Genomic DNA, 121896 nt, shown 5'->3' with positions numbered 1-121896 from the left:
AGCCAGGGAAAGAGTCAGAGGCATCTCTAGAAATCATTTTGGCCCAACCTGCAAATGGTGAAAATGGTTTGGGCTTTTGTGGCAGCAAATCCTGCAGGGACAGGGCAGAGCTGGCACCTGGCAATGTCACTGCAGGGCACAGCAGGGCACAGCCTGCCTGGGGACAGGGTTTGATCCAGAGCAGAGGGAAAGCACAGCTCCCCCTGGGGCTGCAGTGGGAGGCAGGGATGTGTTGGGAAAGATTAATCAAGGAAACCTTATAAATGTGATTGCTTGGCAAAAGATTCTGAAAATGTGAAACCTGTAGTCGAGATAGAAATGGAAGCTTAATTTGAGTTGTAGGATCCCGAGCCTTAGTCACTCTATAACCTGAAGACAACAGCCTGGGCAGCTGGAGGAGAATCCCTTTGGATTGAACAATCCCCTTCTGCTGCCTGAGGGATCCAAAGGTCAATGGAGCAAAACAGAAAAGTCTAAAGAGGAGTTTTTAGAGTTTAAAATATAACACATGGTAATGTAGTAGTTCTTATAGGCTGTGTGGAGATTCTATAGGATTTTGTGTCTTGTATTGGTTGGTCACTGTAAATTAGAATATTCATCCCAAAAGGAGATAGAATGGATTGTAAGCAGGACCTGGCTCTCTTGGCTCTCTCTCTCTGGACCTGGCTCTCCTTTCCCTGCTCTCACCTCTGCTCTCTTCCCCCTGCACTCTGACCCTGCCCCTTGCTCTCTCTCTCCCCTCTCCTCAGCCCAAACCCTCTTGCTCTCTCTCCTTCTCTCTCTGGCACTTCCCTCCAGCCCAGGCTGGTGGCTGAAGGCAAAGCCCTTTCTACCCACGGCCCTGCAATAAACCCACATATTCTAGAATATCTCAGGTGTGCAGAGTCCCTTGTCCCTGGAAGTCACAGATGCTTCTACAGGGATGGAGCAGGGAAGTGTTGATGAGCCAGACCTGGGCTCCAGCATCCTCTGCAGCCTGCGGGGGTTTGAGGTGAAGCACAGAGCAGGGCCAGGGGCTCTGTGGCTCAGGAATTCCCTGGAAGCAGGAATGCTGTGGTGGGTGTTCCCAGGGAGGAGGAATTGTCCCTTGCAGCCCTCAGTTGGCTCACCCTTTAAGAGAGAGATGCCCTAAGTTTGTTTTTGCCTATTTTACTTTTAGATTTTACTGTGTGAGCACTTCCACAATCTATTCTTACACTTCCAGAAGTGGAAGTATCCCATTCCACCTCTAACACTGGGATCAGATCACTCTGGATTTCCAGACTGTGAGGGATAGGAGAGAAGGAAGAAAAATAGTCTGATAAGGGAGATTTTATGGACAGATGAGCACTACAATCTACTGGTTCTTTTTCCACCATGTCCTCTCAGGCTTTCTGCACCCCTCTTACTGTCTCTTCTGCCTAGGAAAGCTGACATCTAGCTGTGTTTGTTTGTTTTTCTCAATTGATTCCTATATTTTAGACAGCCTATTTCTAGTCAGAACCCAAACACTGCAGGAAAGGAGGAAAATCCATTTCTTGGACTTTAAGGAAAAGTAGGATTTTTTGTGACTGCCCTGCACCAGGCTGCAGCTCCAGCACAATTCCCTTGCTCCTTGCCTGTGGATTTCACACAGAAACACTGTTGTGCTTTGTGCTCCCCCATCACCTGATAGAAAAATCCCTGTCTTTCCTCACCCCTGACAATCAGTGGTGCAGCAGCAGAGCTTTGGGCTCAGGAGCCTCCAGTGAACTTGTTTGGCTTAGAAATCTGTGTGCAGAAAACTGGAAATGTTTGGAATGTGAGAAACATTCAGATGTGGGAATTCCTCCCTGGGAAGCAGGTGGGAAGGGGCTGTCAGGGGCTTGAGCAGCAGATACTGATTTCCTTCAGGACCTTCAGACATCAGCCTGAGTGAAGCAGCTCATTAAAAGCAGCTAATTGCTGCAGTCATTTGTGAAATGAATTTTTCAAGGTTAATTTAGTTTAGCACTGAGAGGGCTCCATTTAGCCCTAGAGAGGGTGAACTGCATGTGCCACACATCCCTCCCTCCTCTGTGGACAGAGCATCCAGGATGGGCAGCTGGAATTTGGGGCATTCCCAGGGCTGGCTGAGAGCCCTGAGCTGGGGTGGGGAAGCCCAGAGGATGCAGAGCACTGGTCCCAGCATGGCAGGGTGAGCCTGGCCTGTGCTTGATGCAGAATTCAGCTTTGCTCTGTCAGGAGATGAGCAATCCCTTCAAAAGTTCTTTTAACCACTGCAGGGGTGCTGGGAGAGCAGTGTCTGAAATGGGATGTGTCCAGGCAAGCTTTGCTGGTCACCTCCCTTATCCCATTTCCCCTTTGCCATGGAGTTTCCACAAGCAGCCTCCCTGTCTGATGGACTCCCAGGTGGCTTTGAGGACAGCAGGGACACTCTGTGGGGACAAAAGGGACATTTGCTGCAGCTGGGGTGGAGCCTGCTGTGGAATCAATTTCTGCTCCTGCAGACTAAAAGCAAGTCCAAGGAAGAAACAAGTGCAAAGCCTTTTGTGATGCCTCGTTTCATGTCTGGAGGGCTGTGCCAGCCTTTGCTGTCCCATTGTGCCACAGAGCAGCCTGGGCAGGCTCTCAGTGCTGTGGGACACCCACGAGGAGCAGTGGGGACCTCTGCCCATCTCTGCACTCCCTGTGCAGCATCAACCACATCCCATGTGGAAAGAATCACCTGCAGAGCCCAAACTTGCCCAGAGCTTGCTCCAGAGCTGGGGGAGCTGGAGAGGGGCTGGGGGAGCTGGAGAGGAGCTGATGGAGATGTTGAGGGTCTGATGGAGCTGGAGCAGGGCTGTTAGGCCTGCTAACAGTGTCCCATCTGAGCACAGCCCGCCTTGGCAGCAGCCTGGGGGGAAATGGGCTGTTTAATGGACACATCCTGTGTTTGCAGAGCAGCCGCCAGCTGTGACAATGCAGATGTTTCCTGTCTCCCTGCACAGAGCCTTTTCCCAGCTGGAAGCAGTTCCTGCACTTGGACTCCGTGTCAGGGATCACAGAGAGCACCTGAGCAGCACTGGGATGTGCCTGGGCAGTGACCATCCCGCAGTGACCACCCTGCAGTGACCATCCCATCCCACAGTGACCATCCCATCCTGCAGTGACCATCCCCTCCTACAGTGACCAACCCGCAGTGACCATCCCTCAGTGACCATCCCCTCCTACAGTGACCATCCCCTCCTACAGTGACCATCTGGCAGTGACCATCTGGCAGTGACCATCCCATCCTACAGTGACCATCCCAAAGTGACCATCCCAGAATGACCATCTTGCAGTGACCATCCCTCAGTAACCATCCCATCCTACAGTGACCATCTCATCCTACAGTGACCATCCCACAATGACCATCCCACCCTGCCCAGGTCAGTCCTGGCTCTGGCCAGGCTGGGGGCAGCTCCAAGGCCAGTTCAGGCCTGGCTGCTCCAGGAGTGATGCCAGCTCTCCCAGAAAGCACGAGCAGCCCTGAGCAGGATGTGGGATCTGCAGGTGGGCAGGAAGACCCCCCGTGTGAACAGGATGGGAGGATGTGGCTGTAGTGACTGTCCTCCCTTGTTGAGTCTCTGTCTTTTCCTTGTCTGCACCCCTGGAGCTGAGTGTTGCCACATCTTCTGGCTCGAGACTGTATTTGGGAAAGGGATAAAGCCGGGTTCAACCCCTTTTCTGCTGGGGCAGAGCACAGCTGGTGCAGCCCTCACAGGCAGCTGCTGCTTTGCAGGGGCTGAGCTGGGGGAAGGGGGTTTAGCTCCCAGTTTTCCTCTGGTGCCCCCTGAGCTGCAGTGAGCCCTGTCCTGGCTCTTTGGGGCCAAAGCTCTGGAGCAGGGAGTGCCCTGGGCATGAGCACGGCCTCACCTGGGCTCACCTGGGCTCACCTGGGCTCACCTGGGCACTTTTCCTGCCGCACTGAGCAAATATTTCCTGCCATGTCTCATGCAGGGCAGAGCTGGGCAAGGATGCCACCCTCAGTGAGGATTTCTACCTGCACTGTTCCCAATGAACTAACTCCCTTTGGTCTTTCTCTTTGCTCTGGTTTCTCCAGACCCTGGGGGGTTCAGAGCAGGGCAGATCCCCCCCAGCAGCCCCGGAGGAGACACGGGCAGTGCTGGAGCCCAGGGAAGCCTGTCCTTGTCCTGGCAGGGCACGCAGGACCCTGGACAGGGATGTGGGATGGGTGCTGAAGCACAGATTGCTCCCTCCCTCAGTGTCCTGTGGTGACACATCCCCCAGGATCCTTCCCCCTGGCTCCAGCAGTGGAGCTGTGCCGTGCACCTGCAGCTGTGGAGCTGCAAACTCTGCTTGGATGCTGCATGGAGAGGGCAGGAATTGTGCCCCAAATCATTCATTTTCCTCCCAAGCTGTGGAACAGCCTCGGTGCCCTGCAGCCCTCCCTGCCTGCCACCCATCCTGCCCAGGGGCTGCCAGGAACCAGGCTGGGCCTGGAGGATCCCCAAATGCCTCAACATCAGAAGAGGTGAAAAACCTGAAGCCAGAACTGGACAATTCCCCCCTGCTGTTCCTGGAAATGCCAGGTCAGAGCGAGAGCACTGAGCAGCCACCTGCATTTCCCAGCCTGGGCCTGCAATCCCACACACAGGAGCAGGAGCTGTTAAAAACAGGGCTCTGGGAGGGCACTGCTGACACATTCCTGACAAAACAGGGGGGAAATTCCCAGCAAAGGCCACGGGGAAGTGAAGAGCAGAGGAGGAACGAGGGACAAAGGCACGAGCAGAGCACTTTGGTCTGGCAGCCAGAGTGCTGTGCTGGGGAAACCCTGATTTACTGCAACACTCCTGGCAGATGAGGAAAGGAGGGAGCAGAGTTTCCGAGAAGTGACAGTTCCCTGAGTCTTTTCCTTTCCTCCCTGGCCAGCTTTGCAACCCTGCTGGACACAGATGTGCCCTGGGCTCAGCTTTTCCTGGGTGTAGGAACAGGGTAAAAATCCACCCTGCCATTTCTTCTAAGTGCAGCTAACAAACCATCTGTAAGTTCACATATGAAGCTGTTTTAAGAAAAAGAAGTTCTTTTAACACAACAATCTCTTCTGGGGGTGAAAAATAAGTGCACCAAATAAAACCCCAAATTCTAAGTTTCTAGGGCTCCAACATACCTGTAATAAAAGGGATTTGTCCCATGAAAATCAGTAAAGAAAATCAGTAAACAATCCGAGAATAAATAGATTTGATAGACAAGTAAATTATTTTTTACTAAGCAATAAAACAATTAACAAGAAAGCTATTAACCAATCAGAAGTTGCCCTCAAAGTTTGTAAAAACCGCATAAAAGACAAAACGCACTGATAACAAAAGAGCATTTTAAACTTTTACTGCGTCCCTTTGTGTGCTGTGAGCGCCCCAACAACCACAGGAGGGAGGCAGTGTCCAGCCCAGGGCTGCGGGTGCCTTTTCCTGCACACGCTTCTCCACCCTGAACCGCTGCTGGATGGAAATCAGAGCTGGAATTGGGGGCTGGCAGGGAATTCCCACCAGGATCAGACCCTTGGGGTGCCAGGAACCCGCCCAGGATGGAGCAGCAGGGGATGGCATCACCTCCCCATCGCTGGGGATGGAGGTGAGGATTTGGCTTTCCCCATCCCCTGCACCCTGCACAGGCTTGTTTGGGTGGGAAACAGAGATGCCACATGAGGAGCCGAGCTCTTGACGCATTTCCAGCCTCAAGTCCCCGGAGCTGGCGGCTCCTCCTGTCCCCAGGGCCGTGTCCTGGGCTGGGCAAAGGTGGGGTCCCTCCGGGGCTGGCACAGCACCCCACGAAGTGCAGGCAGCACCTCCAGGCAGGGCCAAGAGGAGTCTGGTGGGTCCCGGGCAGTCCTGGGGGCCCCCGGAGGCTGCACAACTCCGGGATGGCTCAAGGGCTGTGCTGCCCTTGGGGATCTGGGAGTGTTTGTGCCGCGCTCCGGAGCTCGGGGTTGGTGTTTGCCCGGGCTCAGAATTCCCCGAGAATCTGCCCGTGTGTCAGTGGTTTGCTGAGCCCCAGGCTGCAGCCGGGCCAGGGAGGGTGAGAAACTCCAGACCCCAAACTGGGACAGACCGGGCGGGGTGGGGACAGACAGACACTGCGGGAGGGGACCTGGGATGTCCCCAGGGCTGTCTGTCCCCATGTCCCCAGGGCTGTCCCCGGGGCTGTCCCCATGTCCCCATGTCCGTCCCCAGGCCTGTCACGCCCGTTGGAAGCCCCACACCTCCAGGAGCTGCAGCTGGAAGTTCTCCCGGCAGAGCGGGGGGTTGGCGAAGGTCTCGCAGCGCTCCGTGCGGCCCCAGAGCAGGTTCGAGTCCAGGGCCAGCGCTTGGCCTCCGCCTCCACCTGCGGGCGAGCGGGGGTCGGGCCCGGCTGCCCCCGGCCTTGTCCCCTGTCCCTTGTCCCCTGTGCCCTGTCCCTTGTCCCCTGTGCCCTGTCCCTTGTCCCCTGTCCCTCGTCCCCTGTCCCTCGTCCCGGCCCGGGGGCGCTGGGAGGGTCTCAGGCTGTTCCCGGGGGGGGTCCCCGACAGCGGCCACCCCTTATTGATCTGCCCTATCGATGGTGATCCATCCACCGATAGCCATCCCCCCTTATCGATAGCCATCCCCCCTTACCGATATTGATCCCGTTCCCAATATCGATCCCCCATTACCGATATCCATCCCCATACCGATATCGACCCCCCGTTCCCGATATCCATCCCCCCATACCGATATCGATCCCCCATTACCGATATCGATCCCCCATACCGATATCGATATCAATCCCCATTACCGATATCGATCCCCCATTCCCGATATCGATCCCCCATTCCCGATATCGATCCCCCATTCCCGATATCGATCCCGATATCGATCCCGTTACCGATATCGATCCCCCCATACCGATATCGATCCCCCGTTCCCGATATCGATCCCGATATCGATCCCCTTACCGATGACGATGCCGTCCCGGGAGCCGGCCATGAACATGGAGGCGGTTTTGGAGGGCAGCAGGAAGTGCCTGACGGCCAGGAACGGGGACAGGCGGCCTCTCCCGTGCGCCGAGGGCACGGCCAGGTGCCGGGGGGAGCCGGGCGGGGATGGGGCAGCGGGGGAAGGCGAGCGCTGCCGGGGGCGCGGCACGGCCTTGGCCAGCTCCGGCCGCTGGACCAGCACCCACTCGTAGCGCTCCGCCTCGGGGCGCACCTGGCCGGGGACACACCTGTGAGCCCCGGGCCGGGGGGGAGGGAAGGGGCTGCCGGGGCCGGGCCGGGCCGGCACAGCCCGGGACTCACCGTGAACACAAAGCACTCCCCCGTCCCGAAAAAGCCCGACGCGCCCCCGCTCTTCTTCCTCTCGCTCCAGTCGGAGGAGAGAAACGCCCCGCACACCTCGGGAGAGACGGGGAGCCTCAGGGGATGGGCCGGGAGAGACAGGGAGCCTCAGGGGATGGGCCGGGAGAGACAGGGAGCCTCAGGGGACGGGCCGGGAGAGACAGGGAGCCTCAGGGGATGGGCCGGGAGAGACGGGGAGCCTCAGGGGATGGGCCGGGAGAGACAGGGAGCCTCAGGGGATGGGCCGGGAGAGACGGGGAGCCTCAGGGGATGGGCCGGGAGAGACGGGGAGCCTCAGGGGATGGGCCGGGAGAGACGGGGAGCCTCAGGGGACGGGCCGGGAGAGACGGGGAGCCTCAGGGGACGGGCCGGGAGAGACGGGGAGCCTCAGGGGATGGGCCGGGAGAGACGGGGAGCCTCAGGGGATGGGCCGGGAGCGGCCCCGGGAGCGCCGGGCAGAGCCCCGGGCTGGGCAGGGCAGGGGCTGTGCGCTGTGCCTGGGGGATAGAGCCCTGAACCTGCTGTGCCCTCACTGGGGAATAGAGCCCCGAACCTGCTGTGCCCTCACTGGGGAATAGAGCCCCGAACCTGCTGTGCCCTCACTGGGGAATAGAGCCCAACCCTGCTGTGCCCATCCCTCCTGCCCTGTGCCCTGGGGAATAGAGCCCCAATCCTGCTGTGCCAGCTCAGCTCCCCCTGCCCTGTATTTGCAATCCAAGTCTCACTCGTGGCCTCTCTCCCCCTCACCCGCTGCTCCTGTTTCCCCCAGCAGCCCCGGCTGAGGTGTCCTGGGGGCCAGAGGTGCAGTTTGTTCTGTCCTGGGGGCTGGGACAGGCCCGGGCCGGGGCAGAGCAGGGGGCACACAGCCCGTGGGTGCTCCAGGAGGTGCCTGTGGGCTCCCCCAGCCCGTCCCCCTCCCCAGCCCTGCCTGGGAAACGCTCACCTCCCCCTCGGTGGTTTTGATGAGCAGCACCGTGGGCTCGTAGCCTTCACAGCACGTGTAGAACCTGCAGAGATGGACAAGGGTGGGCTCGGGGCAGCCGGAGCCCCGGGCAGGCTGTGCTGGCTGTCCCTGGCCGCTCACAGCGTGCCTGGCACGGCGTGGCACACGGGGACATCCCTGCCTGGCACATCCACGGGGCTCCATGTGCCCGGGCAGTGCCCAGGCCTTGGCCCGGCCCCTGCCCTCTCCCCTAAGCCACACTCAGGGCCCTGAACCGAGCCCAGCGGGGTCCCCAGCAGCCCCAGAGGTGCCCCGGGTCACTTGTGCTGCTCCTTTCTCCCACACCAAGCCCTGCCCGGGTGTCCCCCCAGCCCCGGCCCCCCTGGGCAGGGGAGGCCTCACCTCTGCAGGCTGCAGCCGTCCTGGGAGGTGGAGAAGAGCAGCAGCGGGGGGAAGAGCGAGAAGCGCTCGGGGATCCAGGACCAGACCAGGCGCATCTCCTGCGCCGTGACAATGCTGGAGCTGAACTTCTGCATGTCCACGGCCAGGTGGAAGCACGGCCTGCGAGGGGAGGGACGTCAGGCCGGGCTCTGGGGCCCCTCTGTCACCCTAAGTGTTCTTGCTTTCGAGTGTTTGAATCTCTGCAGTGGAGATTCTCTGCAGCTTCATGTAAACTGTGTATATATTTAGAACTTGTCTATTTTGTTTACATATTTCTTCTCTGGGAGGAAAAATATGATTAATAGTGATGTTCACCAACGAGGTCAAAGAGGTGGAAACCTGTGTAGCCAATCTTTTGCCTTCTTATCAAAGTGTATATAAAATGGAGTCAGAAAATTAAAATAGAGCTTTCCTGCCTGACCTTCTGCTGCCTGCCTCGTCCTTCATGTGTCCGAAATAGCGACACCCCTCTGTTTGTGGGGGCACAGCCCCTGCAGCAGCTTCTGTCCTGCTCTTTGCACTGTGAGCTCTCTGCCAACACCCCCAGCCCTGGCTGTGTCCTGTCCCTGGCTCTGGCTGTGCCCTGTCCCCTGACAGAGTCCCCAGCCCTGGCTGTGCCCTGTCCCCAGCCCTGGCTGTGCCCTGTCCCCTGACAGGGTCCCCAGCTCTGGCTGTGCCCTGTCCCCTGACAGGGTCCCCAGCCCTGGCTGTGCCCTGTCCCCTGACAGGGTCCCCAGGGGCTGGGAGGGCCCAGCACAGCCACACTGCAGCTCCCCCCGGCTGTTCTGCGCAGGAATTCACGTTTTGCCTGCTCAGCCCCCAGAGCTGGGGCACGCAGGGCTCTCCTCACCTCCTCTGCACCACGGTGATGCCCCTCTCCATCAAGGCCTTCCTGTTGGCCATCTGCAGCAGCCAGATCTCCTTGCGGGAGAAGAGGCGGATGCCGAAGGCTCTCTCCAGGAGTTTGTCCACGGTGACGTGCTGGGCGATGTTCCCGGCGAAAGCCTGCAGCTCGGCCTTGATGTCAGAGCCCTGCAGCCCCGCCGGGCCCACCGAGAGCCTGAAGAGCTTCAGCAGGGCCAGGGCGATGCGGTAGAACACCTTCTGGCCCTCCAGCAGGAACACGTCCAGCACGCGCACGGCGTAGGCGAAGGGCAGCCCGGGGAAGAGCCACCACAGCCACTCCGAGTAGACCTCGAGGACGTTGTCGGCGGCGCCGGCGATCAGCCTGTGAGCCGCCGGGCAGTGCTTGTTGGCCAGGTCCCCGAAGGTCATGCAGGAGGCCTGGTGGGCCAGGAAGGACTGGTCGACGTAGGCGGCGTGGGGAGCGTTGCTGGCGATGAGGCGCGAGAGGCTCTCGAAGCACTGGGCCTCGTCCCGGCTGTAGTGCAGCAGCAGCGCGGCCAGGGCCGGCAGCAGGGGCCCGTGCATGATGTCGGGGAACAGGGCGCCCACGCAGATGAGGATCTTCTTCAGGGCGGCCACCCCGCGCGGGTTGAGGCGGTAGGTGGGCACGGGGCAGCCCTCCAGGAACTCGGGCAGGGGGTGGGAGCTCACGCCGCGCTGCCCGAAGAGCCGGGCGGCCACGTCCCTGTAGACCGGCGCGTCGGGGGCGACCAGGCGGCAGGAGACCTGCCGGATGAGCCGCGGGTAGAGCCGGGCCCGGCCCGCGTGGCTCCCGGCCCAGCAGCCTTCCCTGGCCAGCCTCTTCAGCTCCTTCGGGGGCCTGTCCAGCACGTCCCGCGGGATCGGCGCCGGCGGCTGCGGCTCCGGCAGCTGCTCCCAGTCCACGAAGGGCCCGCGGCCCAGGCACGAGGAGGTGTCCACGTCCCACGTGTCGGCCTCGGACGTGACCACGATGGTCACCGGGGATGAGCCGAGCACCTCTGCGGGACAGAGAGCTTTTATTGACCACCTTTCACCCTGCCCGAGGGTGCTCTGAACTCTCACAGACACCTCCTGGGTTTCTTTGCTCTTCCCAGTGCCGGGCTGGCGGCTGCCCGGGCCCTGCCCCAGGGCTGGAGCTTTTGGAGGGGGGAAAAGCCCCCCACGGTGTGAGGAGAAACCCTGAAACCCAGCTGGGAGCTGCCCCACTTCCCCAGGGCCCTGAGCCGATGGGATGGGAGAGGGCAAAGCCTGGAGCCCTTTCCTTGGCAGGGGAGAGCAGAGTGTGAGCTGCTCCTGGAGAGCCGGGAGCGGCATTTCCCGGGGCCTGTTCCCCCCTGGGTGAGCTCTGCTGGGCACTCATTGCCGGGCAGGGGGAAAGGCAATTAGCGCACTCATTACCGGGCAGGGGGAAAGGCAATTAGCGCACTCATTAACGCTCGGGTGTTCATATCGGGGCTGTGCCCAGTCGCTGGTGGGTCAGGGATGGTTCTCCCTGAGCCCAGGGGACACGGGGACAGCACTTGGGGCACCTCGGGAGGGTCCCGAGGCCCGGGCCGGGTCCGGCCCTGTCCCAGCCCCTGTCCCTGTCCCCGCTGGGCGCACTCACCTGGCCCTGTCCCTGTCCCCGCGGGGCGCACTCACCTGTCCCTGTCCCTGTCCCCGCTGGGCGCACTCACCTGTCCCTGTCCCTGTCCCCGCGGGGCGCACTCACCTGTCCCTGTCCCTGTCCCCGCTGGGCGCACTCACCTGTCCCTGTCCCTGTCCCCGCGGGGCGCACTCACCTGGCCCGGGGCCCGAGTCCCCGGGGGCGCGGGGCGGGCCCGGCCCCCCCTGCAGCATGTCCCAGCCCTGCCGGCTCCCCCTGGCCCCGCCGGGCTTTGTAAGGCGAGGGCGAGCCCCGGCCCCGGCTTTGTTTGGGGTAAACACGGGCGGGGGTGGAGCAGCTCCGCGCCCGCATCGCCCCCATTCCTGCCCCCATTCCTGCCCCCATCCCTGCCCCCATCCCTGCCCCCATCCCTGCCCCCATCCCTGCCCCCATCCCTGCCCCAATCCCGGATCAGCCCTGGGAATGGGGGAACACAGCGGGATCAGGCCTGGGAATGGGGGAATAGAGCGGGGATCAGCCCAGGAATGGGGGAACACAGCGGGATCAGGCCTGGGAATGGGGGAACAGAGCAGGGATCAGGCCTGGGAATGGGGGGACACAGGGGGGATCAGCCCAGGAATGGGGGGACACAGGGGGGGATCAGCCCAGGAATGGGGGAACACAGGGGGGATCAGGGCTGGGAATGGGGGAACACAGCGGGGATCAGCCCAGGAATGGGGGAACACAGTGGGGATCAGCCCCGGGAATGGGGGAACACAGCGGGGATCAGGGCTGGGAATGGGGGAACACAGCGGGGATCAGCCCAGGAATGGGGGAACACAGGGGGGATCAGGCCTGGAATGGGGGAACACAGCGGGATCAGGCCTGGGAATGGGGGAACAGAGCAGGGATCAGGCCTGGGAATGGGGGAACACAGGGGGGATCAGCCCAGGAATGGGGGAATAGAGGGAGGATCAGGCCTGGGAATGGGGGAACACAGCAGGGATCAGCCCCGGGAATGGGGGAACACAGCGGGGATCAGGCCTGGGAATGGGGGAATAGAGGGTGGATCAGCCCATGAATGGGAACGTGCTGACGAGGATGTGCTGGTTACCGTTATCAATATTGTTATCACTGTTGTTATGATTGACCTTATCACTATCGTCATCACTATCGTTATCAACGCGCTCCTGCGATGCTTTGTGCCCGATGTGCGTCACCGATCGCACCCCAAAACAAAGGGAGAGGCCAAATCCTGGCGGATCAGGGGTAGGAAGGGCTTGGACCGAGCTGCCAAAACTGCGACAGCGCCAGCACTGCCAGTGTCCCCCGGGCCCGGGGGGACAGGGACATCGGCGTGGGCAGGGAGGGCACCGACTGGCACCAGAGATGGGCATGGATGGGGGGACAGGGCTGGGGGTTTGGAGAAGTTCTTCTTCTCCCTTGGCATCTACATTCTAAAAATCCAAAACTACAAAATCTTCTGCACAGTGATAACTACACTATTCTCAGTAACACCTTTGTGACTTGCAATTCTTCTGTGTGTTGGATGTTTTTCTCACGGACCAAAATCAAAGATTGTGTCCTCCTGGGCTCTGTGCCAGGCAAACCCCCCTGGGCAGACCCCAGACCCCCCTGGACAGACCCCAGACCCCCCTGGACAGACCCCAGACCCTCCGGGACAAACCCCAGACCCTCCTGGACAGACCCCAAACCTCCCTGCACAGACCCCAGACCCTCCTGGACAGACCCCAAACCCCCTGCATAGACCCCAGACCCTCCTGGAAAGACCCCAGACCCCCCTGGACAGACCCCAGACCCCCCTGCACAGACCCCAGACCCTCCTGCACAGACCCCAGACCCTCCTGGACAGACCCCAAACCCTCCGGGACAAACCCCAGACCCCCCTGCACAGACCCCAGACCCTCCTGGACAGACCCCAAACCCCCCTGCACAGACCCCAGACCCTCCTGGACAGACCCCAGACCCTCCTGGACAGACCCCAAACCCCCCTGCACAGACCCCAGACCCTCTTTCTCAGGTCCCAGGCCTCTCTGCCAAGGTCTGTGACTTCCCAGGGCGCCCAGAGGGATGCCCTGGACTCCAACAGAGAAGGGAACCAGTGCCACCGCTCCGTGTCGGCTTTATGTGGTATCAGGGACGGGAGGGGGGAGCGGGGACAGCTCTGGTTCTGTGCTGTGCACATCTGCACACATCTGCACCCGGAACATCTGCACCTCTGCACCCTGTACTGCAAACCTCTGTGCACTGAACCCCTGCCCCTGCAAACCCTGAACATCTGTATCTCTCTCCCCTCTCCCTTTCCCTCTCTCCCCTTTCCCTCTCTCCCCTCCCCTCTCTCCCGTTCCCATCCCCTTTCCCCTCCGTCCCGTCCCGGCGCCTGCGCGCGGCGTGTCCGGGCGGATCCGGCGGAAGCGCCGCGAAGGTTCCGGGGCCGCGATGGCTCCGGACCCCTGGTGAGCGCCGGGCCGGGCCGGGCCAGGCCGGGCCGGGCCGGGCCAGGCCGGGCCGGGCCGGGCCTGCGGGGCGGGACCGGGTCAGGACCGGGTGGGGACCGGCCCTGCCGGGGCTGCGGAGCGTTCGGAGCCTGCGGGGCCCGGCAGGGGCGGGAGCGGGGCCGGCTGTGCGGGGTGGGGGGGTGTGGGTGTATTTTGGGGGTGCTTTGCCTGCTCTGCCGGGGTTCTTTCCCAAAGGACAGCCCAGGCTTAGTGGGTGTGTGTGTTTTGGGGGTGTTGTGCTTTCCCTTCCCGGCCCTTTTCCGGAGGCTTGTACCAGCCCATCCCAGCCCATCCCGGCAGGTCCCGGCCCATCTTATCCAATTCCGGCGGGTCCCATCCCGTCCCATCCCAGCCCGTCCCGGCGGGTCCCATCCGATCCCAGCCCGTCCCGGCCCGTCCCGGCCCATCCCAGCCCGGTCTGAGCCGCCGCCGTTCCCGCAGGCTCCCGCTGCTCGCCGCCGCTCGCCAGCTCGCCCAGGACATCGCCGAGAGGATCCAGGAGCGGAACCGCTGCCAGCGGAGCGGGGAGAGCTCGGCCAAGGTGCCCCGCAGGGAGGGGTCCGGGGGTGTGGGGCTGGGCTGTGCCGGGTTTAAACCGGCTGGGTTTGAATGTGCGGGGTTCCCGGGATGCAGAGTTCCCAGGACTCAGTGTTCCCAGGATGCAGGATTCCCGGGATGCAGGATTCCCGGGGTGCAGAATTCCCGGGATGCAGAGTTCCCGGGATGCAGTGTTCCCGGGATGCAGAGTTCCCGGGATGCAGGATTCCCGGGATGCAGGATTCCCAGGATGCAGGATTCCCGGAATGTAGTGTTCCCAGGGTGCAGGATTCCCGGGATGCAGGATTCCCGGGATGCAGAGTTCCCGGGATGCAGGATTCCCGGGATGCAGGGTTCCCGGGATGCAGGGTTCCCAAGATGCGGGGCCAAGGGAGGGCAGCAGGAGCTGTGGAAGGGCTGGGCCGGGGCCGGGCAGTGCCACTGTCACTGTCCCCACAGGGGAAGGTTGTGTCCACGGCAGTGTCTGTCCCTTGCAGTGTCTGTAAAGGGAACGGGGACAGTTCAGGGATAAGCAGCAGCTTCCTGGTGTCACTGAGGTTATTTGGGTTCAGCAGCAGCAAATCTCTGCACACAGCAGTGCTGATTTAGGGAGGAGCTGTGGTGGAGCTGGGCACGCCCTGCTGTCCCTCCGGGCTGTCCCTGCCGGGGTGGAGCTGTCCCAGAGGCTCAGGGATCCTCAGGGATGTTGGGATGCTGGGATGGAGCTGTCCCAGAGGCTCAGGGATCCTCAGGGATGTTGGGATGCTGGGATGGAGCTGTCCCAGAGGCTCAGGGATCCTCAGGGATGTTGGGATGCTGGGATGGAGCTGTCCCAGAGGCTCAGGGATGCTGGGATGGAGCTGTCCCAGAGGCTCAGGGATGCTGGGATGGAGCTGTCCCAGAGGCTCAGGGATGCTGGGATGGAGCTGTCCCAGAGGCTCAGGGATGGAGCTGTCCCAGAGGCTCAGGGATGGAGCTGTCCCAGAGGCTCAGGGATGCTCAGCAGCTGCTCTGTGCCCTCTCTCTGTGAACAAGGAGCAGATGTTCCTCCCCCAGGGCTGCTTCCTGCCTTTTGCAGTGGCTGCAGATCAGAGTAAATAGGAGTTTTGCAGCCTTGTTTTAGCTGCGCTTCCAACACAACACATGCCCAGAGTTAAATGGGAATAAGAAGCTGGAGCTTCCCCAGGAATGTTGTGTTCTCCATGTTTTGACACTTCCTGTTTAAGAAATAAAATAAAGGTAAGGTTTTCAGGATGCTGCTTTCCCTGGGGTCAAAGGCTTGTCCTTTCCTTACCTGTTCCCTTGGCTGTGTTCAGATGAAAATTGCTGTAAGCCCTTGAGTTGGTTGTTTATAATAATTGGCAGAATTAAAGCCCCAGAGCTTTTTCTCCCCCCTCTCTATATCAGGGCTGTAATGCAATGCCTGATCACTGGGTCTGCTGGGCCGCTCACTTTGCTGAGAGGTGTTCAAATCAAATGTCATTTTTGACATGTTTCCTCGGAAGAAATTCTGAGGAAAAGTGTGTAGGCTGTGCACAATAATCAGTGCTGGGGAATGGCTGCCTCAGTTCAGCAGGAGTTGAGAAGAGGTTCCAGAAACCCCAAATAAGTGGGATTTGAGAGCAGTGTTTTCTCTGGCTTTGGAGTGTTTGGAGGTGCAGATTAAATTCCTGCTTTCAGGAAGGTGAAGTATCACAATTGTGCAGATCCACCTCAACAACAGAAGTACAATAAAAATATTGCTGCTCAATCTGTCTGTATTTATAGAGGGCAAAGTTCTCTATTGCCACCTCTGAGGAGTCCAAGCCCCAGTGAAACGTGGGGTTGGTGTTGTTTGGAGCCTTTCTGGGGCTGGAACTCTCCGAGGTTTTGTTTTATGGAAACATTGCACGGGTGACTGACCTCTTCATAAAATCATTTGTCCCGTGCCCTGTGTTTTCCAGCTTCCTCTAATCCATTAACAGGTAAAGAGGAATATTTGGCAGTGCTTGATTCTACTCTAAACAAGTTTCCAACAACGAGAGAGGTGTTTTCATAACAGAAATGCTGCTGAGAAACCCACGGCTGAGCAGTCGTGTGTCCCGTGCCTCCTGAATGCTGTAATGCAGGAAAATGTCTTTGGACAACATTGGCCTTGTGGGGAGAATGTAAACAGGTTTTTATTTTTACAGTATTTTGCCATTAGCATGGCTGACAAACTTCTTGCTTGTCGCTGAGCCAAAAATAGAGCATAAAATCTAAAATGGAAAAATAAACTGCGAGGAAAGATTTTAATCCAGCACTTACCATCTGTGAACTCTGCTCTATTAAGCTGATCGTAAAACTTCCATTGGTTTCTTTTCTTCCTACTTTTCTTTTTAGTTTTCTGTAAAGGAGGTGAAATCTTTTGTTCTCTCACTGCAGTTTCTGGCCAGGTGGTTGCATTTGGTGACTCTTTTGGCCATTTCACCTTTGTGCTCTGGTGCTGTTCTGGGTCAGTCAAATGCAGTATTTTCTACCTGGAGCTGAGAACAAATGAAAAGTCTTTAATTACCTGATTGCAGAGCTGGGAGCCACACAGAGGCTTCAGCATTCCCAAAAAATCTGATCCCCCATCCTGGTTTGGATCTGCTGCCGTGGTGCTGTTGGGCTGCTTTGGTCCAGAGGTGGATTTTGGCTGCCTCAGCCTGGGTGTATCTGTTCTCTCTTGGATCTGGTGGTGTTTGAGAGCAAACCTCAGTGAGTCAGAGAGGTTTAACCTGAGGCTGCCCTGCCCCATCCCTGTGCACAGGCAGGATCTGGCAGCACTGACCCTGCAGAGCTGCTGCTTCTGTGTCTCCAGCAAAGCAGGGCTGAGAGTGAGAGCAGATTTTCCTCTCTCCAGTTCCCCTTGGGGCTGCTGCCCATTGCAAGCCACAGCTTGCAGACAAAAGGCACTGCAAGTCTTAATTAGGACAACTTGCATTGTTAATGCAGTTAGAGTGGTTTTTTTCCTGCATAATTGGAATGAAAAATAACATCCTGAGGAGGGCAAACTGAGAGGATAAATGTGAGTTTGAATTGGGAAGGGGTGGGGAGAAAGCAGGAGGATTCCTGCAAACCTGGGGTTTGCTTGCAGCAGGGAGGAAGGACTGAATTACATTTTTACTGAGAACAGACATATCTGGATCTTGAGCAGGTCAGTGCTGAGAAAGGATTTGGGAGTCCTGGGTGCTGCTGAGAAGGGAAATGGAACAATCTGAATTTCTTTGGGGTTTTAAGTCTGGAGGAATTCAGTGCAGGGAATATGTGTATCTGTAGCAACCTTCTCTCTCATCCTGGTAGCTGGGAAAGAAACCCAGTGGCAAAAGAAGCTTGTCCCTGCATTTTTATCAAAACTCAGAGGAAAGAGCTGGAAATTTATCTGGAAAATATTAAAACGTGCTGAAATGTTTTTTCCATATGAAGAAGTGTGTTTAATAAAGACTTGAGAGACAGCTTTCCATATTCATCAGCATTAATGCCTTAGGACTGTGTTTGTGAAACTCTTCCATTGTTTTGTAAGCAGCCTGGAGTGACTTTTGGCTCTGTAGGGTTGCAGTGGAGACCTTTACACCTGTGCAGTAAAAGTGAAATATATTGTCATGAAACAGTGTGTAATGTCATGCAGACCTGACAGAGCAGGCCAGTGACAATCTCTGTGTCCCTCAGGTCACTGTGGCCATCAGGTCAGTGACAATCTCTGTGTCCCCCAGGTCACTGTGACAATCTCTGTGTCCCCCAGGTCACTGTGGCCATCAGGGCAGGGACAATCTCTGTGTCCCCCAGGTCACTGTGGCCATCAGGGCAGGGACAATCTCTGTGTCCCCCAGGTCAGTGTGACCAGGGCAGTGACAATCTCTGTGTCCCCCAGGTCACTGTGACAATCTCTGTGTCCCCCAGGTCACTGTGGCCATCAGGGCAGGGACAATCTCTGTGTCCCCCAGGTCAGTGTGATCAGGGCAGTGACAATCTCTGTGTCCCCCAGGTCAGTGTGGCCGTCAGGGCAGTGACAATCTCTGTGTCCCCCAGGTCACTGTGACCATCAGGGCAGTGACAATCTCTGTGTCCCCCAGGTCACTGTGACCATCAGGGCAGTGACAATCTCTGTGTCCCCCAGGTCAGTGTGGCCGTCAGGGCAGTGACAATCTCTGTGTCCCCCAGGTCACTGTGACCATCAGGGCAGTGACAATCTCTGTGTCCCCCAGGGCAGTGACAATCTCTGTGTCCCCCAGGTCACTGTGACCATCAGGGCAGTGACAATCTCTGTGTCCCCCAGGTCACTGTGACCATCAGGGCAGTGACAATCTCTGTGTCCCCAGGTCAATGTGACCATCAGGGCAGTGACAATCTCTGTGTCCCCCAGGTCACTGTGACAATCTCTGTGTCCCCCAGGGCAGTGACAATCTATCTCTGTGTCCCCCAGGTCAATGTGGCCATCAGGACAGTGACAATCTGTGTGTCCCCCAGGGCAGTGACAATCTATCTCTGTGTCCCCAGGTCAATGTGGCCATCAGGACAGTGACAATCTCTGTGTCCCCAGGTCAATGTGGCCATCAGGTCCTCTCTGCAGAGCCTCAGGGAGAAGATTGATCAGCTGAAGGAGCTGCTGCTGCGGGCGGTGTCAACACGGCAGATGTATCCTGTCACAGCACCCCTGCCCCTCTGGGCACAGTGCAAAATGTGCTGTCACCCCTCTGCCACACGCTCTGGCTTCTCCCCTCATTCCCTCTGCAGAAGAATTTGTCATCAGAACTTCTCTGTGCTGCTGGTTGTTGTTTTCATGGCAGGAAGGGCTGGGGAGCCTGGCTCTGGTCACCTCTGTGTCACCATCCTTGACAGGATGGGCTGAGAGGAGCTTCACGAGATGCCTGAGGCACCTCAGAGCTGCTGTGGTGCTCTCTGTGCTGGTGTGTGCACAAGGTCACTTGTCCAGCACTAAACTGGCCCAAGTGGCATTTTCTCTTCCATTTTTCTTGGCATTTTCTCTTGGCCAGACCTTGCTAAAAGGAAGGAGGAGGCTTTGTTCAAGCTGTGGGTAAGAGTATCCTGACTTTGACTGACTTAAGAAACAATTAAGAAACAATCTGCAGCTTCAGATTGATCAAAATGCTGCAAAATATGCCTTGGGAAGAAATGACAGATCTTCTGCAAGGAGTGTCACCCCATGGCCAGACTGGGATATGCAGGAAGAGTCAGGGGAAGGACTCACAGGCACATCCACCTCCCTGATGCAGTCTGGTTTGAGGGAGGAATGTTTAATTTCAGCCAAGCACAGCAGAAATCCCTCCTGAGCCCTGAGCCTGAGTGCTGTGCTGATGGCCAGGGCTGGAACTCCCCTGCCCAGGGGCTGCTTGAGCAGGCAGATGCTGCTGCAGTGGCAGAAAACACACACAAAGCAGTTCAGCATTGCTGAACCCACTCAGCAGCACTCAGGAGAGACTTAGGAGTCCTTCAGGATGTCACTAAGGTTAATTTTTAAAAAAAGAAGCCACAGCTCTTGAGAGGCACTGTGTGAATTGTTCCTCTGCTCATGAATTGCAAGTGGAAACAGATGCTCAGAGGAAAGTTTTGGTTTTTCTCTGATCACTTGGCTGGGATCTGTGTGAGGAGCCTCCAGTGAAGTGAGATGAGAAATACCCTGCTGATTTTAAAGGCTCTGTTCTGCTTGGCCCTGCCCTGGTGGTGTCAGGATAATTTGGAGCTCTTTTAAGAAATTTTAAGAATTTTAAGAAATTTTAAGAAATCTCCTCCTTCCGTGAGGTTAACCTGTGCAGTCCTGCTCCACTGTCACTGTCAGAGACCAACAAATAAACAAAAATTTGCTTTGGTTGGATTTTGGAGGGAAAAATGTTGTTCTTAATGCTAATTTGGCAGTAAATGTCCTTTCAGTTCTCTGATTACTTTGAGATGATGGCATAAAGATCATTCTGTGGCCACTGTATGAAACATTTATGTAAAGATCAGAAACACATTTAGAATAACAGCGGGTTTCATTCAGAAAAATGTGACCAATTCAGAAAAATGTGACAATTCTCTTAGATCCTTTTTTTTTTTTTTAGTTAAAATTGTTAATTTTAATGATCAAGAAGTCTGATTTATTTTAAGGCTGTGTAACAAGTATTATTTTACACAATGAAATGAAAGCTTTTTGGTGTTTCTGAGTTTGGTCCTTAACCCAGAGCCATCAGCACGCAGCTGGAGGGAGACAGGAGGCAGAACCTGGTGGATGAGCTCCTGACCAGGCACAAACAGCTCGAGGCATCCTACAGGAATGAAGGCTCGGAGCCAGACATGAGCAGGTATGGCACTGTCCCCTCCAGTCCCAGCAGAGCTGTGCTTGTTTCCCCTGGGGTGATCACTGAGCTCCTTGAGCCGTGCAGGGAGCAAAGGGGAGGCATTTGTGTAGAAATGATGTGTTTTTGTCAGGGACAGCAGCAGTTCTCTGTGGTGACACTCAGAGTTCAGCTGATGCTTTTCTGTGTTCCTGCCTGTGTTTATGTTTGCTGAGGGTCTCTTCACTGAGGTGGGGAAGGGCTTGTGTTCTCTGCTGTGTTTGTTACACCCACAGCCTGTGCTGCCCTTAGAGCAGCTGTGCCTGCCCCTGATCCCTGGCAGTGCCCAAGGCCAGGCTGGACAGGGCTTGGAGCAGCCTGGGACAGTGGTGGCCATGGCAGGGGTGGCACTGGATGGGCTTTAAGGTCCCTTCCAGCCACTTGTTTGTCAGCTTTACACAGGCAGACATCAGGGCTGCACCTGCTGCAGGTGCTAAACCTCCAGACCGGCCTTGAACCCAAACAATTGTTCAAGGTTTGGATTCTCCAGAGCTCAGTGCAGCTCCTGCTGTTGTGTTGGCTGTTAAATCCATCACTGAGTCACCCAAACCACACAGGCAAGAAGTGGGACTGTGATGTGGGAGAGCTCTCGTGTGTCCCCTGCTCTGAGCAGTCCCTGGGCTGCTGTGGCCTTTGTGACCATCCCTGCTGTGCCAGGGCAAGGTGCTGCCTCAGGGATTCAACCTTGGCTTACCCCAGCCAGAAAGTGTCGAGGCAAACAGGAGGAAAATACCAAAATCCCTTGATAATTTCATTGGAAACAAGCAGGGAATCCAGTATTTTCCAGCAGAAGATAACATCAGGGAGATTATTTATTTGCTAGTGTTGCAAAGCTTGATGTTTTATAGTTCTCTTTTAACTTCTTTTATTAAAAATGGATAAAACTATGACAAATATTCCATCTGGTGGATTCACACTCCTTCCGTGGGTCTGGTTTTCAGGGGGACAGGCAGAGAAAACTCAGGGCCTGGATCTTGTGCCAGGAAATCCAAATTTGCTCTCTTGCCTGAGCCTGGGCTGTGTGTGGGTCTGGAGCAAAGGGGCTTGGAGGGAACTTGGAAAGACCTTGGAAGGACTTTGGAAGGATCTTGGAAGGAGTTTGGGAGGAGTTTGGAAGGAACTTGGAGAGATTCTTGGAGGGATCTTGGAAGGAATTTGGAGGGATCTTAGATGGAATTTGGAAGGAGTTTGGAGGGATCTTGGGAGGAGTTTGGAGAGCCCTTGGCAGGAGCTGGTGTCAGCACGGAGCCCCCAGGGTCTGCAGGGCTCAGCTGCCCTTCCCAGCTCGGGGTCCCTCTGAAATCCTTGCAGAGTCCTGGCCCAGCTTTGGGGTTCTGGGGGTGGCAGAGCCCAGCCTGGAATGTGCCTGGAGCTGACACTCAGCTTTTCCCTGCATTAGAACAATCAGCACCTGGAGTTTGATGGAGCTGGGCAGTGACACTTGCCTGGCTTGTGCTGCTTTTCCATATCTAATCCAGGCCCGATGTGACAGCCCACGGTGCCCAGGCCCTGCTCTTGCCAGCAGCCCTTCCTTTCATTAACCTTCCTGCACCACTGATCACATATTTATTGTCCCGGGGCCTGGGGCTGGGAGGTTTTCCCTGGAATTAAGCTGGTTTACGTTTGGTCACCACTCAGTGAGTTTTACATCCTTTGAAAGCTGCTCTGAGGCTGTTTCTGGGCTGCAGGGCTGGCCTTTAATGCTCTCAGGGTTGATCCCAAGTGACAACTGCGGGCAGGACGCTCCATGGCCTGGGGACAGAATTCCTGCCCCTTCCGGCCTTAATTAAGGTGCCGCTGGAATTTTCCAGGGAAAGGTTGTGCTGTTTGCACGACTCCCCTTGAGCAGAGCCAGTTAACATTGCCTTTAATTGGGTTTTAATAACAATTTCAGTATCTTCTGCCCCCTTTTCTCCTTGGGAGAGTCTGTGCAGGTTGTTAGAACAGGGGCTTCAGTGGGACAGAATTCCCAGGGTTTCACTCCAATTCCAAAGGCAGGAGTGGGAAAAGCAGCCAGGAATGTTGACTTTCTGGATGTCAGACTTTGAGAGTATTTAAACATTTGAGGAGACAGAGGAATGGGAATGTTCCTGCTCCCGTTTGAGCAGGTCTCAGGCTGGAGAAGTTCATGTCAGTCACCAGAGAATCAATAAATTCACTGGCCTTCCTTGATGTCTCTTGGAATTCCTCAAAAACAGAGATAGCTTCTGGTTTCTGTAGGACACAAAGCACCTTCAGTAAGACTTAGCCCAGGTGCATTTTAGAAGAGTCCATACTCTTTTTTTCCTCTTCATTTTTCCTGGCTGAACACCTTCCTGACAGATGGAAGATTATTTCAACCTTGATCCAAACAGGAATTTTGCCTAATGCCAAACAGGCGTTTAATCCATGAGTGCCTGGCTTCAGGTGTCAAATGCTTTTGGGAATCTGGCTGTTGTTTGTGGGAGGCAGATGCTCTTTAGGAAATAAAATGAACAAGAGTTGTTGGTGCCTCTGGAAGTCCTTCCTGGTGTCCTTCCTCCCTCCCAGTTCCTGCTGGCTGGGATGGGGCTGGCCTCACTTCTGGGAGGTGGATGGGAAGGGTGGGAAAAGAGGGAATTGTCCATCCAGGAGTCCCAGGATCAGATCTAGGGGTGGTCTGAGGCTTTCCAGGACTGCTGTGCCTTTGGCTGTGTGGTCAGGATTGTCAGCACCTGCAGCTCCCAGGCCTTGGGGCAGTGAACCCAGCCACAGAAAAGTGGTGTCAAGAGCAACATGGAATTTCCTGGAATGTGGGAACAGCAGTTCTTGTGCTGGTGGGGCTGGAAGTCCTCTCCAATGCTGGAGGCTTCCCATCAGGAGAGGGTCTTGTGGGGAAGGCTCCACCTGCTTTGGTACCTGGAGGGGATTTGGAAGTGCCGTTACCCATGGTTTTTGGAGAGATAGAGGTTTTCTGTTTTGTGTGTTAAAATTATATCTGCTTTATTTATTATCTTGGAGCTTCCTAAAAATACAGAAGTGAGAGAATGCCCCAGCCCTGCAGCAGCCCTGCAGAGAGTGACCCTGGGTGCTTCCCCTCTGGAGTTCAGGGAATGTTCAAGTGATCATCCACCCAATTCTCATATGACCCAGGTTTTGTTTAAGGCTCAGTCTTGCTGATCACTCCTGTAAAGCACTAAGCCTCGATGTGTGGCCTTGGCCTGAAGTAAGTGCTGCTTGAGTAATCTAAGTTACTTGGGAGGTGTTGTAGGAATTATCAGTGAAACAATAAGACAAGCCCTCCCTTGTTAGGCAGTGACAGAGCTCCCTGATTTTAAACCCCATCACCTTTTAAACTCAGGCAACATTGCTGAGCCTTGTAATTAGTTAAATCTGCTCCCATCATCAAAAGGCATCCCCACACACTCCAGTGCTCTGTGAGGCTCTGAGATTTGGGTGATTAACTTGGCGGAGGCAGTGGGTGGCTAATTGGATAAGCTTTAATCTTCACACCAGCCAGGCCAGGATCAGAGGCAGGAGGAAGTTCTGCTGTGTGGTGTGGGAAGGCAGTTACCAAACATGTCACAAAGATTATTGTAACGAGCAGACCACTTGTCATGACCCAACCTACAAGAATAGGGCAGAGCACTGGTGGGAGGGAAGGGAGACAGAGCAGCAAATTATTCCAAATTTGCTTGCCTTGGCTGTTTCTTAACAGGCAGAAGTAGTTGTGCTCCTTTTAGCAAGCAGAGAGCTTTAGTTAAACAACTTTGTCAGATGTTGTTCCCCTGGGTTTTGTGTCCTTCTAATTGAAGTGAATTGGGTGAGCTGCAGTGATGTTTCCATCTTTAGCAGTGCAGTGCTGCTGCGCTGTTCACAAACCTGCTGCCACTTGTGGGGGATAAAAGAGCACATTTAATCCCCCAAAGCAGGACGGAAGGCTGGCTAATGTGGAAAACTGCATTCCAGGTATTGTCTGATCAAGCCTGATTGCCAGCCTTGATAAATACATGGAAAGTGAATGGAGGTGCAGGACTGGAATGCAGAAGATTCCCAACTCCTTTCTGGTGTGACACCCAGCAGGGCTGGCTCTGCTTTGGTGCTCAGTGTCACTCAGAGAGTTAAGGGAGATATTGAGATTTATTAAAAAGTGCTTTTTAGCCACTTTTATTTTTTAAAAAAAGTTTATTTTTTTCTATTTTAAATTTTTTTCCTATTTTTCTGTGTTTTTCCATTTTTCATTCTGACTTCACCTTTGATGTGGAGCGCAGTGCCCAGGTCCCAGTGGCCAGGGAGAGGAGCTGAAGAGTGGAGGATTTTCCAGCAGTGCTGCTCCATCCCCGGCCAGGAGATGTCCCCAGCTGCCCGGGATTCCTGCAGGGCCCTGAGCCCCCCGGCACAGCTGTTGGGAAAGATTCATCAGGGAAACCTTATAAATATGATTGCTGAGCAAAAGATTCTGAAAATTTGAAACCTGTAATCGAGATAGAAATGGAAGCTTAATTTGAGTTGTAGAATACTGAGTTTAGTTACTCTAGAACCTAAAGACAACAGCCTGGGCAGCTGGAGGAGAATCCCTTTGGATTGAACAAGACTTTTCTGATCCAAAGGTCAATGTAGCAAAACAGAAAAGTCTAAAGAGGAGTTTTTAGAGTTTAAAATATAACACATGGTAATGTAGTAGTTCTTATAGGCTGTATGGAGATTCTATAGGATTTTGTGTCTTGTATTGGTTGGTCACTGTAAATTAGAATATTCATCCCAAAAGGAGATAGAATGGATTGTAAGCAGGACCTGGCTCTCTTGGCTCTCTCGCTCTGGACCTGGCTCTCCTTTCCCTGCTCTCACCTCTGCTCTCTTCCCCCTGCACTCTGACCCTGCCCCTTGCTCTCTCTCTCCCCTCTCCTCAGCCCAAACCCTCTTGCTCTCTCTCCTTCTCTCTCTGGCACTTCCCTCCAGCCCAGGCTGGTGGCTGAAGGCAAAGCCCTTTCTACCCACGGCCCTGCAATAAACTCACATATTCTAGAATATCTCAGCTCTGCAGAGTCCCTTGTCCCTGTAAGTCACGGATGTTTCTACACACAGGGACCTCCTGCCCCTCCTTTGGCCACCCCGGCACGGCCGGCAGGTCTGGGCACTGGGAAATGCAAAACTCAATTCAAAACTCAATTCAAAACTCACAAAACAACTGCAGCATTCAGATCCAGGTCTTGGTGTAATTAAATAACATTGAGAATTTGAGAGATCCTAAAAACTCTCTCTGTTCTCGGGTTGTTTGTGGAATACTTTTGGGAAGAGCAGGGGAAAGGTAAAATGGGAATGAAATAGAGAGTTTAAAGAAAGGAAAGCAAAAAGCAAAAGCTCCAAGTTGTGAGCAACCTTAGCATGTCTCCCCCCAAACCTGAGCTGCAGTTCTGGGTTCAGGGGACTCTCATGAGTTTTACTTTTTGTAGGAGAAACCATTGAAGAGCTGAAAGGCAGCAGCCAGAAATCTGCTATTGAGGAATTATTTAAGTGGGGTTTCATTTTACTGCTTGGATTTATGTGCCCTGGCCATGGAAAACTTGTTTTCTCTGGTCACCAGGGAAGTGTCTGTAATGTGAACAATCTCAAGTCATAATTCTTTGAAAAGAAAACTCATTATTCAATTAGTCTTCCATTTAAGAGCGTGCGTTCCTGGCTTCTCATTCAGACTGGAAATGCAGGAAGGGAGCTGTGTCCATCTACAGTTCTTGAAATTCAGGAATGTTCCTGCTTAGGTTTGCTCAGGATTGCAGGGAATTAAAATCTCATCTGATTTGCATCTCTGTTAACAAGTGGATCCTTTCAGTGTTTGAGGCTGTAGCAGTATTATTATTTGTGCTTTGGTCCTGTAGCAAATACAGGAATAATGTGTATTCCCAGGAATGCTGTGTGCTCTACATGCAAACAGCATTTTATATGCAGATATATTTATATAAATTATAATTATACATATATAATATATTTAAATAGAATATTTATATAGTTTATATTATATTATTTACAAAATATAGTATAATATATATAATTGTATAATTATTCTATTTAGATTTAATATATTATAGTTGTAGAACTTATTTACTATAAATAAATTATATATTATATATATACTATAAATATATTATATATAAAAATGATATTTGGTTGGAAATGACTCACTGGGGCTTTTTTCAGATCCAGCCTCATGGCAGGAGGGGGCAAACGAGGCATCAGCAACCCCTGGCTCTTGGAAGAATCAGAGGAGACCAGAGGACTTGGCTTTGATGAGCTCAGGCAGCAGCAGAGAAGGATCATTGAAGGTACAAAAGCCTTTCTAGTTTTTTTTTTGAGCATCTCTGAGAGGAGCCTTTATTTGAACCTCAATACACCAACCTGTGCTGAAATTTTATTATTTATTTATCAAAGGCAGCTGCTTTCTGTGTTTGCAGGAGCAGCGTTGTGCTTGCAATGATCTTAACTGGATGCAACTTCTTAAATGAAATTTTGAAAGCCCTGATTTTGCCCATATTCATGGTTTTTTTTTTGGTGTGTAGTGTGATCACATAACTGCTGCGTGTGCCAGAAAATCCCCTGCATTTATGATTGAGTAACAGCTCAACATTAAATTCTTGGATTTTTTTTTTCAAAAGAGTAGAGAAATTATTTACCCGTCATTCAGATCATTTCAAGAGTACTGTTGCCATAAGGATTAATTTCCATGTTGTGTTCATTTGTTTTTCTTAATACATTTTAGCCCTTTAAGCACAGAGTAGATTTTTTTTTTTCCTTCATTTCTACCTATTTTATGTAGTCTGGTATTTCAGTGACTTCTTAAAGTAATTTAATATATTTTCCTGGTGCAGAACAAGATGCTGGACTCGATGCTCTTTCTTCAATCATATCCAGGCAAAAACAAATGGGACAGGAAATTGGGAATGAGCTGGATGAGCAGAATGGTAAGGACAAGATTTTTGCCTCACTTTTATCAAAGACTGGGATTTATTTTTTTTTTCTCTCTCATACAACTGCCCACAGAACAAGAATTTGACACAAAAGGTTTCTGTTCAAGCAACCCCTTCAGATTGTGCCCTGATTTTATTTTCATCACCTGATTTTATTTTTGTGCCTCACTCCATTCCTGGGGCTGTGTCCAGTGTGTAACACTCGGGGTGTTTCCCCAAGCCTGACTTTTCAACAAAGAAATTGGTGATCGCTGGTCCAAAGCACAGAATTAATTTTGTACTCCATCTTCTGCATTTTTTTCCCTTCCATGACAGTTTTTTTTGTGTTGCAGGGCTTCACTTGAGCATTCTCATTCCGTGTTTTTCCTGACTGAGTGAATGGAAAAGTCTGGAGCCAGCCATTACAGGAGAAACATTGCATTGTTTGCTCTGAAGGATTTGGTTTGGGAGGGTTTGTGGCAGTGAATGTGGATTAAATTAATTGCAACAGTGAACCAGGAGAGCACCTATTTCCTGCCAGAGGAGCCAGTGGAATTGCTCTCCTGGTAAATCCACCTTGTTACTACTTCACTGTGCCCATGGCGTGAGCTGGCATTGGCAGAGCAGATCCTCCAGTGCTCCTGACTTTTCCATTCCTTTCCAAACCCTTCTGTGGCTTCCCTGACCTTGCTGGGGATGTTCCCACCTCCTGCAGCTCAGGAGGTGCCTGCAGCTTGTCCTGGTGTTCAAATACAGCGTGGCTTAATTCACAAATAGCTGATAATGTGCATTAATGAATTAGGCTTTGGGGAGTTTGATTTTCCAGGAATAATCCAGTGAGAGCTGTGGGGCTCCCACAGAGGCTGCACCCTGGGCTTGAGCAGGGCAGTGTCCTTCTTCTGAAATCTAATCCTGAAACCTGCCTATTCCTGGGGTGAGATTTTCCCTTTGCATCTCTCTGTGAGTGTGCTCGGAGTGAGGGGTTCCCAAATTCACATCCCTGCCCTGCATGGGGGGCTGCACAGGAGCTCTGCTCTGAGGCAGAGTGGAGCAGCAGGATGGATTTCTCCTCCTTGCCACAGCTAAATCCAGGAGGGATAGGAAATTCCTTGTTTATTAATCTTGAGGTTGTTAAGGAAGGGGTTGTGCAGCTGGGAGAGACTATGCTTAGTGCTCTTGTCATATTTTGATCCTGTGCCTCATGTGAGGAAAGACATTTTCAATTAGGGGTCTCATCTCGTAGGTTTCTTTATTAATCGTTGCTTAAAATGTCATATTAATTGCTTTTTATTTTTTTTTTTTTGCCCTAAATAGGAAACAGGTGGGAAGCATGAGCATGTTTATAGATTCTCTGTGAAAGTTTGGTTTCTCCTCAGGAAAATACGTGATCTGTGTTCCACTTCTCTGTTGGGGGTTGGGGATGCTTCCCCAAATTCTTATGTTTTTGAGACCTTGGTGGTTCTGTGGTTTGTGCCATTGCATTTTTGCCAGACTTCCTCTAGCAATGAGGCCTCAAAATAGCTGTGAAATGGAATATATATAACCCTCCTTTCTTACAAATAGTGCAAACAGTGCTGTCTCAGAGACAGTTACAAAGCCTTGTGTTTTCATGGGAGCTCCACCTTGAGCTACAGGCAACTCCTCAAAAAAAGGGGAGCTTTGCTGAGTGCTGGGAGCAGGAGGGGGTGAGGATTGTATGTGATGGGGGACTGCTCAGGGTCCCACAGCCACCAGGAGCAGCCCTGCAGGAGGTATCACAGGAGAGCTTGAGGCTGTCCGAAAGAGTTGGGAAATAGCCTGACTTTACAGATGTGGGGGCAGATCACTCAGCACTTGGCTTCATCCCTGCCAGGCAAGTGGAACTCCCATATTTCCGCTGACTTTATGCAATCACTTTTTTATTTTTATTTTTTTTCTTTTTTTGCTTTTTTGGCGGATATGGGGGGGGGGATAAGGTCAGACATTTTGTTGCCACTGGCACCCTGGAAAAGCTGAAGTCCTTAGCAATATTTTCCAGTGCACATCTCACTCCATGCCCTGTGTTTAACCATGAGCAGACTTTGCTCAGGCGCCCTGCCAAGCTGGTGTCACTGCTGCACGCTCAGGTTGATGAGGATAACTGCCCTGTAATTTCCCCTTCCCTGGAATCCCTTTCCTTCCTAGTGCTGAGTGATAATGGCATCGTCTGTGTTGTGGGGAGGCAGGGGAAGTTCATCTTCATTAAGTGCTGCTTCAACATTTCTTTTTTCCTCCAGTCAGATTTTCCATCAAACCTCCCCTTTCTGTGGGAAGCTTGATTTCCACTTCCCTGACCTTGCTGGGGATGTTCCCACCTTCTGCAGCTTGTCCTGGTGTTCAAATCCAACCTGCCTTAATTCACAAGTAGCTGATAATGTGCATTAATGAATTAGGCTTTGGGGAGTTGGGTACTGATTTTCCAGACTTGTTCCTCAGCTCTGCTTTCTCCATTCCAAAGCAGCTCTGGCTTTTTGGAGGTGTTTGCACTTCTCTGAGGTGGCCAGAGGCATTTTCCCCTGAGTGCCAGCTGGTGTAGCTGTGCCTTTGCAGATGCACCAGGAGCGAGGGGTTGATTAATTATGCAAAGTTTACTCCTCATGAGCCGATTCATGCAAATTCCTTTGTGTTTGTTAAATGAGTCAAAATGATGAAACTTTGCCTTTGGGAGGGTGGTGTCTGCTCCTCCTGCACTGCTGGGCTCAGCAGCCCAAAAAGAAAAAAAAAAAAAAAAAAGGTTTTGCTTGGAAATTAAGAATGAAAAAGAAAATGCCTCAAATCAAAAATTAACCAAAAGAGGAAACATAAAGTTAAAATCAGATGTCATATTTTGCTTTGTTTGTCTTCAGCAATGCAATCAACTTGTCAATCAACCAAAGAAAAGTTTGGAGCTGAGTAATATTGTAGAATTCCTTTGTTAGATAATAGTTTAAGGAAAATATGAGTGTCAGGCTCATGCTTTTCACTTACTTGCTTTTAGTAGTGTGAATTTGCCAGTCAGACAACCTAAGGCTTTAGCTAATGCATCAAATTTAGATATCCCATGTCTTTCCTATACACTAAAACCCCAAATTCTAAGTTTCTAGGACTCCAACGTTCCTGGAAAAGTCCATTTTCCCCTGGGGTACAGCTGGGATGGATGTGGCTGAATTCCATCCTTGGCTTTCATTGTGGCATCCAGGTTTTAATGGGTGTCCCACCTGGTTCTTCACTCAGTTTTTCACTGCAGGTTTTATGGCCTTTGCAAACCTCCTGAGCAGGGCATTTTTTGCACTGATGAGCAAAATAGAAGAATGGTACCAGGAGACTTTCCAGCCTCAGGAGTCTGCTAGCAGTGGGGATTAGCAAAAAGAATTTTCCCATCATTAGCTCCAAATTTGGCCCCAGAAAACTTTTCTGTAATCCTTTCATCTGTTCCACAGGAAAAAAAAAAAAAAAAAAAAAAAAAAAAAAAAAAAAAAAGAAAATAGTGTAAATGGCCTCTGGCCCTGATGATGAGGCAATCTAATCTAGTGCAATAATTGTGGAAGAATGCTTTCAGAAATTGTGAATGCTGTTTGTTTTACCCTTATAGAGATGTTGTTTTCTCATTGTGACATGCTTGCATGAGAATGGAGTACTCTGGGATGGATGGTAAATATCGGGAGCTTGCAAAACTTGCCCCGTTTGGCATTTTTCCCCCTGTCAGTGTCCGTTTGCTTTACTCTCTTTTGCTTTGTTCTTTTGCTTCTGGCTCCTCTAAAGTTTATAGCAGAGCATAAATGAGTTCATAAATAGATAAGCTGCAAAATCAGACACTTTATGTCCTTTTCCTGCTTAGGAGAATACTGTACCCAGTCAGGATGTTCTTAACCAGAACGGATCATTTTAAGTAAAACATCTCTCATAATAATCCTTTAATTATATGGTTATGTAACACTTTTGAATTTCTTGTCAAAAATCAAGTTTCTGAAAGCGAGCAGAAATTGTGGCATTATGTTTTTGTTTACAATAGCTTTGCAAACCAAGGTTGCAGTGTCACCTCTGGTCACAGTGGGTGGCACAGAATCCTCCAGGGGAGGACTCAGCTCAGTGTGAGATTTTTGTTACCCTGACATCAAAATGTTCAAAACTGGAGCCCTGCTCTGTCCACACCTAGAGAATTATCTTACTATCATCAGTAAAACATTCCTGGTGGTGCAAAGACTTATTGGAAAGAGCACCAGGAATGTGATTCCCCCTGTCCCAGGGCAGTGCTCAGCCCTGTCAGCATATGGACAGTAAAAGGCTTCTCCTAAAGATTATTTACATGGCTATTGCAAAATCCAAAAGTCGTTTCACATTTCTGTTTATTAAGAGCATTTTTTGCTGTAATACAAACTAATTAGCACTGTGTATGGGCTGTGCTTGAGTTCTGAGCCTCACACCAGTGGGGCTGGGGATGCATTGCATCATTGTTAGGATTAGTTTGTAAATCAGAAATGATTAAAGATCGGAGTTTTAGAAATGTTCATCATCTTGTCTAAACAATATCTGTTTTCATCCTATGGAGGGCCAGCCCTGCCTGCTGTGAGCCCCTTGGAGATGGCTCCAGTCCTGCTTGCTGGGCTCTGGAGGTGTTCAGCATTCCCTGGGAAAGGCTGAGCACCAGCAGGTTCAGCTTGCCTACAAACCTCCATAGAGGTTTCCTAAAAACCCCCATATGTTTTTAATATTCCGATTTAAAATAACCATCCCTAGCCCGGCTGACCTCAGAGCATGCAGATAGATTTTAATTTTGCTTCCTGAGCTTATTGTATGGAAGAGAAACAAGTTCAGTGTTACTGGGGCACTGCTCTGTCTTTATTGCACATTGTTTAAGTGGCTTTAACCCTTCCTAGGGGAAAAATTAACGTTGCTTTTTGTCTTGAGTGGTCTAAACAGTGCAATATTTAGGCTGGATATGAACACTGAGAAGGTGGGAAATGGCAAATCTGAGGTTACACGGGTGTATTTTTAGTCCTAAACCACTTGGACACTGTTTTCTGCAGGTCTTGCCTCATTTTGTGCGCGGGACTTGATCTCTTTTGGGGTTGAACTGTGCATATGTGGTGACAAAAACTGTTTGTAAGGTCCCTGCAGGTGTAGGGAAATATTTAGAAAACATTGGGCTGGGGATGGTCTGGGCCATCCCCCAGGAAGGATTGGGGATTGAGAATCATTTCCTTGTAAAAGACCTTTAACATCACCAAGTCCTGCTGTAAAGCTGACACTGCCAAGTCCACCACGAGATCATGTCCCCAAAATGCATCAGAAGATATTAAATATTTATTGGAAAGGTAAATAAGGTTTAGGTTTGCATGTGGTTTTAAAAAAGAGAGACTCAAACTCTTATACCGAACATCCAAAATAAACTTTAACTATTAGTTTTCCTATTTTCCATCTGAGGTGAAATAATAGTGTTTCATCTCCCAAGGAAGCTGTCAAAATCAAAACACACTCAGAGCTGCTGTCAGGAGGGAAGGTCTGGGAGGGAGCTTTAACTCTTCAGAGCAGAGTTGGAGTTGTGTGCAGTCCATGAGGAATGCAGCCTTGTGCTGGGTGATGAGGATAAAACAAATTATTTGGTATCTGTCAAGGAAGTAACCCTGCCTGTGGGGTGATGGAAACCAAGGTTCCACTGCCATTTGCATTTCTTCGACAAAGGTATCCACACAAAAAAGTATTTGTAGTGTTTCTAACCTATTAAGTACAAGATTTTGCTGCTTCAGTGTTTTCAGTGTTTATTTATCCGTGAAATTTCCTGGTATTCTTAAAACAAGCGTAGAAAAAGCAGGGAAGCCACTACAGAGTGGATCTGTCTCCAGGCCAGATGGGAGCCTGCACAGGGAGTTCTGGAGCTCAGGCTCAGGGTAATTTCAGCAGTGTTGGATGATTGGAGCAGCAGGAGGGAGGTGTGAGGTGTCCTGCCTGTGGCTTCATGGAGGGCTGCTGACAGCACGGGGAGGACCAGGAGCAATCATCCCTGTGCTGCCTCTGCTGGGATGGGTCTGCAGCCTGTCAGCTCTGCTGGGATGGGTTTCCATCCCTGTGCAGCCTTTCAGGCTCCGCTGGGATGGGTTTCCATCCCTGTGCAGCCTCTCAGGCTCTGCTGGGATGGGTTTCCATCCCTGTGCAGCCTTTCAGGCTCTGCTGGGATGGGTTTCCATCCCTGTGCAGCCTCTCAGGCTCTGCTGGGATGGGTTTCCATCCCTGTGCAGCCTCTCAGGCTCTGCTGGGATGGGTTTCCATCCCTGTGCAGCCTCTCAGCTCTGCTGGGATGGGTTTCCATCCCTGTGCAGCCTCTCAGCTCTGCTGGGATGGGTTTCCATCCCTGTGCAGCCTCTCAGCTCTGCTGGGATGGGTTTCCATCCCTGTGCAGCCTCTCAGCTCTGCTGGGATGGGTTTCCATCCCTGTGCAGCCTGTCAGCTCTGCTGGGATGGGTTTCCATCCCTGTGCAGCCTGTCAGCTCTGCTGGGATGGGTTTCCATCCCTGTGCAGCCTTTCAGGCTCTGCTGGGATGGGTTTGCAGCCTCTCAGCTCTGCTGGGATGGGTTTCCATCCCTGTGCAGCCTCTCAGCTCTGCTGGGATGGGTTTCCATCCCTGTGCAGCCTCTCAGCTCTGCTGGGATGGGTTTCCAGCAGCCAGACTGGACAGCAGAGCAAACTCCTTATAAACACTGGGGAGATGACAGCTTTGTCCTTGTAAGAGTCAAATGAATTTGGATTTTTTTTCTGTGCAAGAGCTTTATTAAAAGAATTAGGTGTCACTTGAATTTCAGGACAGCTTTGGTGCTGGTGCACGAGATGTCCTTGTAAGTGTGTGGCAGCATGGGCACAAATGATTTCCCTTCTCTGGGAGTGTCAGGGACTGGATAAATGTTCCCAGGGATTGGCTGTTCATGGGATTACCCGTGGAAAGGGCAGCTGAGGGAAGGACAGAAGGTGACATGGGAACACAAGGACCTTCAGAGTGAAGCAAAGCTGCTTTGAGAGGAGACAGTCTTTTGGTGACAGGATTGAGTGGAGGTCAAAAGGAGCAGAAAATCCTGGCCAGGCTGTGTCAGGAGGTTGGGAAGCCCTTGTGGTGGGACTCCTTTAGGATCGTGTATCATTCCAGACATCTCCAGTGGAGTTACAGCAGGAGCTGGGCTGGACAAGTTCTCACTTTCTGTTGGGACCTTCCCTAGTTCTCTTTCCTCTGTCTTCTATAACTTGGCTTCCTTCAAACTTCTCATTCTGCTGCTTTTATTGATTTGATCTCCCGAGCCTGTGTGCCCTATACATATTAATCATCATAATTATTGTGCTGTTAATGATGCCTTGTTTGCTCCAATGCATTCAACAAATGATAATAAAGTAATTAATAAAGGCTCAAAGAGAGGGGGAAGATGTTGGGGTATGAAACCCCCTGGGTCAAATCCAATCCATCCCAGAAATGTGAGGATTGAATTAGAACCTTCAGAGGAACTAAAATACACAAATCCACACAGATATGAGGTAGAAATGCAAGTTTAGTTTTAAATAAATGGAAGATTTTGAGTGCCTGTATTAGCTAGCAGGAGAAGCCCTAAAGCCTAGTTTAAAGTTTAACATTACCTTTTGCAAAATTAGTTAAATTCTAGAAATAAGAAAAATAATGTAGCCTTGCTGAAAAGTCCTAGATGGAAACAGATAGAATTATATATTATAAATACTTAGAATTATTTTTTATATATATGTAGAATTGAATTATATATATCTATATATACATATATACATAATTATATATATAATTGAATTATATATATCTCTATATATATACATATATAATTATATATACATAGAATTAATTATTATATATATGTAGAATTATTTGTTATATATGTAGAATTATATTATATTTCATATATGTAGAATTGAATTATATATTGTATATGCATAGAATTATATTGTATTATGTATTATATATGTAGAATTATATATACGTAGAATTATTTTTTAAATTATATATATGTAGAATTATATTATACTTTATATATGTAGAATTGAATTATATATTGTATATGCATAGAGTTATATTGTATTATGTATTATATATGTAGAATTATATATATGTAGAATTATATTTTAAATTCTATATATGTAGAATTATATTATACTTTATATATGTAGAATTGAATTATATATTGTATATGCATAGAGTTATATTGTATTATGTATTATATATGTAGAATTATATATACGTAGAATTATTTTTTAAATTATATATAAAATTATATTATATATTATATATATACATAGAAATTGTGTTTGCCTTCACACATCAATCTTAACTCAGGATTAGCCAGGCTGTAGGTGGATTTTGGTGCTCTCTGGGCAATGGAGATGCTGCTGCTCCTGTGGGAGGTGTTTGCAGCACTCCGAGCACCTGGTGGGGGATGGAAGCCCCAGGGCTGCTCACACACACAATGATCCTGCCTGGACCCTTGGCACGGCCTGCCTTTTTCCTTCAATGCTTTGAGCTGTAAAATAACTGTTCAACATTTGTCTTCTCAATTATGTGGATTTTTCCACAGTTAGTCAAGCCCTACCTCACCCAGCCCGTGCTGGGGAGGGGGAAGCTGTCTCCCTCCATCTGTCTGCTGGGGAAATGAGTTTCCAACTTTTTGAAGCCTTTCAGGATTTTATTTATTTATTTTTTTTTTAATAAGAATTATGATCTTAAACATCTTCTTTGTTAAGCCTTGTCTTTGCTTTCCTAATGGAGAGCTCTGGTAGAAGCCTCAGCTTTTAGCACACAAGGGTTTCCTATCTGCTTCTTCAGGCATTTGATTTAAACTGTTTAAAAAGAAAACAAAACCTAACTGTAATTGTAGAGATTTCAAAACGCTGATGCTTTTTTTCCATGTTCATTTCGCTTTTCCTCCGTTCAAGAAAATCTCAAATTGGGACTGTGGAGAGGGGATTTATTTTCCCAGCCTTGCTTTCTTAGGATGTCTGTCATGTCATAAAGGAGCAGGAAGGGACAAACCCAGTCTGTTCTCCTTTACAGCCCCTTTTTTAGTAAATAAATCCCTACCTGGCTGCAATTTTATATCCTGACCTTACACTCTCTGCTTGTGGCAAAGAAAGGCAGGGGAGAAATTGCTCTGTGCAGAACAGCCTTTGCTAAAGGAAAACATTATGTGAGTTTCTGTATAATTTTATTGATTTTGCCCTTGTAGATACACCAAGGTGTTTTACCTGACTCATTCTCCTCTGGTTTTTGGCTGAATCAGGGAGGGTTTTGAGGTTTGAGACAAGATCCCAAGTGCTTTCTCTCTGCCCTGAGCTGGACACGGCTGCTTCATCCTCTTCTCATGATGACATTTCCCTGTCTCTGGGCAATGCTTTATTCTCCAGTCCTAAAGCGCCACTTAGGCTAAAAATAATGGTTTATTTTTAAATATTTGCTATTTGTGGCAGTGAAATACAGCTCGATGGTTTCTCCTTCAGCGTGTACACTAAATGACTTTAGTGCTTCCTCTGTGCCTTCCTCTTCTGGGAGGGTTTTTTTGAGGTTTAATGGGGGGAAGGAGGAGGTTCTGCTCTGTCCCACATCCCTGGAGGAGCTGCTTGCCCAGGCATCACTGGGGAGGTGATTTCCAGCCTTTAAAGGGACTTGCTGGGAACCAGAAGCTCCTGTGTCATGGTGATTCCTGTCAGGCCTGCTGGGCACTTTTAATAGATTTCCCAGAAAACCTGTAGGGGCTGGAAGCTGCACGGTTCCAGCTCAGGAGAGGAGAAGAAAACCACGTTTCTGGGCACGTTGTGCTCGGGAGGTATTGCTGGAATCTGAGGAGTGCTTTGAACTGGGCTGCTCAGGGCTCTCCAGCACATTCTCCTGCTTTTCTCATTACCTCCAAGTGCGTGGCCAGCTCATCCCTCTTCCCAAATCTTCTCCCATCTCTCATGCTCTCCTGAGCAGGATAAATTGCTTTTCTGTGACTCTTTTGTCCGGTCCTCTGGAGCTGCTGAGTTACCATGCCCAAATCCTGGCGTGGAACTGTTCCACACTGAGCCCAATGTCACAATTCCAATTTGTTGGGCTTGGGCTGAGGCAACAGAACCAATTCCCAGGTGCAGCACTGGGGGTGGGTTTGCCATGTAATTTTTAAGTGTGAAGTTTAAAGCAAATCGAAGTGCCAGGTTGTGCCCACGGTGTTTGTGGGAGCTGAGTTTTCAGGGAGGGGTTTTTGCTGTGTCTGTGTGATGGAGGCAGAGGGAAAGGCAGGAGCAGTCACTTCCTCAAAGCTGCGTTTCAGTCAGAAACAAAAAAAAATTGTGACATAAACGTGGCATTCTTTAAAAATGGTGAAATTGATGTTGTAGAACATCCAAATATCATCCCAATATATTATGCTCTAACTATTACTGTAAATTAAAGTAACTTCCTTGCAAGCTTGACTGTAACCTTTTTGTCTGAATTGCTGGTGGATTAAATGTGTTTCATCCCTCTGCATCCCAAACCAAGTTTATGTGGGTATTACCCTGTTTATGCCACGGGCTGTGAAAAATCCTCTGCCTTGCTGCCTGGCTCCAGTCCTTTCCTCTGATCACAGGGAGCTCTGGGAGGGAGTGGGATGTACTTGTTGTTCCCAGTGAACTGCTGTTTCCAGCCATCAATAACTGGAATAATCCTCCAGCACAACAGTAGTACAAGTCTTGGATGTGGAAGCAGACAAAATTCCACTTTACTTTCTCCCAACAAGTTTTACAAGGAACACTTCAGCGTGAAGGGAATAAATCACACAAGGTACATGAGGTCCCAGAATATGAAGTGTCTGGCATCAAAGTGCAGGGGCACAATCAAATCTGGATTTTTGGCTGCGTGGATCACATTGTGCTGAAACAGCGCCAGGGGTGTTTGATCTCAAAATTTTGTTGGAAATTCTCTTACAGGACCAAGTTTACTGAAAAATGCTGGTTTGGGGCCAGTCTTTAGTCTGAAACATCTGGGCCTGACAGCCTTTTTCCAAGCTCAGGGTAGGAATTCAAGCAGTATTTTTATCACAATGCCTTTGTGATAAAAAGCGATGGATTTGGCTGTGAGATACCAAGGCCACAGTTCCCAGTTTGGAGAAGGACAACTGGGCTGGCTTGGGGAACAGAGACTTCAAAATTCCCAGTTTGGAGCTGGACAGCTGGACTGGGCACCAGGGACCCCAGAGTTCCCAGTTTGGAGCTGGACACCTGGACTGGGGACCCCAGGGTTCCCAGTTTGGAGCTGGACATCTGGACTGGGGACCCCAGAGTTCCCAGTTTGGAGCTGGACACCTGGACTGGGCACCAGGGACCCCAGGGTTCCCCACTGCTACTCAGCTGAACCTGCTGCATCAACTCCTCCAGGTGTGAGTACAAATGCTGCAAGGAATGTTGGTTCTCAGTCCTGTCAGGATTTGGGCAAATCATGCATAAAAATAAGAATGTTTGGTATAAAGTGCCCAAATGTTTGTTCTGTATAAGCCTCAGCTTTGTCTTGATAGGATCACAAGCCCAGTGGCAAAGCCCCAGATCTGTGTCAGCACTGGGAAGAGGGAGTAGGATCCAGATTCTCCTCCTTTGTGGAGCAAGGAAACATTTCTGGGTGTAGAGGGAGGATTTTTGGTTCTTGGCTTTGTCATGTTTGTCATTGTGCGTGAGGGAGTTAGGGTGGGAAACGTGGTGACTTGGGCAAGACACTTGGAAATCATTAATTTTACTGCGTTAAAACTCTTTTAAGGATTTTTAAATCGTATTGCAGAGGTCTGTTTGTGCTGTAGCACAAGCAGGTAGTGGTGGAGGGGACTGATGTTGGATTATCCTTGGCTTGAGGAAAAAATCATCGAGACTTGGCTGAGCTTGGGAGTCTCCTGGGGGATGCTCCAGCAGAGACCTGTTCATTTGCCTGCTTCATTTTCTGCAGATGATATTTCCCTGATCAGGCTGTGCTTGGCCTTGCAGGAACTTTCCTCATTCCTGGTTTGGAGGCTGGGACAGGAGCAGGAGAGGGAAAGCAGGAGGTGCCCACTGGGACATTCAGTGTGGGATTGGGAAGGCGTTTCTTCATTTTGCTATTCCTTGCCTCTCAAACTCCTGCATCTCCCTGGAATCTGATGTTAGTAACTCTTCCACTTGTTTTGGAATAATGCAGGTTTCCCACATGCCTGTGTTGCCCAGTTGCTGTGCACAGGGTGTGGGTGTCCCATTGCTGCCCTTGGCTTCTCAGGCAGAGTTTGCAGATAACCTGGGGGCTTGCCAAGGAAAATGAGCAGTGTGAACTGAACTCTGCACTGGCCTTCCCAAACGGGGTGTTTGCAATGAATAGAAAATCAGATAAGCTGGGAGGAAAGCTTCCTTCTGCCTGAGCTTAGGACATGGCCTACCTCATATCTGCTCATTATAACAAAGTATTTTCACTTGGAAATTATTGTTTAGGTCCAGGCTGCCTCAGAGCACCAGCCTGGGGATAGAGAAAACCCCAGCATGACACACATTCATGTGCTAAATTACCAAAGTTTGGGGCTGGATGATGATTTTCTGGTACTGGTGCCTCTGTGTGGCACTTGGGGTCACTTCTGGGTTTTCCAGCAGTTCCATGTCACCAATCACAGATCATTTTAGGGGTGCTCAGACTTAACTTGCATCTGTAGTGTGGTTCATTCCACTGCTTAAGCTGTTGTGACTTTACTCCTCATGGAAAAGCTCCATTCGATGCTTTGTTACAATGGGAGCTGCAATAGTTTTGCTGATGGCTAATGTGGGTGGTGTGTTTTCAATGAAAGGAAAATGACTTTCATAGCTGGAGACCACAGGACTTTTGAGAGGGAAGGGCTGAGGGTTTGAGTGTATTCTTCCCTTCTGTTCCAGTTCTCACCCTCAGTGCTTGGTGCTGCTCCCTGAGCACTTGGAACTGTTTTATCTGTGTGGAGAGGAGAGCAGGGCTTTGAGGCAGCTCTGCACTGTGGACACAACACCTGTGAGCTGTCCCCACTGCAGGGAGGTTACAGAGCTTTCTCTTGCACTCTGAAGTGGAAATAACCCCCAGATCTGCCTTGTGCTTCCTGCCCAGCTCTGTCCAACTGGAATTCCTGTTGGAAGGGAGCAGCAGGAGGTTTTACTGGGTGAGGGAAGGTTGCATCCCTCAGAAGGAAACAAAAATCAAAAATGTAACAATCACAGCTGATTCAAAAGAGATCTTAGAGCTTTGTTGGGAGCATGAGGCAGATTTCTCACTCTGCTTTCTGTTGGGTATTCACAGTGCAAGTGTGGTGGCAAACACCTGTGTCTCTACAGGGTTTCATTCTGAGGGTAAAAATTGTTCCTCAGTCCCTGCTGAAAGAGAAACTTTCAGATTTCTGTGAATAATGGAGGATAAACCCATTAATACAGGGTTTAAAGGGAGCACATGCCAGGGTTGCTCTGCTTCAGGCTTTCAAGTGGTGCAGGACACCAAGCCAAATTAATACAATTTCTGATATGTGTGGAGTTTTTCCTCTTTGATACTCATTAAAACTGGTTACATTTATTTTTTTTTTACCATAATCTGTCTGCATTTGATGTGCAGATAAGTTGAAGAAGGAGTAACATTCCTGTCTGCAAGATAAGTAATCTCAGCTGCCTACAGAGATCATCTCTGCAGGGAGGCAGATCCCAGTTCCAGGCACAAAATGCCCAGAAACTTTTTCCTGGTGGACACTTGGGACCATCCTGCTCCAGGTGAAGAGGACCTTAATTAATTAGCAGATCTCAATCAGTGTTTGCTGGAAGGGGCTTGGGGGCTCCTGGTGTGTCAGAGCTCCTCAGGAGAGCCTGTTTCAGTGAGGTTAGCAGGAAGATTAAGGGAAACTCTCATTTCAGACTTGCCAGGAGCCTTTATAAGGGATGTATTTTAAACAAGCCTCCCAGTAGTGTTTAAAGAAGTTGGAAGGGGAGAAGCAGTTTTAACAGGGATTAAATAGAGCAGCTGGGCATTAAAGGCAGCAGATCTGCTCTGCCTAAACCAGCCAAATGTACAGACATTGCCAAACACAAACACAGCCAAACCCCCGGCCTTCACTTGGAGATAAAAACATTTCAGAAACTGACTGGCGCTGCTGGCTTCAGCGAGAAGTTTGGTTTTTGAAAGGGGGGAAGCTTTCCAAAAGTTCTCACTAACAGTTATTGTGTGAAAATGAACCACAGACACAGCTCTGGCCCTGCCCAAGCGTCCTTGGGCTGCCCATGGCTGCTCCACTGAAGCTCCCATCACATCCTCTGGTGTTTCTGGATCAAAGCAATGGTGATAAACACCAAATTCTCCAAATTTAGCTTTGCTCGGGAGATGGTGGGTGAAATGTGTCATTGCTGGCAGCAGCTCTTCCTGCCCCAGGCTGCAAGCTGCTGAGCTGCTGACACAGCCAAAGCTGTCCCCAGTGCTGCAGGGCCACTGGCTTTGTGTTCCCTCCTGCAGAGCATGCTCTTCCTCTTGTTCCCCCAAATCAAAAATGGTTTTTACACCGGCTGAGGGGTTGGGAGTGGAGCTGGAAGTGGCTGCTGGAAGTGGGTGATTCCTGTGAGGGGCACAGGGGCTCAGAGGGGTCCATGGGTTTGGTGGTGCTGTTCCCATCTGCTCTTCTGGGCTGTTTTAGGGCTTGGAAGACTCCCTTCTTCTGGAAAAAAAAACCAGGGAGGAGTGGGGGGAAGAGAAATTCAGCAGTTTAATATGTTTCAGTGTTCCTGCGTGTCCTTCCCCACATCCTAAACATGACAAATATCAGTGAGTTTCCCTTTGGCCCTGGGAGAAGGAAAAGGAGTCTCCAGCTGGAATTCATGAAGGTCTGCTGGAGGAAGGAGTGGTGTCGTGGGCTTGGGGTGATCCCTCTGGAGCACAAGTGAACAGCCGGTTCATGCACACTTAAACTGTCCTGAACCACCACCCTCCCCAATATTTCTTCATCCTTTCCACGTGGGAGAGAAGCACAGGAAAACAAAACAAAACAACCCACAAAACGTTGAAAAAGGAGAGTTAGAAATCCATTTTGTTCTTTGCGAAAAGAGGATGCTGCTTTTCTTTTTGCATTTAATGCTGCCTGAAATAATGGCTATATTTGATTTTCAAGGTGCTTTTTAAGCATGGGGTCAGCAGTGAGGTTGGATGATCCTGCAGTCCTGTGCCTGGCAGTGATGCTGTTTCAGAGGAATGTGTTTTTCCCCTCTTAGACTTCCTCAGACAATTGCCCAACTGTTGTAAAAAAATAGGTAGTGCTGCCTGAGGGGAGGAGGAGGTGGAAATGTTGCTGCCCAACCACAGGCCAGCAAAACCTCAGAGCTCATCCAGCTCTTCAGTGAGGAGGAGTCTCTGATCTTGTCCAGGCAGAGGCTCCTGGGTGTGAGCACTGAGGTGCTCGTGGTGCCCTGGGCTGTGTTTTGCAGGGTGCTGAGCCCTCATTCTGGCATCGCTGTCTGTTGGGAAAGATGGGACAGAAAGGACTTATGGATATGACTGCATAGCAAGAAATACTGTAGATGTAAAACCTGAGTGAAATAGGAATGAAAGCCAGTTTGGAGATGTGAGCATGGCAGGCAGGAAGACGGGGATGAGCTGGAGACAGGAAAACAAAAGACAAGAATGTTGCCTTTCCACCTTGGCAAAGACATCCGGGAACAAGGGCATGAGAAAGGAGTCTATAGAGTTTAGAATATAAAATGACATGGTGATGTAGTCGTTCTCACAGGCTGCATGCAAAGTTTGTAGGTTTTGTATCTCACGCGGTTGGTCACTGTAAATTAGAATATTCAACAGAAAAAAAGATATAATGGATTGTAACAGGAGGATCGCTCTCTTCTCCACTCTTCTCCCCTCTTGTCCTGGCTCTCCTCCCCTTTGCCCTCACCTCTCTCCTCTGGCCCTCTCACCCTCTTCCCTCACCTCTCTTGGCCCATCCCCTCTCCTCTCTCTCACCTCACTTGCTCCTGTTTTCTCCCCACGTTTTTCCCCTGCTCCTGCCCCGTTTTTCCCCCTGAGCTCTCTTCTCTCTCTCTCTCTCCCCATTCTCTCTTTAGGGCTTTGCTCCAGCCCAGGCTGGTGGCTGAAGGCAAAGCCCTCTTTACCCACCACCCTTGGAATAATAAACCCCCGTGTTTCTAGAACATCTCAGCTCTGCAGAGTTCCTTGTCCCTGCCATCCATGGAAAAATTGCTACAGCTGTCACTGCCCTGCCTGTCCCTGGTGCTGGGGCTTGGCTCCTCCAGAGCTGTGGCTCTGCTCATTTGGATTTGGTTTTCCTGCTCCTGAAAACAGCCCCGAGTGGTTGGGTTGCTCCTCAGGTTGTGACAGTCACTGCTGAGCTCTTCTCCAGGGAGAGAATGCAGTGAGGAAAATAAGGGAAGGGCTCAAGTTCTGCTTCCTTTGAGCTGCTCAGCTCAAAATGCTTCTGCTGCTGGTCAGGAGGAGCTGCTGACCATGGGATTCACAGTTCTTCCTGCCCCTTTCAGCTCCTGGGGCTTGTGCCTGGGTTTCCTTGGAGAAGCTGTCCTGGAGCTGTTCCTGTGCTGAGTGTGGTCCCTTGGTGCTGCTCTTTCCAAGGACAGTGTTTGGCTTCTCACTGTGCTCGCTGCCCCAGTTCTCTGATTTATTTTAGTTATCTCCCCAGTTGTACTCACTTTCCTCAGTAAATGAGAGGGGCGTTGGTATTTTAATTTTCCCTGGAAATGAGTTCCTTTCATGGCACTTGTGCACTAATAAAACACCTGTGTATCATCTCCATTTCTCTGAGAGAGCAAGAGAAAAGTCTTCTGTGGGTTTTTGCATTTAGTAACCAAAACCCCTCTTAGCAAACAGCTCTGGCTCTTGGATTTGCTGTTTCTGGCTGTTCAGGAATTCAGGAACCTGCTGTGGTCACTGCACCAAGCATCTCCCTGGTGCAGGCAGCTCCTGCAGGGTGCTGAGCCCTGGCAAGGCTGGAAGAGAATTCCTTTGGGTGTTGAGCCCTGGCTGGGCTGGATGAGAAGAGTTCCTTTGGGTGCTGAGCCCTGGCTGGGCTGGAAAAAGAGAATTCCTTTGGGTTCCGAGCCCTGGCTGGACTGGATGAGAAGAATTCCTTTGGGTGCTGAGCCCTGACTGGGCTGGAAGAGGAGAATTCCTTTGGGTGCTGAGCCCTGGCTGGGCTGGAAGAGGAGAATTCCTGGTTGGACTGGAAGAGGAGAATTCCTTTGGGTTCTGAGCCCTGGCTGGGCTGGATGAGAAGAATTCCTTTGGGTGCTGAGCCATGGCTGGACTGGATGAGAAGAATTCCTTTGGGTGCTGAGCCCTGGCTGGACTGGATGAGAAGAATTCCTTTGGGTGCTGAGCCATGGCTGGACTGGATGAGAAGAATTCCTTTGGGTGCTGAGCCATGGCTGGACTGGATGAGAAGAATTCCTTTGGGTGCTGAGCCCTGGCAAGGCTGGAAGAGGAGAATTCCTTTGGGTTCTGAGCCCTGGCTGGGCTGGATGAGAAGAATTCCTTTGGGTGCTGAGCCATGGCTGGACTGGATGAGAAGAATTCCTTTGGGTGCTGAGCCCTGGCAAGGCTGGAAGAGGAGAATTCCTTTGGGTGCTGAGCCCTGGCAAGGCTGGAAGAGGTGAATTCCTTTGGGTGTTGAGCCCTGGCTGGGTTGGAAGAGGAGAATTCCTGGCAAGGCTGGAAGAGGAGAATTCCTTGCCGAGTGCTCTCGGTGTGCACAGGAAGGGGAGGCTGCCCTGGAAGCGCTGCATTCCTCCAGCTACTCCCCACGGGCTGCCCTGGGATGATGGATATCTCAGCATCTTTGTTCTTTGTTTTCCCTCTAACACTGGCAGAGCTTAAATCACGGCTTACACAAACAAGTGGTGCTGCTCTGGGCAGAGGTGAGGAGCTGTCTCCAGTGCTGCTCCTCGGGAAGGGGCTCTCTCTGGCAGGGCTGTGAGGTTTGGAGGTATTGCAAAAATGGGGACGTGACTGCAGGGCCTGGGATGTTTTCCAGTAACAGCCTCACCAGGAGCTTATCACTGTGTGGAGTTTGGGATGGATCCTGACAAAACACACTGTGTGTTGTCAGACGCTTCGCTAAAAGAAAATAGAAGCTGTTGGCTTACCTTTGTGCTTCTGCCGCTTCTTTCTCTTAAAATAATAACTCTCAGGGCAGTATTAATTTGTTCCAGCTTCCAGGGAGCAATCCCCCGTCTCCCCAAAGCTCAACAGGGATAAATATGACTGTGTAGGTGCAGCTTGAGCAGAGGAGTTGCTCTCCAGCTGCACATGAATGTCAGGTTCTCGGCAGTAGGATGTGAATTTAGAGGAATCCAAGCTGTGGTGCTCTGTCCTGGAGCCCCAGGAGCAGCTCTGTTGTGCTCTGGTGGTCCTGGCTTGCCCAAGGACTCACTGAGGAGTTTTGGGCAGGGTTCTCTGTCTTGCCCTTTGTTTGCAGGTCCCCCAAAAAGGGATTTTCCCTGGGAAAGCCCTGGTGAATCTGAGCTGCTCTTGTCTGAAAGCTGTGGGGTCTTTGATGTGCCGTTATCAGCGATTGAAGGAGAGATGGGGAGACTGACCATGATCAGAATCCCATTTTACTCAGGTTTTCCAAGCACTTATACACCATTTCAGTAAGGTTAATAATTTCTACTACAATAATTAGGTTAAAAGATCATACAAACAACTCATACATTTTTCAACATATCCATGTAGGGGGTTGATTGAATCTTCTTCTCTTGAGCAGGTTTCTAATCCCATCTTCTCATGAGCTCAAAGTTCTGTTTGTTCTTTCCAGGGCATCCCAGTCACCAGACTAGATATGTAATTAATTCTGTCTTACTCTCGTGAATCCCCATATACCATGAGATTCCTCTTGCCAGGTCATTTCCCCAACGTGGTTCAGGTCATGGGATGATGGTGAGGACAAAGCTTTTGATCCACTGAGCTGCAGCAATGGACTGACCACGTCCTGAGCTCATCCCAACCCTGAGCAGATCTTTGCTGCTTTGATGGGGAGAGAAAATGAGCTCTGGAGCAGGTGCCAACTGTGCCTGGGGCCAGGACAAGTCACTGCAGCTGGACACAGCTCGGTGAAAAACGCTCTCTGAACTCTCTGCTTCTTGTTTCAGGAGAATAAATTGGGAGGAGAAGAAGGTCCAGAGTAGAAATGAGGGCTGGGGAGGTCAGTGGGAAGGCACAGAGAGGGCTCTGATGTCTGGGCTGTGCAGCATGGCCAGCTGGGGATGGATTGCAGATAATGGTTTGCTTTCTGTTCGTGTTTTGGCAGTAAAATATTGAGGAGGGAAAAAAAAAAATTACTGAAGCTGAAAAAGGGTATTGGTTCAAGAAAAAATGGGAATGAATTGACTATAAATAGTACAGATGAGAAAATTACTTTTTTTTTTTTTTTTTTTTTTTTTTTTTTTAACTGAGAGATGAAAAATTCCAAAGGAGCTTCCAGAAAAAAAAAAAATGGGCAAAATATTACCAGTTTTTAAAGTGGAGTTCAGATTAGTAAAAAGTTTGGTGAGTTGATAGGGAGGGAACTGGCCTGGATCTGCAGATCTGTCTGGGGTTTCTATCTGTGCTCTTTCAGAGTAATAAAACCAGCTAAACCTTGTTTGAAACTGATTATTTGATCTATAATACATCACCAATGACAAACCAGCTGTATTTTGTATCTAGAGAGTGGCAAACCCAACTATCAATTATTTTCATTCTATGGAAAGATCTTATTATCAAAAAATGGTCAGAAAATCTTTGTGTACTCTCAGAAAGCCAGTGGGTTGTGTAAGGCATGAAAATGCATCCAGGGGAAGGAACCTGCAGTCCAGAAGGAGGAAAAAATCTGCCCAGTCTGGTCACCAGCACTGGAGGAGGGAGGGAGGGGAGGGAGATTACCATTAATAATTTCTAACCTTCATGAGCTTACATTATGCTGCTAATTTTTTCCTGCTGCTGAATCCATGTCAATGTTTGAAAGTATAAACAATCCCCTGAATAAAATTGTGTTTGGTTTGCCTTGTCCCACGGATTAACAAATCTGATTAGTGGCGTTTAAATTTAATGCCCCCAAAATTCCCGAAATGAATGATTCAGTGTGAGGCCATGAGCAGATGTAATTATCTATGAAAACTAATGAATCATGTCGTTAGGAGAGTTCTCCTTGCAGCTGTCTCCAATTAATCTGTCCATCAGTGCTGGAGGAACCCTGATCCCAGGGTAAGGTTCTGCCCCAGCCACACCGAGGAAACCTTCCCTTGCTTTTAAATTGTATTTTTGGAAAATGCAAAGCCCTGAGAATGTGTTTTGCCACTGCTGGTGTGATGGAGTGGTGTTTGATTTGACTGCATCCCTTTCATCTCTCCCTAAACAGCCAGGCATTCACAGGAGTGAGTTTTGGGGAGGATTCAGAGCTTTTCCCTGCTGATTTTTGTCTCTGTTTTCTGGGATCAGGGTGTTCACATGGGAGGTTTCTGCTGAGCAGCCCATTTTTCTGCACAGGGCAAGTCACAGTTTGCTCAGGGAACTTTGCTACTGCAAGAAATGGATCAAGGAGCTTTTCCCCCTCTCCAGATAAGTGGCAGAGAATGTTGAATCTTTAACAAACAGCTCCAATGTCCTGGAAAAGAGCTGAGTGAAGAGAGTTAAGTATTAAAGGAAGTTTCCAGCAGCCTGAGGTGGAGGGACTTCCTCCTGCCCAAATTCCAGTGTTTTGGTACCTACATGGCCTTGTGGCAGCTGCTCCTTGTCTCTCCACCAGCTCAATGTGCTCAGTGAGAATTTTCATGTTCATTATTTTGTCTGTCAATATTCAGAGTTTTCCGTGGCTGGGGGGAACATATAACAAGAGGGTTCCATGCCAGATGCAGGTGTGGAGCAGGAGTAAATCAGTGTCTCACAACAAACACTGCTCTCAGGGCTGGAAATGTGTTGGAGTTTAACTGTGGCACCTGAGAACTGCTGAAAATGGTGTGGAAAAAAAAAAATCCCATAGTTGTCTACCCTGTTGTAGAATAAGGATTTTTTTGGAGGGAAGAAAGAGCAAATTCCTCACCTGGAAGAAAGGATGTGGTTCAGCCTTTCAGGGTTAGTGGGGACAAAGACTATCCTTCAAGAGGTCTGTTCCTACATGGTGTTCCCAATCTCTGTGGGATGTGGAGAGCTGGGGAAAGGTGTGTGGGGTGGAGATCTGTGCAGGAGGAGAGGGGGGTCCCTCAGTGCCCTCCCTGCAGAGAGGGAAGGGCAGTTCAATGTGGGAGCTGCTCCTGCCTGACCACAGCCCGGGCACATTTGTTGTTGACTCGTTTGAAGTGGCTGGTTCCTTGGACAAATGGAGCTCCTGCTGGGAGTGGAGTCCTTCCACCTCAGGCTCACAATAACATTGGCTCTGTCCTGCCTTGTGGATGCATCGCTGGGATCTCCTGGATGCACTGATGGGATCTCCTGGGTGCATTGCTGGGATCTCCTGGGTGCATCGCTGGGATCTCCTGGATGCATCGCTGGGATCTCCTGGATGCATCGCTGGGATCTCCTGGGTGCATCGCTGGGATCTCCTGGATGCATCGCTGGGATCTCCTGGATGCATCGATGGGATCTCCTGGATGCATTGCTGGGATCTCCTGCGAGCACAGCACAGAATTAAGAGGGAAAACGAGCAGATTGCAGGGTATTAACAACTTGTTGGCATTCCTGGGTTGGTGGGGAGGGACAGAGGAGTCACTGGTGAGGAATGTTTGCTTTGTGGTGCTGCTGGACATGCAGGGTCCCATTTAAGACATGAGGCATCTGTCGGGCTTTGGGACACCTGTAATTGCAATTAGCAGCAAAGAAACAAAAAGTCACCGCGCTGGAGGAAGGGGGGAGACTTGGAGGGGATGTGCTGGAGTGGGGAGGTGGATGTGAGCAGCTTGGCCTCCCCTCAGCACGAGGAGCAGAGTTGTAAAAACAGCCGGGTTCGTTCTCAGCCTGTCCTGCTGATCAAAGCCAGGCAAAACGAGGATTTTCCTGTGCACTTCGGGGGACTTCCTACAAAAGGGCTGCCTAAGGTTTGTTTACGAAAGTGCAAACCTGGAGAATTGCAGAGAGCAGGGGTTGACAAAGGAGGAGCAGTTTTTGCTTTTCCCAGTGAGAGTGCGCTCGCAGATCCACGGACGGCGTGACCCCAAAAACAACTGGAGTCGCTGCAGGGAGAGGGAGCTGCTTTGTTGTACCACCTGTACTGCACTGTGTTCTCTTAGCTATTTTAATAGCTAATTAATCTTGATTTGCTTGGATTTAAGAGGGTTTTTTTTTCTCTTTTGGCACATATGTGCAACCTATTATATCATAAATCCCACACATTTCAGCAAATGTCATCCCGATTGTTCCCTACAGCACAGAATCCTACCAGGGAAACATTCAGGGTCAGGAACTCGGATTCTTTAACCACTGTATTCGAGGAAGCCAATTTATTGTTTTTTTTTCCCAGCAGAACAGGGTGATTTCTTTTGGACCTATATCACATTGGCAGCCAATCTGGAGAGGTCAGAATTGCCTTAACACGGGAGGGTTTGTGGGCACGTTAATCTGTCTTTATAAATTCACTGTTGCACCCCACAGATGCCAGCACGGGGCATTTCTGAGTGTTCAGTGCTTTTCTATTCCTCTAGAAGTAGGAATAATTTTAGTGCACTCAGTGTTTGGCCTGTGTCTGATAGCCTAAAATCGATATAAGTATTCCTTGTCCTTTTTCTTTGTGTCTCTTAAAGGGTTTGAAGGAGTTTTCTTGGGGCTGGGGGAAGTGACCTTCATATCAAATAATCCTGACATGGCGAGTTGGGGCTTTTTGTTGCTTTCTTGTGGCTATTTGTGCTGCGAAAGCTGAATAAAAAATTTGCAAACTGAAAGTCTTAAAAAGTGAATTAGGGAAGTGTTGACTCCAAAGAGCCATTAGCGTGTCCTCAGTGTGGGATGTGCCTTGTTTTTCCTTGCTGCTTAATGTATGGCTGTGTCTGACCTTTTCCCCCGGCTTGTTTTGGTGGGCCTGTGAAGGAGATGTCAGAAGGAAAATGTAAATTAAAACAGCTTGTTTAAGGAAATTACTTTCCTGCTCTTCTCCAAAAGGCAAAATAACTCTGAAAATTAAAATTAAAAAAAAAAAAGGGAGAATCCTCTCTTAGTTTGCCATCTCTAGTACTTTTAGTTCCTGTTTCCTCTTGCTTTGGTGGTGGTATTTGAGTTTTTTCAGGGCTGTGGTGCTGGGGGCAGTGTGTCTGCAGGAGCCCTGCAGGTGCTGCTCCCAGCAGCATCACCTCAGAGGTGCCTTCTTTAGAAAACTCCTTCAGCCCCAGCAGCTGAAATTCCCTCCCCCGGTAAAACACAGCTTATTTCAAACTTTTTGTTAAGTTTAAGTAGCTAAACCAAACGTTTTAGGCATTCCAGTCCTAAAATCTCTCTGTGGTCGGAACTCGGAAGCTTTTTATTTCTTTTTTCAGAAACCTTTGGAGTGTTCTTTCTTCCTTATGGCCTGTATCAGGGTTTTTTTGGGTTTTTTTGTGTGCACAGTGCTGCTCGGTGATTTTCTGAGCAGGACTTGCTGGGTTCAGGGCTCCTGGGTGTTGAGGCTGCTGTAGAGTTCAGCCCTTTCACAAGCAGAGCAGGCTTGTGGTCATGTTGACAGCTTGACACTGCCATGGCAGTGATTTGTTAAAGCTTCCCCCAACAGCCCCATGAGCAGGGCAGACAAAGGGGAGGCATGGGCAGGACATCCTGGAACGAATTGGGACTGGAGAGGAGGCTGGGCTGGGACATCCCTGCGGGTGCTGAACCCAGAGGGGAGTGTTTGGCACCAGCACTGCCAGCCTTGTGTAACAGAGATGCTCCATTCATCCCATTCGGGCTTGCAAAAGGAGCTTTTGAGTGCTTGGTTTATCCTGCAGCAAACTCTAGCCCAGGAGAGAGGACAGAGGAGAGAATTTAGGGAGTGTGGGGTGGGAGGAGAGTTAAAAAAGGAGCTTTAGGGGGGGGATGCTGAAGTGGAAGCAGAGTGAGGATGGAGCTGTCCTGGGCACTGGTGGGTGCAGAGGGCAGGGGGTGGCTGTACCCAGCCTGGGGAGCTGTGGGTGCTGCTGGCACAGCTCCTGCCCCAAAACCCAGCTGCTCTTTGCTCAGGGTGACAATGGGAATCCAAGCTGGGGAGAAGAGCCTGGGAGCTGAGCTCCTGTCAGCTGTGGCTTGCTGCAAATAAAACATCAGTGGCACAAGCAGGGCTGCTCTGGCAGGAGGGAACCAAACATGACATCAGGGTTTGAATTCAAAGTGTGATAAGCATGCACAATATTCTGCACTGGTTTAGGAGATTTTCTGGCATAGATGATCAGCTCTACAAGTGTGTTACCCATTGTCACACACCTCTGTCCTTGGCTGCAGGGACAGTCACAAGGAAGCCAGGCAGCAAAACTGATTTAATGCACAGTTTATTGTTTAAATCATTATTTAAATGATTTAATGCACAGTGGATCTGTGCTGGGGTCAGAGGATCAAGTGCCATCAGCCCCTTTCCTGATCTAGAAAGTGCTAAATTCTGTTAATATCCTTAATTCATGAGGCCCGACTCCTGCTGGGACTGGGAGATCTCATAGGTAAAGGTGAATGGAAGGAGAAGTGCACCAAATAATCAAAAATATTTAAATTTTCAAAAATAAAAAGGCTTGTGAAGAGAGGAAAAAAAAAGATGTATCAGGCTGTAAAAGTGGCTCTTACACTCCTGTGTGTCCTCACAGGAGCTGAGCTGGGGTTTGGTGTCAGGGGGGACCCAGAGTGGGGAGAAGCTGTGGCTGGGCACAGTCAGCAGGAGATCAGCACCTCTGTGTGTGCTCTCCTGGGTTTTTAAACTCTCTCAAGGGCTTTTAAACTCCTCTGCTGTGTGTTCCTCACTCTCCAGACACCACCTGGGAGTGCAGGGTGCTGTGCAGCATGGCTCGGTTTGGGAGGTGATTGCCAAGATGAGAAGCTCCAAAGAGAGCCCTGCGCTTTTCTTCTCCCCTTTCTGGTGGGGAGCTCTGCAGGGGTGGAGCTGCCTGCCTTTGGTGCCATCCCAGGGGGTTTGGAGCTCCTCAGTGTCCCCCAGTGCTGCTCAGTGTCCCCCTCCCCTGCCTGCCAGCCCTTGGCCTTATGGACCCCACAGCTTTCAATTCCTCCTGGGTTTGCCTTGCAGAGGGCCCTGGGGGTGCATCTTTGGGGAGCAGAGGTCCCTGTCCCCCTGTCCCGGGATGAGCTGCAGCTCTTGGGGCTGCTGCTCTGGGGGCCACGGGGTAGACAATGACCCCCAGCTGAAATCTGGCATTTCCACCTTCTGTGGGCACTGCCAGGTGGCCCAGAACTGGTGCCCAGAAGGTCACTCAGCTCCAGACTGAGATTCTTGCCTGGGACTGGTGGTTTTTACCTTCCAGAGCAGTGATGGGTTCAGTCCCCATGGCCCCACACGTTCTCAGGGTGCCCTGGGGATGTTCTCCTTTAAATCTCCTGCAAATCCAAGTGTCCAGCCTGTGTTCACTGCTGCTGACACCCAAAGTGAGCACACCAGCATCGCTCCCGTCCCTGCTTTCAATCAGGAAGCGAGGCAGAGGAATAAATACTGCCTCAGATGAAATTTAATCTGTTTTTAAAGAACTCCTTCCCACTGAAATAGAGGGTTTTTTTCCTTTTTTTTTTTTTTTTTAAACAGTCCTTCCCTGAAAAGCCTCTCTTGGGGTATCTCTCATCCTCACTTAATGGTGTTGAGGTTTTTTTTTTCTTTTTTATTCCAAGTTTCTGGAAGCTCCGTGGTTTTCCCTGTTAGACGTTTTTAATTCAGAATGCCTCAGTGAGCCTTTCCTGTTCTGAATCTCCAGAGTACTCCATGGGGAAAAATTTAAAAAATAACATGTAAGCTTTACATAATTTACTATGAGAGTAATTGGGTTTATACAGCAGTTCATAAACCTTTAGCTGGTAAAAATCAAAGTACCTTAATCTCAAAAGCAGATGAGGGGATGTCACGCTGAAGGCTTATGTAGTTTTCAAAGACAAATTATTTAATTCCATCACTGCTAGGAAAATAAATAGTTCTGCTGCTCGATTGAAAACAGAAACATCTCAGAAATGAGACTTTCTTCGCTTTCAAGCATTGTTAGTCTGACAACAAAGAAACCCAGAGCAGCTCAGTGGAAAGATGTGATGGAGCTCCAGTTGATGAGAAATGAAAGACAAAAGCCTCTAAACCACGTTTTACCATTCTCAGGGAGTTTTCAAGTGCCTTTCCTGCGCTGCTCTCAGTGTCCCAGGCAGTGTCTGGTGTGAATCACTGAGCTGTGTGATGTCTGCAGGTCATTTCCTTCTATCCACAGAGGTGGCAGGGCTGGCCCTGCTCCGTGCGCGCCCATGGGAGCGCTGAGCGTGGGGCTCCCAAATCCCACTTTTCAATGCAGCCTGCAGGGCTGGATTGAAAGCTGGGAGCCATGCCTTGCCTGTGTAATGAAGGCTGCATTTGTAGCCCCACAGCAATGCTGCTCACAGGCCAATCAGGGCTATCTGGCCAGCACATCCCCTCCCAAGTGATGGTCTTGCTTTAGTCCTAATGGCCTGATGAGATCACCTCTAATTTGTGTATCAAGCTGGTTTGTATCACATCTTTCAGAGAAAAAAAGAAAGGGGGTAAAAAACCCCACACAAACCCAACAAAACCCTCTTTATTTTATTTTTTTTTTCCTTGCTGGACTTCAAAAGGTTGTATTGTAGCCAGTGTGTTGTGAAAGCTCAGAGCCATTACCTCAGCCCAGAACCAGCAGCAAACGAGTGCCCGTTTTTGGTGGGGGCTCATTTCCTCCAGAATTATGACAGTGCTGTCAGCCCAGGAGGAGATGCTTGCTCTGGTGGCTGAAATCTGCTCTCAGCATCCACAGCTGCAGCATCCTCCTCCTGTGGCCAAGGGAATGAAGGAGAAGAGCAACAAGTGTGAAAAGCTGGTGGGTGACAGCACAGAAACAGCAGAGGAAGATGTTGAGGTGGCTGAGGATGCTGATGGCAGAGTGTGGGGGGAAACAAGGTTTGAGTGTCCAGGTACAGACATCACGTTGTGTCACTTTGGAGAAAAACCTGCTGTGTTTTCTTGCTGGGTGTTTATTTAATAACTCTGTGCCAGCAGACTGGGGCACAGGTGTGGTTCTGACAGGGTGAGGGGATTTCCTGGCAGCCTTCCTGCAGCAGCACAGCCTCCTGCTGATGCTCTTCATTCAGCACAAGTGATTGTGAAGAGTGTTTTTCCTGTTTTTGGGCACAGAGGACTCAGCCAGGGTGTTCAGCAGTGATGGACCCGTTCCTGGTAGGCTCAAACTGATGGAGACACAGAGCTGAAGGAACAAAATAATCCTCAGTGCCCAGCACACAAAGCTCTGCATTGTGTGTTTGGGAGGAAGAGAGATTTCATAAAGTGTAAGGAATAATGGAGTTGGGCTGGTGGATATTTGGGAAGTGAGTGCTGACAGAGGAGTGAACCAAGCACGCCACTGGTGCTCAGGATCTCCTGTGCATCAGCCAGCCCTTTCTTCCAGGTTGTTCCAGAGCTGAATTAACCTCAGTTAATAGTCTTTTTCCAAAACTGCTCTCCCTCTAAAGGAAACAAATTATTGGCAGAAATTGATTTCTTTTAAGCAGCTAACTTTTAAATCTGAAAACCTAACAAATCTATGCTGCAATGATCAAAAAATGTGACATTAACACCTTTTTATGACCTTAACTGAGACACTTGGTAACATGCTGTTCTGGGTGATTCTGATACTTTTATTTTTATTATTTTTACTGTCCAACACCTTTTTGTCACTGAACCAGCTTTGCATGTTGCAGTGCTGGCATTTGGATTTCTCTTGAAACCTGGCTGGAGGAATTTAAGTTTTTGGAGCTCAGCTTGTTGCTTTCTGTCTCTTTTTTTTTTGTGTCTCCACATTTGTACACAGCAGTTTGGGAGCCCAAGGGAGCAGAGGCTGGAGCCCACAGGGACTGAGTACTGAGCACTTTTGGAAACTGCACTCTGCTCATGAAAATTGGGGTGCTGGCTGCAGAAAATGGTGCAAAATTCAACTGTATAAATTGCTCTCCCTGGGCTCTCAGGTGTCTGTTTGGGATCAAACCCAGGTAAGTGATGCTGCTCCAATCTGAGGTGTTGGATGAGGTTGGTTTGCTCTCTCAGACAGCAGGATTCATTTCCAGAGTTGTCTTGGGGCTGCAGTGCATTGTTCTGGCTTTTTGTGTTGGTTTTCTTGCTGAACTGGGCCCGCAGTTAATGCCGAGTTTGGATTTCTATGGCAAGTTCTCTTCTGGGAGATTTACAGCTCAGCTGCTTTGGTTTGCCAGGCTAATGCTGTGGAATGCAGGTTGACAGTCCAGATGTGAAACCTTTCTCCTTGCAAAGAAAACAAAGGATTAAATGCCTTTTAAGAGGGTTCGAAAAAAATAATTTAAGGCTGAGGCCCCGAACCCAACATCTGAAGTCTTGAAATACTGCTGGGGATGTGAAACTTCAAAATCAGGACACTTGGAAGTGTGGCCAGGCTGTGAGTGAGTTCCCTGTGGCTTTTGGAGCACCTGACACTGCCTGTTCCTAAGGTTTTACAAAATGTAAAAAAAAAAAAAAAGCAGATTTCAGATTTTGCACCTTCGTGCCATCAGTGCAGGTTAAAGGGTGGTTTGGGTTTTGCTCCTGTTCAAACCTGTGCAGGGTGGGGACAGCTGCAGACACTCACTGGGAAATGACCATTTTCATAGCTAAAGATAGGAGCTCATGTTTTCTGATTTGACAGTTTTCCAGAGTTAGAATTAGAATTATCCCTGTTTGCAGGGGGACATGTGGAGAAAGGCCCAGGTGGTGCAGGTTTGTTCTCCAGCATCCCCACTGCAGGGGGAAAGGTCTCACCAGGCTACAAGGTCATCACTGAACTGGAAAAGGGTTTAATAGTGGTGTTTAATGTCCAAAACATCTTTTTAAAGAGAGAAACACAATGGCCTCAGCCAAGCCATTGAATGTGATCCTTTGTGCTCGTGAAGATTTGGACAATGCATCTGCCCATGAATGCCCGTTTGGGTTTCAGAATTATTTGGGTTGGAAACAATGCAGCAAGAGTTCATTGTCCTTTCAGAGAAATGATGAAAACATCCAGAACTTTCTCCCAGTCCATATGGGAAGAGCAAACATGAGGAGTCTGCACTACCAGATGTCTTAAAATTGAGATCATAACCTCAAAGGTAGAGAGGGCAGAGCTCGCAGGGCAGGTCATTCTCCAGTTGTCTTGGGAAATATAATGGAGTTTATTGGGATTTATTAAAACCGGAGTTGTAAAAAGCTTGTGGCTCTTTATTTGGGACTAATAATCCTGCTGGTGTTGTGTTCTGATCAGGCTCAGGGAAGCCTCTGCAGAACAGTGACTTTGCTGTAGCAGAGACACGTTCTGTGCACTCAGATATTTGATATTTGCTCAGTTCAGAAAGATCTTGGCCTTTATTCCAGATTGCGGGACAACAGATGAGTACAAGTATGCTAAAAAACAGTTTTAACAAATGACAAAAGTGGCCTGTGTTTTTCCTAGGTAAAAATCAGGAAAAAAATAAACCCCCTGGGCTAAAACTGCCTTTTGTAATAATATCAGTGTGTCTTTTTTTAGAGGAGGATATCCTAAACTGAGTAATAAGAAAAAGCAACTTTGAGATTACACACACAGAGTAACCAGTAACTAACAATTACCTAGGAGTTAATTTTTGCCATATATATATATATTCACTTTTAAAAATTAATTTCTCTTCAGAAACAACATATTTTTGGCTAAGAAGATGTTGTTTGTTTGTTGAACTCTGGCTGCTGCAGTGGGGTCCTGTGCTCACTTGTTCCCATGCATTGAGAGCCATCAGAGCAGCCCTGCACACACTTGCAGGGAAAGCAGGACAGCCCCAGCAATCTCTGCAGTCTGATAAACCCTCTGTTTGTGCAGCTCGATAAAGTGGAGGCTCGAGGTTTCCTTCCTGCACTGGGCTTTGTCACTCTGGAATTCAGGAGTGCTGTGTGGAGATCAGGGCAGGCTTCAGGCACACCAGTGTCTCCAGCCCCTCGTGCCAGTGAATCCCTTTGGGTCCTTCCAGCTGTGGGAAGGGGGAGATCACAGAGCAGCTGTGGGAGGGTTCCCTGTGTGCAGCCTCCTCCTGCTCTGCAGAAATCCACGGGCACAGAGCCACCCCAAACACCCAGCCTTCAGCCACATCTGCAGAAAATCCACGGGAGGGCATGTGGAAAGTTGGAACAGCTCTTGGTGGAAGGAAGTGGGAAGAAAGAAAATCATTAGCTAAGGCTGACAGGGAGGACTGGACTCGAGGTCGTCTTATCTGTGGAAGTTCTTCTTCCACCCTTTCTGTTGTTATAAGCACTTCTCTGAGTAATCAGGACTTTTTTCCATGCCTGCAGAGTGGGAAATGGAGTATTTTTGAGCCATCAGCCCTGGAGATGTGTCTCTCTCTGCTTTTGGCCTGGCAGTCTCCTGGGCAGGTGGCTGGACAGTGATGCCAGTGAGATCCAAGGAGTGCCATCACTGCAGGGCATCCAATCCCTGCCGTTTGCCCAGCTCTGAACGTGTTGTTAGGTGATGTATTCCTCATGCTAATTTACTCAATTTATCACTGATTCCAGTAGAGCTTGATGAAGGGTGTCAGCTGGAGATTAGTCCCAGATGCCTGGGTTGACCTTAGCTCTATCAGCTGCTTTCAATACTGTACCATGAAGCACTTGCAAGTTTTCTGGTTCCTCCTCCCATGATTGATAGCCCAATTCTGAAGTGGCTTTCCTCCTCGTTTGTGATCCAAGAGGATAATGCCCTGCAGCTGTCCACAGCATGATGCTCTTGTGGTGAACACTCTGATGCTCTGCTGGCTCCTTCCCAACGCCAGTGTTTATTAAAATGGCACTTGTGTTCTGCAGGCCTGACCTCCCACTGATCAGGGCTCTGCCTTTTGCTCTGCTCTAAATATCTTGAGCAGAGTGAAACAAGTCCCTCGGTGCTCAGGTGAGGCTGAGGTGTTTTTAGGAGAGGTGTGGATGTGCAGAGTGGATGTTGAGACCTGCAGGACCTGTGGCAATCAGCTTTTAGCACTTGGCAGAGGTGTTTGGTCATTTTGAGTCTGCTTTTGGGAAACTTTCCTGGAGTTCTCAGCTCCTGTTGGTGTAAGGGGTGGGCTGGTGTGGAAGATCTCTCCTGCTGGCCTCATGAGCTCCTCTGCTGTGTTTGTCACTGATTTGTCAACATGTGGGGAGGTGCAGGGTGGCATCTCCCCTGGCTCTGCACACCGAGGTCACTCAGAAGGCTCTGTGGACTCCCAGTATTCAAAAAGCTGTGGGAATTCTGAGGCTGATGGCAGCTTCCCCTGACTGAGAGCCAGGACTAGACCAGGAGGCTTTTTTTTACCCTAAATTTACCCATCTGCTGCTGCCTGCTGTTGGGGTTCTGCTGGGGAACTCTCCATGGTTGGGTCACTCTTTCAGATACAGCATGTAGGGTCAGGCTGCTCTGCCTGGGGGAAGAAAGGTGCTCCTTGGGTTTCCAAAGTGCATTTTCATTAAAAAATAAATAAATTAATAAATAAATAAAAAAGAAAAAAGGAAAAGAAACACCAAGCTGCATCTTCCTTTGAAAGGTGAGGGTGTTGGTCACCTCAGGAAACCTCCTGGATGTGGTGGCTGCTGCTCCTTATGTCTGCTTTTCCTCAAGCTGCACTCCTGGTTTGATCTCCAGCTGTGCAGGAGCACTGCTGGTCATTTTCTTCAATCTTCTTTTAATCTCCGTGGAAATCAAGAGCATTTAATCTGCAGTTGTTGATTAATTAATTCTCTGTTGTAGGGGTTTGGGCAGCAGTGAAGTGTTTCACTGGTTTGGAACTGTTTAATTTGAAAAATGTGGGGTGTTCTCTGGGCAGTTAACACTTGGGGAGGTGGCATGGCCCAGCTTTTTTGGGTTTTCTTTCATTTGAGTAGAAATGAAAATAAAATCCTAGAAATGAATAAAAAAAAAAAAATCCTAAAATTAAATTAAATCCTTCTCAGCCTGTTAGCCATCCCAGGAATTTCAGCACTCGTTTCTTTGAAGGTGTTGGCCATGGAGCAGAAATGTAGGAGCAGAAATTGCCGAGGAGATCTTAAAAGTGGCAACAGCTGCATGGAGTCTAACACAGGTTTTAATTTTTTTTTAAATTATTATTATTATTTTTCTTTGTTTTGGTATTTTTGTGGGATTTTTGGTTTTCTTTGCTTTGCAAAATGGACTAGAAACCTCAGCTTAGAGTATTTAGTAGCCAAAATAGTGTTTTATATCTCTTCTGGACTTTTTTTTTTTTGGTGTTTTTGTTTTGGTTGTAGGTATTTTGTTATTTTTGTGGGGGTTTGTTGGTTTATTTTTTTGTGAAATGGACTGGAAACCTCAGCTTGAGGTGTTTTAGCAGCCAAAAGAGTGTTTTATGGGGATTTGCTAAAGCACCTTAGGAAATTGCGGTGTATTGTATTGAAATCGATGTGTATTTGTAATGAAAGCTGTTGGTATCTATGGAAAAGGGTTGCAATGGTGTAAAAACTTGGGAAAAAATGAGAGTTGCTAAAAGAAAGCAAAGGGGTGAGTGCTACCAACAATTTCTGAAGGCAATATTTAAAAAAAAAAAAATCCTGCTTAAGATTTTGGATAAAGGGAAAACAAACACATGTGGAGTCTGAAAACAGCTTCTGTCCTTTCATTTTCTGCTGTAAGTTTGCAGAGCACAAACACATTTGTAGCAGGAAAAGTGTTTTGCTTGGCAGGGATTTGTTATAGCCATGTAAGTGGCCTTCCAGCCTCCCAGGACAGCTCCAGCCTTTCCTAGACATGCAGATTTTATGGGCATTTTATCTATTAGCAGAACTTCCTTGCTTTTTCCCAGAGTCACATCTGTAGGAAAATAATTTGGTGACGTTGTACCTATAACTTCCAAGATTTTGCTGGAAGTTTGGGTAGTCTGGCCCCAAAATCTCTCCATCGTTGGGGCATTTGGATTTTAGATTTGAATAAAAATAAATATTAATTACAAGTGCAAAAGGCCCAGAAGAGTGCCCTGGGTGTGTGGCACTTCAGCCAGTGCTGAAAACTGAAGGCAACCTCTTGTAATTCCTACAAGAAGCTTTTTGTTCTAAAGCTGTTTTTGGTCTCAGGTGAACCTGCACTGCTGTGCCTTAAACAGGATGAATAAAAGGAAGGGTCACTTGTTGGGAGGAGCAAAGGGGAGGAACAAATGGCTTTACACTCAAATACTTCCAGGGAAGGAGACTTTTATCTCCTCACAGATAACTGGGGGAGGAAACTCAGAATGCCATATCGTGTGAATATAGTGATTGCCTGCCTTGTATCACTGCGAGTTCTCAACACATCTGGGCTGAGAGCAGTTCCAGTAACATTCAAAAGTACTATTTTGGTTGGCACACTGGGGCTGTGCTGGATGCCAATTAGTAATGGCTCTTGGAAACAGCCTGCATTAAAACTGTCCCTGAGCCATTCCCCAGAGAAATTATTCAATTAAGTACAGCTAAAATTAATGTCCGTGGGTTTTGTTCGAATCAAACAAAAATAAGCAGCTGGGAGAAGGGAGAACTTCTCAGTGTGCGCTTTTAAAATAACAACTCCTCAGTAATAACTGTGTAAGCTGGAATTGATAGCAGGGTTTGTTTTGCCAGTGTTGCTGGGGATGAGCCCTGAGGGTTTTCACAGCTGATCTCCTTGGATGGCTCTGTGTCACCTCCAGTCACCATGGACCTGCTCTCCAAGGATGAAGTGCCCTGTGCTGCCCAGGGCTGTCACACTTTGACCCAGGTGCAGTCAGATATTCCAGGATGGATCAATGCAGTGTGGAAGGTGCTCTGGGCTGGGAGCAAAGGGCCTGGACGTGTCCCTGGAGCAGGTCAGAGGTTCTCTGTGGCAGGTTTCTCTGGTTCTGGCCCTGAGGGTGGTGAGGGCTTGGTTGGGAAAGGCATGGACTGGTCCTGGGCGTTCTGAGCTGGGTGCTGGGGCTGCTCCTCACTGCCACAGGCAGGCACAGGGCACAGGGCTCTGGAGCAGCTCCTCCTTTCCAGCCTGTGCCTTTGTCAAAGAACTCCAGGAGGCAGGAGCAGTCCTGGCGATGAAGGAGTTGCTGTTCCTCTGGAAGAATTCCCCAGGCAGAAGCTGGCATGGCCTGGAGCTCCTGTTGGGAGGAGCAGGACCTTCAGTCAGGAAAGGATGGAGTGCCTTGGGGTGTGACCTGGGAACAGCTCCTGGCCAGGACACAGGGCAGGGACAGGGAAGGGTGAGACATGTCCCTGTGCCACCTGGAGCCCTCGGAGCTGCAGGGTGAGATCCCCTCTGGCCTCCCTGCAGCTCTGCCACTGCTGTGTTCACTTCTGTAACAGAAATATTTGTGTAGAAATTACAAAAAAGTTGCCTCCAGTTCACATCCTGACACGTTCCCAGCAGGAGCCCAAATAGAACTTCTGAACCCTCCTGTCCCCAGGGATCATCAAGATCCCTCTTAATTAAAAGAGCTGAAGAGTGAGACAGCTGGAACACGGAGGAACAAGTTGGTTTGACCCCTCGGAGAAGTTTGTGTTTTTGGGGTTTTTAATGCTTACAGGAAGTTCTGCCAAAGAAGAGATTAAATGTCCTCAGTTAAATTTGGGACGGTGGAGGGAGGAATCTCAATGTTTGCTTGAAATGCAGAGCAGGGAGTGCTGGTGTCCCAGTGTCCTGTGGAGCAGGGAGCACACGGGGATTGGAGGTGGAGCTGTAGCAGGAGAAGCCCAGGAGTGCATTCCCGTGTTGCCTTTGGCACAGGGAGCTGCACACCTCAGAGGGGCTGCAAAAACCTGCCACGGCTGCAGCCAGGGACAGAAATTTGGATTCCTGGCTTTGTATTTTTAACTTTGTTTTTTTTCTCTATTTTCTCTGCCGTGACATTACAGCTGGCACATGGTGCTGAGGTTCTTCAGGTTTCTGATGTACTTCTATTAGTTGCAATCTTTATTTCATAGCCCTGGCACCTGGAACAATGCTTTGCTTTCTTATTAACTTGTAATTATGGGGTTTGGACATATAGAGGTTGGCATTCCCTATATGATTCATTTCTTTGGTATCCAGCTCTTCTCCTGAGGCACCAGGGACCTGAAGGAGGGAGGGAAAGCCTGCTTGGCTTCTCCACTAAATTCCAGCCTTGCTCTAATTGGTTTTGTGTAGGGATTTTAGTTCTCTGTGTGTTTTCTTAAGGCTGACTGGAGTCTTCCATGACTCAGTGGGGTAGGCCATGGAGGTGCATTACTCATCGATAAATGCTGTTGAGTGATCCATAAATTTCAATGCACGGAAAAATCCAAACAATTCTAAGGAAACGTTTGGTCAGCAGCACCGCTCTGCTAAACTGATCAAACCCCAGGTTTGTTCCTTTCTTCCAGGGCTGGATTTCACGTGGCTGCTTTTGCTTGGCTTTTGGGTTTCTCACTCACAACGGGTGCAGGTCAAAGGTGGAGCTGCCAAAAACCAAATGTGGCTTTTGATGCAGTTTAAAGAAAACAAACCAAAAAAATAAAATAATTTTTTTTTAAAAAAAATCAATTTGTTTAAAGTCATGTATGCAGAGCTCTAAAACCTGTTCCATGTCATGGGAGGAGATGGTCATCCTTCCCAAGGAATTCCATGAGTTAAAGAGAGGGTTTAAATAAAAAAAACCCAAACAACCCCATCATGGTTTCCTGCAAAATGAAACATGAAATTCATCATTCTCTCTAGCTCTGCCCTGTCTGGCTTTCACTGCCATGAGGAACTGCTCATTTCCCCAGGATCAGCTGTTTCATCTCTCATGGAGGAGAAACATCACAGAGGGCCCGTGGCACTGAGAGGGACAAGAGGCACAGGGCCACCTCTGTGTTTTGTTGGCAAAACAGGATTTCGTTTGGTTATTCACTCAAGGCTGGCCAGGGAGGAGTTCCAGCACCAAGGGCACCCTGGAGGAGGTGAAATGCTGGCGGTCCCAGCCTGTGGAGCTGGGATGGATGGGCTGGTTTTGCCATCTGCCAAATGGTTTTCCAGGGGAAAACTGGCCGGCTGTAGAAAGACTTGATGGCTGAGTTGACACAAGATGGGGTTGTTGGGAATGTCAGCAGAGAAGTTGGGAATTTGGGAAGGCAGGAGTGCTGCTGGAGGAGCTGTGTCTGTGCTCTGGGCAAAGCCTTTGGAGGGGCAGCAGAGGAGAAAAGCAGAAGGATCTGTTGGACAGCACAGGCTGCTCTGGCTCAGCTGGGCTTTGTGTTCCCTTCCTTCCTGCAGGGATGAGTTACAGCTCCAGCCTGGGGGGCTCCTGGCCCCTGGGAGGCACTGAGATTATCCATGCTGTGTCTGCAGAGAAGCACAAGCAGCTTTTCCCAGGAGGTGTCAGTGATCTCAGCAACTCAAACAGAACGTTTCTGATTTTCACGGCAGCGGCGAAGTCTCTGAAGGAAAAAGGAAATGAAGGATGAGCGTGTTTTTTTTTCCTGAGAAATTCCAAGGATCCCATACAATTTCTTCTGCTCAGTTTTTTATCATCTGTCTTCCCTTGGTGTCCTTTGCATAAATCTTTATGTTTTTTAGCATTTAGCAGATGTGGTTTCAGGGATGTGTATAAGTCCACCCTTACCACTGCTGCCAGGTTGTTCTTTGCACATTTAATGGAATTATTAAGCAACACCAATTTTTTTTTTTTTTTTAATCAGAATATAGGAGGATGTTTTCCTCACTTTGCTCAGGCTTTTTCCAGTAAACACCTCTCCTCTTCCTAGGAGGCAGAGTTATGTTGGAATGGGAGAGAGCTGCACTTCCAGCCTCTCCCACCTCTTCCTCAGGGATGTTCTTCTGACCTGGACCCATTGCTCAGCCTGCTCTGCCCTGTCCAAACCACACTGCCTAAGATCAAAAACTGCTGCTGTGCAATTTTGAAAAAAAAAAAAAAAAAGAAAAAAAGTCAAGTATTTCAGAATATATCAACCTACATTTTTCCTGTCATGGGCTGGCTTTGCTGCTCCTTCCTTGTTTTTTTTTTCTGTGTGGAATTGATCCCAGTTTCTTGAGGGGCTGCCCCTGCCCTCTCCATGGCTGGTCCCATGGCTGCAGAGAAGACATGCTGTGACTTCTGTCTTGGTTTCAGGTGTGTCTGTGTTGATCCCAGATCCCACCATGATTTTGCTGTCTGACACATACCTGAAGAAATCCTGCCCTTGCTGGGGGCTCCATCCCAGATTTTATAATTTGGATCACCAGGAAAAGCACCTGGGTTTGTAGGGACAGGTGGTGCTTCCCTGCCATGGCCTGGCAGGAGGGAGCTGAGGAGAGCTGGAGGTGCCTCTGCCTTCCTGCAGGGACTGGACACTTCCCATAGGGAATGCTGAGCTGCCTCAGCTCCTGGGCACTTCCAGAAGCTCCTGCCTGGCTGGGGGCTGGCCCTGCAGCACAGGGACATGTGTGCAGGGGTGGGGACAGCTGGGACAGTGCCTTTTGAGCTGGTGGAGCAGCTCCTGGCCAAGCTCACCTCCAGCACTGACCTCCAAACTTCTCCCACTTCAGCTGTACTTAAACTGACTCTGAGTTTAGTGCTGGGGTTGGGCACTGGCTTTTTATCTTCTTCAAGATCCTGCTTTTCCCTGAAAGGAGAGCTTGGCTAAATGTGTGTTCCTGGCTGAGTTGTGGCTTGCAGTGCCGTGTTACAGGGATGTCCTTTGGAAGGTCACCAGCAGCCAGCCTGCCTTCCCCGTCTGCTCCCTCCCGCCGGGGGCACCTGCCTCCTGCCCTCTTTCCAGCTCTCTCTCCATCCTTTTTTAGCCTTTTCCTTGCATAGCCAGCTAAATGGGAGGTGATAGAACATGGAATTGTTCTAGCCAGCTTGAAGGGCAGAGGGGGTCTCAGGTGGGTCAGGAAGGGTGGGAACCTGTGGAGTCTCAGTGCTCTGAGGGCCTCCTCAGCCGTGGATTACCTGGTGCCCACCTTGGAAATCCAGTGCTAATTTCCAGCTCTGCTTTACCCAACACTGATTTCCTTTGCTATGGAGTGGGGAGAAATAGTTCATTTTCAGGGAGGTTGAGCACTACCCTGTGCTTGGGTGTCACCACAACAGGTGGGGACAGAGGATGGATGGATGGATGGAGGGAGGGAGGGATGGATGGAGGGATGGACGGATGGATGGATGGATGGATGGATGGATGGATGGATGGATGGATGGATGAATGGATGGATGTTTCTCTGCTGGGGGTTTTTTGGTTCCAGGGGCACTCTGGCCTGGGGAACCTGCTGGGCTACACTTCTGGATCAACTGGAAGTGGAGTCAGAACCTCCTTGTGCTTCCCCCCCATTCCAGATGCTCAGACCTCCAGGTCCTGCCATGAGCACTCCAGAATTCTCCAGGTCCCAAGTGAGGCATCCAATGGCTGGGTGTATGTTGAGCTTTGAGGTGTGTGTTGGGTGAAGTGCCCTGCTCCCCTGAAACCTGACTGAGTCACAAAACATGTTTATATATATATATATATATATATATATATATATGGAGAAATGCTTCTTCCAGTATGTCCAGGGCAGTCCTTTGGTTCAGAAATGAATCCTGGCAGGGGGATGGGAAAGGAGAGGCTCTGCGCAGAATCCCAGTTTGCAGTGCCTTGGGCTTTGAAATGATGACAGAAAATTTTCCTGCTCACATTTGTTCTCATTTAGCTACAGCTTGTTCACCAGGATGTTTTTCAAGGAGGGTCTGGTCAGTGTTGGCAGAGGAAAGTCTCCAATTTCCCAAGCATGCTTATCACTTTGTCCTTGACAACGATGGGAACTTGCAGCACTTTTTTTATTCGTGGAGAGGCAAACATGAGCAGTCCTGCCCTTGCAGGCAGCATTGTCCTGCTCTTCCTGTGTGCTGAATCACGTAGGACAGATAAAGTTTCCCCAAAATATTGTTGGCTTTGCAGATGTCAGACCTGGGAAAGTTGGGTGGAAGGGGGAGGAGACTGAATATCTGAACTGCAAACTGAGTTCAAACCTTGGAGCTCAAACAAAATGCCTCCCATCCTTTGGGAAAACACGTTTTGGTGTAGCATGGACAATATTGAGTGCAATAATATTGGTGAACAATAATTTTAAGTATTGCAAGCAACTTTAGAAATCTGAAGAGTTTGTGTCTGGAGTAGAGCAGTGTTGGTGGGGTGGATGGGTCAGATCCAGAGGATAAAATACAGGGAAGTGGTTGATGTTTTTGCCTCTGCTCTCCCTTTGTGGGCATTCTGGGCTGGTTTGGGCTGCAGGACATGAATCAGGAGCTCGTGTTTTAGGAAAGCTGTATATTTTCAAAGTACAAGGGTTTTTTAGAGGCTGATATCATTTTACATAGGGGTTCACTGGAGATGACAGAGTGTTTGTGGAGCAGATGGAAACATGCACTGCAAGGACGATGCTTGAATGTCTCAGCTCTCTGGGAGAGCAAAACCTCCGTGCTCCATGTGCTTTGGACATTTCCTTTGTGCCTGCAGAACTTTGATAATTTTATGTGGGTTTTGTTATCTCTGTGTGCAATCAGATTGGTTTTTATCTGCTTTTGGTACAGCGCTTGTTCCTTGATAAGACTGAGAACATAAACACCCTCCATAATGAACATCTGGGAGATGAGGGAACAGCTGGAGCTGTGTCAGGAGAGGTTGAGGTTGGATTTTAGGGCAAGGTTCCTCCCCCAGAGGGTGCTGGGCACAGCCCCAGAGCTCCAGGAGAGCTTGGACAGGGGTGCCCAGGGTGGGATTGCTGGGGGGTCTGTACAGAGACAGGAGCTGCACTGGGGGATCCTGGTAACTCCCTCCCAGCTCAGGAGTTTCTGTGATCTGCTCTGGGAAGCTGAATGGTGGAGAAAACCATTCCCTTGCAGTTGCTGGTGTCACAGGGATGGCAGCAGAGGAGCTGCAAGAGCTGATGTGACACACTGGCACTGCTGTTGTAGGGACAGGGGCTCCTGGTGTCACAGGGGAGTTTGGGAAGTACAGGGAATGCCCTCTTCTTTGTCATCCCCTTTTTCCTTCTAGAGACATTTGAGAAATCTTTTGTTTGAAGGAATACAGTCAAAACAATAAGGGCTTAATGATGAGGGTCCTGTCCTGTTGGTGGGAGTTGTGTTCTTTAGATGTTCTTTAACCCTCTGCCCTCATCCATACAGGGAGATGATCCATACATTTGGGCAGGACATCACTTTGCCTTGCTGACTGGATGCTGTGTGCTCTTGCTTGATGGCCATTGAACCCAGGGTTTCCTCAGGGCAGAGCTGCAGTGCCAGGACCTGCTGGGGTCCAGAGGAGCCAAGGGCACAGCCACTGTCCCCAGGCCTGGCTCAAAGGCAGGCAGGACTCACAGAGACAGGGATCAGTAGTGGGGAGGGTGCTGGAAGTGGAACCAGAGCAAGAGGCTGTGCAGCAGCACTCAGGGTTTGGCTGCTGTCCTCTCCTGATTTCTCATGCACAAAGGAAGCCTTTCCTACCTGCAGGGCTGAGGGCAGCCAGACATGGTGTGTTCACACCCCAGGAGCACTGGCTGTGTGTTCCAGGGAAATCAGAGCATAACAGGCACTGAGAGGGAAATTTAGTGTCTGAATGTGGCTTTTAATTTTCTGCCATGCCATCAACCGCTCTCAGTGTAAGCCTTGTACCAGCTCTGCTTTCCATGACAAAATTAAAGCCATCAGTTACAGGAGGTTGAGGGTGGCTTGGCTTCAAGTTTTCCTTTCTCCTCTCTTAAAACTCGATGCAGGGTAAACTTTGCCCACTTTCCTTTTCCCAGAGGACCTTCTGGGCTGCAGGGACAGCTGCCAGACTCACAGCTCCAGGAGGGAACCAAGGCAGGACTTTGTGACCTCAGTGGTTGCGTGGTCAGGACTGCACTGAGTGCTCTCAGAAGTGCTTTATGAAGATGGTGGCTGTGGTTTAGTGATCATGTCATGACCAAGTGTTGAGATACTGTTCCAGGGGCTGAAATTCCAGATTTCCTGTAGCACAGGCACTAATTCCCTCACTTTGGCTCAGTGAGGGAATTCAGCCTGGTGGCTCCCATCATCCTGTTCTCCCTGACCTCCTAGACTGATGCTGTATTTTTTCCTCCACTTCAGGCTGTGCTTTCTCCTCCCCTCTTGCAGTGAATCTGGAGCCTCCAGTGCAGTGTCTCCCAGGATTTGGACCTTTCAGTGATGTGAGCACTGCAGGATGCAGCTGGTTCCCACTCTGGAGCTTTCAGCAGGAGGGTGGGTGGTTGAGCAGGGGTGCTGTGGTGGGCTCAGGTTTGATGCTGCTGTTCTCTCTCCCCAGAGATCATCGACGACCTCACCAACCTGGTGGAGAACACGGACGACCGGCTGCGCACCCAGACACGGCACGTGAAGCTGGTGGACAAGAAATCCACGTCCTGCGGTAGGAAACGGCCTCAGCACAAACCAGCCCATCCCAGGGCACTTCTAGACTGATGGTGTGCAGTTATTAACTGCTGCTAATTGCTGTGCTCCCCTCCACCCCGAGGACAGCTTCTTTCAAAGGCACAAACCCCAGCACTCCAAACGTCTCCTGCAGGTTTGGCTGGCTGTGCTGAAGTGCTGGTGCACTTAATTTCCTTGAGCCCATTTGACTCCAGCGTTGCACAATATCCTGATTGTATGAAATGGTTTGAAATTAGAGCTGTGCATGTTAATTAGCTTTACACAAACTTGCTACCAGCTCTGACAAAGCTGGCACAGCGGGGAGTGAGGCTGCAGGGCTGTTCCTGGGGGTGTCCTGCAGGAAGGAGCTCTTAACCCAGCAGCACTGGAAATCCTGCCTGGTGACTCCTGAAATGATGTGCAAGCTGCTAAAGCTGAGCTGGCCTCTCTTTCCAGGAGAGTTGATAATCACAGGCAGGTTCAGATGGAGAGCACTGAGCAGGAGGGGATGCTGTGGATGGTGGCAGAGAATGTCTTTATTTGGGGACAGTGGCTGACTGAGGGCTGCAGTCCCTGGGGAGGTGGTGGCACTTCAGCTCTGGGAGCAGCACGTCTGCTTTTCTGCTGTCCGTGGTTTTTATTGTGCTAAGAGACTCACAGTGCTCTGCAGAAATTTGACTTACAGTCAGTCAGAAGTTGTTGAAATTTGGTTTATGTAGTTCAGTAAAGAGAAAGCCAAGGGCTGATGTGGTCACAACCTGTTTGTGGCTGGTGGGAGATTTCATTCTGTGCCGTGAAGCTCCCCAGCTTAGACTGAAAATGAAGCATCTTTCCAGCACTGACAATTCCAGGGATTTATTTGGTTCTCCATCAGTGAGAACGTTTTGAAAGCTTGGTTGATGTAGGTTGATGAAAACCTGTGGCTTCTTCTGGAGGTTAAAGTTGACTTGTCAGAGTCATTTGTCTCCGAGTTCTCTCGTACCAACTGCAGATGGAATTAAAGGCGTGACTGCAGAGTTCATGACTGACTCTTTTATTTTAAATCTTGAATGTTGATGCAAGATGGATTTAATTTAAAACTGAGTGCACTTGAATGATGCTGAGTACCCCTGTGTGCCTTTGGAGTCTCCCCTTAATTCCTGTGGCTTTGTTTTCCTCACGAGTCCGGGGCAGCTCAGCTGGATATGGGGGGTGGGCAGGGAGTCAGTCCCGTGGCATCCAGGATGGATTTCTCCCCAGTTTTGGGTTCCTCATGCAAGTGCAGCCCCAGACACGTTGCTGTTGATGAGGCTGTCTCTTTAACTCGGGAAGTCTATCCTGGCTGCCTGGGGAATTTCAGAGGAGGAGGAGGAGGATGATGGGCTGGGAGGATCCTGGCCTGGATTCCTTGGGGGTGACCTCTCTCACCCTTTGCACATTGAAAAACATTTTGCTTTGGTGAGAAGTGCTGCCTCTGGTGCCTGTTCCCTCTGCTCCCATAGGCCTTCCTGTGTTTGCATAACAATTTGGGCATAAGTAAACACCAAATTGCCTCAGATGGCTGCTTCCTCCTGCCCAGGGTGAGCTTTGGAACAGTAATGCTGAGGACACTAACAGCATTCCTCCCATCCCTTTTCCACCCTTATCCCTGGCACTGGAGTGGGCTGGTGTACTGGGATGAGAAATACCCTCCCTGTATGTGTGATCATCCCTGGAATGAGGCCAAGCAGCAGGAAGGCTGGCACCTGGCAGGGGGCTCTGTCAGAGAGCCTTTTTTATCATTGAAATCGATAAAGTCTTCAGAAACTCTTTGGCTTTGGTGCCTTACTTTGGATTTAAAGCAGCAGGGTGAAGTGCTCAGCCTTCCCCCTTGCTCAGCCCATCATTACTCAGGCCCAGTCTCCACTCTGTTCCAGCATGTGGCTGCTAATGTGTTTTTCCCTCCTGTTTGAAATCATGATGTCTTTTTATTTTCCTGATGAGTGCCTGTTCTGGAGCCACAGGCTGTGGATACAAGCGGAGCACACTGGCTGGAATAATGGAATAATCCCTGTTTTACAAGCAGGAATGTAATGCATTGATGGGTGTGTCTTTGTTAGCAGCCAGTATAATCATAAAATCAAAGAATTGCTGGTGAAACCCAACTTTAATCAATATTTCAACATCTCTCTCTCATGCAAACCTCGTTTCCAGCTGTGGGGGCTGTTCCCAGTGCCCTTGGCATTACCTGCCTGGCCCAGGAGCTGCCTCTGCCCATCCTGGGCCTGGCACAACCCCTCAGCTTGTCCTGGGTGGGTTGTTTCATTCACAGCTGATTTTCAGGGCTGTTTTTCTGGCTGTCCCCAGAGCTGTTGACAGCGCCAGCCCCGGCTGTGCCCAGGGAAAGCTGTCCTGCCTCCCTCGGTGCCCTGGGGCAGCCCCACACTGGTGGCACTGGGATTGCAGCAGCAGATTAACCACGGGATAGAGTCCAGCCTGCTGCATTTATGAAATGATTGTTGAAAATCATCAGTCATCCGCAGGCAAATGTTTGCACGCTGCCTGGCATTGTTCTGTCCCTTCCCAGTGAGTGCTGGGCATTAGGAGGGCTGGTGGGACGTATAAGTTTTTTAGGTTTCAGAAATTTGCATTGAACTTTCACCAGGGTGTTCACACAGATCATCAGTCAAGTGTCAGGCTGCCTGTAGCAGCTTTGCTCCAGGAATGGCTGCATGCACAATCCTGACTTTTCAGCCTCACCACTGGTTGGTTTGTCCTCTCTCTTCCAGTCTGGGCACCTTTAGGGTTTTCTGCACTCACTGACCATTTCTCAATAACTTTTCTATTAGAAACTTTAACCCTTAGAATGTCCTCTGAAGAGCTGCATTTAAAATATTGCAGGTAAATTGAAGTGTGATTAATGTAGAGATGCTGGGGGATGTCATGAGACAGAGCCACCCTCTCCCTGTCCCCACAAGAACCATTCCTTCAGTCCCTCCTCTGGGAAATGTCTGTGAAAACCCAGTTACTCTCTGGTGTCCTCCTGTAGCCAGGGAAAAAATTTGCTTTTGTTTCCTGGGGAGGCATCCCAGAAAATCATGACTTTGTCATAGCAAAAAAAACAAGAAAAAAAAAAAAAAAAAAAAAGAGCTTTTATTTCTGATCCATGAGTGTGTCCATCCCCTTGCAGGCAGCCTGAGGGCAGCAGACCATGTTCTCCCTGTGTGCATCCCTCTGCAGTGTCAGATGAGTGAGGAGAGTGAGGAGCAAGCACAGCAGGGGCAGGAGCTGTTTTCCCCTGTTTTCCCCAGGTTTTCCCCTGGCCCTGCTTTCCTCCTGTTCCACAAGATGGCAATGCAATCTAATCACCTCCCTGAGCCCCAGGTAGAGGCTCTCAGCTCCCCTTTGCCTTCCTGCTCAGGGAATGCCAAAAGCCGGGTGTAAACTACATCAAATTAATCTGTACCAGGTGGGGTTTTCTTTTTAATCTCAGCAAAACACCTGAATTAAAAACAGAGCTTTGGCTAAACCCATTAATTGGAGTTTTTGGAAGGTTTGGTTTGTTTTAAAACAGGGTAGCTTGGATTATATAAGGTTTCCTCTAGAAAATAATGATTCATGCAGGCTGGGGCCTTTTCCTGCCAGGTTCTGTGATCTCTCTGTTCTAAGTTTTGCTTCTTTTTGCCATGGCTTTAATTTGTTTTATAAATGACGATGGCAGTCGCTCAGGTTTGTTCCTCTGACGTATCCTGTGTGTTTAGATGAGCAAGTCCCCATCCATTTGTTTTTTTTTTTTTCTCCGTGGAGAGGAGGAGCTGGTTCAGTTGCCATGAATTCAGCCTTTCCTGCAATCTGACTCTTGGAGAGGTTACACCGATATTCCTCAGTGCTGCCCTGACAGCTACACTGCTCTGAGTCACCTGCCCAGCCTTTGATGCGCTGAGATTTCTTGGCCTGGCAACTTTTGTATTTTTCTGCAATGAGGCCCATGCTGGTGGCAGTGTCCCCCAGCCTGGTGCTCACTGTGCAGTGCCCTTGTATCCTCCAGCTGGCTCATGGCCTTGCTCTGCCTCCTCTTCCTCCTTTTCTTCCTCCTTTTCTTCCTCCTTTTCTTCCTCTTTTTCTTCCTCCTTTTCTTCCTCCTCTTCCTCCTCTTCCTCCTCTTCCTCCTCTTCCTCCTCTTCCTCCTCTTCCTCCTCTTCCTCCTCTTCCTCCTTCTCCTCCTTCTCCTCCTTCTCCTCCTTCTCCTCCTTCTCCTCCTTCTCCTCCTTCTCCTCCTTTCCCTCCTTTTCCTCCTTTCCCTCCTTTCCCTCCTTCTCCTCCTTTTCCTCCTTTTCCTTCTCACTCTCACTATATTCACTTCTCTGAGGTGTTGAACTGGATTCAGCTGATGGAAAGAGGATGGCCCTAAGCAGTCATAAACAGCTTTTTTTTGTTTGTTTGTTTTTTTTTTTTTTTTTTTTTTTTTTTTTTAATAAAGGTGGTTTTCTGACTCTCCTTCCAGGTGGGAATCACAGCATGTCCTGGTGCTGTCAGCTCTGTGTGTGTTGAGCAGGAAAAGATGAGACCTTCTGGGTCAGAGGATCCCTTCAAGATAAATTTCTGAGAACAAGCTTGTTTTTTCCCCCCCATTACTCCCATTGGAAGGCTGAAATGGTCATAAACTTATTTCCAGCCTGGACTTGTCAGGGATACTTCATGATGCTCACGTGCAGCCCTTGTTCTGCTGTCCTGAATAGTTCTTTCCTCTTTTTTTTATTTTTCCTCTCAAATGTGTGTGTCCAAGAGATCACTCAGTGTGCCCTCCCAGCTTCTGTTCTGCAGGGCTGAACAATTGTCTTTACATTTGAATCTCCTAAATTAATCTGTTTCCTGCCAAGTCTTTTTTTTTTTTTTTTTTTTTTTTTTAATACTTCTTCCTACTTAAACCTTTTGGATGTTTAAGCACAGGAACCGAGTGCAGCATCCCTGGAGCCTTCTCACAATTCTGGGTTTCTGTAAACCCTCTAAGCTGGTTTGTCCAGCAGCTCCAGCACTTCTCTGGCTGTTGGAAATACTGCAAGTGTAGCATGTTGGTACCTCAGTCATTTTGGTTTTGAGCTGTTTGCTTGGGCTTTTCTCACTCTTGAACATTTTCCACTCAAGTTCATTTTCTTCCCAACTCACAGCAAAAACTATTGTTTATCCTCAGAGCGTTGCTCTCTCTCCCATCCCATGGAATTTCAACCTTCCTCCATTCATCTTCACAGTTCCCCATTTTTTTCCCCCATCCAGTCCCAGCTTTCCTGTGTGCTGGTGCTGCTTTCCAACTTTGTGTCAGCAGCAGATTTCATTAGCACACTTCCTTCTTGTGCCAAGGTCATTAATAAAAGTATTTAATATGATCAGCCTGCTGACCATTCCTGGAGGAGCTCTGCCCGTGACCTCCATCCATCCTGATCCTTCTTTCAACGCCACTTCCCCTTTCACCAGTTTCCTGCCCTTGCAGTTGTGCTAATCCCCAGTTTTTCATTTCAGGATTTCCCATGTGGGGCTGGATCACTGTGTGGGTAGGATCTGTCTCACTTCCTCTGTCTAGGAAATTCATTATCTGACCAGCTAACCTGGTTAGCTCTGTGTCATCTCATTTCCCCTCACTGCACTCCCAGTGTTTTCTACCCTCTTTGCTTTTTGGTTTTATGTTCTAATTCGTCTTGGTTTGCTCTGGAGCCTCCATCCTGCCCAGGCTGCTCAGACAAGCCTGGGGGTGCTCACAGCTGGTTCTTCCTTACATTTTGTGGGTGGCAGTTGTGTGGATGCTGCAGTTCCCCTCTGCTTCTGGAGACATCCCTATTTTTGGGCTCATGTCCTGGTTGAGGCTCAGTTTGAAGGGAAAGGTCTGTTTGCATCAGTCCTGCCTTCATTAAGCAGCTCATTTCATTTAATGAGAGTCCATCCTGTGGCACTGAGACCTTCCAGAACCATCACAGCCTTTTCCACGCTCCCATCAAGCCCTGGATCGATGGATTCGAGTAGTGATCATTTAAAATCATGGAATCACAGAGTCACCAAGGCTGGAAAGGGCCTCTGAGATCATCCAGTCCAGTTCTCACCCCAGCAGCACCACTAACCCATGTCCTCAAGTGCCACATCCACACATCTTCTGAACACTTCCAGGGATGAGGATTCCAAACCTCCCTGGGCAGTTCCAAGGCCTGAGCACCCTTTCCAGGAGGAAATTCCTGCTGATGTCCACCCTGAGCCTCCCCTGGCCCAGGCTGAGGCCGTTCCCTCTCCTCCTGTCCCTGTTCCCTGGGATAAGATCCCAAATCCCCCCCCTGGCTGTTTCCTCCTTGTGCAGAGCCACAAGGTCCCCCCTGAGCCTCCTTTTCTCCAGGCTCAGCCCCTTCCCAGCTCCCTCAGGAATTCTCCATTCCCTTCCCTGGGCACACTCCAGCCCCTCACTGTCCTTCTTGTCATCAGGGGCACAAAACTGACCCCAGCACTGCAGGTGTCCCAGCAGTGCCACACAGGGATGGCCACAGGGACAGCCCAGGTGCCACTGACCTCTTGCCCACCTGGGCACCCCTGGGCTCATTTTTAGCCACAGCATTCCTGAGGCTTTCCCACCATGAGCTCTGCAGCCACAACCCCTTCCCATGTGCCTTGTCCATCTGTGGTGACTCAAGAGCACCTCCCTAAATATCCATCCCTGTGTGGTGGTGGCAGACAGGGACAGGAGTGGAATGGTGCATCCAGGCTGCCCAGCAGGTGTGTTGCAAACCCAGGGTGAAGGGCAGCCACAAAGGTGTAAAACCAGGTGGGGAGAAGTCCCTTTCCTGGGGCTGCTTCCCAAGGCTTGGGGACTGCAGGATAACTCTGTGTTAGCTCAGCCCTGATCTTAAGGACACCCCCAGAGTGGCGTTTCTGGGACTGGGCTGTGAGATGTAAATCAGGCAGAGGTTGAAATGCCAGCCCTCCCCATCAGGAGACAGGGTGAGGGGAGAGGGGGAGCAAAAGGCAATAGAGATCCTCTTAATTACATTTGCATATGCAGCTGTTCAAACATACTGAACTTCAGCAATGCCTGTTCATACCCATCAGGAGATTTAGAGCAGCTGTTGTCAACCCACGTAGAGAGATCCTACAAATCTGGTGGTAAAATAAACCCCTGGGCACCCTGCTCACCCAAGCTGTCCATCACTGCAAAAGGCCAAGCAATTAATTGTATTTAAATATTGAAAAAAAAATGGAATTGTGTGAAACATCTAAGGGCGACTGCTTACAGCTTGGTTTCCAAGGATACATGTTGCAGAATTAAATCATTAATTTATATTTCTGAAAACAGTGATGAAATGTGTTAATTTGTACATTACCAAAGAGGCTCAAACTTGCCTCCTTCTGCCTTTTCTTCCCTAATATGCTCAATGACAAAATAATTGCTCTCCCTGATCTGGAGCTGAAACACAACGGTGTTCAGGCTCAGGGATTTTCGTGCCACGTTCAAACCTCAATTAGGAGGGAAATCATCTGGGTTAAACGTTTGTAGTAATTCCTGCAGACTGAAATTCTGCTTTAATCTTGGCCTCCCAAATGCTGAGCTTTTTGCAGCCTCTCTTGGTCGTGCTGCCCTGAATCCAGGGCAGAGGCAGAGCTGTGCTGAGCACACAGAGCGAGGGTCCAGCATCTGGAATTGTGCTTCCCCAGCCCCGGGCACTGCAGGGACACAACAATGCACGGAGGATGTGGTCAGTGGAGAAATTAGTCTGCTAGGGACAAGTGGTTATGTTGTCTCTTCAGGGCTTTGTGAGATGCATGGAGGATGCTGATCCCACCAGAATGCAGGGATATAAATCAACACACAGGGGCTGGCAGCTCAGATATTTCTTGTTTTGCAAAAGTGCAGTAGGATTCTTGCCGTCGTGCCAGTGCAGTGGGCTGGAGGAAAAGCATCCTCAGGCACATGGGAAGAGCAGTAAGGAAGCCCTGCCCTTGTGGGGGATTTGTCAGGTCTGGGGGCAGAGGGGCATTTCTGGTGTTGCTTTAGAAAATGTATTGACTTAAGGTGAAAAATCCAGATTTTTGCGCAGCATTCATCTGGTGGCATTCAAACACAGGAGTCCTGCTTCCAGCAGAGTGTTAACAAAGCCACGTTCATCCCACATCTGGGATTGCTGGCCGTGTTTTGGGAAAGGAGAAGGGATCTGTGTCCAGCCAGGCCCACGGGCAGGGCAGTGTCACTGCTCCAGGGCTGTGCTCAGGGAGCTCTGTGGGATGGGGGGCTCAGGTGGGGATTGGGGGGTCCCTGTGACCCTCAGGAGGTTCAGCAATGCCAAGTGCAGGCTCCTGCACAGCCTGGCTGGGGATGAATGGGGAGCAGCCCTGAGGAGAAGGGCTTGGGCTGTTGGTGATGAGAAGCTCAATATTCCCTGGCCGTGTTCTCTGGCTCCCAAATCCCCCTGTCCAGGGCTGAGCCCGGCGTGGGCAGCAGGGGAGGGAAGGGGGGATTCCCTCTGCCCCCTCAGATGAGACCCCACCTGCAGAGCTGCCCCAGCTCTGGGGAACAACAGCAGAGGGACACGGAGCTGCTGGGGAGAGCCCAGAAATGGTCAGAGAATGGGCTGGGAGAGCTGGGGGGGGCTCACCTGGAGAGGAGAAGCTCCAGAGAGAGCTCAGAGCCCCTGCCAGGCCCTAAAGGGCTCCAGGAGAGCTGCAGAGGGCCTGGGGCAGGGGTCTGTATTTAAATACAGGTAATTTTTGCAGCTTACACCTGCAGTGTCCCTGTCACCTGGGCTCCAGGTGGGCTCAGGGTCACACAGAGGTGCTGGATGTCACACAGGGCTCATGCTGAACCTGTTGTCCCAGCCCTGGAGCTGCTCTTTGCTGTGGCTTCCAGAGCTGCCTGGGGACAGCAGAGCAGTGACACTGGAATGTCACAGCTGTTTGCAGAGCCAGGAATGCTCTCCTGCAGCAGCAGGGTGGGATTGAATGCTGGAAAATTCACCCCATGCTTCAGAAAGGGAAAGGGTTTGTTTCTGCTGCAGGACGAGCAGCTCGTGCCGGTGGCTCTGGTGTGACATTCTGGAGGGTTCTGGGCTCTGTGGGTGTGAGTTTGGGGCTCGTGGGGCACTGGCTGCATTGAGGATGTGTTGTACCACGTCCCCAGATGGATTGTGACACACAGCAGCTCCTGTGTAATACTTATCTCCTAAATGTGCAAAAAAAACCTGCACCAGAACATTGCTCTTTTGGCAAGGAAGGCAGTACCACTAGCTCTGTTTCAGTGGAAACTTCATTTTCTGAGCCACGCTTGCTGAATCCATCTGGTTATTACATTTATCTCTGAGATGCATTGGGAAAACTTGGAAAACTTGGCTCTAATTTGCAGTAGCCTTTTGAGGGAGGTGCTGCAGGCTCCCACCTCACCCTTGGGTCATTGTGTGCCTGATAATTAATTATGTTTGTCACTGGGGCTGGGGGAAGCAGAGAATGGTGCAGAGTATCCCCAGCCTCTCCTTCCCACCCTTCCTCCATAAACATCTTCCTCTGGATGCTTTCTTTTGTCAGAAGCCTGAAAGAATACATTTATTTTAAACTTCTATCTGCTTCCACGGAGGGACAGTTTTATAGGATACAGACAGTGCCTGCTAGGATTTTTATGGCCTATAGTTTTCTCAGCAAATGGTTTTTGAGCTGGAATGACCTTCTCTTGTTCATTAACTGTCTGTTGAAAAATCTGCGTGTGGTGGTAGTTAGAGAGCCTTGATTGGGGTTATTTTAGGTGGTGCAGGGAGGTCTGGGCCTTCCCTTCCCTCCTCATTATCAAGCAGCAGAGGCTGCTTAGGGCTTGGTTTATTTACCTAATAAACTGCCTCTTTATCGTCTAGGAAATGCTCACATTTTTCAGCCAAGAAATCCTAGTAACAGGCAAACAGAGGTCTAGCAGTCAGGTCTGGGGAAACAACAAAATGAAGGTCAGCTAATATTGCTGTTATTCTCTTTCCTGGTGGCCATGACAGCAGGGGTGGTTTATTTGAAGATCCCAGACTCGGAGTCATTGCTCGCATTGTTGGTCCCCCGAGCATGGGAGGCTGTGCCAACACTTGGGATATTAATGTATTCCACAGATCAGTGAATGAGGAATTCCTCCGCACTCCTTTCTTTGGGGGAAAAAAGAGAAAAAAAAAAAAAATCAATCCCCTTCTCCCCCCCTTCCCCCTTCTCCCCACACTTTGTTTGCCGTGGCTTTGTCCGCAGGGTGTTGCTGGGCATCCCTAATGAGCCTGGCAGGGATGGGGATGGGATGGGGATGGGGATGGGGATGGGGATGGGGATGGGATGGGGATGGGGATGGGATGGGGATGGGGATGGGATGGGGATGGGGATGGGGATGGGGATGGGATGGGATGGGGATGGGGATGGGGATGGGATGGGATGGGATGGGATGGGGATGGGGATGGGGATGGGGATGGGATGGGGTGGGGTGTGGATGGGGATGGGGATGGGATGGGGATGGGATGGGGATGGGGATGGGATGGGGATGGGGATGGGGATGGGGATGGGGATGGGATGGGATGGGGATGGGATGGGGATGGGGATGGGATGGGGACGGGATGGGATGGGATGGGGTGGGGTGGGGATGGGGATGGGATGGGGATGGGGATGGGGCCAGCTGTGGATGCTGCACAGGGACCAGGACACAGCTCCAGGTGTGGCAGGAGATGCCTCAGGGAGGAGAAGGCTCACCTGGGGCACTCACAGCTCCCTCATTTCCTTCCTCCCAGGAGAAAATCCTGCCCTGTCCCCCCTGTGATGCCTCAGTGCAGTATTCATCCCAGCTCCCAGCCCACCCCAGGGGCAGCATTAAAGCCATTCCTGCTCCTGGTGACTTTACAGCCAGGGAAAGGTTGGGATCTGTTGAGGAGGAACGTGGTGATGATGATGAAAAAAGCGCAGGGCAGCGAGGGCTGGGTGGGATGGATGAGCTGAGACTTTGGGTGGGAATAAAAGCTGGGTTCCTGAGGAGACAATTACCCAGCAATAATGCCAGGGATCAGAGAAAGGCATCTGAGCAGGTTTTTTTAATATATTCTCGTTCCGTCGCAGGAATTGCACTTAGATATTTTTTAATATATTCTTTGATCCCTCATGGAAATGTTAATGAGACAAAAACTCCTAAAGAGCTCTCCAGACACTGTCCTGCTTTGGAGAGAAGGGTGGACTGAAACACGGCCCCTCCGAGGGCTCCTGACACACAAGCAGCCCCTTTGTTCCCTCCTTTCTGTCCCAGAGACACGTCTAAAACTGGAGGGAAATGAGAGGAGGCTGAAGAGGCCGGGGAAGGCCGGGCATTCCCATTCACAGCAGGAAAATCCCGCAGCAGCAGCAGCAGCTATTGAGGCCGGGCAGTGCTCGGGGCGTTTGAAGTGCAGACAGAGCTGCCCCCGGGATGGAAGTGGGGGGTTTGGGGGCTGCCTTTCACTGCGGCTTAATTAATTAACAAACTCCAGGGCTTTGTCCCCAGGGGGCTGTGAACGTGTGAAGCTCGGCCCCCCATGCAGAGGGGCTGGGCTGGAGGGGACAGGACACTGTGCCACGGTACCAAACTGCAGGGCACAGAGAGCTGGCACTGCCACCGGGCACAGAGAGCTGGCACTGTCACAGGTCATTGCTGGCACTGCCACTGGTCACTGCTGGCACTGCCACTGGGCACAGAGAGCTGGCACTGCCACTGGTCACTGCTGGCACTGCCACAGGGCACAGAGAGCTGGCACTGCCACTGGTCACTGCTGGCACTGCCACCGGGCACAGAGAGCTGGCACTGCCACCGGGCACTGCTGGCACTGCCACTGGTCACCAGTGGTGTGGGGCTGGCATTGTCACAGGTCACTGCTGGTGTGGGGCTGGCACTGCCACCGGTCACCAATGGTGCAGGGGCTGGCATTGCCACAGGTCACTGCTGGCACTGTCACAGGTCACCAATGGTGCAGGGGCTGGCACTGCCACAGATCACTGCTGGTGTGGAGCTGGCACTGCCAGTGGTCACTGCTGGCACTGCCACTGGTCACCAATGGTGCAGGGGCTGGCACTGCCACAGGTCACTGCTGGTGTGGAGCTGGCACTGCCAGTGGTCACTGCTGGCACTGCCACAGGTCACCAATGCTATGGGGGTGGCACTGCCACAGGTCACCAATAGTGCAGGAGCTGGCACTGCCACAGGGCACTGCTGGCACTGCCACAGGTCACCAATGGTGCAGGGGCTGGCACTGTCACAGGTTGTCACCCTAAGTTTGCCTGCTTTTCAGTGTTTGCATTTTATTCTCACGCAGCTTCAAGAAAACTTTGTATATTTTTAGAACTTATCTATTTTGTTTATAGATTTCTCTCTGGGAGGTGAAATATGATTGATGGTGATGTTCACCAACGAGGTCAAAGAGGTGATGACCTGTGTAGCCAATCTTTTTTGCCTTCTGACCAAAGATGGAGTCAGAAAATTAAAATAGAGTTTTCTTGCCTGACCTTCTGCTACCTGCCTCGTCCTTCGTGTGTCTGAAATAGCAACATCAGGTCACTGCTGGTGTGGAGCTGGCACTGCCACAGGTCACCCCTGGTCTGGGGGCAGAGGAAATTTGCAGTTTTTCTGACATTTACCCCTTGGCTGCTTGTTTCTGGTTACCTGTGAGAGGAGACAAGTGGTTTACACAGCACCATGTGTGTCATGAGGGGTAGATTTTGAACATCACAGGCGTTATTTGCTAAAACTATCCCAAATCTGCCAAATTTAAGGAGTTTGGGAAGTATAACCTCTCCAGAAGTGAAGGTATTCCTGGCTTTAATGCTTCTCCCTGGGCTTGGAGGTTTTATTTAGCTCTGAGGTCTCCAGCTCCTACAGGGCTGGATGTGTTGGTTCTCCTGCAGTGTTTATAAAATCTGGGGGATCCCGGCAGACAATGTTTTGTTTTTAGCTCTAGAGCATTAGCAAGGTGACAGTGCTGCTAAAAAGCTTTGGAAAAGCACCTTAGTGGAGCCAAAGTGACTCATTCCTGCTAGAAAAGCTGCAAATGTTTTTCTGGCATTTAAGTAAAACGCAAAAATACTCATTTCCCACCTTGATATTGAATTAAAGACTCAAAAGTGAGGGGGGAAAGCCCCGTGTTTAGGCCTTCTAGAAAAATATAAGCAGTGCCAAATGATTCATGCTGGGTGTTTTACAACATGGGGCAAGGCAGTGCCATAAACAGGAACATTCCCAGTTTCCTGAGATGAGATGATGGGATTTCTTCCTGTGGATTGTGCATTCTGTGTTTTCAGACCCAGAAACACTCCATTTGTCTCATTGTGTTTGGACAAGACACTCAGATCCCTCGGGAGTTGGGGAGAGGTCTAAGTTAAAGCTGGTGCCCAGTTTTTGTTAAAGCTGCAGCTCTGGGTGTTGGATGTGGGGGAGAAGTGGCTCCTCACACTTCTCACTGCACCCCATCAGAAATCCTTCATTTCTGCGCCTTTCCCAGTGTCACTGCTTCTGCTTTTTGTGGCAATGACAGCATTATTAACATTTCCTTGGTTGCTCTGGTGTCCTCTGAGCCACTTCCATCATGAAGTGGTTTAATTGTTTGCCATCACCTTTGGTATTGGGGAGATGCTGTTTGCTCTGGATCTGGATGCAGCTGTGCCCATGAATGCAGGATGAGCTCAGTGCTCCCCTGAGTTCCTCTGTCCTTTGTGGAGCATTCACAGCATTTATTTGTGTGTGAACTGTCATGGTTAACAGAGAAAACTGTCAGGAGTATCTCGAGTCCTGCCCATTGAGGAAAAGCTGTGGATGCTCCACTGAGAACTCTCTGCACTGGATTTGCCCAGCTCCCAGGAGCTGCTGGGCTGGTGTCCTGTCCCTGCAGCAGAACCAGCCTTTAGATCCTGCTGGGAGTCAGGAGCTGCTGGATGGAGGCTAAATGTGTTCTGTGCTCTGCAAGCCCTGAGGAGACAGAGCTGACTTCAGGTACAGCTCTCAGTTGCCCCAAATCCTGGCTGGGGAGGCCCTGGCACAGGTGCCCAGAGCCCCCTTGGATCCATGGGAGTGTCCAAGTGTTGGGAAAGATGAATCAGGGAAACCTTATAAATATGACTGCTTGGCAAAAGATTCTGAAAATGTGAAACCTGTAATCGAGATAGAAATGGGAGCTTAATTTGAGTTGTAGGATACCGAGCCTTAGTCACTCTAGAACCTGAAGACAACAGCCTGGGCAGCTGGAGGAGAATCCCTTTGGATTGAACAATCCCCTTCTGCTGCCTGAGGGATCCAAAGGTCAATGGAGCAAAACAGAAAAGTCTAAAGAGGAGTTTTTAGAGTTTAAAATATAACACATGGTAATGTAGTAGTTCTTATAGGCTGTATGGAGATTCTATAGGATTTTGTGTCTTGTGTTGGTTGGTCACTGTAAATTAGAATATTCATCACAAAAGGAGATAGAATGGATTGTAAGCAGGACCTGGCTCTCTTGGCTCTCTCTCTCTGGACCTGGCTCTCCTTTCCCTGCTCTCACCTCTGCTCTCTTCCCCCTGCACTCTGACCCTGCCCCTTGCTCTCTCTCTCCCCTCTCCTCAGCCCAAACCCTCTTGCTCTCTCTCCTTCTCTCTCTGGCACTTCCCTCCAGCCCAGGCTGGTGGCTGAAGGCAAAGCCCTTTCTACCCACGGCCCTGCAATAAACCCACATATTCTAGAATATCTCAGGTGTGCAGAGTCCCTACATCCAAGGCCATGTTGGATGGGCTTGGAGCAGTCTGGGACAGTGGAAAATGTCCCTGCACGTTGCAATGGGCTTTAACCCATCCAAACCATCCCACGATTCCAGGATGCCCAGGCTTGCTCCTCTTACAAAATCCACGCTGTATTTTGGCTGCCAGAGGAACACTGCAGATCATTTTCCCAGGAAGGAAGAGCAGAACTGATTCTTCTTTGCTGCTGAGTGAATGAAAATCAGAGTGATGCTGGTGGCTTTTTGTCCTGCAAATTCTGGCAGTAAGGATGTGGCTAAGTCATCAGAAGGCTCGGAACTGGGGAATATTTAAGTGTTAAATGGCCTGGGAGTTGAGGTGGCAGCTCCCAGAAGGGAATGGTGTCCGTAGGTGGGCACTCAGATATTTTTATGGGATATGACTGAAGGAGTTTTAGAGCAGACAAGTTCCAGTCGTCTGCTTCCTGCTTGGTTTGGCACAGGACACACAGAGCCCAGCAGGAGCTGAGCCTGGCCTTGGCTGGGCTGTGCTCAGTGCCTGCCTGTGCTGTGGGCTGCCTCACCTGAGACCCCGAGATCTGGGGGGACCCATCTCCTTTTCAGCCTTCAGGCAGCATTGGTCAGAAAGAAATGGGGGGATCATGAAGGCAGGAAATGTGTTATTCCTGCTCTTGGGTCTTTGGAGAATCACAGGAGGATTTGGATTGGAAAAGGGACTTTAAAGCCCATCCAGTGCCACCCCTGCCATGCAGGGACACCTCCCCTGTCCCAGGGACACCTCCCACTGTCCCAGGCTGCTCCAAGCCCCAGTGTCCATCCCAGGGATCCAGGGGCAGCCCCAGCTGTGCCAGGGCCTGCCCACACTCCCAGGAAACAATTTGTTCCTAATTTCCCACCTAACCCTACTCTCCTTCAGCTTGAAGCCATTCCTCCACTCTGTCCCTCCATGCCTTTGTCCCAAATCCCTCTCCAGCTCTCTTGGAGCCCCTTCAGGCACTAGAAGGAGCTCTGAGGTCCCCCTGTAGCCTTCTCCAGGCTGAATAACCTGGACTCTCTCAGCAGGAGCACTTAGCCTTGGACTTTCCTCTCCAGAGCTATCCCACCATGCAGCTCTCAGGCAGACCAGCCCTTCTCATCTGGATTTGTGCAATTTATCCTTTTAGGGACCGGGGGTGAAAGCATCCCTGGTGGTGGAGTTTTCTTTTGATGGAACTAGACTGCACTTGAGGAGTCCTCAGCTGTCTAACTTCTTGCATAAGAGACTTTCTTTGAGAGGTATTTTTAAAGACATCTCTGATAAAAATACCACAGGTAGGAGGGAGAGCTCTCACCTTCTCCAGTGTGATGGGGTTACGCCCTTTGCTTTATATAGACCCAGAAAATGGGGGGGTTGTAATTCTTTAGATAATGGAGGGTTGCTGAATAATGCTGTAGAGACTCCTGTTAAACTTGGAGTCTTTTGTGACACGAAGTGTTACAAAGCCCTGTCTGTGGAACAGAACCTGTCGCTCCTCACGGTGCCATGAGTTGGCAAAAAATCAAGATTGCTGCCAGTGCTCCCAGTGTTCCAGGCAATTAATGCCCACCCTGGGTCTGTGTGCTCTGTCAGGTCCTGAGCAGTGCAGAGGGAACATCACCCATCTCCCATGGGGGCACCCAGACCCTGCCTGGGCTCTCAAAGCCACAGGGCACAGCCCATGCCCAGCCCTGCAGCAGCCCAGCCTCTCCTGCCACAACTGGGATTATTTCTCCCCTTTTTGCTTGGCAGGAGCTGCTGTGCTGTGCTGAGTCTGTTCAGGGCTCAGGGCAGAGAATTGCTGCTCTCCTGTGCAGTCTCTGGCTGATGCTGCTGGTCCCCAAAAAAGCTGATGATTTTCTGGAAAAAAAAGGTGTTTTAGCATAACCTGCTGCTAAACGCTGCTGCAACTTCTTCCCCTGTAAAATTTTTAACACAATCTTCCTTTTCGGCCAGGGGAGAGCAGCTAGATGGAAATTCAGTGGGAAATGAATATTTAATGCTGCCAGGGAAGGTTCCTGATTGCTGGTGGTGAATGTGCACTATCAGGGCCAGGGGGGGATTTGGGGTGTGAATTTCCCAGGGTCTAATCATCTCATAAAGCTGCTGAGTGTGACTCCTTCCCCAGTAATCTACTTAACTCAGTCATTTAGGCCTCCTCTTGCCTTGCCAGGAGAATGAAGCTCCCAGGTTGTTTGCATGACAAGTAGCCCGGGATTGTCTGGGCTCTGAGGAAGATGCTGGGAGTTAATTGGAGCAGCTGGAGTTGGTGGTTTCCCATGTTCACTGGCAGCTCTGTTTTTATGGGCAGCTCCATTCCAGGCTGCACCATGTGTTTTGAGAGCTAAAATACTAAAAAAAAAAAAAAAAAAAAAATTAAAAAAAAAAATTAAAAAAAATTATATATATATATATTTGCCTTCCAAAGGATGTTTTTCTCCACCAAAACTAAATCTCAAGGGAAAATGATGTTTGGTAGCTCTAGAATTATTGGATTTGCAGATAGAAACTGCTGTGCTAATGGCAGCTACTGACTGATGAGCAAAGCAGCTAACTGGGAGATGTTCTTGGCAGCTGCTCCTGCTAAAAACTTCCCCTCAAAGCCATGAAAACCACAGTGAACAATATCGAAAAAACAAAAAAATTAAAATAATAATAATAAAAAAAAGACTGCTAGGAAGCAGAATCACTGCATCCACCTCTTCATTTTAAAATTAAGGATAGTCCATTAGAAGTGTTGCCTTTAAAATTTTATTAGGATTCCCTCCCACCAAACTTTTATTTGTGCTAAACATAAAAGGAGAACCATCCCTTGGTCTCTGTTTTTAATTTGCCTACTCCTGAAGCCAAACGTTGTGAGTAAAATTCCTGCTTGGAGATGGGCTCTGTGATACGTGGTCAGCCTGTGCAGAGGCAGAAAGAGAGGCTGAAGCACTGGATAAACTGTACAGGTTTTATTTAAATTACTGCCATGTTCTGTGGCTTGCTGGAAATCAAACCCTGCCAGGCATCTCCCTGCAGTCCCACTGGTTTGCACCTAATATGCATTTCATTAACCATTTGCAGATGACTTTATTCCTGCTGTAATGCTGCGTGTGCAGCATGGAGCTTTTGAAGTGATCGAGGCAGGAATTGATGAAATCTTAAAAAAAAAAAAAAAAAATCTTTTAGCGTGACTGGAGAGTCCTTCACGCCCCGGCAGGGTGACACCAGGCAGGAGTCAAAAGTGGTGTCACTTTTCTCCTCGGTGGCTCAAAGTGTGTTTTGAGTCTGTCTCTCCCCCTGTTCTGGTCTCCAGCTGCCACAAAGGTGGGTGCAGATGTTGGGGTTCAGCTGCATCTTCCTCAAAACTGAGCCGCTTTGATTTTTCTGGTTTCCAGCCTGTTTTGGATTTCACAAATCACAGAACCACGGAGTGGTTTGAGTCAGAAGAAACCTTGAAGATCTTCCTGTTCCACTCCTGCCATGAGCAGGGACACCCTCCAGCACCCCAAGGTGCTCCTGTCCCTGTCCAGCCTGGCCTTGGACACCTGCAGGGATCAGTCCAGGGCTGTCTGCTGCTCTTACCCCTGTGCTGAATCAATCCAGGGCTGTCTGCTGCTCTTACCCTGTGCTGGATCAGTCCAGGGTTGTTTGCTGCTCTTGCCCCTGTGCTGAATCAATCCAGGGCTGTCTGCTGCTCTTACCCTGTGCTGGATCAATCCAGGGCTGTCTGCTGCTCTTACCCTGTGCTGGATCAATCCAGGGTTGTTTGCTGCTCTTGCCCCTGTGCTGAATCAATCCAGGGCTGTCTGCTGCTCTTACCCTGTGCTGGATCAATCCAGGGCTGTCTGCTGCTCTTGCCCCTGTGCTGGACAGGTCACAGCCCCCAGGCTCTTGGAGCAGCCCCATCCCTGGTCACTGTCCTGGGAAAGCAGCCTTGGAGCAGAGGTGGAACATAAACATGAAAAAATCATTTCTGTAAACTCTCTATGAGCTGGGAGGAAATCAGAATGAAATCCATGTTGCAATTCCAAAAGTGCATGGAGAGGCATATTTGTTTTGTGACTCAGAAAAGACGTAGCTGGCTTTAGGAGTGTAATTTTAGCAGAGTTGTATCACTCGGTTTGAGTTAATGCTTTGCAGACAGCAGAGTCCTCAAAACAATGTAAAATCTGGGGGATAAATGGGGATCTTCCATAGGTGGGAAGCTTCCATAGGCAGCATTTTCTCTGCACTGCAGATCCCCCTTTGGAGCCCATCCTCAGGTGTGGGATAGGAAATGAGGGCTGGAAATGGGGGCTGGAAATGGGGGCTGGAAATGGGGAACTGGAAATGGGGAACTGGAAATGGGGGCTGGAAATGGGGGCTGGAAGTGGGGGGCTGGAAATGGGGGCTGGATATGGGGGGCTGGAAATGGAGACTGGAAGTGGAGACTGGAAATGGGGGCTGGAAATGGAGATTGGAAATGGGGAACTGGAAATGGAGATTGGAAATGGGGGACTGGAAATGGGGGCTGGAAATGGGGGACTGGAAATGGGGAACTGGAAATGGGGAACTTGAAATGAGGGCTGGAAATGGAGATTGGAAATGGGGAACTGGAAATGGAGACTGGAAATGGGGGCTGGAAGTGGAGACTGGAAGTGGAGATTGGAAATGGGGGACTGGAAATGGGGAACTGGAAATGGGGACTGGAAATGGGGACTGGAAATGGGGACTGGAAATGGGGGACTGGAAATGGAGGCTGGAAATGGGGACTGGAAATGGGGGCTCTAAATGGGGGACTGGAAATGGGGACTGGAAATGGGGGACTGGAAATTGGGGCTGGAAATGGGGACTGGAAATGGGGGACTGGAAATGGAGGCTGGAAATGGGGACTGGAAATGGGGGACTGGAAATGGGAGCTGGAAATGGGGACTGGAAATGGGGACTGGAAATAGGGAACTGGAAATGGAGACTATCCCCCACCTACTGCTGGCCCAGCTCCCCGTTCCCTGCTGGGGACTGTGGAGGGCTGCGTGCTGTGCCCAACATTCCCTTTCTTCTCTCAGCCCAGGGACTCGCGACTTTCTTAATTGTGGATTCTTTTAGTTAATTGGGAGTGTTTGGAAACGCCTTGCACCTCAGCAGGGTTCAGTCCTGCGGGGTGCCAAGGGCTTTGTTCCCTGGCCAGCAAAGCACTCCAGCCTGGCTCTGAGAACACTCCACAGCCTGGAATAAGCTCATTGATTGCGGGGCACCGAAGGATTGAGCCAATACCGAATTTCTTCCAATGATCCCGGCTCAAATGGTGACATCCAGGAAAGTGTTCCTACCTTAAGTAGCCACGGCTCAGGCTCCAAGAATAGAGTTCAGGCTCTATTCTTCTGGGAATAGAGGAAAAGTCATGGCTAAAGGTGATTTTCCCTCTCTCCCCCCTTATTTTCCCTTCTCTTCTGTAGTAGCAGGGGTTTGCTTTAATTGTGGTCATCTCCAGCGAGCTTTTAATAAATGAAGAGGAAACTGGAAGGGGTTTGGAAAAGTATTGGGATAAGCAAACACTCCAGAGGGACTTGTAGTGGCAATATGATTAATAAGGGACAGTGCTGGTAGTTCTATCAAAACAGAGCTATTGCAAAAGCATATGGAGCATCCCGTGTTTGGGCAGGAGCAGCACTCAGACAAACCATCCAGGGAGATTTATGTGCCTCCTTGCTGGGAGGGTTTCTTCTCCCCCCTGGAAGTGGGATTTAACCATAGAGTTAGACTCCAGGAAAAAAAAAAATAAAAAAATTAGTAAATCAGGCAGTTTATGGCTCCCAAGTATTTTTATGCTGGTTGTTTGTTTGATAACAGGCTCCAATCCTTACACAGATTATTTTTTTCCCCTTAACTTAATATATTTATCTTTTTTTTCTCTGTCAACCCCCACACATACCTGGGAATAACCTTAAAGAGCTGAAAAAGGGGAAATGTTCTCCAAAAAGATAATATAATGCAAAATCTAGAATCCTAGAGTGGTTTGGGTTTGAAAGAACCTTAAAGCTCATCCAGTGGGCAGGGACACCTTCCACTATCCCAGGCTGCTCTAAGCAGCTCCAGCTGCTTTTACTGTGGGGAGGCAAAAGCAGAGAACTGGAGTTAAAAGCTTATAAACTTCTCAGGTTTTAGGAAGGCGCAGAGATGAAATGATACTGTGCTTTTCCCCTCCTCCTTTCTATTCTTTTTTTTTGACACAAAATGAGAGGGGACCTCTTGCACTGCACGTGCATAAATTGTACAGGTTTGGCTCCGCTCGAGGCTGAAATTAAAAAATAAAAGAAAATCAAATAGTCATCCTGACACATGAGACAATGCAGTCGTCCAAAACCAAAATAGTTCTGTGTAGTACTCTGCATATAGGAGTCAGAGATCTGTGTGTGGGCTTTAAGAGATGCCTTGCCTTCTTTTTTTGGAGAAGAAACTTCTGTTAACATCTAAGTGATGTCAAGAATTCAGCGAGGATTGAATTCCCTACTTCATCGACGTGACATTTTCACATTGCTACTGAACTCTGTTATTTTATCAGCCTCCTGCTCTTCAGACTCCATTTTCCAAAAACTTTTAAAGTGATTGTGCAAGTCAAACCTAATTTCTTATCATAGTTCTTGTGTATATTGGCTCGGTTGTTTGCAAGGCATTGTTTCACCCACCCTGTTTCCCTTGGCATTTTTAGAAGGTTCTTGTAAGTTGTTAGCAGCTGTAAATGGTATTAATAAGGAGTATTTGGTTGCTGGTTTCTGCAGTTTTCTCTGCTGATTAGGCTGCATTGCCAAAGGTTGAGCAAGTTTCTAAAAGCAGGATTGTTCTTTGAGCTGTGAAAACACAATTCTCAACAAAATAACAGCTGTATCAGTGTCAAAATTCTCCGGGCAGGCTGCTACACCCCTGCAGAAACTGGGGTGAAACACTCTTAATCCAAAGTGATATTGATGTTAAAACCGAGGAGGTTTCACCTGAATGTTCAAAGATCCAGCCAGGAGGACGAAAAGGTTTTTTCCCTTTCCTCAGGGTTGTGTTTGGGGTGAAGAGCACTTTGCCACTCCAGCATTTTGTCCCTGCTGTGCTGGGCTTCCCAAAGCAGCTCTGGTGGGTTGGGAGGTGCCTCCCTGGGAGCAGCAGGACAGTGGGGACAGTGGGGACATCTTTGGTTGGGTTTCATCCAGGGAATCCAGAGTGTCATTGAGGGTTTCCAAGGCTTGGGATGACAAAGCCCTGAGCAACCTGAGCCTGCTCTTAAAATCATGGAATATCTCAGGTTGGAAGGATCCACAAGGAGCATCGAGCCCAGCTCCCTGTCCTAGAACCTTCCATGATCCGTTTCCTCCTGATGTTTTTACGAGTGATGACTCCAGGTGTCTTTCTCCAGAGCATGTCCTTGCTGTGGTCACCAGATCCTGCTGTTGGAGGAGATACACCCAGAGAAAATTGATGGCATGAATCAACTGAAAAGAAGGGCTTAAAAAAAAAAAAACAACAAAACTTGGCATCTTCTCATGTGACTCTTCATTTAGGTGAAACTTAATCGTTTTTGATACCACTTTGCAACAACAACCAAATGCAACTAACTGTGCAGGTGTAATGAGAAATAGGGGAAAACCTCATTGTCTTTAGTTTTTTTATGACAGAAAAAAACCCCACAAACAAACATTAAATTTTGCCCTGTGGTGAGGGGGTGGAGGGGAGAGACTGGAGCAGAGTGAAGGTGTGAGCAGCAGGTTTGAGGTTGGAGAGAGACACCATGAGCAGAGGGGAGAACAGTTTGGGCTTCCAGTCCGTACGGACTGGAGAAAACAAAAGGAGTTTTGGGTGTGTGGAAGCACTTCAGGCGTGCAGGGTCATTAATCTTCATCTGTGGCTTTTAAAATCAGCAGCAGCCAGGAGCTCCCAGATCTGAAAGCCGTGTTTGTTCAGATGGAGTGGATGTGCAGGGAATTTTTTCTGAATTTCACCCCAGCAAGGTAGATTTGTGTCAAGTGGATTGGCTGCAGCAGCAGTGCACAGTGTGGCATAGCAGCAGCCCTGCTTTACAGGGTCAGCCCAGTGGTTTCGTGTTTAAAGTTGTCACACATTTAATTCTTGACTGTTTTGTGCCCATTTCTAATTTCTAAAAAGAAAAAAAAAAAAAAAATGTCCGTGCTGGTTTTGAGCTGAAGTTTCTCATACTTAAGTCTGTGTAAAGATGATTTATGGTGCTAGAAGGGCTCCACTGGAAATGCAAGATCTATTATGAAGTGGATTGAACGGCCCATGCTGAAATGTTTATTGCTGTCTTCAAAATAGAATACATCAGGGTTGATGGGGCCTGTCCAGGAAAGAGAGAGAGTGCAGTGCAGAGGGGCTAGTGGGGTATTTTTAGTATTCCAATAAAAGACAAGGCTTTTAAAGGAAATCACTTATTGCCATTTTGCAATCAAGAATGCAGGAGTGTTCCAGGGACTGCAAGAAATATGCTTCAAGAATGTGGGAGCCATAAGGAACTAATCATTAAATATTCTCCCGTTTCCACCCCCGTCCCTGTGCTGAGGAAGCCATTTAGGAGCTTTGCAATTTGTATGGAAATCTCAGCCCTCCTGACCACTCATCCCGGGCACTTGGGAGCCAGCAGCCCATTTTCAAAAGTTCCTACAACTCCTGGGCAAGCAGGGCACTTTGGAAAATGGGAGACACATGGAGCAGCCTTCAGGAACACTTAATCTGACCTTAAATGACTGATATGAGCACAATGTGATTTTTTTTTTGTGCTGCAGGCTCTGTTTGGTCAGTGCCTTGCTGGGGAAGTTGTCCCTGCAGGTTCAGATGGATCAGCAAAGCTGGGAGGTTGTTGCTGTTGTTGTTCCGCTCATTTGACTGAATGGGATTATTTTTATTTCTTGTTTATTTTATTTTTTTTCCTGTGGTGCTTGAAACATTTTGGAAGTGTTTTGGTGCTGTAATACGTCCATGGAAGTAGGGAGGGAGCAATCCCAGCATTTGCCAGAGTGAAAAACAAAGGCAAAGGCAAAAGATAATCCTTCCCCAATTGATTTAAGAGTCTGATGGGACAATTCAGTGATGCATCTAAGCAGAGCTGGTGGTCGCCTGCTCCTTTTCCCCACGTTCCCACCTTTTTCCCTGGCTGGCCCTGGTGTCCTGGTGAGGCAGTTCAGGCAGCTACAATGGCAGAGAAGTGACCCCACCAAAAACAAAGCCAGGGCGAGGGGCTGGTGGCAGATGGAGGTGGGCAGATGTCCCTTCTGTGCCAGGCCAGCAGAGCTGGCCTTTCATTCGATTGTTTTCCTTTGCCCATTTGTTCTCAGTGGAGAAAGTGGTGCAGGGACAGCAGTTCCCTGCTGAGATCATCTGTCACAGCTTCTGCCTGTCCCCAGGCTGCTGCAGGTAGCAGAGCTGGGCTCTGACCCTTCCTTTCAGCAAAACCCTTTGGAGTCTTGCCAGCTGGGCTGGGCTTCTCCATCCCCTGCTGGGGATGGGCAGGACAGCTGAGCTGGAGAAGGTCCATGGAGACAGAGCTGGGAGGAACCTCCAGCCCTGAGGACACTGCCCCATCTCTGGCATTTCCCTTGGCTCAGGGTGCTGGGAGTCCCCCATGTTTGGGGTGCAGTGAGGAATCTCTTCAGTCATCTGTGACTTGTGCTGCTGCAGAAGGTCCCACCTGGTTGGATTTTCCATTTGGAAATTCTTGGATTTTCTGAAGTGTTTTGTTCTTGCTGGGAGAGCTTTCCCTGGCTGTGCTGCACACCCTGATCCCAGCTGCTCTCCCCAGCACAGCTCCTGAAGGTTCATGGCAAACCCTTCTGCTCCTCATTGCTTATGGCATGGGGGGATCCTTCTGGTGGAGTTGGGGATATCCCAGTCAAACCTGTGCTTTCTCACCCTCCCTGCTGGTTTTTCCAGAGCAAAAAGGGTTCAGGTGACACCTTTGGCTTCGTTGGGCTCACTGGAGTGAACTGAGTGTCCCTCACATGGGTTAAGGGATTTTTAGAACCTTTGTGCTCTTGTTTGAGCTGTTTGGTTTCCTTTTTCTTGGGAAACCTTCAGTGCACGTTGAGGTCTTTGAGACTTTCACAGGTCCCATTCCAAGTGCTGAGTGTTCCTCAACTGCTCCTTGGTGTCCCTGATGTAAGGGAAAGGATGCCCCAGAGTTTGGAGGAAGGACAATTGGAAACTCTGTGTGTGTGTGCTTGTTTAATTAAAAAAAAAAAAAAAAAGGGGGGAAGAAAAATAAGCCATGTGCAAAGAAATCCAGTAACCACATCTGCTGATGACCTTTGGGGCTGGAAAGAGTCTGATGATGATGTGGGGCCAAGCAAGGAAAGTCTGTGAAGTCACTGCAGAAGAACAAAAGGAAAAACCATGAGGATGTTTCCAGTTTGGGGCTGAGTGATGTGCACAGCTCTGCCCCAGCCCACCCCTCAGAACAGGCAGAGAGGAGCTGAGCTTGCCAGTTTGGGCTTGATTTGGGGTTTTGGGCACGGGGACTCACCTGGGGAAGCTGTTGCCTCTCACACCTGCTCTTCATGCAATGCTGAGTCCAGGAAATTATTTTATCACCCAGTATTTTTGCAGAAGGTGTTCAGGTGTGGATTGCTTTAAAGCTCTCTGGTTCAGTCACTGTGTCTGAGGTACATGAACCATTTCTCCACCATTGTCCTCTCCCAGCTACCTGCTGCTATTTAGAGGAGATACAAATTTAGCTCCAAGTGTTCCCTTTCCCACAGACTCCTCTGAAAGTTAAAACTTGTGACAGTTCAGTTCTTGCTGTGCTCTTGCCTTGTCTTCAGCTCCAAACAAATGTCTTTCCTGTCTCTGAGTTTCACTTCTGGTGGCTCAAGAGGCAAAATAACTTAAATTTCCAGATTTCCTGGAATTTTCATGGGAAATTTTCCTGCCTTTGAGCTGCCATTCCTGACTTCAGGGCAGGGCAGGAGGCTCAGGAGTTGTTTAATAGGAACACAATCAAATGTGGCACCTCAAACCATCAGAGCTGAGCCTCCCAAAGGCAGGAGATGAGTTTCCCCTGAAGCAGCTGAGCATCAGGGCTGCTGAAACGTGAGGCTGTGAGCAAAGCCCTGAGCTCTTGGTCAGGTTGGGTTTGTGCCACTCCTTGCAGGAATTTGGGATTTCGGTGCAGTTGTGCTTGGAAACAGTTCAGGGCATTACCTGGCACATGGCTGGAATTTGAAAAATAGATTAAAAAAAGAAGCAAATTGAAGGATAACAATAATGGATAAAGAGAAACACTTATCTCACTTCCTTTCCCTCAGCCAGGCTGCACATGGGGTTTGGGAGCCGAAGTTTGGGATTATTTGATTGCTGAAGTCTTGAAGGTTTGGATATAAACTCACTCCACGCTGCTTCTGGGGCTGATCTGACATTTGTTTTCTGATAGTGATGGTTCTCATCTTGCTGGGTTTTGGGCACACTTTGTTTGCCTCCAGGCCCTGCTGTCAGTGACCTGAGCTATCCCCACACCCCAATCAAACAGCACCAAACTCATCTATCCTATCTCCAACCCGAGCCAACCAAACCCTACAAAAATGCAATTTCTAGCGGGGGAAATAATGTTGACTGAGGAGTTAATGTGCATAAACAAAGTCTGCACCTTTCCCTCAGATAAATTGTTTCTTCAGGTTGATCTGGCATCGCCTGAGCAGCTCCAAATGTGCAATAACTCATAGACCAAGAGTTTTTTTCATCTTACATAGGAATGACCTGGGCTTTTCTTTCTTCCAAATAAGGAATTAATAATGCAACAGTTGTTGTTTCCAACAGAGCTCAGCTTTTTTTTGAGGAGTGTCTTTTTTTTCCCCCTGCTCTAGACCCAATGAAACACATGAACATTTGGAGCCTTTAATAAGTCGAGCCTGGTCTTGATTTCTCTGAGACCCTGCCAATGATTTTGATGTCAGGGCTGAGAGGTACAATTGTAGTGTTAAATTCCTCGAGGCAGAGCAGTTGAAAAGGAAGGTCAAAAGCAATAAGGACCAGGTTCCTCTGGGCGGGGAAAGAGCAGTTTTTTCCCTGGCCCCTCTCGCCCAAGAAAACGTTTGGCTGTCACAAAACTAATAAAGAGAAACCTCCAGAGAGGTGGGCTCAGGGCTGCAGGTGTAGGAGTCGGGGCTGTATTTACACACAAGCCAGCTTAATAGCGTGGGATTTCAGCTCAAGTGCTTCTTAATGCAACACAAATTGAATACCCGGCCTGGGGAAAATGTTACAGGGAAAGGGTTTGGGGTTTTTTTTATGGCTTTTGGGGGAGAAAGTGTTTGGCTCTTTTTTAGGGAACGTAAAGGACAGCAAGATGGATTTCTTGGGGTGCTTGCCATGTGAAAGCAGTGCTTTAGGTATGTGTGGAGGTTCAGAGCCAGCCTCCGAGCTGGTTCTCTGCTGTCTCCAAAAGCAGGGCTTGGAAGGGATTTGGGTAGGGTTTCTGCCATATATCTGGCAACACGGGCTTAAAATTAACTTACTGAAACAGCAGATAAAATTTGGGTTCTTAAAAACTGTGATATTAAATAGAAGTCCTGGAGGAAAGCAGCCAGGCCCTTGCTGCAGCTCCCATCCCTGCCCTGCCTCTCTGCTGCCCTATAAAACAACGATTATGTGTTTATAAGTTACTGCTCCGTGTCCCTTATAAAAGAAGACTTATTCATAAACTTCTGGATAGACAGTTCTGTGGGAATAAAACTTCTTTTGGCCTAAACGAAGCTGCTTTTTCCAGATAATGTAATACTATACAGGCTCTTTAAAGCCTGAGCATGCTATTTATTATTATTTTATCATCTATAAAAGACACCAGTGAATGGCACTCCACTCAAATCAGCAGGAAAGACAGGGAAAAGCCCAAGGACAGCTGCTGTTCCCAGAAATACTCACTGCCAGGGTGCAGGGGGATGCTCAGGGCTTGTTGCAGGGGTGCCTTCCCTGCTGGCACAGAACCAGGGCATTGCCATGGGCACTTCTCATTTTTTGGGGTGGGATTTGCCAGATGCAAGTTGGACATTGTTGAGATGGACTTGGACCAACATTTAACTAAATGACATGGGATTTAACCTTTTCTTCGGTATCTGAAGATGGGATTTTTTATTTGGAAAAGGTTTGGTGAGATGTGGAGCACTGAAAACTCCCCTGAGGCAGAGACTGGGGGGCATGAGCAGAGCAGCAGCTGAGCTCAGCAGTGAGTGCCAGCATTGCAGGGATGCTGGGGACATCCTCACCCTGCCCTGGAACTCCCTGCAAGCTGGGAATGTGCTCATTCCTGGGAATGTGCTCCCTGCATTCCTGCCCTGGATCAGCAGCTGGATCAGCAGCTGGAGCACTGCCCCAGAGCCTTTAGCAGAGGGAGCTTCAGGAGCCTGGCATTTACTCCAGCCTGCCTTCACTATTTGCTCTGTAGTTGCACAGAGATTTCTGCTCCCCACCTTTCCCTGAGAGATGCAGTCTGGATTTGTATTCCCGGCACTGTTTCCTTTTGCGCGAGAATCTTTTCTTTGTTCTCTTCCGACTCCTGTTGACTTTCAGAATGGCTTTGATTCCTGAACTTCTCTTTGAGGGTTGCTTGTCGAGGGGAATATTTATATTGCAAAGCAGACAGGGACCTCAGAATGCAGAATTCCTGTCAGATCCTTTTTGTGGGGAAAACACTTGAAACAGGCAGGTTTAAAACCTTCAGATCCTTCTAATCTGCTGTTCTGTGGTACAGGGGGGGAAATGTGTGTAACATCTGCTCTCTGTCATGCCTTGAGATGTGTTCTCCTGCTCTGGTGTCCCTTGGATCTGCTGCTCCCACCCCAGCTGGGACAAGGACAGGACCTGACCGCTGCTTTTTGGCTGCAGGTTTTTAATGCCAGTCCTTTTGCAGCAATGAAAGGAGGTTTATTTCATTCTGCTGTCCCCTCTGTCACTGCCCTGGCCGTGCCCTGCAGTTCCCTCACTCACTTAGAAATCCTTTATTAGTCCCTCACCTTCCCCTCTTCCTGCTGGGGAATAATTTGGGGTTTAAGTGCAGTTTTCCTTGGGACTCGTCAAAGAATAATTACACTCCATTAAGTCCCCTCTGTATCATTACTAATTCACACCTATGGAGTATTTTCCAAGCAGCTGATCTCGGTTGTCTCTTAATTGCTGGAGTCCATAAACTCTGTTAGGCTGAAACTGTGTGAAGGATTTGCACCCCCTAAAACTTCTCCCTCCAGTGCAAAACATAACAGAGAACAGGAATGTGGCAGCTTTATCAGATCTTACTTCTTCCCTATTTAGGCAAATTATTTGCTTCTGGCTCTGTTGAAAACCCCAAAATGTATACTAAGGTGTAAAAAATAGGAGACTAAAAGGGTGAGGAAGTCGTGGCTGTTCAGCCTGGAGAGGAGAAGCTCCAGGGAGAGCTCAGAGCCTAAAGGGGCTCCAGGAGAGCTGGAGAGGGACTGGGGACAAGGGATGGAGGGACAGGATACAGGGAATGGCTTCCCACTGCCACAGGGCAGGGCTGGATGGGATCACAAATGGTTTCAGCTGAGCACAAGAAAAAAAAAAATACTGTTGGTGGCAACTCTTATTTTCCTGGAAAAAAAAAAAAAATCCTGGCCCCCTGGCAGAAGAACAGTTTCTGCACAGAAAACATGACACTATTTACAAAAAGCAGTGTTTAATATCCTTTTCCAGCTTGGAAAGAGGAGTTTATTTCAATGCATCCTTTTTTAATTGCCATGAGCTGGACTTGTAAATACTGTAAGTGGTTGAGTAATAGTCCTGAGTGAACAGAGCAGAGGAAGGGACAGGTTTTCCACTCTTGGAACCTTCTGTGTTCCCTCAGCTCAGGCAGGGAGCAGATACTGAGCACAAATAAAAGCCTCTTAATTAAAAGACCATTTAAGGCCAGGGGATGCCCATGGGTGTGATGCCAGTGCCCAGCACAGTGATCCAGCTGGGTGAGGAGTTTGTTTATTGGGGCTGGTTTGGGAGGTGGATCCAGGATGTTCTCACTAAAACATTTCCTCCTTTCCTCTAAAAAAAAATGGGAAAGAAAGGGGAGGGTTCCCCCTGAGAAATGGGGAGTTAAGGAGAAGGGAGGGGATCTCGTTTTGTGAGGTCTCGTTTGTCATTAACTTCTGCAGGGATCCAGTGGGGTTTGGGGCAGAGGTGGGGCAGAGCACTGTGGGATTCTCTCCAGAGCTGGATGATCCCTGTTTCCCCAAGTCAGGTACATGCCTGAAAGCCCAGCCTTGCACAGAATTCTGTTTGAAAGCAGAATGACTTTGTGTTGGAGACAATTTCCTGGTGCAGTTCAGATTTCCTCCTGAATAATCCTTTGCCCCAGTGGGATGGGACAGAGGGATTCCAGCAAAGCCCGACTGGCCTGGCTGTGACTTAAACACATCCCTTGATGTTTCCATGGCAGGTGTTCAGGTACCCCACAGGCACTGCTGGAAAATTCTGGTTTGAAGGGTCAGGAAGAGAAGGAGCAGCTCTGCCCCTGTGGGGTTTGGGTCCAGGTCTCTGCTCAGGCCATGACTGTAGGGCCTGCAGGAGGAATTCTTCCCAGCTGGGAAAGGGAGGGATTTAATCCCAGAAAACCATTTGTAAAGGCTGAAGGCAGCAGGCTAACCCTGGTTGTGTCTCCTGCAGGGATGCTGGTGGTGATCGTGCTGCTGCTCATCGCCATCGCCGTGGTGGCGCTCTGGCCCACGGGGTAACCCCAGCCCTGCCAGGGCAGCTGCTCCAGGGGAGCTCCAGGGAGGGCCCTGCTGAGTCCCTGCAGGGACCTTCTGTGCTGGGAATCAACTCCATCCTTGGGAAGAGACTCCACAGCTGGGAATAAAACCCACAGCAGCAGACTGAAGTGGTGTCCGCCAGACATCCGCTCTCCTTGGAACGTGCTGAGGAGCTCGGTGGGATCTGGAGATCTCAGTGGGAAAAGAGGATTTCATCCCACTCCTCCCACCTTCCTCTGGCACTCAGGCAGCTGCAGCTGTAGGATGGACCCACCTCTCCTGCATCTGCATCTGAGGACACGCTGGTGCTGCTGCCCTGCCCATCTCCCTGAGCTCACACATCCCTCCCAGGAGCTTCAAACAGCAAAATCCAGGAGTGGTTTGGAGAACAGCAACGTTCCCCTGCTTTGGGATCCCTCCTTCAGAGAGAAAAGGCTCCATGGTTTTCAAGGAATAATCCTGGGGAATGACTGCGTCTGGATTCTCACAGGATGGGAAGTGACAGCCCTGCAGGACCCCCCTGGGCTGCAGGGAATGGCTGGTGACTGGGTCAGTGCTCAGCCCTTGGGGGGAGGTATTGGTGGGTTATTGATCTGCAGGGACAGCTATTGGTGGGTTATTGATCTGCAGGGACAGCTATTGGTGGGTTATTGATCTGCAGGGATAGCTATTGGTGGGTTATTGATCTGCAGGGATAGCTGTTGGTGGGTTATTGATCTGCAGGGATAGCTGTTGGTGAGTTCCTGATCTCCAGGGATGGGAGTTAAACAGCAGCAGGACTCAGCCCAGCCTGTGGGAGTGGAGAGCTCTGCCCTGGTGTGCTGACCCCACAGCCTGAGGAGATGCACCAGAATTCACATCCTCACTGAGCTCTGGCTCTTCCTTTGACAGCTCCTCACACCCTTCTGCAGCTGAGAGGAATGATTACCTATTTCAAAACTAATGAAAAAGAAGTATTAAATGTTTGCTTCTGGCCAAGAGAATAATTATTTTGTTACACATGCCACTTTGATTTCAGGATTAATAGAGCAAGCAATAAATACTGATTAAAGCTGATCCATTTATATACAGTTTCTCTGCCTGAGGTTTTATTGTTTCCTACTGTCTTGTGTGGTCTGTGAATGATTTATCCAATGCTGCCATATCCTGAGAGCTGGTCTGGAGAAGGAAATAAGCAATTTCTGTCAGACTTTGTGTGTGTTATGACAGATCTGTGAGATTTGCAAGGCCTGGTCCTCACCTGCCCTGGTGGTGTCTCCTTTCACAGCTCTCACCTGGCTTGGCACACAGCACTTCCCTGGGAGGTGGGAGCCAGGCTGTCCTGGTGCTCTGTCCCCTCTTGACCGACACAAATGAATTTTTCTCTCCTGGGCTCAGTTTTCCCAGACTGGGACTTGGGCATTGCCCCCTTTGTTGAGGGTTTGGTGGGGCAGATCTGTCAGCTGTCTCCTTGGATGGTGCAGGTGTTGGCTGGAGCTTGGACCCTCTCCACGGGTCCAGGGAGGGCTGTGGAGTGAGGATGAGAGCCATGGAAGAAGATGGAGTTTTCCAGGAAGCAGAGGCAGGGAGTTCCTGAGTACACCAAGGATCACATGGAATACACAGAATCCCAGAATGGTTTGGATGGGAAGGACTTGAAATCCCACCCAGTGCCCCCCCTGCCATGGCAGGGACATTCCATTGGCCCAGGCTGCTCCAAGCCCCATCCAGTCTAACCTTGAATATTCCCAGGGATCTACAGCTTCTCTTCTCCACCTCTCATGTGTCCTGCAGCTGTGGGAGCTGTGCCCTGCATCCCCAGAGCATTTCCCTGCCTTTGTGCTCCTGGGGAGGGGAGAGAGGAGCCCAGAGATCCATCCAGCTGTGCCCCTCCAGCTTCAGCTTTGTGCCCCTCCTCAGCACTCAGAGCTGGAGGACAGGCTGGAGGTTGGAGCTCCTCCTGAGTGTTCCCTGTGCTCTGCTGGAGAAAATCCTTGAAGCCTTTACATGGTCGGTTTTCTTGGAGAGGTGCTTCACCTGTGGCTGTCAGAGGAGGGGAGGTGCTTTAATGTCCTCTGGTTTTCAGGACACTGCACGGGGTCGATGAGTTCATTGTTGATGTCAGATTAGAAATGGAGCTTTAAGCAAAGCTGCTCCAGCTGGAAACAAGGAAAGGCTTTGGAGAGGAGTTCCAAATCTGTGCATTCCTGCAGCTTTGTGGAGGGAGCGACACTGGGAATGCTCCTGGAGCTGCTCCTCAGCAGCAGCCTCAGCCTGGAGCAGGATTTCACCCCCAGCTCTGGAGCAGCCCCGTGGATCTTCAGGACAGCAGGAGAGCAACGTGGGGTTTGTTCAGATGACACCATGGGCCCGGGCTTCTAATTAAAGCCTGGGCTTCTAATTAAAACTGTCAGTTCTGGAGGGAATCAGGGCTTTGTTTGAATTCCCAGGACATACAGGATGGACGTGTAACTCATCCTGATCAGCGTTCCACGGGGGCTTTGTTCACACCAAGGCTTTCAAAGGCACTTTCTGACCCACTGGGTCCTTCAGCACATTTTTCCTGTGGCTGCCCGGGAAGAGTGGAAACAGCAGGATTTGCTCGTTGTGCTGGTGAACAAAGAGGTCCTCAGCCTTGCCCTTTAGGTAACATTTAACGTGTCATGTGGGTGAGGAATTTTATTAAAAAGCAGCGGATTTGGCAGCACTCTGCTGTGTGCAGGGAAGCTTTTCTGTCTCCCTGCCCCGCTAAAGAAGAAGGAAAGTTAAAATACGAGAGAATTTGGCTGTGAACAGCCAACCTGGAGTGGCTTCTCCAAGCAAATATCTTCCTGGAATGTGCCCAGAGACGTCCCAGGCTTCACCTTCCCTGCCACCTCCTCTATTTCTCCCCTGGAGGACGTGCTCAGCTGCTTCCAGCTGTAGTTTCATCCAAAAATCCCAGTGCTGGGAGCAGGTCTGGTGTGAGCTCCAAGATATCCCAGTGCCCTGGGAAAAATGCCCACCTCCTGCACGAGAACAGGGGTCATCTTGGAAGGCTGCTGGCATTTGCCATTCCCTGATTCCTGGTGTGAGCTCGGGGTGTGGATGGCTCCTCTCCCACACTGCCAGGCCGAGAAAACCACTCCAGGCCCAGCCCTCTGTGGGAAAAGCCTTCTCCCCCTCTTTCCAGAGCCACCAGGTCACCTTTGGACAAGTGGCCACCTGCAATCTGGGAAGCCCATTTGCCCCAGGGCTGGCACTTGGGACCCATTTGTCTCTGCAATAAAGATCTGAGATTTCCTCCCCCCAGGATGTTTTTGGATTCATAAATTCCCAGCACTGCTGAAGGCTCGGGTCAGCTGGGCTGACCCCCAACACTTGGGCATCCTTTTGCCTGGATTTTTGTCCCTGGAAGTGTTTTGCTGCCAGTTAAAACCAGCTGTGCCACCTCAGCCCTGCCAAGGGGACACTGACAGATCCAGGGGATGCAGGGGCCACTATAATTTCCTTGTTCCACAGGCTCACTAAGCAAAAAATAAATAAAATAAAATAAAATAAGCAGAAATTCCTGGAGATTTTTACAGTTTACAAGAGTTTATTCAACTGGTTTCTGACTTTAGTTCTACGGAGGGGGTGCTGAACAGTTACAAGCTCCTTTGGGTCAATTACAGCCAATCTAAGGAACAAACAAACAAAAGGGGACCAAAAAAAAGAGGAAAAAAAAAAAAAAGAAAAAAAAAAAAGAAACAACTTGGAAAAACAATAAGAAAATCCACAACTTTTTCACGTGTCATTAAATATATTCATATATAATAACCATAATATATTAGTATGCATTGTAAAGAAACATCGCCCAAAGCAGTCTGCCATGGTCATAACTAAACAACATTTACAGTTCAAGATATTAACAGAAATAAAAAAATCAACAAAAAAAACCAACCCCAAAACGAACACAGGTTTGTGAGGGGATGAGGCAGGGACAGGGAGGGGGCACGGACACGACAGGAACGAACAGAAATGAGACCGACTTCTGTCGGGTGCTACGGTCAGTGATGATTGTTTTGGCATTTCAGCTGCTCTCTGAAGCCTCTCTGAAGGCACCACAGTCCCTTCCCTGCCACCCCAGTGCTGTCCCCAGGGCTGGGGCCCCCAGAGCTGCCCTCTGGCCGTGCAGGGGTTCAGGGGGACATCCTTTCCCTGGGGGCAGAGTGTCCTCCTGGAGATGTCCTGGAGCAGCGGTGGCTGCAGGGAAGAGCTGCACCTCTGCGCCCTGAAATGGGGCTGCTCTGCCCTCCCAGCAGAGGCTGTTCCAGTTGCACCAGTTCCAGCAGCAGCTCCTGCAGGTCGGGATCACTGGGAATGCACGAAGGGCACTGGGGCCGTGGATGGAGCCGGGGGGTTTGCCTGCTCTGACTGGAAAGAACAAAACTCCAGCAGGGATGGAGAGCTGGGGACTTCCTTCCTGTGCCAGCTCTTGTGCCATCTCATTTCCTTCTGAGTCCCCAGGCCACGTCAGTGCCTGGAGGGGTCTGGCCGTGGGATGAGGGGTGGGGGGTCTTCTGCAGCCTCCAAGCCCAGTGGGAGCAGGGAAGGGGCTGGAGGGTGTCCCTGGGGGGTTTGGGGTGTCCAGGCTGTGCTTGACAAGGCTGGAAACAGAGTGAGCATTGGGTATGCAGGTGTGCTAAGGGCAGTTCCCAAGTCCCCATATCCCCTGGCCTTTCCTTCCTGCTCTCCACGTGCAGAACTGGCTTTGGGTTGGATTCTGTTACTTTTAGGCACCATTTGAAGGTTGGGGATGTCCTGGCTACCTGGGGAAGTGCTGTCCCCAGCTTTGGGGTTCCCTGGCAGCAGCTGACTGCAGGAGAGCAGTTTTCAGGCTTTAAGCCTCCATTTAGACACTTGAGGTCAGATTTTATTCTTCAGACCCTGCTGATTTCACTTCCCTTGGCTGCAAAACCATTAGCTCTCCTTGAGCTCTGAGATAAGGAAAACCAAGTCCAGTTTGGGAAAGGGGAGAAAACACAGACTTGGATGGGGGGGAGTTGCTTGATATCCAGGGTGGGATTTTTCTCCTAATAGCCAGATTAATTCTGGGGGCCTTGTGGTGGCAGGGGAGGCTCAGCAGAGCTGGGTCCCTCCAGGTGGTGATTCCAGCAGCCCCGGGAGCCTCCTCTTTGCACCTATTTACATGGCTGCCCTGCTTTATGGCGGTTTATGTCATTATATAAATATTGTCTATTGCTATAAAACAAGGCAAAACCGCTGGAAAATGTCATAAAAGAGATGTTTCCAAGTTTCCTAAAAGGAAAAATATCAGTGAGGTTTTGCTTTTCATAGCGACTAATGTTTGCTTCTCCTCCAGGTACCGTCCTGCCCTCACTCCTCCCTGCCCCAGCCTTTCCTGCTCTCCATGGATGAGGAGGAATTGGATATCCCCATTCTCCAGGGCAGGGGAGCAGCCTGGCATGGGGGTGACAACTCCAAAGCCAGTCCTGCCCGCAGGGTGCCCCAGGGGGAAGATGCTCCAGTCTGAGGTGAGGCAGTCTCTGCTGTGCTCAGTGCATGAATGACTGGAAATTGGGAATTTTCAATTGGCCGTTTGTCCCCCACCAGAAGGAGGAGAACTCCAGGTGGCTCACACCTTACTCCTGGCTGAGCCCCCTTCCCTGGGCTGGTCCCTGCCCTGGGTGGCTCTACCCCGCCCAGCCTCAGAGCTCTGCCCTGGCCCCACTGCCCATGGGGACAGTCCCTGGTGCCCTCTGCTCCCCACTTTGTCCCCAAGACCTTTTGCAGGGGTCTCAGGGGGCTGCAGCTCCAGAGGGAGCGAGGGCAGAGCTGCCGTGGGTTTGGGAGAGCTGCCCAAGTCTGGGAGTGAAAGCAGTGACCAGCCAGGGCCTTGGTGTCACCTGCAGGGATTTTCTGCCATCTGAGGGTTCCTGGTGTGCTGACAGCAGCAGAGGGAATGAGCCCATGGAGGAGGTTCAGGGGTGGCCACAGTGGAGATTTAGGGACTGAGATTAGCAAAATCTTCCAGGGCACTTTATGCCAACTCATTTTTTGTCAGGTCTGGGTGTTTCCTTGGGGATGCTGGTTTTTGACTCCTGGCCTGTAAAGGGATGGCTGGAGGGGGACAGGGCACGCTGTGGGCTCACACCCCTTCAGTGTGGTGGGGGTAGCATCCTCAGGCTCAGGGGCTGAGCACGGAGACATTCCCAGAGTTCTGCACAGCAGGAAGTCATCCACCAACATTGTCCCCTCTTGGCTGTGCCTAAAGTGGACCCAGAGCATCATCACAGCTGGAGACTTGGGCTGCCCCAGGCACCATCAGTGGGTGGTGTCCACGGCTGTCGGGTACCAAAGCCCCCCAAGACCCTGTCTGCCGATCCTCGGGTCTGTCCTCAGCAAAAGTCTTGGTTTAGTTTCCTCTACAACAACTGTCTCAGTCTCAGCCTAAGTTGCAAACAGGTATTTTGGGGATGGGGAGTTAATTTCCAGCGGTGCTGTTGATTAGTTCCTTACAGGGTGGATGTGCCCATGCCGTGCTTTGGAGGCAGCAGATGTTGGCAGCTGGAAGGCAGTTTGGTGTCTCTGAGTTCTTCAGCAATGGGCCAGGAGGGAGCTGGGGGGCCCAGGTGCCACACACCCTCACCCCACTCGTGGCTTCTGTCCATGTGTACCATTGGGTTTGGTTGGGTTTTGTTGGATTTTACTGGGTTTTTTTGGGTCCTGTTGGGTTTTGTTGAGTCCTGTTGGGTTCTGTTGGGCTTTGTTGGGTTCTGTTCAATTTTGTTGCGTCCTGTTGGGTTCTGTTGGGTTTTGTTGGGTCCTATTGATTTTGTTGGGTTGTGTTCAGTTCTGTTGGGTCCTGTTGGGTTTTGTCTTCCCTGGAACATGAGGTGCAAGCCCAGCACCCCCCAGCTGTGGTCGCTGTCCCCTTGTCCCCCCAGCCCGCCCTGGCAGCCAGTCCCTGCCCGCCCCAGCTCTACACAAAGCAGCATGCACAGTCAGTCTCTCCCTCTCCTCCTCCTTTAGGCTTTCTTACACTTCCCCTTCTTCTCCCGCTGCTGGAACTTCCGGAGCCGCCGGGCCCACGTGTCCCGCCACTGGATCACCAGGCTGGTTTTGTCCGCAATGATGCCGCTCTGGTCGGGAGAGTCCTCGTTGTTACCCAGCAGCAAATACTTCTTCATGGGCTTGATTTTGGGGCACTTGCAGGCTATGTCCTTGGAGTGGATCCACAGGGTCTGGTCTCCGCGCCGGATCCGGTTGCTGCCTTGTTTGTAGACGGAGATGATGTTCACCGTGAACTTCCACCAGTCCGCGTTCTTTTCTGCCTTCAGGACGTGGATCTGGACAGCTGGGAATAAACAACACACAGGCAAGAGAGGAAAAGGCGTCACTGTCTGGGCTGGTGAGGAGAAGACGGATTTCAGGCCTTACCTAACGGGCTGTGTGAGGAAAGGGGATTTTGCAGCAGCCAAGGATTGTGGATGTCCCAAAATGCTGTCCCCAGGCCACCCCCCAAGAACAGGAGCAGCCAGTGATGCATCTGAGGGTCTCAGCAAAGCTCCAAGACCACCACAGGCCTGGGAGCTGCTCTCCAGCTCTGCATCTGGCAGAGTCATTGAAACACCTCTGCAAGTGCTGAACAGCAGCGCTGGGCTCCAAGGAGACCTCCTGGTGTCCTGGCTGAGGACTGGGAGACCCCCAGCTCCCACAGCAAGACTGAGCTGGGGAGAACACAGTGATCCCTGTACCAGATGGTGGTGATGATGATGATGATGATGATGATGATGATGATGATGTTTTCCAAGCCTGTGGCTGATGATGTGTAATCTCTGTAGCCATGGGCTGAGGAAACCTCAGCCCTCCACCACTCCAGCCCTTGCTCTTTCCTGGATTAGGGCTAAAAATCAGCTTCCAGGAAAATGCCTTCCCCAGGGCAGGGCCTGCCCAGCCCTCCTGGCCTTGTTTGCCAGCTGTGGGGTGAGGAATCCTCACCAGCAGAAACAGGGAAATCCCAGCTGGGGATGGGCCCGGCTGGGAGAGCAGGCAGGGCACAGGCTGGTGCAGCACAACCACAAAGAGCTTTTTTAGCCAAGTCATTGAACTTTTCCCTTTTCCCCCACTCTCCTCTCCATGCTCTGGGAGCTATAAACCCCTGCCCGCTCAGCTGCCTGCCTGAACCCCAGTGGGTCCAATCCTGTTTGTACAAATTAACAGAGAGAGAAGAAACTCCCAAAAACCTGAGGGAAAACTTTGCCATTTGCCATGTAACAGTCCAGCTTTCCCCCCTGGGTTGGTGGTGTAGGAGCATCCCCCTGTCTCTAAAACCAAGTGATTTCAGGCTCTGGGAGGAAGCAGAGCTCTGCAGCCCAGCACAGCTTTTTAACACGTTGCAAAATATATGGGGTATTTTTTTTAAACATGTCATGGAGGCCAGATGCTTTCATTAAAAAAAAAAGAAAAAAGGAAAAAAAAAAGGAAAAAAAACAACCCTAAGCTCTGACTGTGTATTTCCCCGTCTGGTGTGAAGGTAACAAAATGTGAAGAGTAGCCAATTTTTATTTTGTGGAAACAAATCTTTCCAAAAAAGCTTAAACCTTTGACCTGCCTGGGTCCACACTGACAAAATGGAGAAAATGAATGAAAAGGAACTGGAGAGAGGTGGCTACAGGAAACTCTGCTCTAAAACACACAGTCTGTATTTTTTTTTTTTATGTCAAGGCCCCCGTCTCTTATTTTTTCCCATTTTATTAATGAAGTGGAAGGAGTGAAAGCTTTGAGGAAGGCTTGGCTGGCGCAGCCACAGCTGCCTGCCCTGACAGCCAGATTCCTGCCCATCGCTTCACATCCAGGATGCTCAGTTCCTCCTGAGCCGGGTTTTGGAGCCCAGCTTTAGTGGGGTTTGCCTGGCTATTCCAGTGTGGGGTGGGACCAGCACCTCCAGCCTCTCCCAGGGGACACAGGACATGCAGAGGGGCAGAAATGGGCCAGGATGAATTTTTGGAAGCTCCTAAGCTGGGTCCCCTGGGGAAATCCAAAGGGATTTAAAGACTCCCTTCTCATGAAGGAGGTTCCAGTCCCTTCCTGCTTTGAGGCTCTGGTTTAGCTGTGCCCCCCCAGTCCAAACCTGGCTGTGGGGTTTGGTGTTGTCCTTCCACCTGCCCCTCTCCTTGGCCAAACCTTGGCTTTGTGCCGAGCTGCTCTCACTTGGCTGATGCTCCCATTGAACCCCTGCACTCAGGACTGTCCCTGTCTCTGCATCCCTGGAAAAACATCCCTGGCCAAACCCCTGGGGCAGCAGATGGAAGGAGGTGATAGGGGATGATGGTTCCTCATGGGACCCTTGCTGTGGTCCCCTGGAACAGGTGGTGTCCTGGAGCAAGAGAACAAAATCAAAGGAGCTGCAGCTTCCACAGCTCCAGCTGGGGCTGGTGACAGTGGTTTCAGTGAGGATGGGCTCTGCTCCAGACTGGTGACACTGATTTCAGTGAGGGTGGGCTCTGCTCCAGACTGGTGACACTGGTTTCAGTGAGGGTGGGATCCAGATCAGCTCCTGATCCCACTGGTGCCTTGGGGCTGCCTGTGCCCTGTGCCTGCTCCTCCCTCACCTGGAATCTGGGTCTGCTGCACCCCAGGCACTCCCAGAGATCCAGATATTTTTTCTCCAGGTTCACTTCCCTGCAGCCTGCTCTGCTCCCAAGGGAGTTCTCAGGCAGCAAATGGGTCTGGGGAGCTGAGGCACAGCTGGGGCACAGCTGGGTCCTGGTGAGGGCTGCCCTATGAACCACATCCCACCTGACACTGATCCTCCTGAAGCACAAATCCCACCTGGATGGTGCCTGCCAGCTCTCAGCACAGGATGGTTCTTTGGCAGAAGAAGGTGCCCCAGTGGGAAGGCAGGGAAGGTCCCTGGTCCTCCCCTACACCCCCAGAGCTCAGGGATGCTCCCAGCTCCTCCAGGCCTGCCTGGGAGCCTCCAGCCACAAGAAAGCCCCAAAGTCTGGAAGCTGGAGATGAAAGCCCAGGGGTGGATGGTTTGATGTTAATAAAAACAAAACCCAGCCCAAAACCTCAAAACAACGTTTGAGGGCAGCTGCTGAAGGCTGAAAGCAAAGCAGAGCCTTGCAGCATTCAGACCTTGTGTGAGTCAGGGCCTCAAAACTCTGCCATGAAAAGAGGGAGTCTGGGGAAAACCTAATTATTTAATGCTTTTTTAAATTTGCATTTGGGGTTTGTGATAAATCTCCTGAGTCCAAGGCTTCCCCTGCTGAGGCTGACTCAGGGCTGGGCTGCAAGGCCAAACCTCTACATGCTATTGTGGAATCCTGGAGTATCCCACAGATCCTGCCTGTGGCAGCTGGAAACGTGGGGCCATTGCTGTGCCGGCACCTGGGAAAGATCCCAAGGAGTGGGAGTGGGAACAGAGCAGTTTGAGGGTGTTTAATGTGGCCAGGTGGAAGGGGGTGCTGAGGACAGCGGTGGCAGGCACAGATGTCCCAGTCCGAGGCAGGGTTTCCCAAAGGCTTGGCTCCCCTCTCGCTGCACCACTGGAGTGGAGTCCATGTGGATTTTATTCCATCCAGCAGCAAAAGGTGACCCCGACACCATCTGGGTTTGGGAATGTAAAGGGCTGGCTCCTCGCTGGAGCAAAGTGTTAAAATGTGATTTTTTTTCCCCCCCCTTTTTTTTTTTCAGTTTTTAATTTATTTGGCGGCAGCTTTGCCTCGCTCCAGTTGCCAATTTCCTACTGGTTTAATATTGGAGATTTATGATCCCTAATCCCTGGGTGTGCCCTGGTGCTGGGGGACCCCTCAGTGCCCCTGCTCTGTCCCTCAGCACGTGGCTCCAGCAGGGATTGCTCAGCTCCAGGGATGGGATTTCTCCACCTTCCAAGCAGTGCAAGGGGCTGTGAGTGCCGGCCTTGGTGCTTCCCCCCTGCCTTTGGATTTTTTTGGGGGATTCAGGTTTTTTTCTCCCGCCTCCCTCCCTCTTTTCAAGCTGCCTTTTGAAAACACGTTTTGCTTTTTTTCCAGCAGCCCCTGCCAAGCTCCTCTCGACAAAGGGGGTGACTAAGAGAAGGCTCTGCTGAAGGAAGGATTTTTTAAAATTTTTTTTTTCCAAGAAAGGGCAAAGTGAGCAGATGATCTCACCTACGGGATGAGGATTCTGTTCCTCAGCCCCATTCCCTCCCCAGTGCTGGGATGGGGATCCAGGGCCTGGGACCACACTGCTGCTGCAAAAACATTCCAGCATCATCCGCGCAGGATCGGGCCCTGCTGCAGCACAGGCAGCTCAGAATCAGGGCCAAAATGGAGCTTTTAAAACTCCAGGTTTCCTTTACCACAGTCACACCCCACAGAGAGCAGAAAGATCCCCAAAATCGAGCAGAAAAGGGAGTAAAGGATGTTCCCACTTCACCTGGATCAGCATCACCTGCTCAAATCAAATAATCTCCTCTCCTTTGGGGAATCTCCACCCTCAGTGGGTTCAGCCAGAATCCCTTCTGCTTCCCCGGGATTTAACTGCCCCCACCCCAGCAAACCCCTCCTCTGTCCCTGCTTTTCTGAGTGGCTCTGTGCTCCCCCACGCAGCCAAAATAAACCCAGAAAAAGCTTTTCTGCCTCTGGTCCTGCCTCTCCCCCCTCTCTGAATCTCCCGCCTTCTGTTTCACTCCAAATATTTGCATCCAAACGCATCTCGTGGGGGAAAAAAGCCCAAATTAAAATAAAAAGAAAAAAAAAAAAACCACAAACCCGACAAAAACAAACAGATAGGAAAAATAAATAAGGGAAAATATCCCTTTGAAAGGGTGAATGAAGCGGGGATGTAAAAAGCCCCATTGAGGAGCGCGGGGCGGATGATAACTCCCGATTGAGGCCGCGGGAGAAGGAACTCTGTTCAAGCTAATTAGGGCCTTTTAGGACATTCGGTGAGGAAAAGAGCCTCCTAATTGGCTTCCTGCTGGGGTGTCAGTCCCAAAGTCTTTATTATCCCTCCCTGCACCTTTTCAACCCTTTCTTCCCTCCCTGCCCCTGGTGAAAGCTTGGGCTGCTCCGGCATCGCTCACCCCGCTGCCTCACCGCCCTGGTTTGGCCTCAAAAAAAGAGAATTTGCCGTGGCTGGGGCCGTGGGGCTCTGGGGGACCCTTCCATGGCCCGGGGATTCGGGTGGGAGCATCCCAGAGCCAGCACTGGGACAGTGTCCCCCCACCTGAAGCAGCCCCAGCACACGGCTCGGGATCACTCGTGCGGCTGCAGAAGGGATGCTGAGTGAGAAAAGAGAAGGGAAAAGCTCTTTCCAGCTCAGCTAATCACTGCTCCAGAGGCATCTCCTGCCTGAGACACCTCCTGAGCCACCCACACCTCCCCAAGGACTGCTGGAGCCCCCAGGGCAGCCCTGAGCAAAACCCAGTGTGTCACCCACGCCTCCAACAGAACTGTGTCACCCAAAACTCCAACAGAACCCAGTGTGAGCTGTCACAAAACCTCCAACAGATCCCAGTGTGTCACTCAAATCTCCAACAGATCCCAGTGTGCCACCCAAACCTCCAACAGAACAGAGTGTGCCACCCAAACCTCCAACAGAACCCAGTGTGTCACTCAAACCTCCAACAGATCCCAGTGTGCCACCCAAACCTCCAACAGAACTCAGTGTGTCATCCAAACCTCCAACAGATCCCAGTGTGCCACCCAAACCTCCAACAGAACAGAGTGTGCCACCCAAACCTCCAACAGAACCCAGTGTGTCACTCAAACCTCCAACAGATCCCAGTGTGCCACCCAAACCTCCAACAGAACTCAGTGTGTCATCCAAACCTCCAACAGATCCCAGTGTGTCACCCAAACCTCCAACAGAACTGAGTGTGTCATCCAAACCTCCAACAGATCCCAATGTGAGCTGTCACAAAACCCCCAACAGATCCCAGTGTGTCACCCAAACCCCCAACAGATCCCAGTGTGAGCTGTCCCAGGGCTGCACCACCCTCTGAATTCTCCTGGGAATTACGGTGGGATTGGATCAAGTCGACTGGGAACTGCTCGCTGCTCATCCCCACAGCAAAAAAATATTTAAAATATTTAACAGCTGCGGCACATGACAGCACAGTGAGAGGAGAGGGGACATGGTGCCATCATAACCCAGAGGACACTGGCAAACACTTGGAAAATACGAGTGTCCTGCAGATGCTGGGACAACCCTCAGATCAGGGTGCACATTGTGCTCATCTCACATTCCCCAGTGACACTCGGCATCCACCGAGCATCGCTGCCCAGGGCTGCCTCTGCCAACCTGGCAAAAGCCATTCCCAAAAGTGCAGCCACAGCCAGGGCTGCGGCTGGACCTCGGGTGGGCTTGGGGACAGTGTCCTGGGTTGCAGTGTAGGATGTACACAAAGTATTTATTCTATCACCATCTTCATGAGCTGTTGGAACCAGGTGGGGCAGTGTTTTCCCAAGGGTGTCTTCTGCTCATGGCCTTTGGGCTCTTCTGCTCATGGCCCATCAATGCCTTGCCCAGGACTCACAGGGAACTCCCTCCAGGAGCTCTCTCTGTTTAATGGGCCATCAAGGAGCCACTGCACGACTCCTCATCCCATTGGGAGATGCTCCCAATGCCCAGGGGGAGGAGCCAAGCATTCCCACCTGGAGAGAATCTGGGATTTGGGACAGGACAAGCAGCCCTGAGCCACTGGATTCCCAGAGGAGCAGAGCTCCCAGACCTTTCTGTGGGATCACTGCTTCAGGAAGAGCCCCTCACCTGGACTGCTCCCCCCACCCTGCTCAGGGTGTGTTCTGACTCTGTCAGTGCTCCTTTGTGTTATTGCATTTATTATATTTTATTTTTACCTTTTTTTACCTTTCTTCTTATTAAATTATATCTCTGACTCGGAGCCTCTCACTCGTTTTGCTTTCAAACCACAACAAACAGCTCCTGCCCTGCATCCCTTTGGCACCGCTGCCCCTCGGACGGGGGACACTCACCATAGTCCTTCTTACAGTATTTCTTCATGTTGATCTTCAGCTTCCCCTTGGAGGCTTTGCAGTACGAGTCACAGTCTGCGCGGAGAGAGGGGGAGGGCAAGAAAACATTAACAAAACAAATTAGCCTTAAAATGAAGACAGTCTTGGGGAGGGGGGACGGCTCAAAGCCGCAGCCTGCCATGAATAAGCAGCAGTGCCTGTGATATCCATCTGCCAGGCCCCGGTTGGGTCTGGAGGGGGCATTGAGAACCCTTCCTTTCTAAAGAAAGCTGCTCACAAAAGGAGCCCCGTCCTCCCTCCGCCTCTGTCTTCCTGGGAGACCCCGGGGCCTCCCTTATTGTGCCACCCAGAGCTTTTGAGAGCCACACAACCTCCCCCTGTTCTCCATCTCCGCACTGGGGCCTGCGCGGAGCCCACAGAGGCCCCATTGTCACCCCTCACCCGGCCGGTGTCAGCCTTTGGCATTCATGGCCCAGGGATTGGGGCTGGGGTCACCCCGCCACAATGCGGGTCACAGAGGAAATTAGCAGCCCATGAAAGCATTAGCAAAGCCTTTTGGTGTCCACTCTACTGAAGTGTGCAAATAAAATACCCCCAGGAGGAACATTTCAGTCCTAATGGGCCCCCAGGGCCGGGACACACTGGGCAGGCCCGGGCGGCCTGTGGGCACTGCCACCACCCCTGGGGACACCCTACCCTGCCCTGGGGACACCCTGCCCTGCCCTGGGGACACCCAGCCCTGCCCTGGGGACATGGGGACACCCAGCCCAGCCCTGGGGACACCCAGCCCTGCCCTGGGGACACCCTGCCCTGCCCTGGGGACAGCCAGCCCAGCCCTGGGGACACCCAGCCCTGCCCTGGGGACACCCTGCCCTGCCCTGGGGACACCCTGCCCTGCCCTGGGGACAGCCAGCCCTGCCCTGGGGACACCCAGCCCTGCCCTGGGGACATGGGGACACCCAGCCCAGCCCTGGGGACACCCAGCCCTGCCCTGGGGACACCCTGCCCTGCCCTGGGGACAGCCAGCCCAGCCCTGGGGACACCCAGCCCTGCCCTGGGGACACCCTGCCCTGCCCTGGGGACACCCTGCCCTGCCCTGGGGACAGCCAGCCCTGCCCTGGGGACACCCTGCCCTGCCCTGGGGACACCCAGCCCTGCCCTGGGGACACCCTGCCCTGCCCTGGGGACACCCTGCCCTGCCCTGGGGACACCCAGCCTGGCCCTGGGGACAGCCAGCCCAGCCCTGGGGACACCCTGCCCTGCCCTGGGGACACCCAGCCCGGCCCTAGGGACAGCCAGCCCTGCCCTGGGGACACCCTGCCCTGCCCTGGGGACACCCAGCCCTGCCCTGGGGACATGGGGACAGCCCTGGGGACACCCAGCCCTGCACTGGGGACACCCAGCCCTGCCCTGGGGACACCCTGCCCTGGGGACACCCAGCCCTGCCCTGGGGACATGGGGACAGCCAGCCCTGCCCTGGGGACAGCCAGCCCTGCCCTGCCCTGGGGACACCCTGCCCTGGGGACACCAGCCCTGCCCTGGGGACACCTGGCACGGCCCTGGGGACACCAGCCCTGCCCTGGAGACATGGGGACAGCCCTGGGGACACCAGCCCTGCACTGGGGACACCCAGCCCTGCACTGGGGACACCAGCCCAGCCCTGCCCTGGGGGCACCGGCACCAGCCACTGCTGGAGCACAGGTGTGGGACCTGCTGAAGTTCTATTTCTACTAGTAAAGGAATCATAGATTTAGGACTTGTTATTTGGAGCTGCACCTTCATTTAGTGGCTCAGTCTGCTTCCACATCCCCCCAGTGACCACAGGAGATGGGGGCACCCAGAGCCCCCACCCACAGAGCCCCCAGAGAGCAGGAGGGCAGGAAAATGCCCCTCACCCCCCAGGGCTGGGGTCAGGCTCAGGGTGTTGTTGGGAAGGTGGGGATGCTGCTGGCATCCCATGGCCAGCTCACACTGGGTGCCAAGGCCATGAGGAACCCCCTCAGCACCAAGCCCTGCGATGACCCACGTGTGCCCCAGCCCCTCTCAATGTCAGACCCCATGTCAGCCCCGTGGCTCCCTGTTGTTCCTGCTCCTCAGGACAGACCCTCAGGAAAACCAAGCTTCCTGCTTTTCCAGCATGGCCCAGCCAGGGCCAAACCCAAACCCTGAGATCTTCCTCGTGCAGGAGCCCCAGCTGAGATCTGTGCCCAGCTACAACCCAGCCAAGGCCCCTCCAAACCCTGATGACTGAGGGCTCCCAGCCACTGATACCTCCCATTTGTTTTTCTCATCTAACATTTCTGAACATCGAGTAAAACTTGAAATGCACCGAGAAAGGAGTGGATATTCCATCAGAGCTGTAGTTGAGGGATGGAGATGCAGTAGCAAGGGCCCAGCCATGCCCACGTGGCAGGATGCCACCATACACTGGGACGTGGCTGCTGCTGTCACTGAGCTCAGGGAACAGAAACATTCCTGATGCAATGCACTGCTAAGATGTTCCTGGCCATAAACATCGAAAAGTCTCTGAGGGAACTGAATGGCTGTGCAGTGACCTATGAGCCTGGGGAAGCTTCCCTTGAACTTTTTGGGAGAGCAGGGAATGCCAAGGGACAGACAGACCATCGGCTGCCCTGCCAGGCTGCTGGCACCACTCTGCTCTGCCAGGCTGCTGATGAACTCAGGACACCAGTGTGGTTGTGATAAAGCTGCTGATGGCTCTCCCTGGCACAGAAATCCTGGAGCTCTGTGGATGTTCACTGCTGCTGTCACAGCTCAGCCCCTGAGCAGAACAAGAGGTGACACAAGGACAGGTGGGCAGTGAACACTGAGCAGGGACAAGCCTGGAAGCTCTGGCTGCATGTCCCTCCTCCCCTGGCCAAATCCAGGACACGCTGGGCAGCAGCTGCTTTGCCTATACACAATCCTGCCCTGCCCTTCTCCTCATTCCCGAGCCCCACGGGCTGTGCCAGAGCCTCAGCTGGTTTGAATTGGACTGGTGTAAATCACTGGGAATCACCAGATGCCAGCGCTGGTTTCCGTGGGTGGGGGATTTGCTCTGCTTCATTTCCTTTGTCTCCCTCGTGGAGAGCTCTTCTGCCTCCTGGGTGACTTAGAGATCCTCTGGGGCCTCTTTGGGAGGGCAGATGGGATTTCTCTGAGCTCTGTGTGTTTGGGGTGGTGCTGCGAGGCCCCTCTGGAGGGGATGCTGGAGGATGTGTCAGTGCTGCCAGGGACAGACCCTGCTCTCCTCACCAAGTGACTCTTCAGCAGTCTGGGCTCTGGGGAGGCTTTGCTGAGCTGCTGCTCCTCGCTGGGGAAGGGATGGGAGGAAGGATGAGCCCATGGGAAGAGGAGGAGACGGTGGATGTGGAGCTCAGTGACTCGTAGGTGTGCACAGGAGACACGAATAATGTGAGACTCTTGCAGAATTTCTCCCCAGATGTTTATGTGACAAACCTCTGGAGTCCCAAGGCTCCTTGTCCTGCAGGTCCCTCTGGCCCCTCTCCATGAGGATCAGCCCGGGATAAACCTGCCCGTGGGCAGTGATGCCAGAGCGCAGGCACAAACCAGGAGAATTCTCAGAGCTGCCTGAAGGAAAGGACACCCTTTTGGTACCTGCAGCTTGGGGGGGTCAGTGTCCAGCTCCTGTCCAGTAGGAGAGATGAGGGGCAGCAGGATGGGCTCAGCCCCAGCTCCCTGTCCCACTGTGCTGCACAAGTGTCCCCTGCTCTGTCCTGCTGGCCCTGGCAGGCTCAGCAATCCCTGAGCCCTTCTGTGTCCTGTGTGAAGGACAAACCCAGGGTGACATCCCAGCCCCTTGCTCCTTCCCTCCCCGAATTTACTCAGCTGCACAAACACTCCAGTGCAAATCCCGCTTCAGAGCCACGAGCCCATCGCCCAGGCGGCCCTTGGTGGGTTATTTTTGGTCAGCCCTGCATCCTGCCCCGGGGGGACATCCTGCTCCTCCCTGCGGGGCTGGGGGAAAGCTCCAGCTCCCGGCGTTTCCCGGATAACGGAGCCGCGGGGATGGGATGGGATGGGATGGGATGGGATGGGATGGGGAGGGGGCCGCTGGAGCTCTGTGCTCACACAGGGAGCAGGTGGCGGGCGGCTGGTTCTTGTCGCTGGCAGCTCAGTAAAAACGTGTCAGCACAGCCTTCAGCAGCTTTGCAGCTCAGCCCATCCCCTTGATAGAACTAATTCTCTGGCTGGGCAGAGACTTTTCACAGCTAAACACCTTCTTTGTTTTGCTTAATTCCTTTTTTTTTTTTTTTTTTTTTTCTTCTCCAGAAAGTTGGAATTTTTGTGTTTAAACATCTTGGGTTTGGGGAGTTGCTGTGATGATGAGGCTGAGAGCTGCAGGGTGCTGAGTGTTCATCCTGTGATTTGTTAATGGATCCTGCTCTTCCCAGAGTGCTGCTGCTCCCAGGGCTGGGCAGGAAGGAGGTGCTGGCAGCAGAGCTGCGGGTGCTGAGTGTTGTTGCAGGGAAGACCCTGCACCAGGCGCCTCTCAAGCTCCAAAATCAGCTTTGAGGCGCTGCGAAAGCCACATGTCGGGAACGGAAATTAAAGGCCCCTTGATTCTGACATGATAGAGCAATTAAAGCCACATTTCTTGGCCTGGGTACCTAACTGGAAATGCAGATATAAGGCTTAGATCCCCAAGGGGATTCAGATTTCTAATCCAAATTTATGCAGCTAAATTCCTATTGATTTCCCCCAGGTAGGGCCCTAAATGCCTTTGTGGGCTGCGATCCAAAGTGGAGGTGTTGTGGCTTAGGAGAGGAGCCCCAGCCCTGAGAGCCTGACCCCAGCCCTGGGGGGTGAGGGGCATTTTCCTGCCCTCTCTCCCTCCCAGGCGGTTGTGCTCTCTGGGGGCGCTGTGGGTGGGGGCTCTGGGTGCCCCCATCTCCTGTGGTCACTGCGAGGGATGTGGAAGCAGACTGAGCCACTAAATAACTAAATAACAGCTCCAAATAACAAGTCCTAAATCCATGATTCCTTTCCCAGAGAGAGCAGGACTGAGCAAACAGGAGTGGTATCAGCCTGGGGTCCCACACACCCCCAGAGTGGCTCAGGGCAGAGCAGAGGGGCTGGTTTGATTTGCTGGAATGCAAGGGGAGGCTGGTGGTGAGGAGTTTTCAGATTCCTGCCCTTTGCTCTCCCTCCCCAGCGTTACTGGTCAGAAATCCTCTGTGCATGAGCTGCCCATCACCAGGGGGGTGAGCAGCAGTGACCACAGGGGACACGGCAGCTTCCAGGTCCCCACTGGCTCTGGCCAAACCTCAGCTGAACTTCTCCACAGGCATCCCTAAACCTGCACACTGGGGCAACCCCTGGATTGCCAACATCCCCTGCAGTGGGAGGGTCTGTCCCCACCTGAGGGATGGGGTTTGTGTTTCAGTGCTGTACAACCCCCACGAGTGCCCCGGGGGAGGAAGGTGCATTTTTGTGTAGTTTTTGAAGCTGGACCTGAGCAATCCCTCCCTTCACCGGGAGCTGGGGAATCCCAGCTCTCAGCTGTGTCTCTGCCCCTGCTCTCACCCACAGCCTGAGCTGGCTCCCTGAGCCCATTCAACAACCACAAAACTCTTGCAGGTGCTCCCAGGAACTGCTGCAGTCCTGTGGGATGTGCAGGACATCATGTACAGCTGCTCCATGGCCCTGCACAGCTTCCTGCTGCCCCATCCCCGTGAGACTGAGGGCTCCTCCAGGCTGTTCAGGCTCTGGAAAGAAAATTCCAGCCTCTTTTACAAGCAGCAGCCCCACATCCTCAGCTTGTGGCTGGGGCCTGGATGAAAAAAAAAAGCTCATGGAGCAAAAGTGGGGTGCATGGAGGGCTGTCCTTGGGGAGGGCAGGGGCAACAATGCCATGTGTCTGCCCTGGGGCTGAGTGTGGGCTCAGAATGTTCACCTGGGCATGAAAACCTTTGTGAGAGCTACCCCAGAGCATCCCAAAGGCAGGGGGGAGCCACACTCCCAATGGACACGGGATAAAATGCAACCCATCACTGGGACAGGAGAGGACGGCCCTGCAGCAGTCATGGCAGGGATGCCTTTGGCTCTCAGACCTCTGGAGATCTCCCCAGATGACCATCAACTCCTGGTTCACTTCCCACAGCACTGAAGCTGCCCCTTGCTTCCATCACAAAGAATTATTTTACCATCTCCTCCATCAGTCCCAAGGAAGGACTGTTAGAGTCATTTGGAGAGCTGCAGCTCTGCTTGCTCCAAGCTGCTGGCTCTGGGCCTGTGCTGACCACACGTCCTGAGGGAGGGCAGCCTTTGGAGGAGCCCTCTCCTTTCCCAGAGCATGGATGGGATCATCCCTGTGGGACTGCAGCTCACAGAGCACACTGTGACTGCAAGGGATCACTGTTGTAATTTAATTTGTGCAGGACTCCGCTGGGAGTCTGTCTCAGAGCTGGCTGGTTTAATGTAAAGAAGCTTTAATAAAACAGCAAAGCTAAGGCAGAGAATCCTTCCCAGGTTATTCATTTCAGCAGTGGCACTGCTTGTCCTGTGCTTTGCTGCACCCTCATCAGGCCACTGAGTGGACAGGGGTCTGTTAGCACAAAACTGGGTCTGTTATCACAAAACTGGGTCTGTTATCACTAATTGGCTCTGCTCTCACCTGCCTGTGACCCAGCTGTCCTGCACGATGCCCTTTGCAATTATCCTGTGTAAATGAGTGCCCTTCATCCCTGGCCAGCTGCAGAGTGGCCCTGACCATTCCTCCAGCGTGGGCAGAAGCTGGAACAGGGAGGCACATCCCTGCCAGGCCTTGGAGCTGGGCTGAGCTGGGGCTGGGCTGCTCCAGCCGTGCCTGCTGTGTTATCCAGAGGATTGTCCCCAGGTGTGAGCAGCCTCAGCCTGTGGACAGGGATCCCAGGGCCCTGGATCTGCCTGCAGAGGGTCTGTGCTGAGCCTGAGTGCACAGCAAGCCTCTGCCATGGGCTGTGTTTAACCCACTGACTGTGCTCTGGCCTTGCTCTGCAGTCCCCAGGGGCTGGCAGGGGTTTGTCCCACCAGCTGAGGTGGGTCTGTCACCACTCTGTCAAGGCAGAGGCACCATCAGAGCATCTTCTGCTCTCCAGAGCGGGCTGAGGAGCCCTTGGCATCAGCCCAGGAATGTGGGGGGCAGCGAGGCCAGCCCTGCCCTGTGCCGGGCACTGAACTGAGCCACCCCCCGGCAGGGCAGGAAAAGAGGGAGGAATAATTTCCACTCTTATCCGTTCGCTTTGGTGCTTTGTGGAGACCTAAACCTTCCCCCGGGACCCCACTGCAATCCCTGGCAATGGACACACAAAACCTTTCCTGGGGATGCCTTTCCTGAGGCTCCTTGTGAATACCCTGAGCCCTCCCAATCAGCGTGTCCCAAAAATCCGGGAATCCACGCTGGGAACTCGCCGCCTTTGCTGCGGGAGAAGATCCCGGAGCTCCCGCAGATCCCAGCGGATACCGACCATTAACCTCTCCCTTGGAACAAGAAGGTGCAAATGAGCCCACAGCAGCCCTCCTTTCTTCTGGCTGAGCAAGATTGATTGAAAAACAAATTGGCGCAAATAAAGCATGTAATTAGATTAAAGCCTCTCGCCTGGAGCGGCTGGAAAGCGGCAGCGAGGGATTCCAGGGAGCCCGCAGCCCCTTCCCACTGTCCTGCTTTAGGATGAATTAGGGGAGAACCATCCCCGCTGCTCCAGCAGTGTAGGAACATCCGTGACTTACAGGGACAAGGGACTCTGCACACCTGAGATATTCTAGAATATGTGGGTTTATTGCAGGGCCGTGGGTAGAAAGGGCTTTGCCTTCAGCCACCAGCCTGGGCTGGAGGGAAGTGCCAGAGAGAGAAGGAGAGAGAGCAAGAGGGTTTGGGCTGAGGAGAGGGGAGAGAGAGAGCAAGGGGCAGGGTCAGAGTGCAGGGGGAGAGAGCAGAGGTGAGAGCAGGGAAAGGAGAGCCAGGTCCAGAGAGAGAGAGCCAAGAGAGCCAGGTCCTGCTTACAATCCATTCTATCTCCTTTTGGGATGAATATTCTAATTTACAGTGACCAACCAACACAAGACACAAAATCCTATAGAATCTCCACACAGCCTATAAGAACTACTACATTACCATGTGTTATATTTTAAACTCTAAAAACTCCTCTTTAGACTTTTCTGTTTTGCTCCATTGACCTTTGGATCCCTCAGGCAGCAGAAGGGGATTGTTCAATCCAAAGGGATTCTCCTCCAGCTGCCCAGGCTGTTGTCTTCAGGTTATAGAGTGACTAAGACTCGATATCCTACAACTCAAAGTGAGCTCCCATTTCTATCTCGATTACAGGTTTCACATTTTCAGAATCTTTTGCCAAGCAATCACATTTATAAGGTTTCCCTGATTCATCTTTCCCAACACAGCAGGAGCTCCAGGATGTGACCAGGCTGTCCCTGCCACATCCCAGGAACGTCCTGGGCAGTGCTGGGCTGCTCCAGCCCCGGCTGTGCCCAGCAGCTCGGTCCGGGCACGGTTTGGGTGCCTTTGGTGCATCCCTGGGAGCTTTGGTCACGGTCAGGGGGAGCTGCCCCAAACCCCAGCCCGGCCCCACTGCAGCTCAGGGGTTTTGCTCCCCGTCTCCAGAGCTCCGGGATGGAGATGGGGAT

General features: G+C 50.7%; 3 protein-coding genes across 5 annotated transcripts in view; 1 reads left to right on the top strand and 2 right to left on the bottom strand.

Annotated features, from left to right (window-relative positions):
* Nucleotides 1-6152: 6152 nt before the first annotated feature.
* On the bottom strand, nucleotides 6153-11432 carry LOC310916924 (TBC1 domain family member 24-like). Of its 2 annotated transcripts, none has more exons than XM_083874819.1 (7): nucleotides 11348-11432; nucleotides 9529-10564; nucleotides 8640-8798; nucleotides 8238-8301; nucleotides 7256-7351; nucleotides 6914-7166; nucleotides 6153-6324 (listed from the first exon to the last, which is right to left on the bottom strand). In XM_083874819.1, exons 1-7 carry the CDS (start codon nucleotides 11403-11405, stop codon nucleotides 6179-6181), a joined length of 1812 nt encoding a protein of 603 aa, XP_083730945.1. In that variant the 5' UTR covers nucleotides 11406-11432; the 3' UTR covers nucleotides 6153-6178. The 2 variants fall into 2 exon arrangements, with proteins under 2 accessions (XP_083730945.1, XP_083730944.1); XM_083874818.1 differs by having other exon boundaries at nucleotides 9529-10579; nucleotides 11348-11416.
* Nucleotides 11433-13585: 2153 nt separating this feature from the next.
* On the top strand, nucleotides 13586-100377 carry STX8 (syntaxin 8). 2 transcript variants are annotated; one of them, XM_083874821.1, is made up of 8 exons: nucleotides 13586-13628; nucleotides 14112-14211; nucleotides 18748-18842; nucleotides 20396-20506; nucleotides 26693-26817; nucleotides 27361-27453; nucleotides 68809-68910; nucleotides 99222-100377. In XM_083874821.1, the coding sequence occupies exons 1-8, from the start codon at nucleotides 13612-13614 to the stop codon at nucleotides 99287-99289; spliced, it is 711 nt and encodes a 236-aa protein (XP_083730947.1). In that variant the 5' UTR covers nucleotides 13586-13611; the 3' UTR covers nucleotides 99290-100377. The 2 variants fall into 2 exon arrangements, with proteins under 2 accessions (XP_083730947.1, XP_083730948.1); XM_083874822.1 differs by lacking the exons at nucleotides 68809-68910; nucleotides 99222-100377 and adding an exon at nucleotides 61168-61412.
* A 3338-nt stretch (nucleotides 100378-103715) lies between these two features.
* The window catches only part of NTN1 (netrin 1), a gene marked incomplete at its 5' end in the record, with an annotated part of 85883 nt that continues 67702 nt past the window's right edge, over nucleotides 103716-121896 (bottom strand). The window contains 2 exons of the mRNA XM_083874820.1: nucleotides 103716-106625; nucleotides 113254-113328. Of these exons, the coding sequence (XP_083730946.1) occupies nucleotides 106297-106625; nucleotides 113254-113328 (404 nt within the window). The 3' untranslated portion in view covers nucleotides 103716-106296. The remainder of the gene's footprint in view (nucleotides 106626-113253; nucleotides 113329-121896) is intronic.

The sequence above is a fragment of the Zosterops lateralis genome (assembly GCF_965231275.1).
Source record: "Zosterops lateralis genome assembly, chromosome: 18".
Taxonomy (NCBI): Eukaryota; Metazoa; Chordata; class Aves; order Passeriformes; family Zosteropidae; genus Zosterops; species Zosterops lateralis.
The sequence above is the reverse complement of the archived record's forward strand: the minus strand, read 5'-3'. Positions and strand labels throughout refer to the sequence as shown.

Excerpts from the sequence above, each read along its gene's own strand:
- LOC310916924 (XM_083874818.1), bottom strand. The coding sequence starts at position 11,405 with ATGCTGCAGGGGGGGCCGGGCCCGCCCCGCGCCCCCGGGGACTCGGGC. Across the intron at positions 8,302-8,639 it reads GACGGCTGCAGCCTGCAGAG|GTTCTACACGTGCTGTGAAG; the intron begins GTGAGGCCTCCC and ends CCATCTCTGCAG. Across the intron at positions 6,325-6,913 it reads CCGGGACGGCATCGTCATCG|GTGGAGGCGGAGGCCAAGCG; the intron begins GTAAGGGGATCG and ends GCTCGCCCGCAG.
- STX8 (XM_083874821.1), top strand. Across the intron at positions 26,818-27,360 it reads GCAGAGAAGGATCATTGAAG|AACAAGATGCTGGACTCGAT; the intron begins GTACAAAAGCCT and ends TTCCTGGTGCAG. Across the intron at positions 27,454-68,808 it reads TGAGCTGGATGAGCAGAATG|AGATCATCGACGACCTCACC; the intron begins GTAAGGACAAGA and ends CTCTCTCCCCAG.